Consider the following 144,179-nt stretch of genomic DNA (forward strand, 5'->3'; position numbering starts at 1 on the left):
AGATAATAATAATAATAATGATGGCATTTATTAAGCGCTTACTATGTGCAAAGCACTGTTCTAAGCGCTGGGGAGGTTACAAGGTGATCAGGTTGGCCCACGGGGGGGCTCACAGTCTTCATCCCCATTTTACAGATGAGGTACCTGAGGCCCAGAGAAGTGAAGTGACTTGCCCAAAGTCACACAGCTGACAGTTGGTGGAGCCGGGATTCGAACCCATGACCTCTGACTCCAAAGCCCGGGCTCTTTCCACTGATCCACACTGCTTCTCGGTAATCAGGTTGAATACAAGGTAATCAGGTTGTCCCGCGTGGGGCTCACAGTCTTCACCCCCATTTTACAGATGAGGTAAAATGATGTACAATGATGATGTACATATTTACTACTCTATTTTACTTGTACATATTGATTTATTTTATTTTGTTAGTATATTTTGTTTTGTTGTCTGTCTCCCCCTTCTAGACTGTGAGCCCACTGTTGGGTAGGGGCCGTCTCTAGATGCTGCCGACTTGTACTTCCCAAGCGCTTCGTACATCGCTCTGCACACAGTAAGTGCTCAGTAAACACGATTGAATGAATGAATGAAGGTAACAGAAGCACAGAGAAGTTAAGTGACTTGCCCAAAGTCACACAGCTGATAAGGGGCGGAGCGGGGATTAGAACCCACAGCCCCTGACTCCCAAACCCGGTTTCTTGCCACTAAGCCAGGCTGCTTCTAACGTGGAGCTCGTGGTCTAAGTATTGAATCTCCATGCTGCAGCTGAGGAAACTGAGGCACAGAGAGGATAAATGCCTGGCCCAAGGTTATAGGGCAGGCAAGTAAGTGGCGGAGGTGGGGTCTTGAACTCAGGTCCTCTGGCTCATCGGCTCATGCTCGGTCAAACTTCTTCTGCCACAAATTCAGCAGGTGATTTCTTAACTGCTTTCAAGGCTCTTGGTTGCCTGGTCACTGACGCTCACTCTGCTTTCTTTAGAATGTAATAATAATAACAATAATTTCATTCATTCAATCGTATTTATCGAGCGCTTACTATGTGCAGAGCACCGTACTAAGCGCTTGTTAATAATGATGCTATTAAGCGCTTACTATGTGCAAAGCATTGTTCTAAGCACTGGGGGGGAGGGATACAAGGTGATCAGGTTGTCCCATGTGGGGCTCACAGTCTTCATCCCCATTTGACAGATGAGGGAACTGAGGCACAGAGAAGCGAAGTGGCTTGCCCAAGTAAGCTCAATTGTGGGCAGGGAACGAGTCTAACTCCGTATTGCGTTCAATAAATACCTCCGATTCCTTCCCACGGGTGCGCAAAGCATGGCATGTTTGACTTCCTAACAACGTAGCCCACATGATATTGTTCCCCTCTTGTCCTTTCCCGTTGGCTATGCTCGTTACTGGCTATCAACTCCTATTCAATCAATCAATCAATCGTATTTATTGAGCGCTTACTGTGTGCAGAGCACTGTACTAAGCGCTTGGGAAGTCCAAGTTGGCAACATCTAGAGACGGCCCCTACCCAACAGCGGGCTCACAGTCTAGAAGGGGGAGACAGACAACAAAACCAAACATATTATTCACCCCTGTCCTATTTATTAATGGCCTTTATTAAGCGCTTACTACGTGCAGAGCACTGTCCTAAGCGCTGGGGAGGTTACAAAGCAATCGTGTTGTCCCACGGGGGGCTCCCAGTCGTCATCCCCATTTTCCAGATGAGGGAACTGAGGCCCAGGGAAGTGAAGTGACTTGCCCAAAGTCACACAGCTGACAGTCGGCGGAGCCGGGATTTGAACCCATGACCTCTGACTCCAAAGCCCGGGCTCTTTCCACTGAGCCACGCTGCTTCTTACTTGTACTTCCCAAGCGCTTAGTACAGTGCTCTGCACACGGCAAGCGCTCAATAAATACGATTGAATAAATGACTAAGTAAGCTGCATTTCCACAGCTCTTCGAAATCCCAATCAACCAATGGTATTTACTGATTATCTACCACGTGCCAAGTATTCGTTCATTTCACGCAATCCTACTTATTGAGCGCTCGCTGTGCGCAGAGCACTGTACTAAGCGCTCGGAAAGTACAATTCGGCAACAGGTACAGACAATCCCTACCCAACAACAGGCTCACCGTCTAGAAGGGGAGAGACAGACGACAAAACAAGTAGACAGGCAACAACAGCAGAGAAGCAGCGTGACTCGGTGGACAGAGCCCGGGCTTTGGAGTCAAAGGTCATGGGTTCAAATCCCGGCTCCGCCAACTGTCAGCTGGGTGACTTTGGGCAAGTCACTTCACTTCTCTGGGCCTCAGTTCCCTCATCTGGAAAATGGGGATTAAAAGTGTGAGCCCCTCGTGGGACAACCTGATCACCTTGTAACCACCGCAGCGCTTAGAACAGTGCTTTGCACGTAGTAAGCGCTTAACAAATACCATCATCATCATTATTATTATTATCAAAATAGATGAATGGAATCAAAGCTATATACACAAGGAAAGAGCCCGGGATTTGGAGTCAGAGGTCATGGGTTCAAACCCCGGCTCTGCCAACTGTTAATCAATCAATCAATCGTATTTATTGAGCGCTTACTGTGTGCAGAGCACTGTACTAAGCGCTTGGGAAGTACAAGTTGAGTGACTTTGGGCAAGTCACTTGACTTCTCTGTGCCTCAGTTACCTCATCTGGAAAATGGGGATTAAGACTGTGAGCCCCCCGTGGGACAACCTGATCACCTTGTAACCTCCCCGGCGCTTAGAACAGTGCTTTGCACATAGTAAATGCTTAATAAATGCCATCGTTATCATTATTATTATTATTGGTACTGTACTAAACACTTGGGAGAATACAATAGAATAAGTAGACACAATCCCTGCTCTCAAAGAGTTTCCGATCTAGCAGGAGAGGCTGACAGTAAAATCAATTACAGGGAGGAGGAAACAAAAGAATATAAAAATAGCTACATAAGTAATAATAATAAAAATTGTGGTGTTAATAATAATGATGGCATTTATTAAGCACTTACTATGTGCAAAGCACTATACTAAGCGCTGGGGAGGTTACAAGGTGATCAGGTTGGCCCATGGGGGGCTCCCAGTCTTCATCCCCATTTGACAGATGAGGGAAGTGAGGCCCAGAGAAGTGAAGTGACTTGCCCAAAGTCACACAGCCGAGAATTGGTGGAGCCGGGATTTGAACCCATGACCTCTGACTCCAAAGCCCGAGCTCTTTCCACTGCACCACACTGCTTCTCTTAAGCGATTACTATGTGCCAGGCACTGTACTAAGTGCTGGGGTGGGGGGGTGGGGGGCTACAAACAAATAGAGTTGGTTACAGTCCCTGTCCCACATGGGGCTCATAGTCTCAATCCCCATTTTACAGATGAGGCAACTGAGGCACAGAGAAGGGAAGTGACTCGCTCAAAGCCACATGGCAGACAAGTGGCAGAGCTTAGCGGACAGAGCACAGGCTTGGGAATCAGAGGGAGGGGTTCGAATTCTGGCTCCGCTCCCTGTCTGCTGTGTGACCTTGGGCAAGCCAGTTAACGTCTCTGTGCCTCAGTTCCCTCATCTATAAAATGGGGATTAAGACTGTGAGCCCCACGTGGGACAATCTGTGGCCCTGTATCTACCCCAGCGCTTAGAACCGTGTTTGGCGCACAGAAAACGCTTAACAAATACAACAACAGTAATAATAATAATTACCCATGACCTTCGGACCCCAAGGCCATGCTGATGTGAGCCCGCTGTTGCCGATTTGTACTTCCCAAGCGCTTAGCACAGCGCTCTGCACGCAGCAAGCGCTCCATAAATACGAGCGAATGAATGAAGTGCTGAAGAGGCGCTCGGGTCCCAATCTTCCATTTTGCATATGAGGTAACAGACACAGAAACGTTAAGCGACTTGCCCAAGGTCACACAGCGGACGAGTGGCAGAGCTGGGGTTGGACACCAGGTCCTCTGATTTCCAGGCCCGTGCTCTATCCACTAGGCCATGCTGCTTCTTTCTCTCTCTCTCTCTCTCTCTCTCTGTACATATATATATATATATATATATGCCATCTCTCACCACAACACAAATTCATTCATTCAATCGTATTTATTGAGCGCTAACTGCGTGCAGAGTACCTTACTAAGCGCTTGGGAACTACAAGTCGGCAACATCTAGAGACGGTCCCTACCCAACAGCAGGCTCACAGGCTAGAAGGGGGAGACAGAGAACAAAACAAAACAAATTAACAAAATAAAATAAATAGAATAAATATGTACAAATAAAATAAATTAATTCATTCATTCAATCGTATTTATTGAGCGCTTACTGCGTGCAGAGCACCATACTAAGCGCTTGGGAAGTACAAGTTGGCAACATCTAGAGACGGTCCCTACCCCACAGCGGGCTCACGGGCTAGAAGGGGGAGACAGAGAACAAAACAAAACAAATTAATAAAATAAAATAAATAGAATAAATATGTACAAATAAAATAAATAAATTCATTCATTCAATCGTATTTATTGAGCGCTTACTGCGTGCAGAGCACTGTACTAAGCACTTGGGAAGTATAAGTTGGCAACATATAGAGACGGTCCCTACCCCACAGCGGGCTCACAGGCTAGAAGGGGGAGACAGAGAACAAAACAAAACATATTAACAAAATAAAATAAATAGAATAAATATGTACAAATCAAATAAATAAATAAATAAATTCATTCATTCAATCGTATTTATTGAGCGCTTACTGCGTGCAGAGCACCGGACTAAGCGCTTGGGAAGTACAAGTCGGCAACATCTAGAGACGGTCCCTACCCAACAGCGGGCTCACAGGCTAGAAGGGGGAGACAGAGAACAAAACAAAACATATTAACCAAATAAAATAAATAGAATAAATATGTACAAATAAAATAAATAAATAAATTAATTCATTCAATCGTATTTATTGAGCGCTCACTGCGTGCAGAGCACCGGACTAAGCGCTGGGGAAGTACAAGTCGGTAACATCTAGAGACGGTCCCTACCCGACAGCGGGCTCACAGGCTAGAAGGGGGAGACAGACAAAAAACCAAAACATATTAACAAAATAAAATAAATAGAATAAATATGTACAAATAAAATAAATTCATTCAATCGTATTTATTGAGCACTCACTGCGTGCATAGCACTGTACTAAGCGCTTGGGAAGTATAAGTTGGCAACATCTAGAGACGGTCCCTACCCGATAGCGGGCTCACAGGCTAGAAGAGCGGGCTCGCAGTCTAGAAGTAATAAATAAATGGGGTAATAAATACGTACAAACGTACAAACCTCATACCTACCGTACAGCTTCGATCCTTTTATTCAGGGGACATCCAAGAACGACGAGAGCTGTCTATAGGCACAAAAGAGACACAAATAGTAGGCACCCTGAATCAAATTTCCTGTACTGGGAAGAGGCTCATTATTATTAAGTGCCGTCGAGTCGTTTCCGATTCCTAGTGGCTCCATGGGGATACTTTCTCAAGAACATCCTTTCTAATGGTTCTTCTGTTATGGTTGTTACGGTGGCTACCCATCTAGCTGCCGCTCTGCCTCTTCCACGTTTTCCCTGGACTTTTCCTAGCATTAGTGTCTTCTCCAGGGAATTAGTCCTCCTGATTCTGTGTCCATTCATTCATTCATTCGATCGTATTTATTGAGCACTTACTGTGTGCAGCGCACTGGACTAAGCGCTTGGGAAGTCCAAGTCGGCAACATCTAGAGACGGTCCCGACCCAACAGCGGGCTCACAGTCTAGAAGGGGGAGACAGAGAACAAAATAAAACATAGATTTAACTCATCATTTGGCCTTCCATTCATTCATTCATTCAATCGTATTTATTGAGCGCTTACTGTGTGCAGAGCACTGTACTAAGCGCTTGGGAAGTCCAAGTTGGCAACATCTAGAGATGGTCCCTAGCCAACAGTGGGCTCACAGTCTAGAAGGGGGAGACAGACAACAAAACAAAACATAGATTTAACTCATCATTTGGCCTTCCAAAGACCGCTTTAGTTTAATTTGCTCTAAAATCCATTTGTTTGTCTTTCGGGCAGTCCACAGTCGTCACAAAAGCCTTCTCATTCATTCATTCAATCGTATTTATTGAGCGCTTACTGTGTGCGGAGCACTGTACTAAGCGCTTGGGAGGGACAAGTCGGCAACATCTAGAGACGGTCCCTACCCGACAGCGGGCTCACAGCCTAGAAGGGACAACAAACAGACAACAAAACAAAACAGGTGGCCAGGTGTCATCACGATAAATCGAAATTATAGATTATAGAATAGAATAGAAATTCTCCAAATTATTGTAGAATAGAATAGAAATTCTCCAACACCACATTTCAAAAGAAAGAGGCTAGAGAGACTCTGATCTTACCTCTTTCATCGCCATGCACTGGAGAGGCGAAGTAGCTTTCCAGTCACCAAACCGTCTCTATGTGTTGCCAACTTGGACTTCCCAAGCGCTTAGTCCAGTGCTCTGCACACAGTAAGCGCTCAATAAATCCGATTGATTGATTGGGGCAGCTTCTGGCTCTTCAAATTCAAATGCTCTTCACATTCAGCTTCCTCCTACTCCTGCTCTTTGCAAAGCCGTCCCTGCTCTGCAAACTCCTTGAACGAGTTGTCTACACGCGCTGCCTAGAATTCCTCAACAACAACTCTCTCCTCGACCCCCTCCAGTCTGGCTTCCGTCCCCTTCATTCCACGGAAACTGCCCTCTCAAAGGTCACCAATGACCTCCTGCTTGCCAAATCCAACGGCTCATACTCTGTCCTAATCCTCCTCGACCTCTCAGCTGCCTTTGACACTGTGGACCACCCCCTTCTCCTCCACACGTTATCTGACCTTGGCTTCACAGACTCCGTCCTCTCCTGGTTCTCCTCTTATCTCTCCGGTCGTTCTTTCTCAGTCTCTTTTGCAGGCTCCTCCTCCCCCTCCCATCCTCTTACTGTGGGGGTTCCCCAAGGTTCGGTGCTTGGTCCCCTTCTGTTCTCGATCTACACGCACTCCCTTGGTGACCTCATTCGCTCCCACGGCTTCAACTATCATCTCTACGCTGATGACACCCAGATCTCCATCTCTGCCCCTGCTCTCTCCCCCTCCCTCCAGGCTCGCATCTCCTCCTGCCTTCAGGACATCTCCATCTGGATGTCCGCCCGCCACCTAAAGCTCAACATGTCGAAGACTGAGCTCCTTGTCTTCCCTCCCAAACCTTGTCCTCTCCCAGACTTTCCCATCTCTGTTGACGGCACTACCATCCTTCCCGTCCCACAAGCCCGCAACCTTGGTGTCATCCTCGACTCCGCTCTCTCATTCACCCCTCACATCCAAGCCGTCACCAAAACCTGCCGGTCTCAGCTCCGCAACATTGCCAAGATCCGCCCTTTCCTCTCCATCCAAACTGCTACCCTGCTCATTCAAGCTCTCATCCTATCCCGTCTGGACTACTGCACTAGCCTTCTCTCGGATCTCCCATCCTCGTGTCTCTCTCCACTTCAATCCATACTTCATGCTGCTGCCCGGATTATCTTTGTCCAGAAACGCTCTGGACATATTACTCCCCTCCTCAAAAACCTCCAATGGCTACCGATCAATCTGCGCATCAGGCAGAAACTCCTCACCCTGGGCTTCAAGGCTGTCCATCACCTCGCCCCCTCCTCCCTCACCTCCCTTCTCTCCTTCTCCAGCCCAGCCCGCACCCTCCGCTCCTCCGCCGCTGATCTCCTCACCGTATCTCGCTCTCGCCTGTCCCGCCATCGACCCCCGACCCACGTCATCCCCCGGGCCTGGAATGCCCTCCCTCTGCCCATCCGCCAAGCTAGCTCTCTTCCTCCCTTCAAGGCCCTGCTGAGAGCTCACCTCCTCCAGGAGGCCTTCCCAGACTGAGCCCCTTCTTTCCTCTCCCCCTCGTCCCCCTCTCCATCCCCCCATCTTACCTCCTTCCCTTCCCCACAGCACCTGTATATATGTATATATGGTTGTACATATTTATTACTCTATTTATTTATTTATTTATTTATTTTACTTGTACATTTCTATCCTACTTATTTTATTTTGTTGGTATGTTTGGTTCTGTTCTCTGTCTCCCCCTTTTAGACTGTGAGCCCACTGTTGGGTAGGGACTGTCTCTATGTGATGCCAATTTGTACTTCCCAAGCGCTTAGTACAGTGCTCTGCACATAGTAAGCGCTCAATAAATACGATTGATTGATTGATTGATTGATTGCTCTGTCCCGGGGTGAAAGCTGCTGAGAACTGTTGCGGGGAGGCCCCGATTTTTTGAACTGGAAGGGATGTTTGAGGGAGTCGGACCCCCTTCCCAAACTATTGGGAACATCTAGTGCTTCCCACCGAGGCCCCGAGCTCCCAGGGTCATGAGATTAACGCATCAAGGCAACTCCCAGGGGAGAATTTTCACTCACCCCCAAACAAAGAGCCTCCCTGAAGACCTCTGCAGGGGAGAGCTTGAAAGATGAAGCCTCACGGCTCCCATTCTGGGAAGCGATTTTCCTTGCCAGGGACTTGGATTTTTGCACGCGCTGGATCCCAGGCCAGATGAGCGGTGGTTAAAGAGGGAGTGGGGAGGTCCTAGAGCCCCTTGTTGGGGAGGGACCGTTTCTATATGTTGCCAACTTGTCCTTCCCAACTTGTACAGTGCTCCGCGCACAGTAAGCGCTCAATGAAGGCGATCGAACGAATGACTTCCAGGGTGGAGCCGAGGCTAGAACGCGGCAGCCCCCGACTGTCTGCAGGAAGGTATCCTAGAGCAGAACAGGCTGGCAGTCGTCCGATATGGAATAGGTCAAAGGATCACCCACCTTGGAATATGATAAAAAGAAATCCAGTTTGGATAACTGGATGATAAAAATCCAGACTGATTTCTTTGTCAGTCAAGCCAAACACCGGAACGAAAGCGGAGACGTGGGGTGGTGAGCTATCTGAGAGCCCGCTGGGTGTCTCCTTTCTCGACACCCTGAAGAATCAATCAATCAATCAATCAATCAATCAATCAATCGTATTTATTGAGCGCTTACTGTGTGCAGAGCACCGGACTAAGCGCTTGGGAAGTCCAAGTTGGCAACATATGGAGACGGTCCCTACCCCACAGTGGGCTCACAGTCTAGAAGAACCTGCGATTAATTGCTGGAAATTCCAGATTAAGTTGCTACTGCTCAGAACAGTCTCTCTTAAAACGGCTCAACACGTCCTGTCAATCAATCCCATCAATCAACCCAGACGGAGCCTCCCCTTTATCCCCTTCCCCTCCCCGCAGCACTTGTGTACATTTGGACGTATTTATTACTCTATTTTACTAATAATAATAATTACGGTATGTGTTAAACACTGGTCTAAGCGCTGGGGGTAAATACAGGGTAATCAGGTTGTCCCACGTGGGGCTCACGGTCTCAATCCCCATTTTCTAGTTGAGGTAACTGAGGCCCAGAGAAGTGAAGTGACTTGTCCAAGGTCACACAGCAGACAAGTGGCAGAGCGGGGATTAGAACCCACGGACCTCTTGATTCCGAAGCCCGCGCTCTTTCCACTAAGCCACACTCCTCCTTATTTTATTGGTACATATTTATTCTATTTATTTTATTTTGTTAATATGTTTTGTTTTGTTTTCTGTCTCCCCCTTCTAGACTGTGAGCCCGCTGTCGGGTAGGGACCGTCTCTAGATGTTACCGACTTGTACTTCCCAAGTGCATAGTACAGTGCTCTGCACACAGTAAGCACTCAATAAATACGATTGAATGAATGAATGAATTTATTTATTTATTTATTTTATTTGCACATATTCATTCTATTTATTTTATTTTGTTAATATGTTTTGTTTTGTTGTCTGTCTCCCCCTTCTAGCCTGTGAGCCCGCTGTTGGGTAGGGACCGTCTCTAGATGTTGCCAACTTGGACTTCCCAAGCGCTTAGTACAGTGCTCTGCACACAGTAAGCGCTCAATATATATGATTGAATGAATGAATGAATGATGTGTATGTATCTATTTTGTGCATATATTATTTTGATGGTATTGACACCTGTCTGCTTGTTTTGTTTCGCTGCCCGTCTCCCCCTTCTAGACTGTGAGCCCACTGTTGGGGAGGGACTGCCCCTATCTGCTGCTGAATTGTACTTCCCAAGTGCCTAGTCCAGTGCTCTGCATACAGTAAGCGCTCAATCAATACGATTGAATGAATGAATGAATGAATGAATGAATGAATGAATAAGGTGGGGAAACGATAAATGAATCAGGAAAGGCCTCATTCATTCATTCAAGCATATTTACTGAGCGCTTACTGTGCGCAGAGCACTGGACTAAGCGCTTGGGAAGTACAAGTCGGCAACATCTAGAGACGGTCCCTACTCAACAGCGGGCTCACAGTCTAAAAGGGGGAGACAGACAACAAAACAAAACATATTAACAAAATAAAATAAATAGAACAAATATGTACAAATAAGATAAATAAATAAATTCATTCATTCATTCAATCGTATTTATTGAGCGCTCACTGTGTGCAGAGCACTGTATTAAGCGCTTGGGAAGTCCAAGTTGGCAACATCTAGAGATGGTCCCTACCCAACAGCGGGCTCACGGGCTAGAAGGGGGAGACAGAGAACAAAACAAAACATATTAACAAAGTAAATTAAATAGAACAAATATGTACAAATAAAATAAATAAATAAATAAATTCATTCATTCAATCGTATTTATTGAGCGCTCACTGTGTGCAGAGCTCTGTACTAAGCGCTGGGGAAGTACAAGTTGGCAACATATAGAGACAGTCCCTACCCAACAGCGGGCTCACAGTTTAGAAGGGGGAGACAGAGAACAAAACAAAACATATTAACAAAATAAAATAAATAGAATGGATATGTACAAACCCCGATTCGTGCCCTGCTCACGGATTGCCACCACCTTTGAGAGACGCAGCACGGCCGAGGAAAGAGCACAAGCCTGAGAGTCAGAGGGACCTGGGTTCTAATTCCGGCTCTGCCACTTGTCTGCTATGTTCAGTCATTCATTCAATCGTCTTTATTGAGCGCTTACTGTGTGCAGAGCCCTGTACTAAGCGCTTGGGAAGTCCCAGTCGGCAACATCTAGAGACGGTCCCTACCCAACAGCGGGCTCACGGTCTAGAAGGGGGAGGCAGACAACAAAACAGATTAACAAAATAAAATAAATAGAATAAATATGGACAAATAAATAGAGTAATAAATCCGTACAAACATATATACAGGTGCTGTGGGGAGGGGAAGGAGGCAAGGCTGGGGGGAAGAGGGGGAGAGGACGGTGTGACCTTGGGCAAGTCACTTAACTTCTCTGTGCCTCAGTTCCCTCTTCTTCAAAACAGGGATTTGACACCTGTTCTCCCTCCTACCTTGACTGTGAACCCCACGTGGGACCTGGCTCTCCTGTATCTACCTCAGTGCTTAGTACAGTGGTTGGCACCTAGTAAGTGCTTAAAGACACCACGATGATTAAAACCCCAATTATTAAGGGCAGCAGCGTGGCCCTCACTGGAAGGTGCAACGAGAGCGCTTCCTCTGGGTCCCACTTCACGCCCCCACCTCCCCGCCCTCCCCTCACCAGGACAGACCCACCCCAGGCATCTCCCCCTCTCCATCCCCTTACCCCCTTCCCTTCCCCACAGCACCTGTATATATGTATGTACAGATTTATTACTCTATTTATGTATTTATTTTACTTGTACATATCTATTCTATTTCTTTTATTTTGTTAATATGTTTGGTTTTGTTCTCTGTCTCCCCCTTCTAGCCTGTGAGCCCACTGTTGGGTAGGGACTGTCTCTAGATGTTGCCAACTTGGACTTCCCAAGCACTTAGTACGGTGCTGTGCACACAGTAAGCGCTCAATAAATACGATTGATTGATTGACTGATCGATTGATTTAACCTTGCCTTGCTGTGGCCACCCCTCTCCTGGTGCCTGGTTCCAGATTCTCTTCTGCTCTTCCCACATTATAGTCCACCCAGCTTTTCGCTCCCCGCATCTCCATGATTCAGTCCTGCAAACGTTCAGTCCGGGATTGGGGCTCCTCTTCCTTTGCTTAGAAACATGACCCCGATGAGGCTTGTTGGCTTTTTCCATTTGACACGTTTTATTTGAACCATTTTACCCTCCCCTCTACCACTTGGCCAGGACTCTCCTGGGACTCCGCCGCCCATCTCTGGTCAAGTTGTTTAAAGTACTGCCCAGAGATTTATTAAGTAGCGTCCACTTGGATTCTTCTATCATCTGTAACTTGTTCGGTTCCCTGTACGTCATGTACAAGGAGAAGAAGCCGAGCACCGACAAAACGGCTCCGACCGGGATGGCTGGAATGACAGAACGAGGCAGGGCCCCATAGACGTAAATACTGAAGGTTGTTGACAAGTTGCAGTAGCTGCAAGGGAAAAGAGAGAGTGAGTGCCGTCCGAAGGTGGTGACGATTAGGATTCAAACCCCTGATTCATTTCCACTGATTATCACTACGCTTTCCTGCTCAAGATAAAAGTTGGAGCCGAAACCGTCTGAGCTGCAGAACTGGGACCTAGGGCCCGTTCAGAGGCCCGGAGCGGGAGCCTACAATGACAATAATAACGATTACATCAGTATTATAAGCTCCAGACGCATTGCCCCCTTCCCCACAGCACCTGTATATATGTATATTTGTTTGTACATATTTATTACTCTATGTATTTATTTTACTTATACATATCTATTCTATCTATTTTATTTTGTTAATATGTTTGGTTTTGTTCTCTGTCTCCCCCTTCTAGACTGTGAGCCCGCTGTTGGGTAGCGACCGTCTCTAGATGTTGCCAACTTGCGCTTAATCCAGTGCTCTGCACACAGTAGGCGCTCAATAAATACGATTGATGGATCGATCGATTGATTGAAATCTCCCCTCAGCTAGATGTGGCCACCACCCCCTTTAAATATGCTCCCATCAAGAGGGCCATTTTTCACGAACTCCAACTCGCCTGATATTGTGGTCCACGACAGAGATGGAAAAGATGTAATAGCCATTCCTTCTGGCAAAAACAACTCTGTTGGACGTACTGCCCCCCAGGACTTCGTACGGGAGGCCCAGCCACTTCAGAGGTGCTTCGCTGTTGTTCTGGTGGCAGGAGACGTAATTCTAGGAAACACGACAAAGACCTTGTAAATCACCATTCATTCCATCGGATTTATTGAGCGCAGAGCACTGTACCGGGGGGCTCACCAGCCCACGGTGCCGAAAACGAGGGGCCCGGGGACGGGGCTGGTGGCCGACAGGGCCTTTGAACGCCCGGCGGGGATGAATCTGGGGGCCCCAGGCTGAGAGGCTGGTTCGAGAGCAGATGGGGCCCGGGGGCGTAAAACACTCACGGCACTGGGGAGGCAGCCGGGGAGATCCTTTAGGATAATAATAATAATGATAGCATTCATTAGGCGCTTACTATGTGCTCTAAGCGCCGGGGAGGTTCCAAGGTGATCAGGTTGTCCCACGGGGGGCTCCCAGTCCTCACCCCCCCTTTCCCAGATGAGGTCACTGAGGCGCAGAGAAGTGAAGTGACTTGCCCGAAGTCTGACAAGTGGGAGGGCCGGGATTTGAACTCAAAGCCCGGGCTCTTTCCACTGAGCCGCGCTGCTTCTCGATCTGTGAAGCGGGAGGGAGCCCTCTGGACTGTAAGCCCGTTGGGGGCAGAGGTATGTGTCTGTTTTATTGTTACATGTACTCCCCCAAGCGCTTAGTACAGTGCTCCGCACACAGTCGGCGCTCACTAAATACGACTGATGGACTGACTGAGCCCTTGGGGGGTCGGTGCTCACACAGAGGGAGAGTGGGCTCTGTAAAGCCGGAGCCCCCTTAAACTGGCAGCCCAGTTCTCCCACCCCAAAAACCGCCTCGGCCTCCCAACTTGGGGGACGCCAGCAGTCCCAGGATGGCACCCTACGCTGGACAGGGAGGCGATCCCCCCGATCCGCACCCTCTGAAGTAACCGAAGGGAATCGGCCGCTAGTTTTATACCGAGAAGAAGAGGAAGGTGCTCCGGGAACTCCCTCCCCGCACCCTCGCTCGGAGAAAAGAGGCGACACCTCGCAGGTTGACTGAGAGGCCACATCCACAGAAGGGAAACCTAAAATTCGGTCCCAAAAGTCTCCCAGGGCTAAGATCTGACTCGCTGGTCAGCGGTCCAGGGCAAGGGGACACGGATTTGTCCGGCCACCCTGCTCCATCTTTTCCGCAGCCCTTCCCTTTCCTCCAGTCTACGCGGCAGAACCGAAGGAATGGGGTTCCAAACCCGGATCCCGCACAAAGCTTTCGACCGACGGTGCAATTGAGCACCGCCTTCCTTCCGATGTCATTCTTTGGAGAACAAACATTACCTCCCTATTCCAAGAAAACGGTGTTTTGTGGCGGGAACTTTTTATTACGGAAGTCCAGTTCTGCGGCTGTGATTCACACTTGGCTTCCTTGACCGACAACAAATAGGTGTAGTCAAAAATCCCGTTCACTTCCAGGATGACAAACTCTGAGGTAATATAGCCCAGAAAAGTTTGATCGTGCCACCTGCGACATAGTGAGAAACAGGGAAGATGTAAGCTTTACGTTTGTGCTTTTTTTCTCAACGAGTGTTGGATTTCCCTACAAGGTCCTCTGAGCGATACTTTGGAAAATCAAAGTGCCGCAGACATTCAGAGAGCTTCTCCTCAGCGATCTCATTTTAGCCTCACAGCATCCCCTCGACTACTATTCTACCCTTTTCCCACATGAGGACACTGAGGCCCAAGGAGTTTAAGGGACTTGTCTGAGGTGACACAGATTCATTCATTCATTCGATGGTATTTATTGAGTGCTTACTGTGTGCAGAGCACTGTAGTAAGCACTTGGGAAGTACAAGCTGGCAACATATATGATACAATAAATACGACTGATTGATATAGAGACGGTCCCTACCCAACAGTGGGCTCACAGTCTAGAAGGGGGAGACAGACAACAAAACAAGACATATTAACAAAATAAAATAAATAGAATAAATATGTACGGATAAAATAAATTCATTCATTCATTCAATCGTATTTATTGAGCGCTTACTGTGTGCAGAGCACTGTACTAAGCGCTTGGGAAGTACAACCTGGCAACATCTAGAGACGGTCCCTACCCAACAGCGGGCTCACAGTCTAGAAGGAGGAGACAGACAACAAAACAAGACATGTTAACAAAATAAAATAAATAGAATAAATATGTACAGATAAAATAAAATCATTCATTCATTCAATCGTATTTACTGAGCGCTTACTGTGTGCAGAGCACTGTACTAAGCGCTTGGGAAGTACAAGCTGGAAACATATAGAGACCGCTCACTCTCCACTGGTTCCTTCCCCTCTGCCTTCAAACATGCCCATGTCTCTCCCATCCTAAAAAAACCCTCTCTTGACCCCACCTCACCTTCTAGTTATCGTCCCATATCCCTCCTACCATTCCTTTCCAAACTCCTTGAACGAGTTGTCTACACGCGCTGCCTCGAATTCCTCAACACCAACTCTCTCCTCGACCCCCTCCAGTCTGGCTTCCGTCCCCTTCATTCCACGGAAACTGCGCTCTCAAAGGTCACCAGTGACCTCCTGCTTGCCAAATCCAACGGCTCCTACTCTATCCTAATCCTCCTCGACCTCTCAGCTGCCTTTGACACTGTGGACCACCCCCTTCTCCTCAACACGCTATCTGGCCTTGGCTTCACAGACTCCGTCCTCTCCTGGTTCTCCTCTTATCTCTCCGGTCGTTCTTTCTCAGTCTCTTTTGCAGGCTCCTCCTCCCCCTCCCATCCTCTTACTGTGGGGGTTCCCCAAGGTTCGGTGCTTGGTCCCCTTCTGTTCTCGATCTACACGCACTCCCTTGGTGACCTCATTCGCTCCCACGGCTTCAACTATCATCTCTACGCTGATGACACCCAGATCTCCATCTCTGCCCCTGCTCTCTCCCCCTCTCTCCAGGCTCGCATCTCCTCCTGCCTTCAGGACATCTCCATCTGGATGTCTGCCCGCCACCTAAAGCTCAACATGTTGAAGACTGAACTCCTTGTCTTCCCTCCCAAACCTTGCCCTCTCCCTGACTTTCCCATCTCTGTTGATGGCACTACCATCCTTCCCGTCTCATAAGCCCGCAACCTTGGTGTCATCCTCGACTCCGCTCTCTCATTCACCCCTCACATCCAAGCCGTGACCAAAACCTGCCGGTCTCAGCTCCACAACATCACCAAGATCCGCCCTTTCCTCTCCATCCCAACTGCTACCCTGCTCGTTCAAGCTCTCATCCTATCCCGTCTGGACTACTGCACTAGCCTTCTCTCTGATCTCCCATCCTCGTGTCTCCCTCCACTTCAATCCATACTTCATGCTGCTGCCCGGATTATCTTTGTCCAGAAACGCTCCGGGCATATCACTCCCCTCCTCAAAACTCTCCAGTGGCTACCAATCAATCTGCGCATCAGGCAGAAACTCCTCTCCCTGGGCTTCCAGGCTGTCCATCACCTCGCCCCCTCCCACCTCACCTCCCTTCTCTCCTTCTCCAGCCCAGCCCGCACCCTCCGCTCCTCCACCGCTGATCTCCTCACCGTACCTCGCTCTCGCCTGTCCCGCCATCGACCCCCGGCCCACGTCATCCCCCGGGCCTGGAATGCCCTCCCTCTGCCCACCCGCCAAGCTAGCTCTCTTCCTCCCTTCAAGGCCCTGCTGAGAGCTCACCTCCTCCAGGAGGCCTTCCCAGACTGAGCCCCTTCCTTCCTCTCCCCCTCGTCCCTCTCTCCATCCCCCCCGCTTTACCTCCTTCCCTTCCCCACAGCACCTGGATATATGTATATATGTCTGTACATATTTATTACTCTATTTATTTATTTATTTTATTTGTACATATCTATTCTATTTATTTTACTTTGTTAGTATGCTTGGTTTTGTTCTCTGTCTCCCCCTTTTAGACTGTGAGCCCACTGTTGGGTAGGGACTGTCTCTATATGTTGCCAATTTGTACTTCCCAAGCGCTTAGTCCAGTGCTCTGCACATAGTAAGCGCTCAATAAATACGATTGATGAAGATGATATAGAGACGGTCCCTACCCAACAGCGGGCTCACAGTCTAGAAGGGGGAGACAGAGAACAAAACAAGACATATTAACAAAATAAAATAAATAGAATAAATATGTACAGATAAAATAAATTCATTCATTCATTCAATCGTATTTACTGAGTGCTTACTGTGTGCAGTGCACTGGACTAAGCGCTTGGGAAGCACAAGCTGGCAACATCTAGAGACGGTCCCTACCCAACAGTGGGCTCACAGTCTAGAAGGGGGTGACAGAGAACAAAACAAGACATATTAACAAAATAAAATAAATAGAATAAATATGAACAGATAAAATAAATTCATTCCCTCGTATTTATTGAGCGCTTACTGTGTGCAGAGCACTGTACTAAGCGCTTGGGAAGTCCAAGCTGGCAACATCTAGTGACAGTCCCTACCCAACAGCGGGCTCACAGTCTAGAAGGGGGAGACAGACAACAAAACAAGACATATTAACAAAATAAAATAAATAGAATAAAATATGTACGAATAAAATAAATAAATAAACCGAGTAATAAATACGTACAAATATATATACAGGTGCTGTGGGGAGGGGAAGGAGGTAAGGCGGGGGGGACGGGTGACCAGATGACCAGTGGCAGAGCCCAAATCTCCCGACTCGGGAGTCGTCGCTTCGCTCACAGCCACTTTTCTTTTTTGCATTTTTCATGCATTTTCGCATGCAAAAAAAGTGGCTTTTTTTCCCCATGCATTCGGTGCAGGAGCAGAGCGCCCCGTCGGGAGGTTGGGGATGGTGAGGACTCCGGAGCAAGCCTTGGTCCCAACCCGGGCCGGGGGCAGCCGGCCTCGAGGGGTCCCCTGAAGGGGGTTCGGGGACCCCGTTTTGGGGGCCAGGGGTCGGCAGCAGGGGGGCTCACCCACTGTACATATTCATTATTCTACTTATTTTACTTGTACATATTTATTCTATTTATTTTATCCGGTTTATATGTTTTGTTGTCTGTCTCCCCCTTCTAGCCTGTGAGCCCGCTGTTGGGTAGGGACCGTCTCTAGATGTTGCCAACTTGGACTTCCCAAGCGCTTAGTCCAGTGCTCGGCACACAGTAAGTGCTCAATAAATCCGATGGAATGAATGAATAATGCGAACTTGTATTTCCCAAGCGCTTAGTACAGTGCTCTGCACACAGTAAGTGCTCGATAAATACGATTGAATGAATGAATGTTTGGTTTTGTTCTCTGTCTCCCCCTTCTAGCCTGTGAGCCCGCTGTTGGGTAGGGGCCGTCTCTATATGTTGCCAACTTGTACTTCCCAAGCGCTTAGTACAGTGCTCTGCACACAGTAAGCGCTCGATAAATACGATTGAATGAATGAATGTTTTGTTTTGTTGTCTGTCTCCCCCTTCTAGACTGTGAGCCCGCTGTTGGGTAGGGACCGTCTCTAGATGTTGCCGGCTTGGACTTCCCAAGCGCTTAGTACAGTGCTCTGCACACAGTAAGCGCTCAATAAATCCGATTGAATGAATGAATAATGCAAACTTGTATTTCCCAAGCGCTTAGTACAGTGCTCTGCACACAGTAAGCGCTCAATAAATGCAGCGTGGCTCAGTGGAAAGAGCCCGGGCTTTGGAGTCAGAGGTCACGGGTTCAAATCCCAGCTCTGTCGCTTGTCAGCTGGGTGACTTTGGGCAAGTCACTTCACTTCTCTGGGCCTCCGTTCCCTCATCTGTCAAATGGGGATGAAGACTGTGAGCCCCACGTGGGACAACCTGATCACCTTGTAACCTCCCCAGCGCTTAGAACAGTGCTTTGCGCATAGTAAGCGCTTAACAAATACTATCTTCATCATCATCATTATTATTATTATAAATACGATGGAATGAATGATCATTATTATTATTAGAAATACGATTGAATGAATGAATAATGCCAACTTGTACTTCCCAAGCGCTTAGTCCAGTGCTCTGCACACAGTAAGCGCTCAATAAATACGATTGAATGAATGAATGAATGACTCCTGGGCCCAAGTTCTTTCCCCAGATCCTCCCTGTCACCCTGCCACGGGCCGATGTTTTCAGACGCCTCGTTGCCGAAAAAGTTCCCTGGGAGAAAGGGAGCAGGCCGGGAGCAGGCCCTCCCCGGGGGAAAAGCTGTTTCACCAAAAATCATCATCATCATCATCATCAATCGTATTTATTGAGCGCTTACTATGTGCAGAGCACTGTACTAAGCGCTTGGGAAGTACAAATTGGCAACATATAGAGACAGTCCCTACCCAACAGTGGGCTCACAGTCTAAAATGTGACACCCTCGGCATTCAGCCACCTGCAGGGCCAGCTGAGGGGCCGCCGCGGCGCGGAGTGGCTGTAGGATCACCCTGTATCCTCCCCAGCGCTTAGAACAGTGCTTTGCACATAGTAAGCGCTTAACAAATGCCAACTATTATTATTATTATTAGGATGGAGAGAGCAGGCTGAGGAACCGGTCCTGAGCGTGATGTAGTGGACACAGCCCAGGCCTTGGGGCCAGAGGGTCATGGGTTCGAATCCTGGCCCTGCCACTTGCCTGCTCTGTGACCTTGGGCAAGTCGCTTCACTCCCCAGGGCCTCAGTTACCTCATCTGGACCTCATATGTCCAGTTGTCCTCATCAGTTACCTCATATGTTGCCAACTTGTGCTTCCCAAGCGCTTAGTCCAGTGCTCTGCACACGGTAAGCGCTCAATAAATACGATTGATTGATTGATTGATCAGTTACCTCATATGTTGCCGACTTGTACTTCCCAAGCGCTTAGTCCAGTGCTCTGCACACGGTAAGCGCTCAATAAATACGATTGATTGATTGGTCAGTTACCTCATATGTTGCCAACCTGTACTTCCCAAGCGCTTAGTCCAGTGCTCTGCACACCGTAAGCGCTCAGTGAATACGATTGATTGATTGATTGATTGATCAGTTACCTCATATGTTGCCGACTTGTACTTCCCAAGCGCTTAGTCCAGTGCTCTGCACACGGTAAGCGCTCAATAAATACGATTGATTGATTGATCAGTTACCTCATATGTTGCCAACTTGTACTTCCCAAGCGCTTAGTCCGGTGCTCTGCACACCGTAAGCGCTCAATAAATACGATTGATTGATTGATTGATTGATTGATCTGGAACATGGGGATGGAGACGGCGAACCCCACATGGGACAGGGACTGTGTCCGGCTCGACCTACCTGCGTCCGTCCACCCCGGCGCTTAGTACAGTACAGTAAGAGCTTAACAAATCCCGTTATTATTAGCCCCCTGTTGACTGGAAGCTCCTTGTGGGCAGGGATCATGTCTATCATGATCTCTCCCAAGCCCTTAGCACCAAGTCAGCATTCGCTAAACACCACTGATTGATTGATTGATTGATAGATATCCCTTCCCTTCCAGACCACACCGTGCTGGCCCTAATTCATTCAGTCGTATTTATTGAGCGCTTACTGTGTGCAGAGCACTGGACTAAGCGCTTGGGCAGCACAAGTTGGTAACATGTAGAGACGGTCCCTACCCAACTGCGGGCCCACAGTCTAGAGGATACGCTCCAATTCTTCCGCGAGCAGCCATGGGATACCAGGAATCCCTGATTCCTCCTTGCCCTCCCGTCATCTCCGCCTCATGTTCATTCAACCGTATTTATTGAGCGCTTACTGTGCGCAGAGCACTGTACTAAGCGCTTGGGAAGCCCAAGTTGGCAACAGAGAGAGACGGTCCCTACCCGACAGCGGGCTCACAGGCTAGAAGGGGGAGAAAATCACTACTTAGGAGCCAGAATGGTCAGGAACAGAGGAGGTAGGAGACGCCTGGCCGAGGAGAGTGGCTGGACCGTGTCACTTCTCCAAGTAAACCACGTCTCAGCGTGGCTCGGTGGAAAGAGCCCGGGCTTGGCAGGCAGAGGTCACGAGTTCTAATCCCGGCTCCGCCACTTGTCAGCTGGGTGATTTGGGGCAAGTCACTTCACTTCTCTGGGCCTCAGTTCCCTCATCTGGAAAATGGGGATGAAGACTGGGAGCCCCCCGTGGGGCAACCTGATTACCTTGTCACCCCCCCTCCCAGTGCTTAGAACAGTGTGTGGCACATAGTAAGCTCTTAACAAACACCATCATTATTATTAATAATAATAATAGCATTTATTAAGCGCTTACTATGTGCAAAGCACTGTTCTCTTACCCCAACCCCACGGACCGCCCCCGTCCCGATCATTAGAATGCAACCAGTATCATCCTGGCTCAGTGGAAAGAGCCCGGGCTTTGGAGTCAGAGGTCATGGGTTCAAATCCTGACTCTGCCACGTCTGCTGGGTGACCTTGGGCAAGTCACTTCACTTCTCTGAGCCTCAGTGCCCTCATCTGCAAAATGGGGATTAAGACTGTGAGCCCCCCGTGGGACAACCTGATCACCTTGTATCCCCCCAGCGCTTAGAACAGTGCTCTGCACATCAATCAATCAATCATATTTATTGAGCGCTTACTGTGTGCAGAGCACTGTACTAAGCGCTTGGGAAGTACAAGTTGGCAACATATAGTACAAGTTGGCAACATATAGTAAGCACTTAACAAATGCCATTATTATTATTATTATTATTATTATCATTATTATCGTGGGTCAAACTCATAGTCCATACAGCCCAGGATTCTGTCTCAGTGGTTGGGTAGGGACCATTCCTATATGTTGCCAACTTGTACTTCCCAAGCGCTTAGTCCAGTGCTCTGCACACAGTAAGCGCTCAATACATACGACTGAATGAATGAATGGTTTGAGGAAAAAAACCGCGGAATTTAAATGCTTTACTGGGTGCCAAGCACTGGAGTGCGGTCAAGGTAACCGGAGCCTTCTCATGCAATCAATCAATTGTATTTATTGAGCGCTTACTGTGTGCAGAGCACTGTACTAAGCGCTTGGGAAGTACAAGTTGGCAACATATAGAGACAGTCCCTACCCAACGGTGGGCTCACAGTCAGGGCTCACAATCTTAGAGGGAGGGAAAACAGGTCTCTTCACCTCTCTGTGCCTTAGATTTCCCCATCTGTAAAATGGGGAAGTGACTTTCTCAAGGTCACCCAGCAGGTCAGTGTCAGAGCTGGATCAGAACCCAGGTCTCCTGGCTCCCAGCCCCACAGTCTTCCTGCTAGATCACACTACGTCCAGGTCCCCGTGAACACGGGCAGCGTTTCCACCTGAAGAAGTGCAAATAATAATAATAATAATAGTAATGGCATTTGTTAAGCGCTTACTATGTGCAAAGCACTGTTCTAAGCGCTGGGGAGGTTACAAAGTGATCCGGTTGTCCCACGGGGGGGCTCACAGTCTTAATCCCCATTTCACAGACGAGGGAACCGAGGCCCAGAGAAGTGAAGTGACTTGCCCAAAGTCACACAGCTGACAAGTGGCGGAGCGGGATTTGAACCCACGACCTCTGACTCCAAAGCCCACGCTCTTCCCACTGAGCCACGCTGCTTCTCGCAAATGCAAGGGCGATGCAGAAGGGAGTGGGAAGGGAAGAAATGAGGGTTTAGATGGGGAAGGCTTTGAAGGTGGGCAGAGGGATTGTCTATCAATCAGTCAGTCAATCAATCGTATTTATTGAGCGCTTACTGTGTGCAGGGCACTAGACTAAGCGCTTGGGAAGTCCAAGTTGGCAACATATAGAGATGGTCCCTACCCAACAGCGGGCTCGCGGTCTAGAAGGGAGTTTCAGGCCAGAGGCAGGATGTGGGCGCGGGGTCGGCAGAGGGTCGGAAGAGATCGAGCCACAGTGAGTAGGTTGGCGTCGGAGGAGTGACGTGTGCGGGCTGGGCTGTAGTAAGAAATCAGAAAGGTGAGGTAGGAGGGGGCAAGGTGATTGAGTGCTTTAAAGCCAGTGGTAAAGGGTTTCTGTTTGATGTGGAGGTGGACGGGCAAACCACTGGAGGGTCTTGAGGAGTAGGGAAGGTTGGACTGAACGTTTTTGGAGAAAAATGACCCGGGCAGCAGAGTGAAGTGTGGCCTGGAGTGGGGAGAGACGGGAGACAGGGAGGTCAGCGAGGAGGCTGATGCAGTACTCAACACAGGATAGGATGAGTACTTGGATCAATGCGGTAGCAGTTTAGATGGAGAGGAAAGGGTGGACTGTAGCCAAGACGCGCAGGTTGAACCAGCGGGATTTGCTGCCTGATTGAATGTGCGGATTGAATGAGAGAGGTGAGTCGAGGATAGTGCCGAGGGTACGGGCTTGGGAGACGGGGAGGATGGTGGTGCTGTCTGCAGTGACGGGAAAGTCAGGAGGAGGACCGGGTTACGGCCAATCTCAATCAGTCAATCAATCAATCGTATTTATTGAGCGCTTACTGTGTGCAGAGCACTGGACTAAGCGCTTGGGAAGGACAAGTTGGCAGCATATAGGAATCGCAGACTAGTCTGACTTCCAAATGCCTAACACAAGAGCAGGAGGGTCTGGCAAGCCCCGGAGTCAGCATCTATCGGGATCAAGTAGCCCCAGAGCCATTACGAGCTCACTCAACCCCACGAACCACTTTTCCAACTGCTACTGGAAGAATGCATCTCCCTTCAGCTTTCTGAGGAAAGGAGCTTCCTTGGCTGTCTCCTAATAACTGTGGTTTTTGTTAAGTGCTCACTATGCGCCAACCACTGTACCACGCACTGGGGTACAGTGCGTATCCCCCATCTTACCTCCTTCTCCCCCCCATCTTACCTCCTTCCCTTCCCCACTGCACCTGTATATATGTATATATGTTTGTACATATTTATTACTCTATTTATTTTACTTGTACATATCTACTCTATTTATTTTATTTTGTTAGTATGTTTGGGTTTGTTCTCTGTCTCCCCCTTTTAGTCTGTGAGCCCACTGTTGGGTAGGGACTGTCTCTATATGTTGCCAACTTGGACTTCCCAAGCGCTTAGTCCAGTGCTCTGCACACAGTAACCGCTCAATAAATACGATTTATGATGATGATGACAGATCCTCCCCCTCTGCGTCGTTCCCTAATCCAGAATGCCGGCGGGGTGGCTTACAGTTCAAGCTGCGGTCGCCACGGGAAATTGTGATACACCAGGGCAGGACACCCCATCTGTGTGTAGTTGTACGGGACGACACGGTCTTCCTTAGCTTCATTCTCACCGCCCATCAAGGAAGGGTCGTAGATTTTCCTGCATGGGGAAAACACGAGCAGTCCATTATTACGATGAAGGGGTCCAACTCGCGACCCTGCGCCGGGATCATCTGCCTGATTGACGGCTGCCATTCCGAGGTGCTTGTGGTCCTGAGGGGTTCACTGACCTGGACTCCAAGGACTGAACGCCCTCCCTCCTCAAATCCAACAGACAATTCCTTATGGAAGAGGCCTTCCCAGACTAAGCCCCGCTTTTCCTCGTCTCCCGCTCCTTTCCGCGTCGCCCTGACTTGCTTCCTTTGCTCTTCCCCCGCCCCCTCCCAGCCCTGTAGCACTTATGTAATAATAATAATAATAATGGCATTTGTTAAGCGCTTACTATGTGCAGAGCACTGTTCTAAGCGCTGGGGGGGATACAAGGTGATCAAGTCGCCCTACGTGGGGCTCACAATCTTAATCCCCATTTTGCAGATGAGGGAACTGAGGCTCAGAGAAGTGAGGTGACTTGCCCAAGGCCACGCAGCAGACATGTGGATGAGTCGGGATTCGAACCCGTGACCTCTGACTCCAAAGCCCGTGCTCTTCCCACTGAGCCACGCTGTAATCCCGGCTCGGCCACTTGTCAGCTGTGAGACGTTGGGCAAGTCACTTAACTTCTCTGTACCTCAGTTCCCTCATCTCTAAAATGGGGATTAAGACTGTGAGCCCCACATGGGACAACCTGATCACCTTGTATCTACCTCAGCACTTAGAACAGTATTACTCTATTTATGTATTATTACTCTATTTATTTATTACTCTATTTTATTTGTACATATTTATTCTATTTATTTTATTTTGTTAATATGTTTTGTTTTGTTCTCTCTCTCCCCCTTCCAGACTGTGAGCCCGCTGTTGGGTGGGGACCGTCTCTAGATGTTGCCAACTTGCACTTCCCAAGCGCTCAGTACAGCGCTCTGCACACAGTAAGCGCTCAATAAATACAATTGAATGAATGAATGAATGCTTGGCCCATAGTAGGTGCTTAACAGATCCCATCATTACTATTATTATCGGTAATTTTATTTATCTGTATTGACGTCTGCCTCCATCCCTCTAGACTGGGAGCTCATTGTGAGCAGGGACTGTCACTGTTTATTGTTGCCTTGTACTTTCCCAAGCGCTCAGTACAGCGCTCTGCACACAGTAAGCGCTCAATAAATACGACTGAATGAATGAATGAATGCTTGGCCCATAGTAGGTGCTTAACAGATCCCATCATTACTATTATTATTATCGGTAATTTTATTTATCTGTATTGACGTCTGCCTCCATCCCTCTAGACTGGGAGCTCATTGTGAGCAGGGACTGTCACTGTTTATTGTTGCCTTGTACTTTCCCACGCGCTTAGTGCAGCGCTCTGCACACAATAAGCGCTCAATAAATACGGTTGAATGAATGAATGAATGCTTGGCACATAGCAGGTGCTTAACAGATCCCATCATTACTATTATTATTATCGGTAATTTTATTTATCTGTACTGATGTCTGCCTCCATCCCTCTAGACTGGGAGTTCATTGTGAGCAGGGACTGTCACTGTTTATTGTTGCCTTGTACTTTCCCAAGCTCTCAGTACAGCGCTCTGCACATAGTAAGCGCTCAATAAATACGATTGAATGAATGAATGAATGCTTGGCCCATAGTAGGTGCTTAACAGATCCCATCATCATTATTATTATTATCGGTAATTTTATTTATCTGTATTGATGTCTGCCTCCATCCCTCTAGACTGGGAGCTCACTGTGAGCAGGGACTGTCACTGTTTATTGTTGCCTTGTACTTTCCCACGCGCTTAGTACGGTGCTCTGCAAACAGTAAGCGCTTAATAAATACAACCGAATGAGCGAATGAATGAATTATGAACAGACGCCCAAGAGCCTCCCTCTGCGACAAAGCGCGGAGCAAGCAAGTCTGGGAGGTTGGTAAATCAATCAATCGATCAATCAATCGTATTTATTGAGCGCTTACTGTGTGCTGTCGACCAATCAGTTGGAAGTCCTGATGCCAGGATTCCCGGGAAGCGCTCCGAGATGGAGACAGCAGCCCGCGGCTCCAGAAGCCCTAGCCCCGTCCGAGTGGGATGACAGCTGTTAACCTCCCTTGGTGCAGATTCCGGCTATAAAGGGAATCATCCGCAAGCTGGACACGACCAGGGAGCCGAACGATCCACTTCACCCTCGCCAGCGTCAATCGTGCCCTGCCTCGGAGCACGTACTTCCGAAGCACTTAGTACAGTGCCCTGCACACGGTAAGCGCTCAGCAGATCCGACCGAACGAATATCGAGCACCGGGGCTCCAGGCCCGAGGCAATAATTACAAGTCAGACACAGGAGGAATGGGGGCGGCGGGGGGGGAATTGAGGGAGGAGCTGGGGTTCATTTTGTCTCTTATGAACACCAGGTCTCGGCAACATAGAGAAGAAGCAGAACGGGAAATCCTAAAATGAGGAAATAAAAGGACAATTCTTGCATCCCTTTGCCACACGAGAGAAGGGAAACCATACAAAACCCAGCAGGGTTGAGCTAAGCAGATGCAAACTTACTTGCTGATAGTGTAGGCGAAGTTTTCCACCAGGACCTTTGTGTTCATGATGCCTCTGTTGCAGACTGTGATGTCCCTGCAGAGAACAAACATATCAGACTGTGAGCCCACTGTTGGGTAGGACCCGTCTCTATATGTTGCCAACTTGGACTTCCCAAGCGCTTAGTACAGTGCTCTGCACACAGTAAGCGCTCAACAAACACGACTGATTGATTGGTTGATATCAAAGAAGCCGCGGCCTAGCGAAATGTTCGCTCTCCTAAAGACGTCCTGGCAAGACATCCGCAGGGTCTTTCCTGGTAAAGAGCTCGCGCTGATGGTATTGATTAAGCGCTTACTATGTGCCAAGCACTGTTCTAAGCGCTGGGGTGGATGCAGGCTAATCAGGTTGGACACGGTCCCTGCTCCACGGGGGACTCGCAGGTAACTGAGGCACGGAGAAGTGAAGTGACTTGCCCAAGGTCACACAGCAGGTGAGCGGCAGAGCCGGGATTAGAACCCAGGTCCTTCTAACACCCAGGCCCATGCTCTACCAGCCATGCTGCTTCCTATGCTGCCTGTCCACCATGGACATCCTTGTTCCTTTCCGCTATCTAATGATAATTATAATATAATCTAAGAATAAAATATATAATATAATAATATAGTATATAGTATATAATATAATAATGATATTAATATATAATATAATATTGATATAATAATAATGATGATGATGATGGCATTTATTAAGCGCTTACTGTGTGCCAAGCACTGTTCTAAGCACTGGGAAGGTTACAAGGTGATCAGGTTGTCCCCCGGGGGGCTCACAGTCTTAACCCCCATTTTACAGACGAGGTAACTGAGGCCCACAGAAGTGAAGTGACTTGCCCAAAGTCACACAGCTGACAATTGGCGGAGCCAGGATTTGAACCCATGACCCCTTTGCCCTCTTAGCATAAACTTTTCATAGTTTAAAAGTTTCAAATCTTTTTTAAAAAGGAAGAATAGAAGGCCATCTATTTCCATGGACGGAGCAGCGTGGCTCAGCGGAAAGAGCCCGGGCTTTGGAGTCAGAGGTCATGGGTTCAAATCCCGGCTCCGCCAACTGTCGGCTGTGTGACTTTGGGCAAGTCACTTCACTTCTCTGGGCCTCAGTTCCCTCATCTGTCAAATGGGGATGAAGACCGGGAGCCCCCCGTGGGACAACCTGATCACCTTGTAACCTCCCCGGCGCTTAGAACAGTGCTTTGCACATAGTAAGTGCTTAATAAATGCCATCATTATTATTATTTCCACTGATAAACTGATATCATTGTTATTGTGCCTACAAGGAATATTTGTGTATAGCAACCTGTAGTTACTGTGGCCATAGCAATGACCTTTTCATTCATTCATTCATTCATTCATTCAATCATATTTTTTGAGCGCTTACTGCGTGAAGAGCACTGTACTAAGCGCTTGGGAAGTACAAGTCGGCAACATCTACAGCCGGTCCCTATCCAACAGCGGGCTCACAGGCTAGAAGGGGGAGACAGACAACAGAACAAAACATATTAACAAAATAAAATAAATAGAATAAATATGTACAAATAAATAAATAAATAAATATATTCATTCATTCAATCGTATTTATTGAGTGCTCACTGCGTGCAGAGCACTGTACTAAGCGCTTGGGAAGCACAAGTCGGCAACATCTAGAGACGGTCCCTAACCAACAGCGGGCTCACACGCTAGAAGGGGGAGACAGACAGCAAAACAAAACATATTAACAAAATAAAATCAATAGAATAAATATGTACAAATAAAATAAATAAATAAATTCATTCATTCATTCGATCGTATTTATTGAGCGCTTACTGCGTGCAGAGCACTGGACTAAGTGCTTGGGAAGTACAAGTTGGCAACATCTAGAGACGGTCCCTACCCAACAGTGGGCTCACAGGCTAGAAGGGGGAGACAGAGAACAAAACCAAACACAATAACAAAATAAAATAAATAGAATGAATATGTGCAAATAAAATAAATAAATAAATAAATAAATTCATTCATTCAATCGTATTTATTGAGCGCTTACTGCGTGCAGAGCACTGGACTAAGGGCTTGGGAAGTACAAGTCGGCAACATCTAGAGACGGTCCCTACCCAACAGTGGGCTCACAGTCTAGAAGGGGGAGAGAGACAACAAAACCAAACATATTAACAAAATAAAATAAATAGAATAAATATGTACAAACAAAATAAATTAATAAATTCATTCATTCATTCAATCGCATTTATCGAGCGCTCACTGTGTGCAGAGCACTGTATTAAGCGCTTGGGAAGTCCAAGTTGGCAACATCTAGAGACGGTCCCTACCCAACAGTGGGCTCACAGTCTAGAAGGGGGAGAGAGACAACAAAACCAAACATATTAACAAAATAAAATAAATAGAATAAATATGTACAAACAAAATAAATAAATAAATAAATAAATTCATTCATTCATTCAATCGTATTTATTGAGCGCTTACTGCGTGCAGAGCACTGTACTAAGGGCTTGGGAAGTATAAGTCGGCAACATCTAGAGACGGTCCCTACCCGACAGCGGGCTCACAGTCTAGAAGTAATAAATAAATGGGGTAATAAATACGTACAAACGTACAAACCTCATACCTACCGTACAACTTCGATCCTTTTATTCAGGGGACATCCAAGAACAATGAGAGCTGTCTGTAGGCACAAAAGAGACGCAAAAATTTAGCAGCATTCCCAATCCAATATTACCCGCTGGCCATCTCTCGAGGGGTTGTGGCCTACCTTGCCAAACGTAAAATCAGAAGGCCCACTGATTTGCCGCCCCAGCACCGAATTTCGGTCCTCAACCTTTAAAGGCCAGACACTAGAAAGGCCAGAAGCTTTATACTCACCAGGGGCTGGAGATCTATACAGGAAACGCCTTTGTACGCTATGTCCACCGTGACGGTAGATAAGCTCGATAGCTTCTGGCTTCAGAGGAGAAGGAGAAGAGGAGCCTTTAATCACCCGCGTAGAACAAAGAAATGGTGACCATTCTCCCCTCGCCCCCCATCCCCTGGCAAAATGGATCAGCAGGGATCTGAGCGGAAGCAGCGTGGCTCAGTGGCAAGAGCCCGGGCTTTGGAGTCAGAGGTCGGGGTTCGAATCCCGGCTCTGCCAACTGTCAGCTGGGTGACTTTGGGCATGGCACTTCGCTTCTCTGGGCCTCAGTTCCCTCATCTGGAAAATGGGGACGAAGACTGGGAGCCCCCCGTGGGACAACCTGATCACCTTGCAACCTCCCCAGCGCTTAGAACAGTGCTTTGCACATAGTAAGCACTCAATAAATACGATTGATTGCCCACTGTTGGGTAGGGACTGTCTCTATATGTTGCCAACTTGTACCTCCCAAGCACTTAGTACAGTGCTCTGCACACAGTAAGCGCTCAATAAATACGATTGATTGATAGTAAGCGCTTAATAAATGCCATCATTATTATTATTATTATTACTATTATCTATTACTATTATTACTATTATCACAGTCTTTTAGACTGTGAGCCCACTGTTGGGTAGGGACTGTCTCTATATGTTGCCAACTTGTACTTCCCAAGCGCTTAGTCCAATGCTCTGCACACAGTAAGCGCTCAATAAATACGATTGATTGATTGATAATAAGCACTTAATAAATGCATCATTATTATTATTATTACTATTATCTATTACTATTATTACTATTATAATTACTATTACTATTATCACAGTCTTTTAGACTGTGAGCCCACTGTTGGGTAGGGACTGTCTCTATATGTTGCCAACTTGGACTTCCCAAGTGCTTAGTCCAGTGCTCTGCACACAGTAAGCGCTCAATAAATACGACTGATTGATTGATTGATATTATCACCTTCAGAGGAATGATGGAGAGACAGAGGTTTGAACAATCCTCCGGTGTATCTGTCCTATGGAGACAGCTCAGGCAGACCCCTCGGGCTGAAAATCCACTTTGGGATCCGAAAGGGTTGGACGTTTTCGACCAGAGGTATCCAGTTGGGCTGTTTACATGGAACAGATTGATGGGACAATCGCTCAAATATCCATTCCACTCGGGCTGCTCAGATCCCGCAACAGGATCGGTGGATCCTCAGGCTAGAAGGGAATTTAAGGAGCCATCTAATAATAATAGTAATAATAATAATAATGGCATTTATTAAGCGCTTACTATGTGCAAAGCACTGTTCTAAGCGCGAGGGAGGTTACGAGCGACGTCATGGAAATAAGCCCTCCCCTGCCAGCCACAGGCATCCCGACAGGGTGCCCGGCGGGAAGGGGGTGGTCAGAGGGTCAGAAATTTAAAAGGACTTAGCTCAGTCTCCCTCCATCGGCCTTTACGGTATGAAAGGGCCCGGTCTGATGCCAGCGGAGCCCTGAATGTGCAGGTGTAAACTGAGGCAGAGCTGAAAGCTCCTAATTCATCCCCAACAGCTCCAGAGCCCGTGGCTCAGTGGCAAGAGCCCGGGCTTTGGAGTCAGAGGTCAGGGGTTCAAATCCCGGCTCTGCCGACTGTCAGCTGGGTGACTTTGGGCAGGTCACTTCACTTCTCTGGGCCTCAGTCCCCTCATCGGTAAAACGGGATGAAGACTGTGAGCCCCCCGTGGGACAACCTGATCACCCTGTAACCCCTCCCCCCGCCCCCCCCCCCAGGGCTTAGAACAGTGCTTTGCACATAGTAAGTGCTTAATGAATGCCATCATTATTATTATTATTTTTATCCTGGCCCCATCTCAGCCCTGGGGCGCCCAGGGCAATTCCAGAATTGACTCAGAGGTTACCAGCCCAAACAGTCTCTAGACTGTAAGCTCACAGTGGGCAAGGGAATGTGTCTGTTTATTGCTATACTGTACTCTCTCAAGTGCTCAGTACAGTGCTCTGCACACGATAAATGCTTAATAAATACAATTAAATGAATGAACTTGCTTGAGAGGACCTACGGGGTTCCCTTTTGGGGTGAAACTCCTCCCCAGCACCCCCAGGGCCAAACAGGGTTCACCCAAGTCTTCCCAGGGCCCTGGGGACTGAGCCAGGCCACGGGCCTCACTGAATGAGCGTGGTTTAGTGGAAAAAGCCCAGGTTTGGGAGTCAGGGGTCATGGGTTCTAATCCCGGCTCTGCCGCTTGTCAGCTGGGTGACTCTGGGCAGGTCGCTTTCACTTCCCTGTGCCTCAGTTCCCTCATCTGGAAAATGGGGATTAAGACTGTGAGCCCCATGTGGGACAACCTGATCACCTTGTATCTACCCCAGTGCTTAGAACAGTTCTTGGCACAAAGTAAGCGCTTAACAAATACCATCATTATTACTACTACTATTATTATTATTATTATTATTATTATTATTATTATTATTATTATTATTATTACAATGGACACAAAACACCACCTTAGCAGGCAGGAGAGCAGGGCGGAGCCTGCTAAGAAAAAGGGCCCATCACCATTTTCACTCATTTATTGGAGGAGGCTCCAACAGCTCAACCTTACACAATGAACTCTAGAAGGAAGGGTCCTCTCAGGGCCCCTAGGGCTGTGGCCTGGCCCCCGTTCAGGGATATTTCCTCTCATGACTTTAACGGGAGGGTCCTGCTACAAACAGAAGCAACGTGGCTCAATGGAAAGAGCCCACGTTTGGGAGTCAGGGGTCATGGGTTCTGATCCCGGCTCTGCCGCTTGTCAGCTGGGTGACTCCGGGCACTTTCACTTCTCTGTACCTCAGCTCCCTCATCTGGAAAATGGGGATTAAGACTGTGAGCCCCACGTGGGACAACCTGATCACCTTGCATCCCCCTCAAGCACTTAGAACAGTGCTCGGCACATGGTAAGCGCTTAACAAATACCATTATTAGTAGTAGTAGTAGTATTGAATAGCGACCTCAATTTCTCCCTCACAGATCCCCTTCTGTCGCTCATGTTCCTACTTCCTTCCAGATGAGCCACAGTGACACGCAGAAGGAGTGTGATGTTAGGGGCGACATGCTCTCTGCTGCTCTAATTTCCTCCAGCCCGAGTCCTCCCTGGGGCCTGAGTGTGGGGTCAACTGCTCCCACATCCACCGGACAAGCCTTGTAGACAAGAGCAGCAGCAGCTAAATGGCACGTTTCAGAAATCCGATAATGCACTGGCACCAGACGGGGGACAGGTCGGCTGAAAAGTTGGACTGTCCAGTATACAACCATCCATCTGGCCACCCAACTCGCATTTCCTCAACTTAGTGTGGCAGGTGGCGAGACCAGAGACGGGGAAGAGGGAGGGGAGGGGAGAAGGAGGAGGTAAGCTCGTTGTGGGCAGGGAATGTGGCTACCAACTCCGTCGTCCCCCTCCCAAGCACTTAGCACAAGGCTCTGCACACAGTAAGCGCTCAACAATGGCTTTGTTGTGTCCAGTGGCTCCCAGTGAGGTCAGGGGGAAAGATTCACGTCCGGAGACTTGGGCCCCAAATTCCTCATAAAGTTGAAAAAGTGACGAAGCGGCGTGGCCTCGCGGAAAGGGCCCAGGCCTCGGAGTCAGAGGAGCTGACTCTGTGCCTCAGTTCCCTCATTTGCAACAATTCCTCCCCCCCCCCCTCCATCCCCCCCGCCTTACCTCCTTCCCTTCCCCACAGCACCTGTATATATGTATATATGTTTGTACGGATTTATTACTCTATTTATTTATTTATTACTCTATTTTTACTCTATTACTCTATTACTCTATATTTATTATTACTCTATTTATTTATTACTCTATTTATTTATTTTACTTGTACGTTTTTCTTCTACTTATTTTATTTAGTTAATATGTTTGGTTTTGTTGTCTGTCTCCCCCTTCTAGACTGTGAGCCCGCTGTTGGGTAGGGACCGTCTCTAGATGTTGCCAACTTGTACTTCCCAAGCGCTTCCCAAGCGCTCACACAGTAAGCGCTCAATAAATATGATTGAATGACTGAATGAATGAATGAATGAATGAATGAACGCCTGTTCTTTCTCCTATTTAGACTAGGAGCCCCAGGAGGGACCCGATTATCTGGTATCTACCCCGGCACTTAGTACGTTGCTTGGCACATAGTAAGGGCTTTGAAAATACCATGATTGTGATTATTGTTAATAACTATTATTAGTAATCATAATGAAGCGCTTGGTACAGTGCTCTGCACACAGTAAGCGCTCAATAAATATGACTGATTGATTGATAATGAAGAAAAGCAGTACCTGGAAGTGAAATCCTTCTCGGTCTTCTCAGAAATGTGTTGCTGAACTAATGCTATTTTCTGTGGAAGCCAAGCACAGGGGTTATACGCTGCAACACACGCATGGGCTTGTTCAGTTTTAATACCAATTAGTAAATTACAGTGGGTGTAGGAACAATGAAGAAGGGAACATTGGGAAGGGTGCAGCTAACTCAGCTGTGCACACAGAAGAACGGTCCCTCTGGCTCGACCCCACGCCCGGGTCTCTGCTATCGCCCTAAAATCCGTCTGGGCCTGGACCGTGAGCCTCTTGCTGGACGGCGGAGGATGAGTGAAGTAATAATAATAACAATAATAATAATGGCATTTATTAAGCGCTTACTATGTGCAAAGCACTGTTCTAAGCGCTGGGGAGGTTACAAGGTGATCGGGTTGTCCCAGGGGGGACTCACAGTTTTAATCCCCATTTTCCAGATGAGGTAACTGAGGCCCAGAGAAGTTAAGTGACTTGCCCAAAGTCACACAGCTGACAACTGGCGGAGCCGGGATTTGAACCCATGACCTCTGACTCCAAAGCCCGCGCTCTTTCCACTGAGCAACGCTGCTTCTCCAAGTAGGCTTAGGCATCTAAGGTGGCCACGAATGGACCACCCGCAAACCGAATAAGGCGACCCGTGACTTCACACGTGTTTCTCCGATCACACGGCGTAAGCCGGTGGCAGGCACTGGAGAAGCGGCACGGGCTAGCGGAAAGAGCGTGGGCTCGGGGGTCACGGGACTTGAATTCTACCCCCGCCTCTGCCAACTGCTTGCTGTGTGACCCCGGGCAAGTCACTTCGCTTCTCTGTGCCTCGGTTCTCCTGTTCTCCCTCCTTCTCAGATGGTGAGCCCCCCGCGGGGTCGTTCACCTGCATCTACCTTAGCACTCGGCGTCTGACGCATAGCGAGCGCTTACCGAATACCGGAAAAAGACAAGAGCCACTTGAGAGAAATCTGCAGGCTCGGCCCAGGCCTGGAGAATTTTTCTGGAGGGACCCCAGAATCTCTCTTTCGCTCCAGAGCTTTGGCGTTCCCTCTCGGGTCAGCGTGAAGTTCGCTGCACGGTCCAAGCCGCAGAAACTCGGTGGCGGGGGCCACGGTGGAAAGAGGCCCCGTACTACACTGGCTACACTGGCACCAGAGAGGGGAAAAGTTGGACTGTCCAGTATGAAACCATCCATCTGGCCACCCAACCTGCACTTCCTCAACTCGGTGTGGCAGGTGGCAAGATCAGAGACGGGGAAGAGGGAGGGGAGGGGAGAAGGAGGAGGTAAGCTCGTTGTGGGCAGGGAATGTGGCTACCAACTCCGTTGCCCCCTCCCAAGCACTTAGTACAAGGCTCCGCACGCAGTAAGCGCTCAATAAATATCAACGATGATGATGATGATGGAGCAGAACGGGGAGGAAGGAAAAAGAGGTGGGGGAAGAGGAGGAAAGGGGGCAAGACAGGTACCACATGCCTGCTTCCACCGCTGCCATCTCTTCAGGCCCGGCGGCCCCGGCAGTCACGGAGCCCGGAGAGGGCCAACCCTGCCATTTCTGCCCAAACCGCGTCAGTGGCGGCACAGGCCTGAGAGAACCGGTTGCACCGAGGCAGTCGGTTCGAAGCAGTCACACGGCCCGAGGCGGGCCAGTTGAGCTGGGGCTGCTGGCCGCCACTCTCCCCTTAGCCAAATACAGCTACCCCCGAGGAACTGGTGGTCAAGAGAGTTGCTGCTGCCCAAAGCCTCCCGCTTCTATCTTCCCCCGATCCTCCCTTCTTATATGATAATAATAATGATGATGGCATTTGTTAAGCGCTTACTATGTGCAAAGCACTGTTCTAAGCGCTGGGGAGGAGACAAGGTGATCAGGTTATCCCACGAGGGGCTCACAGTCTTAATCCCCATTTTACAGATGAGGCCACTGAGGCACAGAGAAGCTAAGTGACTTGCCCATGGTCACACAGCTGACAATTGGCAGAAGCGGGATATGAACCCATGACCTCTGACTCCAAAGCCCGGGCTCTTTCCACTGAGCCACGCTGCTCCCACAGCTCTTCCCATCTTCAAAGCCCTACAAAAAAAACACCTCCCTTAGGAGACATTTCCCTGATTTACATAAATTACTACATACATAAAGCACTGCGGGTGGGTGAAAGCGCACAAGTGCTGAGGTGATAGTTGGGAGAAGAAAAATGACAGTATTCCTCGAGGGCGGGGATTGCCTCTTCTACCCCTACCGTACTGTCCCAAACGCTCAGCACGCTGCTCCCGCAACCAGTGGGTGCTCAATAAATACCGCCGGTCGGCTGAGTCGGGGTGGCACGGCTGAGGGGGCCGAAGGGGAGAGGAGAGAGGAAGAGCAGGGAATGGTAGGGGAAGCCGGAGAGTAGGGAAGTCGGAGGCGGGCAAGGCGGGTGATGGAGGAGGGATGTCCAGAGCCCCGTCCAGCCAAAGAGGTTAGGTCGGGCCTTAAATCGTGAGTCAGGAAGGGTTGAGCACTATCAGGTTCAAACCGGGCTGTGCTTAGTACAGGGCTTGCCACATAATAAGCACTTAACAAATACCATAATAATAATAATTATTATTATTATTACTATAAGGCACTAAGCTCAGCCCCAGGACATGTTCCCTTTTGGCAATACGCCCTTGGGGCAACAGGCCGGGGGGAGCGCTCCGTGGCCCGGGATTAACCCACCTGTGTAAACAAAATGCTCTCAGAACCGGTTCATTAAGACGGCCCGTACCGCCACTTATAAACGGATGATAACCGATTACCGTTCAGTCATCAGGACACGATAGGACTGGAGCTCACCAGTATGAACTGAATGTTTCCATCAGAGGTGTAGCCATTTTCCAAGATCTGAACTTGGAATCCAAGCGAATGGGGATTGCTCACAGTTACCTGGAAGGAAATAAGGAAATCACAAACACGACAGCTGACGCCAAAAGCCATTACCGACAGGTACATAAATGCCGTGGGCATTCTCAGATCGGAATTGACTCAGAGAATTATACAGCTCAGATAATATTGGATTGGGAATGCTGCTAAATTTCTGTGTCTCTTTTGTGCCTACAGACAGCTCTCATTGTTCTTGGATGTCCCCTGAATAAAAGGATCGAAGTTGTACGGTAGGTATGAGGTTTGTACGTATTTATTACCCTATTTATTATTTCTAGACTGTGAGCCCGCTCTTCTAGACTGTGAGCCCGCTGTCGGGTAGGGACCATCTCTATATGTTGCCAACTTGGACTTCCCAAGCGCTTAATACAGTGCTCTGCACGCAGTGAGCGCTCAATAAATACGATGGAATGAATGAATTTATATTTATTTATTTATTTATTTTATTTGTACATATTTATTCTATTTATTTTATTTTGTTAATGTGTTCTGTTTTGTTGTCTGTCTCCCTCTTCTAGCCTGTGAGCCCGCTGTTGGGTAGGGACCGTCTAGATGTTGCCGACTTGTACTTCCCAAGCGCTTAGTACAGTGCTCTGCATGCAGTAAGCGCTCAATAAATACGATTGAATGAATGAATGAATTACTCTGGGTTAGGATTATGTCTATTGCCCAAGTTGAAGGGAGTGAATATTGTGTTTACAGAGCTGTATGTCTACACCAGGGATTTTTTTTTTTTAATTCTGTAACACCTCCCCTCTGCCTCAATCTGGTGCTGGGAGGGAAAGGATTAGTCAGAGTGGCAAAAGTGATGCCACAGTGCACTAATTCTCTAGTCCTGACCTCGCATCTGACCCGCAATCTCACAGCTCCACTTGGATGTCCGGCCGACACCTCCAACGCATTCATTCATTCCTTCCTTCCTTCATTCAATCAATCGTATTTATTGAGCGCTTGCTGCGTGCAGAGCACTGTACTAAGCGCTTGAAAAGTACAATTCAGCAACAGAGATAATCCCTGCCCACAACGGGCTCACAGTCTAGAAGCGGGGAGACAGACATCGAAACAAATAAACAGGCATCAATAGCATCAATATAAATAAATAGAATTATAGATATATACACATCATTAATAATAAAAATAGAATTATAAATATGTACCTATAAACATACAAGTGCTGTGTGTGAGTGAGAGAGAGCGTACGCACGTGCCTGGGTCTTTTTTGAAGCTGCTGTTCAACTCATCAATCATTCCTATTTCTTGAGTGCTTACTGTGTGCAGAGGCACTGTACTAAGCACTTGGGAAAGTATAATACAATAGAGTTAGCAGATGCGATCCCTGCCCGCTAAGAGCTTAAAGTCTACTCATTCAACCGGTCTAACAGAGAACTCCTCAACTCCCTCCTAACCTCACTCCTCTCCCTAGCTTTCCCGTCTCATTCGACCACACCACCATCCCACCCGGCCCGGAAGCCCGCAACATCAGTGTTTGCCCCAACTCCAGGTGACCGTTCAACACTCGCATTTGGGCTCCTGCCAAACCGCGCACAACCTCTCCCTGATCCGCCCCTTCCCCTCCAGCTAAACTGCCGCCAGCTCGGCACCAGCTCTGGCCTTGTCACGGCTACACTGTCGCATTTGGCATCCAAATCGCCGTAGCCGGCGACTCCGCTGCCACCCGCCTTGCGGCACTCCTCGACTCCGCCAACCTCCTGCTCCACCCCACCTCGCCCACTCACCAACTCGGACAAATGCTCGATCTCATCATCTCTAACCGCCGCACAGTCTCCACCCTCACCGACTGGGAAATCCCCCTATCTGACCACAACCTTCTCACTTGCCTCCTCTCTCACAGTCCTCCTCCCCGTAAACCTGTACCGCTCCCTCGCAGAGACCTCCTCTCTCTCGGCGCATCACAGCCCACCGAGCCTCCCTACCCACTCTGGGTGACCAAACGGATGCTCTCAACTCCACCCTCCCTATTCGACTCAACTCGCTCCCTCTATCCCTTCGTCGCTCTCGCACCACTAACCCGCCGCCCTGGATCACCTCCACCTTCCGCCTCCTTCGTTCTTATGCCCGAGATGCCGAATGCCACTGGCGGAAATCTAAACGCCAGGCCAACCTTGTCCACTTTTAAGTCTGTCCTGTCTTGCCTTAACTCTGCCCTCTCCTCTGTCCGGCCAAACTATTTCTCTTCCCTTATCGACACCCATGCCCGTCACCCTCGTCAGCTGTTCCGGGCATTTAACTCCCTCCTCAGGCCCCCTGTTCCTCCCCCTCCCCCATCCCTCCCCCCCAACCATCTGGCCGCCTACTTCATTAGGAAAATTAACACCATCAGGTCTGAGCTCCCCCAAATCACCCCCCGCCCATCCTCTCGAACCCCTCTTCTACTCTTCCATCCTTCCCAGCAGTATCTTCAGAGGAGATCTCCTCCCTCCTCTCAAGTGCCACCCCCCTCCACATGGGCTTCAGACCCCATTCCCCCTACCTTATTAAAACTCTCGTCCCTTCCCTCCTCCCCTCAACGTCCATCTTCAACCTCTCACTTGCCAACGGCTTCTTCCCTTCTGCCTTCAAACATGCCCATCCTAAAAAAACCCTCCCTTGACCCCCCAACCCCCTCCAGTTATCGCCCCATCTCCCTCCTACCCTTCCTTTCCAAACTCCTGGAGCGAGTCGTCTACACTCGCTGCCTCGAATTCCTCTCCTCCAACTCAGTCCTGGACCCCCTCCAATCTGGCTTCCGTCCCATTCACTCCACTGAAACCACCCTCTCCTTCTTGCCAAATCCAACGGCTCCTACTCCATCCTAATCCACCTCGACCTCTCAGCTGCCTTTGACACTGTCGACCATCCCCTTCTCCTCGACACGTTATCCAACCTTGGCTTCTCAGACTCCGTCCTCTCCTGGTTCTCCTCTTATCTCTCCGGCCGTTCATTCTCCGTCTCCTTTGCGGGCTCCTCCTCCCCCTCCCATCCCCTAACTGCAGGGGTTCCTCAAGGGTCAGTCCTTGCTCCCCTTCTATTCTCCATCGATAGTCACTCCCTTGGTGAACTCATTCGCTCCCACAGCTTCAACTATCATCTCTACGGAGGTGAGTGAGTTCCTGCCCTTTGCGTATTGTTCTTTTCTAATTGAAATCGTATTGTGTTGTAAGGCCTATCCACTTGCTTTGATCTGTTTTGTTGTCTGTCTCCCCCCTCCTAGACTGTGAGCCCTTTGGGTAGGGACTGTCTCTATTGCCGAATTGTACTTTCCAAGCGCTTAGTACAGTGCTCTGCACACAGTAAGTGCTCAATAAATACAACTGAATGAATGAATGAATGAATCATCATCAATCGTATTTATTGAGTGCTTACTGTGTGCAGAGCACTGTACTAAGCACTTGGGAAGTACAAGTTGGCAACATATAGAGACAGTCCCTACCCAACAGTGGGCTCACAGTCTAAAAGAATGAATGACCCCCAAATCTCTATCTCCTCCCCTGTTCTCTCTCCCTCCCTCCAGGCTCGCGTCTCCTCCTGCCTTCACATCTCCCACCACCTAAAACTCAACATGTCCAAGGCGGAGCTCCTTATCTTCCCTCCCAAACCCTGTCCTCTCCCTGACTTTCCCATCACTGTGGACGGCACTACCATCCGTCCCGTCTCACAAGCCCGCAACCTGGGTGACATCCCCGACTCCCGCTCTCTCAATCACCCCACACATCCAATCCGTCACAAAACCTGCCGGTCTCATCATCACAACATCGCCAAGAAGATCACCATCCGAACCCCTACCACGTTAGTCCAATCTCTCGTCCTATCCCGACTGGATTACTGCATCAGCCTCCTTTCTGATCTCCCAACCTCCCGTCTCTCCCCAGTTCAGTCTGTACTTCACTCTGCTGCCCGGATTATCTTTCTACAGAAACGTTCAGGGCACGTCACCCCCCTCCTCCAAAATCTCCAGTGGTTGCCCACTGACCTCTGTATCAAGCAAAAATTCCTCACTATTGGCTTCAAAGCTCTCAATCACCTCACTCCCTCCTACCTCACCTCCCTTCTCTCCATCTACATCCCAGCCCTCACGCTCTGCTCCTCTGGTGCTGACCTTCTCACCGGGCCTCGTTCTCGCCTGTCCCGCCGTCGACCCCCGGCCCACGTCTACCTCTGGCCTGGAATACCCTCCCTCCTCAAATCCGCCAGTCACACTTCTCCCCTTCAAAGCCTTACTGAAGCCTCACCTCCTCCAGGAGGCCTTCCCAGACTAAGCCCCCCTTTTCTCTTCAGCTCCCCTTCGCCTCCCCATCACCCCGACTCGCTCCCTTTGCTCTCCCCCCGGCCCCAAAGCACTTGTGTATGTATGTACATACCTATAATTCTATTTATTTACAATTCACGCCTGTTTACTTGTTTTGATGTGTTCAGATCGATACTTCTGTTTATTTATATTGATGCTATCGACGCCTGTTTACTTGTTTTGATGCTCCCCCCTTTTGGACTGTGAGCCCACTGTGGGCAGGGATTGTCTCTCTTTGCTGCTTTATTGTACTTTCCAAGCGCTTAATACAGCGCTCTGCCCACAGTAAGCGCTTAATAGAAGAGAAGCAGAGAAGCAGCGTGGCTCGGTGGAAAGAGCCCGGGCTTTGGCGTCAGAGGTCATGGGTTCGAATCCCGCCTCAGCAACATGTCTGCTGTGTGATCTTGGGCAAGTCACTTCACTTCTCTGAGCCTCAGTTCCCTCATCTGTAAAATGGGGAGTAAGACTGCGAGCCCCACGTGGGACAACCTGATCACCCTGCATCCTCCCCAGCGCTTAGAACAGTGCTTTGCACATAGTAAGCGCTTAACAGATGCCAATTATTATTATTATTACCATTATTAATAACTACGATTGAATGAATGAACGACTGACCTCCTCACTGGTCTCCGAGCCTCTCCCTGCTCCAATCTATACAACCGGCTGCTGCACTGATTAGCTTCCCGAACCATCGCTCAGCCCACATCTCTCCTCTCCTCAAAAGCTTTCCGCCCTTTTCCTGCGTCTCTTCGCATCAGGCAAAAACTTCCTTCGGCTTCAGGGATCGCCACCATCCAGCCCCCCGCTTTACCCATGTGCTCTCTTCGCCCGTTTTAAACCCAACACGCCGTCTTCGTTCCTCCCAAGCCCAACCTTCTGGCCATATGCTGTTCTTAACTCTTCCTCCACTCAATCAATCAATCAATCAGTCGTATTTATTGAGCGCTTACTGTGTGCAGAGCACTGTACTAAGCGCTTGGGAAGTACAAGGTGGCCTCGCTCATACCGTTCCCCCGGCTTGGAACGCCCTTCCTCCCCACAGCAGACGGACCTCATCTCTCCCCAAATTCAAATCTCTCTCTTAAAGTCCCACCTCCTCCAACAAGCTTTCCCTGATTACATGAATTGACTTATTTACACTCTCCTTAGCACTCAATCAATCAATCGTATTTATTGAGCGCTTACTGTGTGCAGAGCACTGTACTAAGCACTTGGGAAGTACAAGTTGGCAACTCTTGTATAGAAGTGCTAGAGTTGGCTGAAGGGATCATAAGGATCATCATCAGTCGTATTTATTGAGCGCTTACTATGTGCAGAGCACTGTACTAAGCGCTTGGGAAGGACACGTTGGCAACTCCTGTATAGAAGTGCTAGAGCTGGCTGAAGGGATCATAAGGATCAGGGGGCTGGAAAACGATTCTGACTCTAGTTGTAACTATTTGAACATTTGTCAATCCCATTAGTTTCATTCATTCATTCAATCGTATTTATTGAGCGCTTACTGTGTGCAGAGCACTGTACTAAGCGCTTGGGAAGGACACGTTGGCAACTCCTGTATAGAAGTGCTAGAGTTGGCTGAAGGGATCATAAGGATCAGGGGGCTGGGAAACGATTCTGACTCTACTTGTAACTATTTGAACATTCGTCAATCCCATTAGTTTCATTCATTCATTCAATCGTATTTATTGAGCGCTTACTGTGTGCAGAGCACTGTACTAAGCGCTTGGGAAGGACAAATTAGCAACATCTAGAGACGGTCCCTACCCAACAGTGGGCTCACAGTCTTGTAAGCTATCTGTGGGCATATCACTTCTTTATTCTGTACTTACCAGGTGCGCATTACAGCGAAGCACACCAAATGGGTGATCGGTAAATGCTACCGGCAGTAATAATCAATCAATCAATCAATTGTATTTATTGAGCGCTTACTATGTGCAGAGCACTGTACTAAGCGCTTGGGAAGTACAAATTGGCAACATATAGAGACAGTCCCTACCCAACAGTGGGCTCACAGTCTAAAAGATAATAATAATAATAATAATAACGATGGTATTTGTTACGCACTTACTATGTGTCAGGCACTGCTCTAAGTGCTGGGATAGATAAAAGCGAATCAGGTTAGACGCAGTCCCACATGGGGCTCACGGTCTTAAATCCCATTTTACAGATGAGGTAACTGAGGCATGGAGAAGTTAAGTGACTTGGTCCCAGAGCAGACAAGTGGCAGAGCCGCGATAAGACCGTGGCGCAGTGGAAAGAGCCCGGGCTTTGGAGTCAGAGGTCCATGGGTTCGAATCCCGGCTCCACCGCTTGTCAGCTGTGCGACTTTGGGCAAGTCACTTCACTTCTCTGGGCCTCGGTTCCCTCATCTGGAAAATGGGGATGAAGACTGGGAGCCCCACGAGGGACAACCTGATCGCCTTGTAACCTCCCCAGTGCTTCGAACGGCGCTTTGCACAGAGTAAGCGCTTAGTAAATGCCATTATAAAAACCCAGGTCCCAGGCCCGTGCTCTATCCACTAGGGCATGCTGCTTCTATGTACTACTACTATTCATTCGTTCAATCGTATTTATTGAGCGCTTGCTGTGCGCAGAGCACCGTACTAAGCGCTGGGGAAGTACCAACCGGCAACATCGAGAGACGGTCCCCACCCAACGGTGGGCTTGCAGTCGAGAAGGGGGAGACGGACAACAAAACAAAACCAGTAGACAGCTGTCCACACCATCAACACTACCGCTGGCCCTGTTGCTTCTACTCCGGCTGGCCCGGCCCTATCGTTTTTCTTGCCGCTGCTCTTTATTCATTCATTCAATTGTATTTATTCATTCATTCATTCACTCAGTCGTATTTATTGGGCGCCTACTGTGTGCAGAGCACTGTACTAAGTGCTCGTCTACTCCGCCAGTTTCCCAGGGGAGCCTATGGCAGGGTGAAGCCACTCCTCCTCAAGTCTAAGTTATCACCCACCCAGCTGGGTTTCAGTGGGAGAGAGAAAACAGATCTCATATCCAAGAAATCCAATCAATCAATCAATCAATCAATCAATTGTATTTATTGAGCACTTACTGTGTGCAGAGCACTGTACTAAGCGCTTAGAGAATGGAGTCAGGGGAAAGCACCGGGGGCCAGGAGTCAGGAGGCCTGGATTCTCATCCTCACTCCTGCTCTATAAACTCAGGCGAGCCCTTCAACCCTTTGGCGCTTCAAGCTCCGCATCCGTAAAATGGGAATAATAGTTCCTCCCTCTCCCTGCTGCCCAGGGATGGTATCCGGTTAAAATGACATCACCGCCGTGAAAGTGCTTTGAAAAATACATGGAAAAATACACTTCCAGCTACAACCCGGCCCACACACAACTCGCTCCTCTAAGCCAACCTACTCACTGTACCTTGAGCTCATCTATCTCGCCACCAGCCTCTCCCCCACGTCCCGTCTCTGGCCCGAAATGCCCTTCCTCTTCATATACAACAGACCATCGCTCTCGTCTCCTTCAAAGCCTTATTATAAGATCACATCTCCTCGAAGAGGTCTTCCTTGACTAAGCCCTCGTCTCCTTTCCTTCCACTCCCTCCTGCATTCGCCTGGCACCTGGATTTGCACCCTTTATTCACCCCTCCCTCAGCCCCACAGCGCTTTCGTACGTATCTTTAATTGATTTTATCCATATGAATGTCTGTATTCCCCTGTAGACCGTAGGCTCATTGTAAGCAGGGATCATATAATAATAATAACGATGGTATTTGCTAAGCGCTTACTATGAGCCAAGCACTGTTCTAAGCGCCGGGGTAGATACAAGGTAATCAGGTTGTCCCACGTGGGGCTCACAGTCTTAATCCCCACTTTCCAGATGAGGGAACTGAGGCACAGAGAAGTGAAGTGACTCGCCCAGAGTCACCCAGCTGACATGCGACGGAGCCGGGATTAGAACCCATGACCTCCGACTCCCGAGCCCGGGCTGTTTCCACTAAGCCACGCTGCTTCTCTACCGACTCTGTTTATATTGTACTCTCCCGAGCGCTTAGTACAGTGCTCTGCACGCAGTAAGCACTCAATAATTATGATTGATTGATGTGCTGTTTAAATTCAAAGTGTTCTTATCCTTTTTCTTCTTTTTCTTATTATCATCGTCGTCATCATTAAAGGGGAAGCAGGTGGATTACCTGTATATATGTTTGCACGTATTTATTACTCTATTTATTTATTTCACTTGTACACATCTATTCTATTTATTTTATTTTGTTAATATGTTTGGTTTTGTTCTCTGTCTCCCCCTTCTAGACTGTGAGTCCACTGTTGGGTAGGGACTGTCTCTATATGTTGCCAACTTGTACTTCCCAAGCGCTTAGTCCAGTGCTCTGCACACAGTAAGCGCTCAATAAATACGATTGATTGATTAGGGAAATCCTACTGGGAAGAGCAGAACCCCAAAAAGCTGTCCTGCTTTCCTCCCTCCATGGGCTAGATTGATCAGAAATGGAGAACGTAGAAAGCCCCAGGGTTTGGGTGGGGTGATTTTGCTTCTCACAACCTGCCAGTAGCAACCGTCATCCCCTTAACCCAGCCGAGAGGCTACGGAAGGAGTGAGAGAAAGAGGAAGAAGAATGGGCAGGGAATGTGTCTGCTTATTCTTATTTTGTGCTCTCCCAAACACAACAAGCGCTCAATAAATGCAACTGAATGAATTCTGGCCTCTGATGAAGAGGAGGGAGGAGGGCTGCTGTGGGACCCTGTGACTGTCTCGCCAGGCGACAGAGAAATTCACGTTTAATGAACCACGTCCCACTTGGGGCTCGCAGTCTTAATCCCTGTTTTACAGCTGAGGGAACCGAGGCCCAGAGAAGTTAAACGACTCGCCCAAGGTCACCCAGCAGACGAGTGGCGGAGCTGGAATTAGAACCCAGGTCCTTCTGACTCTGGTCTATCTGGTCTCCCCCCCCTTCAAAGCCGTACTACAATCACACCTCCTCCAAGAGGCCTTCCCCGACGAGGCTATTCGCCCTCCCTTGTGTGCCATCTGCGTTCTTGGTCCCGTACCCCTGCAGCACCTCGATATTCGCCCCGCCGCCATCCCCAAAGCATGTTTGGACGCATCCTTACACTCCGCCATTTCCCTGGCTAGAATTTATTTGAATGTCTGTCTCCCGCTCTCGGCTCTGAGTTCCTTGCGGGCAAGGAATATGTCTATCAACTCTACTGTATTGCTCCCTCCCAAGCACCTCGTACAGTGCTTGTCGTCCGTCTCCCCCTTCTAGACCGTGAGCCCGCTGTTGGGTAGGGACCGTCTCTATACGTTGCCGACTTGGACTTCCCAAGTGCTTAGTACCGTGCTCTGCACGCCGTAAGCGCTCAATAAATACGATTGAGTGAGTGAAACACCGACCGGGGTCTGCCCCCCGGATCCGGCCGGGGTCCCGGAATGGCAGTTCGCGCACGATCCGGGCCAACGGCTTCCCAGTCCCGGACGGCAGAGCGACGACTACTGCTCGCGTGTCGGTGAACTCGCCCTGCTGCCCCAGACCGACTCTTCGGGAGGCGGGGGCCCCGGACTGCTGGTCTCCCAAACGGTGGTAAGGCCCGCGGAAGCCAACCTGAAGTCTCCGGAACGGACTGGGAATGCACACTGCCCACTTCCACTGAGGAGGAATTTTCGGCTGGAGTGTTCGAGGGTCCCTCTTGGTTCGAATCCATCTGGCGGCGAAGGCGTCAGTAACTCTGGCTCCCCACGCCCGACGTCGGCAGAGGCTTGAGGGGCTGCCGGAGAGCAGCCCGAAGCCCGGGGCAAGGTGACGAGGCCGAACCGGAGAGTCGAACGGCTTAATCCAGCGCTTGGAACAGTGCTTTGCACATAGTAGGCGCTTAATAAATGCCATCATCGTTATTATTAACGTGCCATCTCCTCTCCCCCTTGCACACGTGCCTTCGTTCTTTTGAGTAATAAACAATCGTTTTAGGAATACAGATCGGCGCCTTGTTAATTCCCCTCTTGACGGGGCTTCGGCCTGCCGCTCTGAGGCAGGACCTGATTTAGGGGCCCAAGTTGGGATTTATTGAGCACCCGGGAGGAAAAACTACCTGATTATTGCCGCTGATGCCATGGGGCATGGTACCTAAACGGGCTGGCTCTGTTGGGCAAGCATTCCCTAATTCCCAAATGGCCTTGTAGCCAAAACATGCCAGCGAAAATATGCACTATGTCCTTCCCAAGCGCTTAGTACAGTGCTCTGCACACAGTGAGCGCTCGATAAATACGATCGAATGAATGAATCATCAAACATCAAACCTCAAACATCTCGTTTGACGTCAGAATCTAAAGGCGCAAGAGCCACGGCGGGGAGGGAGAGGGAAATTAGGGGCCAGAGACTCTCCTCGATCTACAACTGGCCATCTCCACCCGGCCTGACAGAAATGACTAGGCATTTTGCACAACCTACCATATGTTTGTACAGATTTATTACTCTATTTATTTTACTTGTACATAGTTACTATTCTATTTCTTTTATTTTGTTAATATGTTTTGTTTTGTTCTCTGTCTCCCCCTTCTAGACCGTGAGCCCGCTGTTGGGTGGGGACCGTCTCTGGATGTTGCCGACTTGTCCTTCCCAAGCGCTTAGTTCAGTGCTCTGCACACGGTAAGCGCTCAATAAATATGATTGAATGAATGAATAAATGAACGAATTACTCTATTTTACTTGTACATATTTACTATTCTATTTCTTTTATTTTGTTAATACGTTTTGTTTCGTTGGCTGTCTCCCCCTTCTAGACCGTGAGCCCGCTGTTGGATAGGGACCGTCTCTAGATGTTGCCAACTTCTCCTTCCCAAGCACTTAGTCCAGTGCTCTGCACACAGTAAGCGCTCAATAAATACAATTGAATGAATAAATGAATGAACGAATTACTCTATTTTACTTGTACATATTTACTATTCTATTTCTTTTATTTTGTTAATATGTTTTGTTTCGTTGGCTGTCTCCCCCTTCTAGACCGTGAGCCCGCTGTTGGGTAGGGACCGTCTCTATATGTTGCCAACTTGTCCTTCCCAAGCGCTTAGTCCAGTGCTCTGCACACAGTAAGCGCTCAATAAATACGATTGAATGAATGAATGAATGAACGAATTACTCTATTTTACTTGTACATATTTACTATTCTATTTCTTTTATTTTGTTAGTATGTTTTGTTTTGTTCTCTGTCTCCCCCTTCTAGACTGTGAGCCCGCTGTTGGGTAGGGACCGTCTCTAGAGGTTGCCAACTTGTCCTTCCCAAGCGCTTAGTCCAGTGCTCTGAACACAGTAAGCGCTCAATAAATACGATTGAATGAATGAATGAATGAATGACTCTATTTTACTTGTACACATTTACTATTCTATTTATTTTATTTTGTTAATATGTTTTGTTTCATTGTCTGTCTCCCCCTTCTAGACTATGAGCCCGCTGTTGGGTAGGGACCGTCTCTAGTTGTTGCCAACTTCTCCTTCCCAAGTGCTTAGTCCAGTGCTCTGCACACAGTAAGCGCTCAATAAATACGACTGAATGAATGAATGAATGAACGAATTACTCTATTTTACTTGTACATATTTACTATTCTATTTCTTTTATTTTGTTACTATGTTTTGTTTTGTTGGCTGTCTCCCCCTTCTAGACCGTGAGCCCGCTGTTGGGTAGGGACCGTCTCTAGATGTTGCCAACTTGTCCTTCCCAAGCGCTTAGTCCAGTGCTCTGCACCCAGTAAGCGCTCAATAAATACGATCGAATGAATGAATGAGCCTACCACCCCCATTCAGTGAAGTATAAAATACACCTACGATGGGAAATGTCCCCCTGGATGGCTTGGGCACAAAGGCAGCACTCAACTCCATGTTTTCACCCAAGTCTATCACGTACATTTGGTTTGAAAACTGTCCGGAGAGAATTTCCATCTGCTCAGGGAAGAAGAAAACAAAAAGCAACACAAAAATGAGGCACAAATACTTAACTGGCCAGCTCTGCTATTGAGTTGAAAGGTGATCATAATAATGATAATAATAACGGTATTTGTTACGCGCTTACCATGTGCCAAGCACTGCGGTAGATGCAAGTTAATTGAGTCTTTTAGACTGTGAGCCCACTGTTGGGTAGGGACTGTCTCTATATGTTGCCAACTTGGACTTCCCAAGCGCTTAGTACAGTGCTCTGCACACAGTAAGCGCTCAATAAATACGATTGATTGAGTCGGATGCCGTCCCTGTCCCCCCAAGGGGCTCACAGTCCAAGTGGGAGGGAGCAGAGACACTGAATCTCCATCTTGCAGATGAGAGGCAGTGGAGCCTAGTCCGTTCGTTCATTCAGTCGTATTTATTGAGCGCTTACTGTGCGCCTAGTGAAAAGGGCCCGGGCCTGGGAGTTGGAGGATCTGGGTTCTAATCCCGGCTCCGCCACTTGTCTGCTGTGTGACAAGTCGCTTGACTTCTCTGTGCCTCAGTTACCTCACCTGGAAAATGGGGGTTAAGACTGTGAGCCCCATGTGGGACGGGGACTGTGTCCAACATGACTGCCTTGTGATAATAACAATAATAATGACGGTATTTGCTAAGCGCTTACTATGTGCCAAGCACTGTTCTAAGCGCTGGGGGGATACAAGGTGATCAGGTTGTCCCGCTTGAGGCTCACCATCTTAATCCCCATTTTCCAGATGAGGGAACTGAGGCCCAGAGAAGTGAAGTGACTTGCCCGAAGTCACACAGCCGACGAGTGGCGGAGCCGGGATTAGAACCCACGACCCCTGACTCCCAAGCCCGGGCCGTTTCCGCTGAGCCGCGCTGCTTCCCATCCCAACCCCAGCGCTTAGGACACAGTAAGCGCTTCACGAATGCCGTAATTATTACTGTCCGCTGTGGGACCTTGGGCAAGGTAGGTAACTTCTCTGGGCCTCAGTTTCCCCCTCTGCCAAATGGGGATTAAATCCCTCTCTCTCCTACTTGGACTGTGAGCCCCAGGCAGGACAGGGACTGCCTGTGTCCAACCTGATGATCCTCTATCCGCTGTCCCCCCAAGGTTCCCCTTCGCCTCTCTATTTTCCCTCTTGTGACCCGGGATGGACTGCTCTTCCTTATACCGACCTTTGTGTACCTTCGTATGACCTGGCACATAATAATAATAATAATAATAATAATAATAATGGTGCAAAGCACTGTTCTAAGCGCGGGGGAGGTTACAAGGTGATCAGGTTGGCCCACGGGGGGCTCACAGTCTTAATCCCCATTTGACAGATGAGGGGACTGAGGCACAGAGAAGTGACAGGCCACGAGAATGATGACGATCTCCGCTAAGAGAGGTGACGGGGCTTGCCCAAGGTTACACAGCAGGCGAGTGGCGGGGCCAGAATCAGAACCCACATCCTCTGCTCCCCCCCTCACAAGGCTGGCGCTCTTTCCACCATGCCATGCTGCTTCTCTAGGTAGAGGAAGGGAGTCTGCAGTAATAATAATAATAACGGCATTTGTTAAGCGCTTACTATGTGCCGGGCACTGTACTAAGAGCTGGGTACCGTGGGCACCGTGCCCATTATCTCAAGTCAAGAGAGTAGCCCTTCTTGGAGTGACTTTTTAAGGACAGAGCCAGGGTGTTAGGAGTTTAGCCCCACGACAAGTTGGGTTTTCGACTACTTACAGGACGTGGGCTACGGGTTTTCCCCCTCCCTTTATTATGTACCTTTATTATTATGTATTGAGCGCTTAGTACAGCGCTCCGCACACAGTAAGTGCTCAATAAATACGACTGATTGATGCACCTCAATCGTGTGTTTGCTCAATATACCCACCCACATGGTGCTCGCTTTCATCACTCTCAAAGAGTCCCACGGGTTTTTGGAGCGCGAGGGAGTAGCTACCCCCTCTTCCTGCAAATGAGGAGGGAAAAGCCCGGCAGCATCTCCAGCCGAGGAGGGCGAAATAGGAAACTGAGCCAGCTCCTGAGGCCACGGGTGCCAAGGGTTGCCTGGTAAGTGCTCAATAAATCATCGTCAACGGTATCTATTGAGTACTCACCGCGTGCGAAGCACCGGTCCAAGTGTTGGGGAGCGTACAACACAACAGAAGTCGGTAGACGTGTTCCCTGTCCACGGTGAGACGACTGATGGATTGACAGTTGGGTCTGTCACACTCCAATAATGAAAAACTTGCTAAGATACACTTTAAAACCCAATTCCCACGTATGGAGGTAATACGTACCGGACACTCTGGCAGCTTGGGGTCAGCGCCAAAGACAAGAGTCTGAATATTCACAGTACACTGGTCAAAGTCAAAAGCCCGCAAACCAGGGTCCTTCAGGGGCTTTATTATTTCAAGGACTCCAGTCCGAAGAAACATGAAAGCCGATCCGTTTACCCAGAGAGATTCTCTTTTAATCTGGAAAATAAAACAGTTTCCCAAGATAAAGGAATGTACGCTTCCCCACAAAAAGACTTGAGAATTTACTCCCAGGAAACGATACGGGGGGAAATTCGAAAGCTCGTTCTTGAAGTTGCCGTTTTTCCGTTTTACGGTTTGGATTAAACTGCCGGCACGTAGGTGGGATTTTAACCGATGACACCTGGCTGGAGCGCCCTGACCGGGCTGGATTTTCCCAACCCCGACCCGATCCCAGTTCTGATCCTTGGAGATCCCAGGGGCCAAGTTGGAGTTCGCCTCAGGCACACGGAGTGGCCTGCCAGGGGTCATCGTGGCTCGGAGTTGGAGTCCCACCCTTGGATTCCTCCCGGCCACTCGTACCCAGAAGCCCTGGAGCCTCCTGGGGACTTGGGTTGGAACGATAATAATAATAATAACAGTAATAATAATAACTGTAGTATTTGTTAAGCGCTTACTATGTTCCAGGCACTGTTCTAAGCGCTGGGGTGGGTATGAGCGATTCAGGTCGGACACAGTCCCCGTTCCACATGGGGCTCACAATCGTAATCTCCAGTTTACAGATGAGGTAACTGAGGCACAGAACAGTGAAGCGACTTGCCCAAGGTCACACGGCAGACAAGGGGCAGAGCCGGCATTAGAACTCAGGTCAATCAATCAATCAATTGTCTTGATTGAGCGCTTACTGTGTGCAGAGCACTGGACTAAGCGCTTGGGAAGGACAAGTCGGCAACATCTAGAGACGGTCCCTATCCAACAGCGGGCTCACAGTCTAGAAGGGGGAGACAGAGAACAAAACCAAACATATTAACAAAATAAAAGAAATAGAATAGGTATGTACAAGTAAAATGAATCGAGTAATAAATCCGTACAAACATATATACAGGTGCAGTGGGGAAGGGAAGGAGGTAAGATGGGGGGATGGAGAGGGGGACGAGGGGGAGAGGAAGGAGGGGGCTCAGTGTGGGAAGGCCTCCTGATTCCCAGGCCTGTGCGCTATCCACTAGGCCACACTGCTTCTACTCTCCTACTCTAGAAAAAAAGAACCTAAGAATGCCATTCCTGGGACAGGGAATTCCGCTGGCGGATAGCGGCCACGGGAAGAGGGCATCAGAGGCTCAACTTGGACCCCGGCAGTCAAACAGCCAGAAACGATCAAGTAAGACGGCGCTAGTAATAATTATAATGACTATGGTATTGGTCGAGCGCTTACTACGCGCCGGGCATTGTACTAAGCGCGGGGGTGGAGACGAGCCTGTCAGCTAGGAGCTCTGCGTTGTCATTAAATGGGGATTATCTTGCGATTCCGTTGGGAAAATTGCGATCGCTGTTCCTTGAGCTTCTCTACACTAGGCGCTGCAGCCGAGTGGAGAGAGCCCAGGCGTGGGAGTCAGAAGGACCTGAGTTCTAATCTGAGCTCCATCGCTTGCCTTTTGGGTCATCTTATTATTATTATCTTATTATGCCATTATTATTATTATTAATTATTATTATTATTATTATTATTATTATTATTATTATCTTAGACAAGTCACTTCACTCCTCTGGGCCTCAGTTGCCTCATCGGTAAATCGGGATGGTGAGTTCCATGTGGGACATGCATATATGTGGAGATATTTATTACTCTATTTTACTTGTACATATTTATTCTATTTCTTTTATTTTGTTAAGATGTTTTGCTTTGTTGTCTGTCTCCCCGTTCCAGACTATGAGCCCGCTGTTGGGTAGGGACCGTCTCTAGATGTTGCCAACTTGGACTTCCCAAGCGCTTAGTCCAGTGCTCTGCACACAGTAAGCGCTCAATAAATACGATTGACTGAATGAATAACAACAATAATAATTTTGGTATTTGTTAAGCGCTATGTGCCAAGCACTGTTCTAAGCGCTGGGGGGGGAGGCAAGGTCATCAGGTTGGCCCACGTGGGGCTCACAGTCTTCATCCCCATTTTCCAGATGAGGGAACTGAGGCCCAGAGAAGTGACTTGCCCAAAGCCACACAGGTGATAAGTGGCGGAGCCGGGATTTATTACTCTATTAATCAATCAATCGTATTTATTGAGCGCTTACTGTGTGCAGAGCACTGTACGAAGAGCTTGGGAAGTCCAAGTTGGCAACATATAGAGACAGTCCCTACCCAACAGTGGGCTCACAGTCTAAAAGATTATCTAAAAGCTTATCTAAAAGATTTAGATTAAAATCTAAAAGATTAAGATAACAAAAATTACCCTATTTATTTTATCTGTACGTATTTATTCTATTTATTTTATTTTGTTAATCTGTTTTGTTTCGTTGTCTGTCTCCCCCTTCTAGACTGTGAGTCAATTGTTGGGTAGGGACCGTCTCTAGATGGTGCCGACTTGTCCTTCCCAAGCGCTCAGCCCAGTGCTCTGCACCCAGTAAGCGCTCAATAAATACGATTGAATGAATGAACGAATGACCTCCGACTCCCAAGCCCGGGCTCTTCCCACTGAGCCGCGCTGCTTCTCTAGGGACTGCATCTCTCGTCTTAAGGTCCCATAAGGGACCTTGTGACAGTTGCCTCCCGTACACGCATCCTCACGTTTAGAGCCTGGCCATCCGACGTCCCCCCGAGTTTCCCCTTTACATCTCTACTTTCCCTCTAGTGACCCGACCTCCGTAAAACCCTCCTGAACCTGCTGATGGTATTTTCACCAGATGCGACGCTCCCTACGGGAATAAATTCCCTATGCTTTCGCCTCACTAGAAGTGGGGGGTTTCCTTCTGTTTTACGTTTTACGGTCAACAGATCCGCTCGGGCCCAGGTCCGATGCACAACTCCCCGGTCTCCTCGGACCTGGGGATGCTCTATGTTTCCTCCACGCCCAAAATGACTTCCTCCTCTCCCAAATGGGCCCAGAGGGTCAGGCTCTCCACCAGCTTTACACATTCGATCCAAATCGATCAATCCATCTCCCCCCTGTAGCTCCCTGTGGGCAGGGAACGTCTCTACCAATTCTGTTACACTGTACGCTCACTCCAATACTCTGCACACGGTAAGCACTCGATAAATACTACTGATTGATTGATGGTATTTATTGAGTCTTTACTGTGCCCAGAGGACTGGACTGAGCGCTTGGGAGAGAATACACCACAACAGAGTTGGTAGACATGATTCCTGACCACCAGGAACTTAAAGGGGGAGATAAGTTGAATTATCTGTAACTTAAGATAAAGATAATTTAATATAAGATTTATAAAGATGGAGAACAGAAGGGACCCAGACCTTAGATAATTTAAAATAAATTACAGATAGGGAAAATGGCAGAGTACAAGGATATATCTGGAAATGTTGTGGGGCTGGGGGTGCGGTAAATATCAAGGTATAGATTCAAGGGCACGGGCGATGTGGGCTGGGGGGGGTGTTAGGGGAAATGAGGGCTCAGTCAGCCAGTCAATTAGATTTATTGAGCACTTACTGTGTGCACAGCACTGTACTAAGCACTTGGGATAGTACAGTACACAATCCCCACCCCCAGTGAGCTTATAGTCTAGCGGGGGAGACAGACGTTAATCTAAATAAATTACAGAGATGAACATAAGTGCTGTGGGGGATGAATAAAGAGAGCGAGTCAGGGCGATGCAGAAGGGAGTGGGAGAAGAGAAAAGGAGGGCTTAGTCAGGGCAGGCATCTTGGAGGAGTTGTGCCGTCAGTAAGGCTTTGAAGGGGGCGGGCAGAGCAACCGTCGGATACAAGGGCATTCCAGGCAGGACGTGGGATGGAGGTCGGCGGCGAGAAAAACGAGATTGAGGTACAGTGAGAAGGTTAGCGTTAGAGGAGCCAAGTGTGTAGGGTGGGCCGTAGTAGGAGAGTAGCGAAGTGAGCAAGGAGAGGGCAAGGTGATGGAGGGCTTTAAAGCCAATGGTGAGGGGTTTCTGTTTGATACGGAGGTGGATGGGCAACCGCTGGAGTTTCCTGAACATGGCCCGAATGTTTCTGTAGAAAAATGATCCAGGTGGCGGAGTAAAGCCCAGACTGGAGAGGAGAGAGACAGGAGGCAGTGAGGTCGCGAGGAGGCTGATGGAGCAATCTTGATGGGATGGGATAAGTGCTTGGCTCGGAATGGCAGCAGTTTGGATGGAGAGGAAGGGGCAGATTCTAGAGATGTTGAGAAGGTAGGACCGACAGAATTCGGTACGGACTGAATACAGGTTGAATGAGAGAGATGAGTCAAGGAAAATGCCAGATTATGGGCCTGTGAGGGAGGGAGGGTGGCGGTGGTGTCTACAGTGATGGGAAAGTCTTGGGGAGGAAAGGGATTGGCTGGGAAGAAGAGGAGTTCTGTTTTGGACATGTTAAGCGGGAGGTGTCAGCAGGACACCCAAGTAGAGATGTCCTGAAGACAGGAGGAAATGTGAGACTGCAGAGAAGGAGAGAGGTTGGGGCTGGAGAGGTAGATTTGGGAATTCATTCATTCATTCACTCATTCAATCGTATTTATTGAGCGCTTACTGTGTGCAGAGCACTGTACTAAGCGGTTGGGAAGTACAAGTTGGCAACATCGAAAGACGGTCCCTACCCAACAGCGGGCTCCCAGTCTAGGAGGGGGGAGACAGAGAACAAAACAAAATCAATCAATCAATCAATTAATCGTATTTATTGAGTGCTTACTGTGTGCAGAGCACTGTACTAAGCACTTGGGAAGTACAAGTTGGCAACATATAGAGACAGTCCCTACCCAACAGTGGGCTCACAGTCTAGAAAGTGGGCTCACAGACATCTTAACAAAATAAAATAAATAGAATAGTAAATATGTACAAGTAAAATAGAGTAATAAATACATACAAACATATATTCATATATACGGTGCTGTGGGGAGGGGAAGGAGGCAAGGGAGGGGGAGGTGGGGGAGGTTAAGCTGGAAGTGTCAGCAGGACTTCCAAGTAATAATAATAATGATGGCATTTCTTAAGCGCTTACTATGTGCAAAGCACTGTTCTAAGTGCTGGGGAGGTTACAAGGTGATCAGGTTGTCCCACAGGGGGCTCACAGTCTTAATCCCCATTTTCCAGATGAGGGAACTGAGGCCCAGGGAAGTGAAGTGACTCGCCCAAAGTCACCCAGCTGACAGGCGGCGGAGCCGGGATTTGAACCCCCTGCCCTCTGACTCCAAAGCCCGGCCTCTTTCCACTGAGCCATGCTGCTTCCCTAAGTAGAGATGTCTTGAAAACAGGAGGAAATGTGAGACTGCAGAGAAGGAGAGAGGTTGGGGCTGGAGAGGCAGATTTGGGAATCATCTGCGGAGAGATGGTAACGGAAACCGTGGGAGCGAATGAGTTCCCCGAGGTGGTGAGGGGTGCGGACGGAGACCAGAAGGGACCCTAGACCTGAACCTTGAAGGACTCCCACAGACACAGGGTGGGAGGGCATTCCGTCTCCCCGCAAAGCACCTACATGGATCAGAGTAGTTTGCTGCAACCCCATACTGCCATAAAACAACTGGTAATCCTCCGTTAAAGCTGCCAGCTCCGTTTCGGCTGGAAAAAAAAAGCAAAAACAGATACGCATGCCGGTTCATTTCGACCTTTAAAAATACCCAGTATTAAAATGACACAATCGACGGCCTATCGATCGCCTATTACACTTGTACATATCTATTCTATTTATTTCATTTTGTTAGTATGTTTGGTTTTGTTCTCTGTCTCCCCCTTTTCGACTGTGAGCCCACTGTTGGGTAGGGACTGTCTCTATATGTTGCCAGCTTGGACTTCCCAAGCGCTTAGTCCAGTGCTCTGCACACAGTAAGCGCTCAATAAATATGATTGATTGATTACACTACACACGCACATATTAAATCATATTTATTGAGCGCTTACTGTGTGCAGAGCACTGTACTAAGCGCTTGGGAAGGACAAGTTGGCAACATATAATCAATCTATCAATCAATCAGTCGTATTTATTGAGCGCTTACTGTGTGCAGAGCACTGGACTAAGCGCTTGGGAAGTCCAAGTTGGCAACATATAGAGGCAGTCCCTACCCAACAGTGGGCTCACAGTCTAGAAGGGGGAGACAGAGAACAAAACCGAACATATTAACAAAACAAAATAAATAGAATAGATATGTACAAGTAAAATAAATAAATAAATAAATAGAGTAATAAATATGTACGAACATATATACAGGTGCTGTCGGGAAGGGAAGGAGAACATAATACATAATAACATAATATAACACTTAGAACATCTGAGTTCTAGACTGTGAGCCCACTGTTGGGTAGGGACCGTCTCTATATGCTGCCAACTTGTACTTCTCAAGCGCTTAGTACAGTGTTCTGCACACAGTAAGCGCTCAATAAATCCGATTGAATGAATGATGCAAACTTGTATTTCCCAAGCGCTTAGTACAGTGCTCTGCACACAGTAAACGCTCAATAAATACAATTGAATGAATGAATGTTTTGTTTTGTCGTCTGCCTCCCCTTTCTGGACTGTGAGTCCGCTATTGGGTAGGGACTGTCTCTATAGGTTGCCAACTTGTAATAATAATAATAATAATGGCATTTATTAAGCGTTTACTATGTGCAAAGCACTGTTCTAAGCGCTGGGATCAGGTTGTCCCACGTGGGGCTCACAGTCTTAATCCCCATTTTACAGATGAGGGAACTGAGGCCCAGAGAAGTGAAGTAACTTGCCCAAAGTCACACAGCTGACAACTGGCGGAGTCTGGATTTGAACCCATGACCTCTGACTCCAAAGCCCGGGCTCTTTCCACTGCGCCATGCTGCTTCACTGCTTGTACTTCCCAAGCACTTAGTACAATTGCTCAATAAATTCGATTGAATGAATGAATAATGCAAACTTGTATTTCCCAAGCGCTTAGTCCAGTGCTCTGCACCCAGTAATCGCTCAATAAATTTGATTGAATGAATGAATAATGCAAGCTTGTATTTCCCAAGCGCTTAGTACAGTGCTCTGCACCCAGTAAGCACTCAATAAATCCGGTTGAATGAATGAATAATACGAACTTGTATTTCCCAAGCGCTTAGTCCAGTGCTCTGCACCCAGTAAGCGCTCAATAAATACGATTGAATGAATTAATAATGCGAACTTGTATTTCCCAAGCGCTTAGTCCAGTGCTCTGCACCCAGTAAGTGCTCAATAAATCCGATTGAATGAATGAATGATGCGAACTTGTATTTCCCAAGCGCTTAGTACAGTGCTCTGCACCCAGTAAGCGCTCAATAAATACGATTGATTGACTGATCGATCTGAGAACACCTGAGAACATCGGAGAGAAGCAAAAGCTTCAAAACTCCTTCCTCTTCCTCTTTCTTTCTCTTCCTCTTCCTCTTTCTCTTAATGGGGACGAGCCCGGAATCCAAATTGTCAACCCTCCACTAAGCAGGGGAACGAGACCGCTCATCCAAATGATTAAAAACAAATTAAGCAATTAAAGAAAGAGATAATAGGCACGGGAACACCCAGAAGGGCTAAGGTGCCTAAAGGTTGTGGGGATTCAATGGGGATGAGATGGGTTTTTCGACTTTTAGACTGTGAGCCCACTGTTGGGTAGGGACCGTCTCTATATGTTGCCAACTTGGACTTCCCAAGCGCTTAGTTCAGTGCTCTGCACACAGTAAGCGCTCAATAAATACGATTGATTGATTGCTTGATTTTTCAAGAAGGATTTTAAAGATGGGGCAGAGCCTAATTTGGCAGATTTGAGGACGGTTCAGTGTCCGGGAAAGGGGGTGAGCAATGGGTCGAAGAGTTGCAAGCGAGGTAAAGGGAGGCGGGGAACGTGGGCGGAGCGGCGCGGCGTGGGAAGAGCCCGGGCTTTGGAGGCGCAGGTCACGGGTTCGAATCCCGGCTCCGCCAGTTGCCAGCTGTGTGACTTTGGGCAAGTCACCTCACTTCTCTGGGCCTCAGTGACCTCATCTGGAAAATGGGGATTAAGACTGTGAGCCCCCCGGGGGACAGCCGGATCACCTTGTAGCCTCCCCAGCGCTTAGAATAGTGTTTTGCACATAGTAAGCGCTTAATAAATGCGAGCCCCTTCCCTCCTGTCCCCCTCCCCATCCCCCCATCTTACCTCCTTCCCTTCCCCACAGCACCTGTATATATGTATATATGTTTGTACATATTTATTACTCTATTTATTTATTTATTTTACTTGTACATACCTATTCCATTTATTTTATTTTGTTAACCTGTTTGGTTTTGTTCTCTGTCTCCCCCTTTTAGACTGTGAGCCCACTGTTGGGCAGGGACTGTCTCTATATGTTTCCAACTTGTACTTCCCAAGCGCTTAGTACAGTGCTCTGCACACAGTAAGCACTCAATAAATACGATTGATGATGATGATGATGATTACCATTATTAACTGGGGTGTAGCAGGTGAAGAGAGCACAGAGGTAAGAGGGATCCAGCCGGAGGAGAGCCTTGAAGTGAGTGGTTAGAACTCGGGGATTTTAGAGGAGGGGAGTAACGTTTAACTTTTTTTATGGTCAATCAATCAATCAATCGTATTTATTGAGCGCTTACTGTGTGCAGAGCACTGGACTAAGCGCTTGGGAAGTACAAGTTGGCAACATACAGAGACAGTCCCTACCCAACAGTAGGCTCACTGTTAAGCGCTTACTATGTGCCAGGCGCTATATTAAAATGCCGGGATAGATACGATCTAATCAGGTTGGGCCCAGTCCCCGTCCCACATAGGGCTCGTGGTCTTAATCCCCATTTGATGAAGAGAAGCAGCGTGGCTCGGTGGAAAGAGCCCGGGCTTGGGAGTCAGAGGTCACGGGTTCAAATCCCGACTCCGCCAATTGTCAGCTGTGGGACTCTGGGCAAGTCGCTTCACTTCTCTGGGCCTCAGTTCCCTCATCTGTTAAATGGGGATGAAGACTGTGAGTCCCTCGTGGGACAACCCCGGCGCTTAGAACAGTGCTATGCACATAGTAAGCACTTAACAAATGCCATTATTATTATTATTATTATTTGATAAATAAGGTAACTGAGGCACGGAATGGTCCGTGAGGCACGGACTTGCCCAAGGCCACACAGCGGACAAGTGGCAGAGCTGGGATTAGAACCCAGGTCCTTCTGATGGCCGGGCTCATGCTCTATAATAATAATAATAATAATGATGGTATTTGTTAAGCGCTCACTACGTGCAAAGCACTGTTCTAAGCGCTGGGGGATACAAGGTGATCAGGTTGTCCCATGTGGGACTCACATTCTTCATCCCCATTTTCCAGATGAGGGAACTGAGGCCCAGAGAAGTGAAGCGACTTGCCCAAAGTCACACAGCTGACAGTTGGCGGAGCCGGGATTTGAACCCGTGACCTCTGACTCCAAAGCCCGGGCTCTTTCCACTGAGCCACGCTGCTTCTATCAACTAGGCTAAGCTGCTCCTCTGTAAATGTCACAACTTGTAAATGTCACAACTTGTACATGTCGTGACAACGGGTAAATCATTAACTTTTCGGTGCTTCAGTTTCCTCATCTGTCTCTAGCCTGTGAGCCCGCTGTTGGGTAGGGACCCTCTCTATATGTTCCCAACTTGGACTTCCCAAGCGTTCAGTACAGTGCTCTGCACACGGTAAGCGCTCAATCACGGGTAAATCATTAACTTTTCGGTGCTTCAGTTTCCTCATCTGTCTCTAGACTGTGAGCCTGCTGTTGGGTAGGGACCCTCTCTATATGTTGCCAACTTCTGCTTCTCAAGCGTTCAGTACAGTGCTCTGCACACGGTAAGCGCTCAATAAATACGACTGACTGAATGGGGATTCAATACCTGTTCTCCCTTCTGGTTAAACTGTAAGCCCCACATGGGACAGGGACCATGAGAGAAGCAGCGCGGTTGAGTGGAAAAAGCCCGGGCTTGGGAGCCAGAAGTCATGGGTTCAAATCCCGACTCCGCCACTTGTCAGCTGTGGGACCTTGGGCAAGTCGCTTCACTTCTCTGGGCCTCAGTTCCCTCATCTGTAAAATGGGGATTAAGACGGTGAGCCCCATGTGGGACAACCTGATCACCTCGTATCCCCCCAGCGCTTAGAACAGTGCTTGGCACATAGTAAGCGCTTAACAGATGCCATCATTATGTCTGGCCTGACTAGCTTGTATGTTGTATGTACCCCAGGGCTTAGTATTCATTCACTCATTCATTCAATCGTATTTACTGAGCGCTTACTGTGTGCAGAGCACTGTACTAAGCGCTTGGGAAGTACAGTACTGGGCACATAATAACCGCTTAACAAGTATCACGATCGCTCTTATCACTACATCCCATAAAGTACGCACAGGCTGTAACGTAGAACAGAGAGCTGTTGATTGCAGAAATGGAAGTGTGGGGAAAACGTCTTGTCCTCCAAATAATAACAGGATCCATAGTCTGACCTAGAGAACAAAAAAGCAGTTATTAGCATCAATGCTCTTAGAGTTTACCGTTCAATTGATTTACGAAGAATAGGTGACGAACGCTAAAACGCGATGTCTAAAACCCGTTCCACAGCTTCGGTGTGGAAGTTTTTGGTTGGGAGAGAAGCGGTGTTGCTTAGTGGTTAGAGCGCGGGCCCGAGAGCCGAAAGGACCTAGGTTCCAATCCCAGCTCCGCCACTCGTCTGCTGGGTGACCTTGGGCAAGTCGTTTAACTTCTCTGGGCCTCGGTTCCCTCATCTGTAAAACAGGGATTAAGACTGCGAGCCCCAAGTGGGACATGGACTGTGTCCGAGATGACTGTATCTTGTATCTACCTTGTAATAATGATAATGACGGTATTTGTTAAGCGCTTACTACGGGCCAAGCACTGTTCTAAGCGCTGGGGGGGGATACAAAGTAATCAGCTTGTCCCACGGGGGGCTCACAGCCTTAATCCCCGTTTTCCAGATGAGGTAACTGAGGCACAAAGAACTTCTCTAAACCTCAGTTGCCTCATCTGGAAAACGGAGATGAAATGCATAAGCCCCATGTGGGTCCAACCTGATTAACCGTATCCACCCCAGTGCTTAGAACAGTGCTTGGCATACAGTAAACGCTTAACAATACTATCATTATTATCATTATTCTTCTTATTATTACTCATCAACAACAATTCTAGATGCTGGGAGATTTGATTCTTGCCCACCAGGAGATCACAACCTAGAGTAAATAAAAGGCACCGTGTTCAAATTATATTTTTTAATGGTATTTGTGCCAGGCACTATACTAAGCTCTATTTATTTATTTATTATTAGAGTATTTATTACTCTATTTATTTATTTATTTCATTTGTACATATTTATTCTATTTATTTTATTTTGCTAATATGTTTTGTTTTGTTCTCTGTCTCCCCCTTCTAGACTGTGAGCCCACTGTTGGGTGGTGACCGTCTCTAGATGTTGCCAACTTGTCCTTCCCAAGCGCTTAGTCCAGTGCTCTGCACATAGTAAGCGCTCAATAAATACGATTGATTGATTGATTGATTGATTATATGTTGCCAACTTGTCCTTCCCAAGCGCTTAGTCCAGTGCTCTGCACACAGTAAGCGCTCAATAAATACGATTGAATGAATGAATGAATGAATAGGGTAGATCCAAGCTAACCATCCTGGGCACCATTCATGACCCAAATGGGGCTGGCAGTCTTAATCCCCATTTTCCAGATGAGATAACTGAGGCCCAGAGAAGTCCAGCGACTTGCCCAAGGTGTCACACCGCAGACAAGTAGCAGAGCCAGGATTAGAACCCAGGTCCACCTGACTCCTTTGGACAATAAAACAATAAAAAAAAGCCCAAACTAGGTCGCTCTAAAATAGCAGAAATGAGCCAAGGAGATTCTTTTCAGAAAAACACCTACACAAAGAGAACAAAAGTGACATTTTGGAGCAATATGATAACTGGACGATGACCACACTGCATCTATAAAAAAAGGGAAGGCCCAATCAATCGATCGATCGATGGCATTTATAAACCACTTGCTGTTCATTCACTCAATCGGATTTACTGAGCGCTTACTGCGTGCAGAGCACTGTACTAAGCAGCACTTGGGAAGTACAAGTCGGCAACGTATAGAGACGGTCCCTACCCAACAGCGGGCTCACGGTCTAGAAGGGGGAGATGGACGACAAGCACTGTAATAGGTGCTTGGGAGAGAGCAATACAGTAGAGTTGACATATTCCTTGCCTACAAGGAACTCAGAGCCGAGAGCGGGAGACAGACATTCAAATAAATTCTAGCTAGGGAAATGGCGGAGTGTAAGGATGCGTCCGAACATGCTTTGGGGATGGCGGCGGGGCGGATATCGAGGTGCTGCAGGGCTACGGGACCAAGAACGCAGACGGCACAGAAGGGAGGGCGAATAGCCTCGTCGGGGAAGGCCTCTTGGAGGAGGTGTGACTGTAGTACGGCTTTGAAGGGGGGGAGACCAGATAGACCAGAGTCAGAAGGACCTGGGTTCTAATTCCAGCTCTGCCACTTGTCTGCTGGGTGACCTTGGGCGAGTCGTTTAACTTCTCTGGGCCTCGGTTCCCTCAGCTGTAAAACAGGGATTAAGACTGCGAGCCCCAAGTGGGACGTGGTTCATTAAACGTGAATTTCTCTGTCGCCTGGCGAGACAGTCACAGGGTCCGACAGCAGCCCTCCTCCCTCCTCTTCATCAGAGGCCAGAATTCATTCAGTTGCATTTATTGAGCGCTTATTGTGTTTGGGAGAGCACAAAATAAGAATAAGCAGACACATTCCCTGCCCATTCTTCTTCCTCTTTCTCTCACTCCTTCCGTAGCATCTCAGCTGGGTTAAGGGGATGACGGTTGCTACTGGCAGGTTGTGAGAAGCAAAATCACCCCACCCAAACCCATGTCCAAATCGGGCATGGACCGTGTCCAAGATGACTGTATCTTGTATCTACCTTGTAATAATAATAATGACGGCATTTGTTAAGCGCTTACTACGGGCCAAGCACTGTTCTAAGCGCTGGGGGGGGGGATACAAAGTAATCAGCTTGTCCCACGTGAGGCTCACAGCCTTAATCCCCGTTTTCCGGATGAGGTAACTGAGGCACAGAGAAGTTAAGCGGCTTGCCCAAAGTCACACAGCCGATTAGTGGCGGAGTCGGGATTAGAACCCACGACCTCTGACTCCACTAAGCCACGCTGCTTCTGTATCTACCCCAGCACTTAGTACAGTGCCTGGCACATAATAAGGGTTCGACAAATACCATAAAAAGGTGGTTTGGCTCCTTCCCTTCCCCACAGCACCTGTATATATGTATATCTGTTTGTACATATTTATTACTCTATTTATTTTCCTTGTACATATCTATTCTATTTATTTTCTTTTGTTAGTATGTTTGGTTTTGTTCTCTGTCTCCCCCTTTTAGACTGTGAGCCCACTGTTGGGTAGGGACTGTCTCTATATGTTGCCAACTTGGACTTCCCAAGCGCTCAGTCCAGTGCTCTGCACACAGTAAGCGCTCAATAAATACGATCGATTGATTTCGGGGGCTGAAGATAAGAGGAGTGGAGTGAAATGGATTGATTGACCTGAAAGCAATCTCTCCACCCCCACCCTGGGTAAAGATGCTGGAGGGGTGGGGGGGAGGGAGAGGGGCATCCTTAGCATTAGTTGGAGTCAGAGGTCATGGGTTCAAATCCCAGCTCTGCCACTTGTCAGCTGTGTCAGGCCCTACTGAGAGCTCACCTCCTCCAGGAGGCCTTCCCAGACTGAGCCCCTTCCTTCCTCTCCCCCTCATCCCCCTCTCCATCCCCCCACCTTACCTCCTTCCCTTCCCCACAGCACCTGTATATATGGATATCTGTTTGTACATATTTATTACTCTATTTATTTTACTTGTACATATCTATTCTATTTATTTTATTTTGTTAGTATGTTTGGTTTTGTTCTCTGTCTCCCCCTTTTAGACTGTGAGCCCACTGTTGGGTAGGGACTGTCTCTATACGTTGCCAATTTGTACTTCCCAAGCGCTTAGTACAGTGCTCTGCATACAGTAAGCGCCCAATAAATACGATTGATGATGATGATGATGTGTGACTTTGGGCAAGTCACTTCACTTCTCTGGGCCTCAGTGACCTCATCTGGAAAATGGGGATGAAGACTGGGAGCCCCCCGGGGGACAACCTGAGCACCTTGTATCCTCCCCAGTGCTTTGCACATAGTAAGTGCTTAACAAATGCCATCATCATTAGTTATAAAAAGTAGGAGCTGAGCCGTTGACACATGCCCCAGGTATAAAACTAACAAATTATCCTCCATTTCACCCTCATCTGTGTTGCTAACGGCCCAGCGTGGCCTAGTGAACAGAGCAAGGGCCTCGGAGTCAGCAGGATATGGATTCTGACCCCGGCTCTGCCATTTGTCTGCTGCGTGACCTTGGGAAACCACCTAACTCAGTGGAAAGAGCCCGGGCTTTGGAGTCCGAGGTCGTGGGTTCAAATCCCGGCTCCGCCAACTGTCAGCCGGGCGACTCTGGGCAAGTCGCTTCACTTCTCTGGGCCTCAGTTCCCTCATCTGGAAAATGGGGATTAAGACTGTGAGCTCCCCGCCGCGGGACAACCTGATCACCCTGTTGCCTCCCCAGCGCTTAGAACAGTGCTTTGCCCACGGTAATAATAATGATGATGGCATTTATTACGCACTTACTTACAGTAAGTGCGTAATAAATGCCATCATCATTATTATGAGTATTATCTGTAAAATGAAGATTAATCAATCAATCGATCGTATTTATTGAGCGCTTACTGTGTGCAGAGCACTGTACTAAGCGCTTGGGAAGTCCAAGTTGGCAACATCTAGAGACAGTCCCTACCCAACAACGGGCTCACAGTCTAGAAGGGGGAGACAGATAACAAAACAAAACATATTAACATATTAAAACATATTAACACTGTGAGCCCCATGCGGGACAGGGACTGTGTCCAATCTGACAGATTCATAATCTATCCCAGACCTTAATTCAGGGCCTGGCACAGAGTAAGCCCTTTATAACAAATGCCACAATTATTATTATTATTATTATCATCATTATCAGCATCAATCGTATTTATTGAGCACTTACTGTGTGCAGAGCACTGTACTAAGCGCTTGGGAAGTACAAATTGGCAACATATAGAGACAGTCCCTACCCAACAGTGGGCTCACAGTCTAAAAGGTGGGCTCACAGTCTAAAATACTAATCATTAGTATTATTATTCTCCCCTCCCACCCATCCTTCAGCTCCACTTGGAAGCAGCGTGGCTCAGTGGAAAGAGCCCGGGCTTTGGAGTCAGGGGTCATGGGTTCGAAGCCCAGCTCCGCCCATTGTCAGCTGTGTGACTTTGGGCAAGTCGCTTCACTTCTCTGGGCCTCGGTTACCTCATCTGGAAAATGGGGATGAAGACTGTGAGCCCCCCGGGGGACAACCTGATCACCTTGTAACCTCCCCAGTGCTTAGAACAGTGCTTTGCACATAGTAAGCGCTTAATAAATGCCATTTTAAAAAAAAGGGGGGGAAGAGGGGCTTCTGGAGGCAGTCCGAAGCCTCAGGGAATGATTCCCCCTCTAGCCTGTAAGCTCCATGTGGGCAGGGAATGTGGCGACCAACTTTGTTACGTGATGCTCTCTCAATCAATCGATAAATCAATCAATCAATCGTATTTATTGAGCGCTTACCATGTGCAGAGCACTGTACTAAGCGCTTGGGAAGTACAAGTTGGCAACACGTAGAGACGGTCCCTACCCAACAGCGGGCTCACAGTCTAGAAGGGGGAGACAGAGAACAAAACCAAACACACGAACAAAATAAAATAAATAGAATAGATATGTACAAGTAAAATAAATAAATGAATAGAGCAATAAATACATACAAACATATATACATATATGCAGGTGCCATGGGGAAGGGAAGGAGTTTAGTCAAGAGTTTAGTACCGTGCTCGCCTCACAGTAAGTGCTCAATGAAGACCGCTGACTGAACTGAGTTTACAGTTGGTTACATTCATTCATTCAGTCGTATTTATTGAGCGCCCACTGTGTGCAGAGCACTGTACTAAGCGCTTGGGAAGTACAAGTTCGCAACACATAGAGACGGTCCCTACCCAACAGCAGGCTCACAGTCTAGAAGGGGGAGACAGAGAACAAAACCAAACACACGAACAAAATAAAATAAATAGAATAGATATGTACAAGTAAAATAAATAAATGAATAGAGCAATAAATACATACAAACATATATACATATATGCAGGTGCCATGGGGAAGGGAAGGAGTTTAGTCAAGAGTTTAGTACCGTGCTCGCCTCACAGTAAGTGCTCAATGAAGACCGCTGACTGAACTGAGTTTACAGTTGGTTACATTCATTCATTCAGTTGTATTTATTGAGCGCCCACTGTGTGCAGAGCACTGTATACGAACAGATGCTTGGGAAGGGTATAATCAAATCCATAAGGGCTAGAGGTGACAGGGGAGGAGAGGAGAAAAGTCAGGTTGCCAACTTGTACTTCCCAAGCGCTTAGTACAGTGCTCTGCACACAGTAAGCGCTCAATAAATACAATTGATTGATTGATTGATTGAAACTGAACAGAACTAGTTGATGACGTGCCCACCCCCTGGAAGCCAAGAACACTGCAGTTCTTGTATTTCAATCACAAAGCAAAGGAGAAGGAGGAGAAGAAGAAGGAGAAGAAGAAGGAGGAGGAGGAGGAGGAGGAGGAGGAGGAGGAGGAGGAGGAGGAGGAGGAGGAGGAGGAGGAGGAGGAGGAGGAGGAGGAGGAGGAGAAGAAGGAGAAGAAGAAGAAGAAGAAGAAGAAGAAGAAGAAGAAGAAGAAGAAGAAGGGTATTGGTAAGCGCTTACTATGTGCCACGTGCTGAGGTAGGTACAAAGTTATCAGGTTGCCCCACGTGGGGCTCATAGTCTTAATCCCCATTAGAGAAGCAGCGTGGCTCAGTGGAAAGAGCCCGGGCTTTGGAGTCAGAGGTCATGGGTTCGAATCCCAGCTCCGCCACTTGCCAGCTGTGTGACATTGGGCAAGTCACTTCACTTCTCTGGGCCTCAGTTCCCTCACCTGGAAAATGGGGATGAAGACTGGGAGCCCTCTGTGGGACAACCTGATCACCTTGTAACCTCCCCAGCACTTAGAACAGTGCTTCGCACATAGTAAGTGCTTAACAAATACCAACATTATTATTATTATTATTATTATTATTATTTGACAGATGAGGGAAGTGAGGCACAGAGAAATTAAGTGATTTGCCCAAAGCCACGCAGCTGACAAGTGGCGGGGCCAGGATTAGAACCCATGACCTCTGACCCCCAAGCCCGGGCTCTTCCCACTGAGCCACGAGAAAAATAACGAGGCCCAAGCAGAGACCGGGCAAATGGTAATTTTTCACGACTTGCTCACGGTCGCTCACCACAATTAAATGAAATTTTCATGTCTCTTTTCGTCCAGAAAATTATGATCCCCTTCAATCCTGGAGGGCGAAGGCTGGTCACGGTTTCTGAAAAGGCCATAGTGAACGGCGACAGCATGATTTTTCCTAACGGGTGCCTGGTAAACTTAAAAACTCCCTGGAAGAAAAGCAAAATCATTTCATTGCCGGGCAAGAAAACTATGTCCAAAGTAATTCCCTGGTTAAATCATTAAATGAAGAGAAGCCGGGTGGCCTAGTGGAAAGAGCATTAGCCCGGGAGTCAAAAGGTCATGGGTTCTAATCCCGGGCTCCGCCGCTTGTCTGCTGTGTGGCTTTAGGCAGGTCACTTAACTTCCCTGTGCCTCAGTTACCTCATCTGTAAAATGGGGATTGAGGCTGTGAGCCCCATGTGGGCATGGACTGTGTCCAACCTGAGTGCTTCGCACATGGTAAGCGCTTAACAAATGCTATGATGATGATGATTATTTGCTTGTATCCACCCCAGCACTTAGTACAGTGTCTGGCACATAGAAAGCGCTTCATGAATACTGTAATTGTTATTATTGTTATTATTATTATTATTATTATTATTTTGAAGCTATTGGGCCAATTTGGCAAAAAATAACAGCAGGGCAAAGTATAAGAGGGGACCAGATGGGCATTTGCCTATTCTCAGCCCCACTGCACTTACGTACATATCTGTAATTTATGTATTTATACCAATAATAATAATAATAATGGCATTTGTTAAGCGCTTACTATGTGCCAAGCACTGTTCTAAGCGCTGGGGGGAGAGTACAGGGTAATCAGGTTGTCCCACGTTGCCCGTTGTGGGCAAGGAATGTGTCTGTTTATGCTCCCAAGCGCTTAGTACCGTGCTCTGCACACAGTAAGCGCTCAATAAATACCAATGACTGACTAAGCTCAAACTCGTATTATTCTCTGTTTATTGCTATAGTGTACGCTCCCAAGCGCTTAGTACCGTGCTCTGCACACAGTAAGTGCTCAATAAATACCAATGACTAGTCAGTCACACAGTCACACAGTAAGCGCTCAGTAAATACCAATGACTGACTGACTAAGCTCAAACTCGTATTATTCTCTGTTTACTGCTATAGTGTACGCTCCCAAGCGCTTAGTACCGTGCTCTGCACACAATAAGCGCTCAGTAAATACCAATGACTGACTAAGCTCAAACTCGTATTATTCTCTGTTTATTGCTATAGTGTACGCTCCCAAGCGCTTAGTACCGTGCTCTGCACACAGTAAGCGCTCAATAAATACCAATGACTGACTGACTAAGCTCAAACTCGTATTATTCTGTTTATTGCTATAGTGTACGCTCCCAAACGCTTAGTACCGTGCTCTGCACACAGTAAGCGCTCAGTAAATACCAATGACTGACTGACTAAGCTCAAACTCGTATTATTCTCTGTTTACTGCTATAGTGTACGCTCCCAAGTGCTTAGTACCGTGCTCTGCACACAGTAAGCGCTCAGTAAATACCAATGACTGACTGACTAAGCTCAAACTCGTATTATTCTCTGTTTATTGCTATAGTGTACGCTCCCAAACGCTTAGTACCGTGCTCTGCACACAGTAAGCGCTCAGTAAATACCAATGACTGACTGATTAAGCTCAAACTCATATTATTCTCTGTTTACTGCTATAGTGTACGCTCCCAAGCGCTTAGTACCGTGCTCTGCACACAGTAAGCGCTCAGTAAATACCAATGACTGACTGACTAAGCTCAAACTCGTATTATTCTCTGTTTATTGCTATAGTGTACGCTCCCAAGCGCTTAGTACCGTGCTCTGCACACAGTAAGCGCTCAATAAATACCAATGACTGACTGACTAAGCTCAAACTCGTATTATTCTGTTTATTGCTATAGTGTACGCTCCCAAACGCTTAGTACCGTGCTCTGCACACAGTAAGCGCTCAGTAAATACCAATGACTGACTGACTAAGCTCAAACTCGTATTATTCTCTGTTTACTGCTATAGTGTACGCTCCCAAGTGCTTAGTACCGTGCTCTGCACACAGTAAGCGCTCAGTAAATACCAATGACTGACTGACAGCTCAAACTCGTATTATTCTGTTTATTGCTATAGTGTACGCTCCCAAGCACTTAGTACCGTGCTCTGCACACAATAAGCGCTCAGTAAATACCAATGACTGACTAAGCTCAAACTCGTATTATTCTCTGTTTATTGCTATAGTGTACGCTCCCAAGCGCTTAGTACCGTGCTCTGCACACAGTAAGCGCTCAGTAAATACCAATGACTGACTGACTAAGCTCAAACCTATATTATTCTCCACACAATACTGAGCTTTGCACCCAAAGTACCACTGTTTCTACTCCCAGGGCAAGGCTCATCCATCGTTCCTGAAAGAAGACTATCATCACCAGCCCCCAACCGAATGAGGGGACTCAGTCAATTGTATTTATTGAGCGCTTACTGGGTGCAGAGCCCTGTACTAAGCGCTTGGATCTGCAATCTATCGCAGCTAAAGAGCAGAGGGAGGGTAGAGGCTGGAGCAGTGCTGCCGAATTGCCCAATTATGTTGCCAACGTGTACTTCCCAAGCGCTTAGTACAGTGCTCTGCACATAGTAAGCGCTCAATAAATACGATTGATGATGATGATGATGATGCTCTGCACACGGTAAGCGCTCATTCATTCATTCGTATTTATTGAGTGCTTACCGTGTGCAGAGCACTGTGCTAAGCGCTTGGGAAGTCCGAGCTGGCAACATATAAATACGACTGAATGAATGAATGAATGACTGAATCCCAGCTTCATCAGCTGTCTGTGGGGTGACCCTGGGCAAGTCATTTCACTTCTCTGTGCCTCAGTTTACCTGTGAGCCCCCTGTGGAACAGGGACTGTGTCCAACCTGATTAGCGTGGATCTACCCCAGCGCTTAGAACTTAATATTTCTTTATTTATTTATTTTACTTGTACCTATCTATTCTATTTATTTTCTTTTGTTAGTATGTTTGGTTTTGTTCTCTGTCTCCCCCTTTTAGACTGTGAGCCCGCTGTTGGGTAGGGACTGTCTCTGTGTGTTGCCAACTTGTCCTTCCCAAGCGCTTAGTACAGTGCTGTGCACACAGTAAGCGCCCAATAAATACGATTGATTGATTGATTGATTAATAAATGCCACCATCATCATCACCGTCATCAAAAAAGTTTCGAATGAAACTTGTACTTCCCAAGCGCGTAGTCCAGTGCTCTGCACACAGTAAGCGCTCAATAAATACGATTGATTGATTGATTGAATGTCGATCAGGCTAGGGGGATTTCTCAGTTCGGTCTGAGCAGTGAGACCCCCCCAAGGCTGTCCCCCTCCAACTATTAAGTTATTTATTTTACCACTGACATCCGTAACTTACATTAAACGTCTGTCGCCCCCCCGGAGAAGCTAAGCTCCTTGTGGGCAGGGAATCTTGGCTCCCAATTCAGTTGTATTGCGATGATGATGATGGCATTTATTAAGCCCTTACTACGCGCTGGGGAGGTTACAAGGCGATCAGGTTGTCCCACGGGGGGCTCACATTAATCCCCATTTTACAGATGAAGGAACCGAGGCCCAGAGAAGTGAAGTGACTTGCCCAAAGTCACCCAGCTGGCAGTTGGCGGAGCCGGGACTTGAACCCACGACCTCTGACTCTGAAGCCCGGGCTCTTTCCACTGAGCCACGCCGCTACTGTACCCGCCCAAGCGCTTACTACAGTGCTCTGTACGCAGTAAGTGCTCAATAAATAACAATGATGGATTGATTGATTTCGCCCGGTTTTCACCGATTGAAAACCGGTGCTCTGCACAGTGCTCTGCACACAGTAAGCGCTCAATAAATAAATACGATTGATGATTGGTTTTTCACTCAATCAATGGCACTGATTGATTGCTTACTGTGTGCAGAGCACTGGACTAAGCGCTTGGGATAATACAGTACAACAGTACTGGTAAACACGATTCCAGCCCTCAAGGAGTTTATGGAACAGATTACACTCTTCTTGTTCAATCAATCAATAAATACAATTGATTGATTGTTCTATAGCTCTCATCCATTCAGTCAGTTGCATTTATTGAGCGCTTACTGTGTGCAGAGCACTGTACTAAGCGCTTGGGAAGTGCAGAGACGGTCCCTGCCCAACAATGGGCTCGCGGTCATCCCTCACTGAGTGAGCTGGGGTCTTCGCTGAATTTTGTGTGATTAACCCAGTACTTAGGACAGGCTTCATTAGTGGTATTAATAAAGCAAGACGCTGAAAATAAATCTGATTGGCAAGCCACTCTTGTCTGTTAATAATACTTTTAATAACGATGGTGGTATGGGTTAAGCGTTTACTACGCGCCAAGCACCGGATTCAGAGCTGGGGGTAGAGACAAGATAATCAGGTTGGATATAGTCCCTGTCCCTGCTTTAGAATTCAATGGGTGCCCCCTTCCCTGCGTAACGTAAAATTTTCATAGTTTAAAAAGTGTCAAATCTCTTTTAAAAAGGAACAGTAGAAGGCCACCTATTTCCATGGACGGAGTGTGAGAGAGCGGAATCAGGTTGGATATAGTCCCTGTCCCTGCTTTAAAATTCAATGGGTGCCCCCTTGCCCGCGTAACGTAAAATTTTCATAATTTAAAAAGTGTCAAATCTTTTTTAAAAAGGAACAGTAGAAGGCCACCTATTTCCATGGACGGAGTGTGAGAGAGCGGAATCAGGTTGGATATAGTCCCTATCCCTGCTTTAGAATTCAATGGGTGCCCCCTTCCCCGCGTAACGTAAAATTTTCATAGTTTAAAAAGTGTCAAATCTTTTTTAAAAAGGAACAGTAGAAGGCCATCTATTTCCATGGATGGAGTGTGAGAGAGCGGAATCAGGTTGGATATAGTCCCTGTCCCTGCTTTAGAATTCAATGGGTGCCCCCTTGCCCGCGTAACGTAAAATTTTCATAGTTTAAAAAGTGTCAAATCTTTTTTAAAAAGGAACAGTAGAAGGCCACCTATTTCCATGGATGGAGTGGTGAGAGAGCGGAAAGGTACTAGCATGTCCACGGTGGACAGGCAGCATAGGAAGCAGCATGGCCTAGCGGGTAGATAACAGTCCTGGGAGTCAGAAGGACCTGAGTTCTAATCCCGGCTCTGCCACTTGTCTGCTGTGTGACCTTGGGCAAGTCACTTCAATTCTCTGGGCCTCAGTTACCTGCGAGTCCCATGTGGACCAGGGACTGCATCCAACCTCATTAACTTGTATCCACCCCAGTGCTTAGAGCAGTGCTTGGCACATAGTAAGCGCTTAATAAATACCATCATCATCATCATCAAAAGAAGACCGAGTACTTCCCAAGCTCCTCTCGACCACTCCCATATACCCACTCACTCACCTTCATCATCATCATCATCATCAATCGTATTTATTGAGCGCTTACTATGTGCAGAGCACTGTACTAAGCGCTTGGGAAGTACAAATTGGCAACATATAGAGACAGTCCCTACCCAACAGTGGGCTCACAGTCTAAAAGGGGGAGACAGAGAACAAAACCAAACATACTAACAAAATAAAAGAAATAGACTAGATATGTACAAATAAAATAAATAAATAAATAGAGTAAAAAATATGTACAAACATATATACATATATACAGGACAAGACCTTCAGCCTTCTAGACTGTGAGCCCACTCTCTCACATTCTCACTCACATTCTCTATATGTTGCCAACTTGGACTTCCCAAGCGCTTAGTACAGTGCTCTGCACACAGTAAGCGCTCAATAAATACGACTGATTGACTGATTGATTCAGCCGAGACTTCCGGTGAGCACCCAGCTAACCCGACTACATACCCGGAAGTTTTATTTATTTTTAAATCCTGCCTTGCCCATCTAGAGCAGCAGCGTGGCTCAGTGGAAAGAGCCCGGGCTTTGGAGTCAGAGGTCGTGGGTTCAAATCCCGGCTCCGCCAACTGTCAGCTGTGTGACTTTGGGCAAGACACTTAACTTCTCTGTGCCTCAGTTACCTCATCTGGAAAATGGGGATGAAGACTGTGAGCCCCCCCGTGGGACAACCTGATCACCTTGTATCCTCCCCAGCATTTAGAACAGTGCTTTGCACATAGTAAGCGCTTAATAAATATTATTATTATTATTATCTCTGCTTCCATTCTCCAATATCCCCTCATTTGTGCAACATTTTAGGATTCTTGACAGACGGGCCCCCGAGTGCCGACTGGATCTTTACTAAAGCTTCCTGACAGGAAACTGGGCCGATCCAGCGCTCCGGAGAAGCAGCGTGGCTTAGTGGAAAGAGCACGGCCTCGGGAGTCAGAGGACAAGTCAGAGGTTCAAATCCCAGCTCCGCCGCTTGTCAGCTGTGCGACTTTGGGCAAGTCACTTCACTTCTCTGTGCCTCGGTTATCTCATCTGTACAATGGGGATTAAGACTGTGAGCCCCACATGGGGCACCCTGATCACTCTGTATCCTCCCCGGCGCTCAGAACGGTGCTTTACACATAGTAATAATAATAACGATGGCATTTATTAAGTGCTTACTATGTGCAAAGCACTGTTCTAAACGCTGGGCACTGTTCTAAGTGCTGGATGGCATTTATTAGGAGCTTACTATGTGCAAAGTGCTGTTCTAAGTGCTGGGGAGGTTACAAGGTGATCAGGTTGTCCCATGGGGGGCTCACAGTCTTCATCCCCATTTTACAGATGAGGGAACTGAGGCCCAGAGAAGCCAAGTGACTTGCCCAAAGTCACACAGCTGACAATTGGTGGAGCCGGGATTTGAACCCATGACCTCTGACTCCAAAGCCCGGGCTCTTTCCACTGAGCCACGCTGCTTCTCTAAGCACTTAAGCACTTAACAAATACTAAAATTATTATTATTAATCCCAGCTCCACCACTTGTCTGCTGTGTGACCTTAGGCAAGTCACTTCACTTCTCTGGGCCTCAGTTCCCTCATCTGTAAAATGGGGATTAAAAGTGTGAGCCCCACGTGGGACAGCCTGATTACCCTGTATCCACCCCAGTGCTTAGAACAGTGCTCGGCACATAGTGAGCGCTTAACGAATACCATAATTATTATTATTATTATTATTGATTGAGACATCAAAATGCACTGCTAGAGCTGAGTTGTAGTAAATAATGATCGTTGCCTTTTTTTGGTACCAATACAAGTCAATTCCTGAAGAGCCTTTCTCTCCTTGAATGGGATGAACATGTGCAAACACGGGGGGAAAAAAATCACAAAAAAATGTACCTTCTGAACCATTAAAAATAACACACACAACACCTACCTGATCTACTCCATTACTATAAAGCAGTCCGGTGTTCGATACAGAATGAAAGTAAAAGGCACCTTCTAAATAATTCATTTGATTTACCTAGGGGATCAAAAAAATATATATATCATTGCATCGTCCTAGTATGCTGGCCGAGCCCAGAGTCTGGTCCAGTCGAAAGACTTCCTACCCACCCATATTTAATTCCACATTACCAGGCCAGCTAGTGAACGAAAAAAGAGCCCAAATAACAGAATCCGGGAGTGACTTGGACAATATTTATATAGCCTCTAAGGGGACGCAGGACCAGGAAAGATTCTCTGGCATTTCATCACCAATGAGGCCAGGAAGAAGCAAAATGAATCATCGCTCATGATCACAAATTCTTAAATTCTTGGGGAAGCAGCAGGACCTGGATTCTAATTCCAGTGCCACCGCTGGCTTGCTGCGTGACCTCGGGCAAGTCATTTAACATCTCTGGGCCTCAGTTTCCTCAACTGTATATTGGGGATTCAATGCCTCGTCCCCCTCCTCCTTCGACTGTGAGCCCAATGTGGGCAAGGAACCGTGTCCGACCTGATGACCCTGTATCTACCCCAGCGCTGGGAACAGTGCTTGACACATAGTAAGCACGTAACAAATACCATTATTATTAGTAGTACATATTTATTCTATTTATTTTATTTTGTTAATACGTCTTGTTTTGTTGTCTGTCTCCCCCTTCTAGACTGTGAGCCCGCTGTTGGGTAGGGATCGTCTCTATATGTTGCCAGCTTGTACTTCCCAAGCGCTTAGTACAGTGCTCTGCACACAGTAAGCGCTCAATAAATACAATTAAATGAATCAATGAATGAATTAGTCTGGGGCAATTAACCAACCAGGGGGAAGATGGATCTCTGACTAGAGAGAAACCATTTTAAGAACATTTTGCTTCCTACTTTAGTTGAAGGAGCATAGGGTGCTAGCAGGAGACAACAGCCATGATACGTGCCCCATGATTCAGGGCTAAATTATTGGCTCTCTTCGCCCACTACCCCTCTTCTCACATCTTCCGTTCCTCCAAAGTCCAAGTTGGCAACATCTAGAGACGGTCCCTACCCAACGACGGGCTCACAGTCTAGAAGGGGGAGACAGACAACAAAACAGAACACGTGGACAGGTGTCAAGGCGTCAGAACAAATAGAATTAAAGCCAGATGCACGTCATTAACACAATAAATAGAAGAGTCAATACGTACAAGTAAAATAAGTAGAGGCATAAATCTGTACAAACATATATACAGGTGCTGTGGGGAGGGGAAGGAGGGAGGGCGGGGAGGAGGTTCCTGACAAGGATGATGAAGAAGGGGAAGGGGAAGAAGATGACGACGAAGAGGAGGAGGGTTTGGAGGACATAGATGAAGAAGGCGATGAAGATGAAGGCGATGAAGATGATGATGAGGGAGAAGAGGGAGAGGTGAGTGAACAGAGTCTTAAAGTCGCATATCACTGCAGCTCTCAGCATAACAGCACAGGCAATAGGCATACCTCCTTCCCCTCCCCACACCACCTGTATATATGTATATATGTTTGTACGTATTTATTACTCTATTTATTTATTTTATTCGTACATATTTATTCAATTTATTTTATTTTGTTAATATGTTCTGTTTTGTTGTCTGTCTCCCCCTTCTAGACTGTGAGCCCGCTGTTGGGTAGGGACCGTCTCTATAATGTTGCCAACTTGTACTTCCCAAGCACTTAGTACAGTGCTCTGCACACAGTAAGCGCTCAATAAATACGATTGAATGAATGAGAGGAAAAAGGGGGCTCAGTCTGGGAAGGCCGGTGAGCTCTCAGTAGGGCTTTGAAGGGAGGAAGAGAGCTAGCGTGGCGGATGGGCGGAGGGAGGGCGTTCCGGGCCAGGGGGAGGACGTGGGCCGGGGGTCGACGGCGGGATGGGCGAGAACGAGGCCCGGTGAGGAGGTTAGCGGCAGAGGAGCGGAGGGTGCGGGCTGGGCCGGAGAAGGGGAGAAGGGAGGTGAGGTAGAAAGGGGGCGAGGGGATGGACAGCCTTGAAGCCCAGGGTGAGGAGTTTTTGCTTGATGCGTAGGCTGACAGGCAGCCACTGGAGATTTGTGAGGAGGGGAGTAACATGCCCAGAGCGTTTCTGCACAAAGATGATCCAGGCAGCAGCGTGAAGTATAGACTGAAGTGGGGAGAGACAGGAACCGCCAGTTCTTGCTAATCAACACGTACTCTCCCAGGCGCTTTGTACAGTGTCCTGCACAGTAAGCACTCAGTACATACAGCCGGTTGACTGGCTACGCGATGGAGACAAAAGTGGCCAAGCCCAGCCCTAGTCGGAGAGGACAAAAAGAGAGCCAGAGGAGGCTAGAAGCCGAGATTAGAAATCCTCTCCTAGAGGAGGGGGTGGCCAACAGTGTCAGAAGCAGCAGACAGATCCTAAAGCTGAGGGCAGAGGAGGGATTGTTGGATCTGGCCAGGAGGAGGACATTAATGTGTTTAACGAGAGCAATTCTGGGGATGAAGATGAAAGCCAGATTGTGAAGCACGTTCTCCCTTAAATCCCAAAAGAAGAAGGAAGGTCAGATTCTCCCCTCACCCGAGTTATTCTGCTCTGCACACAGTAAGCGCTCAATAAATACGATTGATTGATTGAATGAGTGAATGAATGAATTCTGTGTGTCTAACATACCTTATTTTCCAAAACCAATTCTTCAAATTCCAATCCTGCACTGGTTGAAAAATATATGTGGCTGCTATCATCAAGTTTTCCTCTCGAATATGCATAAATATAATGACTTACAGTCTAAAAACACAGAACGACAAAGTTATTCTCATTAACACGCAATGAAAACCCACGAATCACTTTCTCATTTTTATGCATTTTAAAATATCAAGCAACTAATGGTATTTATCAATGAGATTAATCTAATCCGACACTTACCGTGTGCAGAGAACTGTACTAAGCACTTAAACACTACTTAGCAGACCTAACCTGATCAAAGGAACCCCAATTTAATCATATACTGAATTTTTCGATACTTTGAGTTGGGAATGGTGGATTTTGAACCGCTCTTTGAAGCCTCAGAAACCAAAAAACAGAGGAAAAAAAAAGGAAGATTAAGAAATCACAATAATAATAATGGTAGCATTTATTAAGCGCTTACTATGTGCAAAGCACTGTACTGAGCGCTGGGGAGGTTACAAGGTGATCAGGTTGTCCCATGGGGGGGATCACAGTCTTAATCCCCATTTTACAGATGTGGTAACTGAGGCCCAGAGAATAATCATAATAATAATAATAATGTCATTTGTTAAGCGCTTACTACGTGCAGAGCACTGTTCTAAGCGCTGGGGGGGTTACAAGGTGATCAAGTTGTCCCACGTAGGGCTCCCAGTCTTAATCCCCATTTTACGGATGAGGTAACTGAGGCTCAGAGAAGTTAAGTGACTTGCCCAAAGTCACCCAGCAGACGTGTGGTGGAGTCGGCATTTGAACCCATGACCTCTGACTCCAAAGCCTGAGCTCTTTCCACTGCGCCACGCTGCTTCTCTTAAAGATAACAGCAGCTAGAGTGGAACAATACCAATCGTAATACTCATAATCAATCAATTAATCAAGATCAATCTCAAGATTGATCAATTAATCAATCAGTGGAATTGACTGAGCACTTACTATGTGCAGAGCACTGTACTAAGCGCTTGGGAGAGTACAGTACAACAGAAGCAGCAGACACGTTCCTTGCCCAAAACGAGTTTAGATACATTCAGTCATCCCACAAGGGCGATAATGATGCAGAGGGCCAGGGATTACTTTTCCCAAGCAAAATCATGTTAGATTTATTGGATTCCCCCGATTATTTTTAGCCCCTACTGCATTCGCAAAGGCAACTTGAGACCCGACTTCGTTTGGACGGCTCGGGGGGCAACCATCACATGCTTCCTCCAGGCACCCTGACGCCAGGATTGAAGATGGAATACTACTGGTCTGACACAATAAAGCCTCACTCGTCGTCTCATGTCGTCTGTCCTCGAGCCTGTAAATTCCTTAATAGTGGTGGCATTTGGTAAATCCTTACTGCGTGCCAAACACCGGATTAAGGAAGCACTGGGGTAAAATTCAAGATAATCAGGTGGACATCGTCCCCGTCCACGTGGGGCTCGCGGTCTAAGTAGCAGGGGCTAGGATTTAATCCCTGTTTTACAGATGAAGAAACTGAGGCCCAGAGAAGTTAAGCGACTTGCCCAAGGTCACGCAGCAGACAAGTGGCCCAGTGCACGGGTCTGGGAGCTGGAAGGACATGGGTTCTAATCTCGGTTCCACCGCTTGTCTGCTGTGTGACCCTGGGCGTGTCACTTCCCTTCTCTGTACCCCAGTTAATTCATTTTGTACAATGGGGATTAAGACAATGAGACCCACGTGGGAAATGGATTGTGTCCAAGCTGACTGGCTTGTATCTACCCAGCGTTTAGTACAGTGACTGACACATAGCGAGCACTTAACAAATGCCATAGAAATTTACAAAAAGTGGACGAGCCGAGATTAGAACCCAGGTCCTCGGATTCTCAGTCCCACACTCTTTCCACTAGGCCACGTTGCTTCTCTTGGGGGGCAGACATCACATCTACTGTACTCTCCCAAGGGCTTAATACAGTGTACTGATTAGCTTGCATCTACCCAGCGCTTAGTACAGTGACTGACACATAGCGAGCACTTAACAAATGCCATAGAAATTTACAAAAAGTGGACGAGCCGAGATTAGAACCCAGGTCCTCCGACTCTCAGTCCCACACTCTTTCCACTAGGCCACATTGCTTCTCTTGGGGGCAGACATCACATCTACTGTACTGTACTCTCCCAAGGGCTTACTACAGTGTACTGCACACAGTAAGCGCTCAATAAATACCGCTGATTGATCGATTCCATTCACTGCAGCTATAAGGTGAAGCAGTCTTGAAATTTACCCAAAGAGGTGGTGATGGTGGATTACAACCTAGTAGCTCTTGGACTGCAATCCTTTCTCTTAACCTGTTTTGTTTTTTCCACCCACCCTCGTTTCTTTTCCACCCTTCATTTTGGCGTTAGTTCCTTCTATTCCTCTTCCACCTACTTAATCTTTATCTTCTCGATCCATAATTCCTCTTCTTCAGCTTCAGGACCACCAAGAGTATCAAGGATGGGAATAATCCCAGGTGGCCCCTGGATTTTCCCTTTAACCACTGCTGGTTCGCCAACTGTTATGGAAACCCCATTCATTCAATCGTCTTTACTGAGCGCTTACTGCGCGCAGAGCACTGTACTAAGCAGCCGCTGTCCTCACCACCCCTGCCCTACAAGTAGATCTCAACGCGTATCCCTGTCGCCCGGGCTTTATGGACGTCTTCCAGCTCAAGACAGTCTTGGCTGCCGTTTTCAGGAGTCCCAGCCAATGAGGCAGTGGTCCATCCCTTACATTTTGGATGGGAGTCCGGGAAAACAATCCTCACAGAGTTTCTCCAAGCACCCTGTGGCCAACTGCTAGAGACAGAATCCTGGTTTGAACCGAACACTGGTTTAACCAGGTAATATGACCATATCTTCCCTTGGAACAGGCCCATTGGCAGCTGCGGGCAATCCCACGCTGGGGCAGGGGGAAAGTAGGTAGGTCGGTGAAGAGAACCTCTCTAAGCCTGTATGACCACGAGTCAGTTCTTGGCCCTGACATCTGGGCTACCAGAAAGCCAATTATGATGGGGAGAAAGAGCCAGGGCCAGAAAAGGGATGATGAATGGGCTGCATGATAAAAAAAGAGAGAGCGGGATGGAGGGGTTGAAGGGGAAGACGAGAAGGGATAAAAGTAGGATTTAGGAAAAAAGGATGTACTTACTGAACAGTGGTATTCTACGCTATAGCAGCAGTGTTCACCAGAAAGAGTTGAAACTTTAGTCTCAACACCTGAAGCAGAAACACAGTAGGAAACATAAATTTCTTAAAAAGAAGCACCTGCATTTTGTATCTTGCTAAGGAGCCCTTTATGCCACATTACTCCTCACGATCAATTTCCTCTCCCTTAACTCCCACTGGCTGTTTTGGGCCTTCGACTCCTTCCTTCAGGAACCTCTCTTTTCAAAAGCTGATATAACTGCCTGCTCTATTTCATTTCCGAGACCGAGGCAGTGTAATAACGAACTGGCGCCAACGGGAAGGCAATACCGTGGGCCTGACTCAAACCGTATGAGTTTGGTGAGCTAGGGAAGGAGATGGGGAGCAAGTGGTGAGGATGTCTTTTCCCTCAGACCCTGCTACCCCGCCCTGACCTGCCCCCTGCCTTCCATCACCTCATCCACCCCATTAAATCCTTACACATCTGAACGAGTCCCAAATCTCTATCTTCAGGCCCGACCTCTCTCCGGCCCTACGGTCTTATATTTCCCTCTACTTTTTGGGTACTTTTGGACTAGGGTGTTCCATTCCATTCCAACTTAATACATCACAAACGGTCCTTATCTTCTTCCCATCTAACTCCACTTCCATTTCCAAATTTCCTTATCACTGCTGCCAATCGCACGCCTTCCTGTCCCCCACACTTATAACCTGGCGGTCACCTTTGAGTCCTCTTCCTATTTCATTTAATATTGACCCCCCCCACCACCACCACCCAATCTTATCAAACCTTGTTGAGTCTTTTCACTGAAACATTTTACAGATCCATCAATCGTATTTATTGAGCACTCACTATGTGCAGAGCACTGTACTCAGTCCTTGGGAGAGCACAATGGAGCAGAATTAGCAGACACATTCCCTGTCCACGACAGACCCTCCCACTCCTCTCTTCTTTCACAGACATTCAAAGCAGTCCATCACCTTGCCCCCTCCTACCTCACCTCGCTACTCTCCTACACAACCTGGCCCGCAAGCCTCGGCCCTCTAACGCCAACTTCTCACTGCACCTCGTCTCGTCTATCTCGCCGCCGACCTCTTGCCCACGTCCTGCCTCTGGCCTGGGACGCCCTCCCTCCTCGTATCCGTCAGCCAATTACTCTCCCCCCACCACCGCAACCTGATTATCTTGTATCCGCCCCAGTGCTTAGAACAGTGCTTGGCACATAGTAAGTGCTTAACAGATACCGTTATTATTACTCCTTGTGTTACTTTTCGAGTGGCACAAAGAAGCTGGGTGGCTAGTGGTCCTGGAGACTGCCAGACCCCAAGAAGGTGACTCTCTCCCCGAGTCGGGGTACGAGCCAACCCAAAGGATGGACAGGTCCTACAATTTCAACCACATTCTTCTTCCAGTCTCCCTTCCTCCTCTTCCACAAGCCCCAGATGGAGTCTCGCTTTCATTCGACTCCCAACTGCTACTTAAATTTGGGCACATTTGTCACTGCTACCCCGCTTTAAAATAGATGCGTGGGGAGAGTTCCCACACAGTGATTTTCAGCAGAGGACGGTTATAAAAGATGCTGCCAACCAAATTTCTTTTTTAACTCGCCCGATCCATGCCTCAGAACATGCACCGCTGAAAGCAGGACAAGAGGTCCTTTTTGCGCACTGTACAAGACTCTTTGGGGCAACAGCCCGTATAAAACTGACATTTTTCTGCAGTTTTCTGTTGGGTAAAATCAAACCAGGCAAGAAGGTGAGAAACAACATGTACCTCTAGCAGCATCCCAGGTCTTCTTGTTATAATCATAACCAAAGACTTTTCCATTTATTATCATTACTAATCGTGATGATGAATAAATAATTGATGAGATCTTGGGAATTCCCGCCTAAGACATTATGATGGATAATTAGCATTATTGATATAGCAAAGTGATCAGGAACTCTAAATATTATTTATGCACATCTACATACATAGGTGATCTTATTGAACCCATTTGCAAAATTGTATTGGACTTCACACGAGTGAAAAAAATGCTTTAAAAGTTATGATCGCATAAATCCAGACCCCGCGTATTCAAGAAATTCAGTTATCCAGATTTGCACCCGAGTTCCAACCAGACGATGTTGCTCTCAGTCACGACTCAGAAAAGACATTTCAGAGTCACTGGCGACTGTCCCGTTTAATCATTAAGCCAACATGCAGAAGCAGCCCAAACCGCCCAGCAAATGCTGGACATTATCTGGTACATAACCAAATTAAAGACATTGTTTTGCCCCAGTATAAAACCTACACCCAGAATCCTCTGAATAGTTCTTGTCACTCTCCCAAATATAGCTGGAGTTGGTGCAGAGAAGGGCAACCGAGTTCAATCAATCAATCAATCGTATTTATTGAGTGCTTACTGTGTGCAGAGCACTGTACTAAGCGCTTGGGAAGTACAAGTTGGCAACATATACAGTCCCTACCCAACAGTGGGTTCACAGTCTAAAAGGGGGAGACAGAGAACAAAACCAAACATACGAACAAAATAAAATAAATAGAATAGATATGTACAAGTAAAATAAATAAATAAATAAATAAATAGAGAAATAAATATGTACAAACATATATACATATATACAGAGATGATCGGGGGAATCGGGAAGCTTCCAATACGAGGGTAGCCTACAAGAATTCATTATCATCAACGGTATTTATTGAACCCTTACTATGGGCAGAGCCCTGTACTAAGTGCTTGGGAGAGAATAGTATAAAAGAAGCCGTGTGTTGCCTAGGGGATAGAGCAAGTGTCTGGGAATCAGAAGACATTGGGTTCTAATCCCGGCTCTGCCGCTTGTCTGCTGTGTGACCTTGGGTAAGTCACTTCACTTCTCTGGGCCTCAGGAACCTCATCTGCAAAATGGGGATGAAGACGGTGAGCCCTAAGTGGCACAGGGACTGTGTCCAGCTTGATTGGCTTGTATCTACCCTGGCGCTTAGAACAGTGCTTGGCACATAGTAAGTGCTTAATAAATACCATAAAAAAAAAAGAAAAACAGAGTTGGCAGATATATTCCCTGCCCAAAACAAGCTTACAGTCTAGAGGAGGAGTCGATAAGACTCGGCAAATTAAAGGGCTGCAGGCTGACAGAAAATTTACAGACTCGTGAAGGGCAGGGTGAGCAAGGAATTGTTGTCCACCAAATACCTCCCTCCCAGGACAGGGGCTATCCACTAAAGCCTGAATGTGAGAGTAGCTTCAAAACATAATAATAATAACAATAATAATAATAATAATAATAATGGCATTTATTAAGCACTTACTATGTGCAAGGCACTGTTCTAAGCGCTGGGGAGTTTACAAGGTGATCAGGATGTCCCACGTGGGGCTCACAGTCTTAATCCCCATTTTACAGATGAGGTAACTGAGGCACAGAGAAGTGAAGTGACTGACCCAAAGTCACCCAGCTGACAAGTGGCAGAGCCGGGATTTGAACCAATGACCTCTGACTCCAAAGCCCGGGCTCTTTCCACTGAGCCACACGGCTTCCCCCTGCCATGGAAACATGCCAAAGGAAATACTGATTCTCACAGTACAGAGAGGTAAGCAGCGTGGCTCAGTGGAAAGAGCCCGGGCTTTGGAGTCAGAGGTCATGGGTTCAAATCCCAGCTCCGCCACTTGTCAGCTGTGTGACTTTGGGCAAGTCACTTCACTTCTCTGGGCCTCAGTTCCCTCATCTGTAAAACGGGGATGAAGACTGTGAGCCCCAGGTGGGACAACCTGATCACCTTGTATCCACCCCAGAGCTTAGAACAGTGCTTGGCACACAGTAAGCACTTAACAAATACCAACATTATTATTATTACTATTAAGCGTATGGAATCTTTTACAAGAGAATGTCATGCAGGCCAAAATTATAAGTGGGTTCCAGAAGGATTTGAATACATTCACAGGCAAGCAGTCCAGTCTGTAATAGGTTACTGGAAAGTTAAGGATGTAGAGAGAAAAAAATTGGAGATTTTTGATGGTCCATCCCTTACATTTTGGATGGGCGTCCAGGAAAACAATCCTCACAGAGTTTCTCCAAGCACCCTGTGGCCAACTGCTAGAGACAGAATCTTGGTTTGAATCGAACAATGGTTTATCCAGGTAATATGACTGCCTTGTGTGCTTCTGGTGGTATAGTTTCACTGGACAAAAAGTTGCCCATGCTGTTCAAACACCAAAGATGCCAACTTAGCACTTAAACACTTTAGAGTCCTTCAACATCTCTTTTACCGCGCCCTTTCTGTTCATTCTTTTCCCTTAACATTTCTTCACATTTTCCTTGCCCTTTCATTTTAGGGCCTCTTATTCCTCCTCTTCACTCCGGTGTTGTTTTGAAAATTAGCTTGTATCTACCGCAGCCCTTACTGCAGTGCCTGATACGGTCGGCCCTTAACAGACAGCATTAAAAGAAAACGGAAACAGATCTTTTTGCATGGTGAAAACATTAAAAAGGGACCAATAATGTCAGTTACCTTTTGTTCCCAAAGGGGACGATATGAAAGGAAATACGCTTATTACCTTTTGTTCCCAAAGGGGACGATATGAAAGGAAGTACGCTTAGTCTGCAGTGAGAGCTGGGTTAGATATAAGGAAAAATCAGTGGTCTTAACGGTGATGAAACACTAGAACAACCAACCGAGACTGTGGAATCACCACCTCTGGCTCCCAGTTTAAAGTCTCAAGTCCTCTCTTCCCAAACAGAATTCTAATTACGCGCCATTACAAGTTGCACAACACCCTCCCCCCCTTAAGTAACATAAACAGTACCTGCATTTTTTTAGGGATGGAAAGTGGAATAAGGCTACTTTCAAAGTTGTTTTTCGAAAGAAAAACTTGATGTCTAAAAAAAAGGGGGAAAAAAATGAATGAGAGAGGAAGGAATTTAAGCTGAACCGGTTTCTCAAACACAGCTACTTTTTAAATTAGAAATTAATTCACTAGAAGAAAATGTCTGCCCCTGAGGAGAACTCCTTTGGCTTGGTCTTTGCTGTTTGTAAGTTGTTGTTGTTGTCTTACGCTGTCGAGTCACGTCTGACCCATAGCGGCACCATGTACACATCTCTCCCAGAACGTCCCACCTCCATCTGCATTCGTTCTGGGAGCGGATCCACAGTTTTCTTGGTAAAAATACGGAAGTGGTTGCCCATTGCCTCCTTCCAGGCAGCAAACTTGAGTCTCCGCCCTCGGCTCTCTCCCGTGCCGCTGCTGCCCAGCACGGGTGAGTTTTGACTTGAGGAAGATGGCCTTCCGCTCGCTAGCCACTGGCCAAGCTAAGAGTGGAATGGGTACGCGCCTGCTTGACTCTCCCTCCCGTAACCGAGACCGGTAGAGGACTGACAACTCTCCAGATGCGACCCTGAGAGGGGATGTTCGTAAATACCACGGTACTATTTCAAAATACAACTCTACCAACTGCTAACCTCTCCCGGACCTGATGTAAAGGGACAACTAGGGGGGATTTACAGTGCCTTCTTGGCTCTGTGAGTCGGGAAATTTTCTCCAGCGTTTAAACACGTGAAGGCTACAGGGTCAGAGTCCAGAACGAACAAATGTACAGGCTAGTGCCGGGCTGAGACTGACAAAGTTGGAAAAACAACCAGGGAGCTCTTCTGTCTTCCAGGCAAACGGGAATGAAGTAACTCCACTAGAGCAGAGGCTTTGAAGGGATTGTGAAACCAAAAGACGGAATCAAAAACAGGACAAATGGTAAATGCACCTGCCTGGAAAGGAGCGATCTTTCCGGTGTGTGTGTCTGTGTGTGTGGAAGGCACTGACAATCACACAACTGTCTTTTCAGCCTTTTCAGCACATATCGGCAATGTCCTCTTCAAAGCTGAAGGACAGCTCCATCCAAAATACAGAAATTTTCTGCTGAACTGAGGAGTGTGTTATCTTTCTCAGTGGAGCACCAAGTAATTATAGATAACTAGCTAGCTCCCATACTGGTACAAAGGAGGCAGAGAAAGGATTCGCTCCATTTTTTTCTCTTTTTTTACATCTAGCATCTTTGTCCAAGAGGGCACAGGGAAAAAGACGGAGACTAAGACTGCAAAGATCTAACGCGGCACATGCCGTGTGAACAGCAGGGCAAGCTGCTGCAACAAAATATCGTCTTGGATGCCTTGGAGTAGCAGGAAGAGAGACTCTGAACCTCTTTTATTAAGACGCTTGGAGAAGCAGCATGGTGTAGGCGACAAAGCCCGGGCCTGGGAATCAGAAGGTCATGGGTTCTGATCCTGACTCTGCCACGTGTCTGCTGTGTGACTTTTGGCAAGTCACTCCACTTCTCTGTGCCTCAGTTACCTCATCTGTAAAATGAGGATTGAGATTGTGAGCTCCACGTGGGACTAGACTGTGAGCCCACTGTTGGGTAGGGACCGTCTCTATATGTTGCCAACTTGTACTTCCCAAGCGCTTAGTACAGTGCTCTGCACACAGTAAGCGCTCAATAAATACGATTGATTGATTGATTGATTGACAGGGACTGTGTCCAACCCGATTTGCGTGTATCCACTCCAGCGCTTAGTACAGTGCCTGGCACATAGTAAGCACTTACCAAATACCATAATTACCAAGTGGTGCTACTGAAATTAAGGAATTTCCCAAAGAGGCAGAACAAGAGGGAAAAAAAGTCCCGTGCCAGTCATTAGAGCACATTCTAAGCCTGTTATATTTTAGTTTAAAATGAAGAGAAAAATCAGCATCTTTGTCGATCATGATAGAAAACCATTATTATCAATCAATCGATCAATTGTAGTTACTGGTTGCTTACTATGTGCAGGGCACCGTACTAGGTACTTGGGAGAGTACAATACAACAGAATTAGAAGACACATTCCCTGCCCACAACAAGTTTACAGGCTAGAGTCTACAGTCTACAATCCACAGAGCAGTTCAAACGTAACACATGAGTGAAAAAAACGGTTTTGATTAGCAGTTTCTTACCCCACAAAGAGAGCTAGTTCTTGGTTGCAGGGATGCCGAATCAACAGAGGTGTAACAGAGTCAAAAAACAGGTTGTCCTAGGAAGATATCATTGAAATCTTAGTAGCCATCACATAGTTGGGATAAAAAAACGCGCACATATTTCTGCGAAACTCTTGCCATGGCTAACACAGCTTGCAGCCTCGCAGAATAATAATAAGAATAATAATTGTGGTATTTGCTAAGCGCTTGCTATATGCCAGGCACTGTATATAATGGCATTTATTAAGCGCTTACTATGTGCAAAGCATTGTTCTAAGCGCTGGGGAGTTTACAAGGTGATCAGAGAACTGGAGAATTGTACTAGAGAAGTGGGAAGAGCCCGGATTTTGGAGTCAGAGGTCCTGGGTTCATATCCCAGCTCCACCAATTGTCAGCTGTGTGACCTTGGGCAAGTCACTTCACTTCTCTGTGCCTCAGTTCCCTCATCTGGAAAATGGGGATGAAGACTGTGAGCCCCCCCCGTGGGACAACCTGATCACCTTGTCACCTCCCCGGCGCTTTTCTAGACTGTGAGCCCACTGTTGGGTAGGGACCGTCTCCATATGGTTGCCAACTTGTACTTCCCAAGCGCTTAGTACAGTGCTCTGCACACAGTAAGCGCTCAATAAATACGACTGATTGATTGATTAGAACAGTGCGAAGTGCTTAGTACAGTGCTCTGCACACAGTAAGCGCTCAATAAATAATAATAATAATAATTGCATTTATTAAGCGCTTACTATGTGCAAATCACTGTTCTAAGCGCTGGGGAGGGTTACAAGGTGATCAGGTTGTCCCACGAGGGGCTCACAGTCTTAATCCCCATTTTACAGATGAGGTAACTGGGGACCAGAGAAGTGAAGTGACTTACCCAAAGTCACACAGCTGACAAGTGGCGGAGCCAGGATTTGAACCCATGATCTCTGACTCCAAAATAAATACGATTGATTGATTGACTGATTGATTGATAGTAAGCGCTTAATAAATGCCATCATTATTATTATTATTATTACTACGCCTTGGGGTGGATACAAGCAAATCAGGTTGGACACAGTCCCTGTCCCACTTGGGGCTCACAATCTCAATCGCCATTTTACAGATGAGGTGACTGAGGCACAGAGAAGTGAAGTGACTCGCCCAAGGCCACACAGCAGACCAGCGGTGGAGCTGGGATTAAAACCCACGACCTTCCGACTCCCAAGCCGGTGCTCTATCCACTATGCAAGACCAAACTGTACTAGCTGCTTTCCCCCTCCTGACCCCGGATTCTCCCGGGGAGGTTGGACGTCTGGGCGGTCGCTGGCCCGGGGTTAAAGTTGGGCTGCTTCTGAAGTAGTGAACGATGGCAGCGTGTCTGCCGTTCGAGGTGGGTGGCCAAGGTTGCGCCGCAGCCAAGACGGGGGAGACGTGCTCCTAGGATCACCCTCCGTATTTTGGGGGCACCCCGTTCCACAAACCCCATCTCTTCTCTTTCCCTGGGGTTCAGTGGGGAGAGGCGGCTTCGACGGTTTACCGGAGAAATTCAGGGGCTCGGTGGGTTAGTTGCCCCATGAGGCCGCCATACTGAGGGGGTAAGCCGCAGTTCTGCAGGCAGGAGGGGGATAATAATAATAATAATAAAAATAATGATGGCATTTATTAAGCGCTTACTATGTGCAAAGCACTGTTCTAAGCGCTGGGGAAGTTACAAGGTGATCAGGTAGTCCCACGGGGATGCCTCAACTTGCACTGCCAGGGCAGCGTGGCTCAGTGGAAAGAGCCCGGGCTTTGGAGTCAGAGGTCGTGGGTTCAAATCCCGGCTCCGCCAACTGTCAGCCGTGTGACTTTGGGCAAGTCACTTCACTTCTCTGTGCCTCAGCTCCCTCTTCTGTAAAATGGGGATTAAGACTGTGAGCCCCACGTGGGACAACCTGATCACCTTGTATCTCCCCAGTGCTTAGAACGGTGCTTTGCACATAGTAAGCGCTTAACAAATACCATCACCATTATTCTTATTATTAAGTCAGCCACCTCCCAACCTACCCAGATCAAAAAACTTAACGTTTCCCCAACTTCAAGCAACGCACCTGACTATAAGAGGTCATGCCTTAGCACGCAGTACGTTAGAGCAACGGTGCAGGAGGACTTGAATCGTGGTAAAAGATTTGGATGCCCAGAAGAAGGAAGAGAACAACTATCAACTGGAGGGAAAAGCAGAAAAGGATTAAGCCTAATGGCTTGAAGATGAACCAGGGTGACTTAAGAAGACCTGAGTTCTAACCCCAGTTCTGCCACTGACCTACTGGGTGATCTTGGGCAAGTCACTTAGCCGCTCTGTGCCTTAGTTTCTTAATCTGTAAAATGGTGATAAAATATCTGCTTCCCTACTTCTTAGACAGCGAGCCCACTTGTGGGACAAGAACACTGTCTCGTCTGATGATGTACCTTCACCGGCACTTGGCACCAAAGTAAATATTTAATAAATGCCATAATGATCATTATAATAATTATCAACACAAGGTTAGATAATCAATCAATCGCATTTATTGAGTGCTTACTGTGTGCACAGCACTGTATTAAGCGCTTGGGAAGTACAAGTTGTCAACATATAGAGCTGTGAAGACTCCAAGGAAGGGGCTGGTTCAAACTAACTCGAAGTCACACACAGGCCTGAAGGAGACTGGAGGGCTTTGCACATAGTAAGCACTTAACAAATGCCATCATTATCATTATTATTATTATTATTATTATTATTATTATTAAGGAAAAGAAGCAATCCACAGAACTGAAAAAACCCAAGGGGGTCTGGGAAATAGACCAGAGTTGGGAGGGGATAACATCCTATGCTCTGCCACCCCTTCGATGGACTGAAGAACAGCAGTCAATTAATCAATCAATTGTACCGACTGAGCGCTTACTGTGTGCGTAGCACTGTACTTGGGAGACTACAAGATAACAGAGTTCCAGGAATAAGAGTGAGAAGGAGGAAGGGGATTCATCAACAGAATTGACTACTGCCCCCCAATCAGTTGGGTTTACCCCCTTCTGTGTGCCCTTCTCACAAGGGTGAGGGGTTTTTTGTACTCGCCTAAGCACTTTAGTACAATGCTCTGCACACAACAACATGGAAGCCAGCAACGATATCTGCGCGTCTGCATCAAGACCCTTTTCTCCGCTCCTCAATCAGTCACTCAATCAATCAGTCGTATTTATTGCGTGCAGAGCACTGTACTAAGCACTTGGGAGAGTACAATATAAAGAGTCGGTAGACATGCTACCTGCTCGCAGCAGGTTTACGGTCTAGAGGGGGAGACGGACATAAATATAAATAAATAAATTACGGATCGGTACATAAGCGCTGTGGGGCCGAGGGAGGGATGAATAAAGGGTGCGAATCCAAATGCAAGGGCGAAGCAGAAGGGAGTGGGAGAAGAGGAAATGAGGGTCAGGCCCCACGCTCGACCTAGTCACGACGTGGTCCCCAGCGATCTTTAACGAAGCCTCTTTTTCCACTGTCCCGGGCCAATAGGGCGGTCCATAATGTTCCTCGGATTCACAATAAAGCAAATATAAACAAAGCAGTCCTCTACCGGAATGCCCTATTTTGATTAGGAAGAGATGGAAGTCATTTGCTGTTAAGCCTTGGACCTCCCAGAAGCTCAATGCAGAATAGCTTTGGGACTTCTTGTCCAACATTTACAATTCCAAGAACAGGGAAAGCTTTATCAAAAGTCTCCGGAAAGTGCTGAGCAAACTTACCCCGTCAGCTGTACCTTCTTTAGGAAAGAGCTTTCCAGTTCTCACCAATGCTTCAGTACTGTAAGTAAGAAATGATATAAAACTGAAGATCATTATCATCGTCATTAATCAACTGAATCTACCTCATGGTAACCAGATCTACCTGTCTTTGCTAAAACACACATTCATCAGCAGCATCATCTTTTTAACACTAACGCCTCTTTAAACAATAATAGTGATAACTGTGGTATGTTAAGCACTTATGTGCCAAGCACTGGGGGAGATAGAGGATAAACAAGCAAAAAATAAATCAATGGTATTTAATGAGTGCTTACTGTGTACTAAACACTTAGGAGAGTACGATACAACAAAGTTGGTAGGCACGTTCCCTGTCCACAAAGATTTACGGTCTAGGGGGAGAGACAGATGCTGACAAATTATGGATATGTACGCAAGTGCTGTGGGGCTGAAAAAGGGGTGAATTTCAAGTGTTTAAAGGGCAGAGGTGCCCAAGCAACAAAGAAGGGAGAAGGAGTAGGGGGAAAGAGGGCTTAACTGGGGAAGGCCTCTTGGAGGAGATGTGATTTTAATAAGGCTTTGAAGATGGGCAGAGTTCCTGGTCAGAGGGAGGACACTGGCAAGGGATTGGCGAGACAGATGAGATCGAGATTGGATGGGCGCTGCAGGAGCCAAGTGTGCAGCCTGGGTTGTGGCAAGGAGATCAGTGAAGTAAGGTAGGAGAGGGTGAGCTAATTGAATGTTTTAAAGCCGATGGTAAGGAATTTACATAAAATACGGAGGTGGATGGTCAGCCACTGGAGGTTCTCGAGGAGTGGAGAGACATGGGCTGCACTTTTTTTTAGAAAAATGAACTGGGCAGCAGAGTGAAGTATGGACTGGAGTCCTCCTCCCACCCCACCTCCTCTCCTCTCTCCCACCACGAAACCTTCCTCTTGGCCCTTCCTCCTGCCCGTAATATGCTCCTCCTACATAGCTGCAGGACCACAGCTCTTCTCCCCATCTCTGTCTCCCCCTTCTAGACTGTGAGCCCGCTGTTGGGTAGGGACCGTCTCTAGATGTTGCCAACTTGTACTTCCCAAGCGCCTAGTACAGCGCTCTGCACACAGTAAGCGCTCAATAAATATGATTGATTGATTGATTCAGAGCCCTGAAGACCTCCCCTATTCACTTCCCTTCTCCCCAAGTTCTGTCCCATCAACGCTTCGGCATTCACAACTACCTTCTGCCCTCCACATTTAGCACTTATTCGAAAACAAATCCGGTTTTCCTTCTTCCGCCTATCTGTAAACTATTGTAGCGCCGGTCTCTCTAATCCTGCAAGCTCCTTGTGGGCAGAAATAATAATAATAATAATAATAATGATGGCATTTATTAAGCGCATACTATGTGCAAAGCACTGTTCTAAGCGCTGGGGAGTTTGCAAGGTGATCAGGTTGTCCCATGGGGGGCTCACAGTCTTAATCCCCATTTTACAGATGAGGGAATTGAGGCCCAGAGAAGTGAAGTGACTTGCCCAAAGTCACCCAGCTGACAATTGGCGGAGCCGGGATTTGAACCCGTGAACTCTGACTCCAAAGCCCGGGCTCTTTCCAGTGAACCACGCTGCTTCTCCGGTACTACTTGTACTCTCCCATGGGCTTGGACAGTGGTCTGCACACCGCAGGAGCTCAGGAAATACCACTGATTCTTTCTGGTCAATCAGCAGTATCTACTGAGCGCTTACAGTACGCAGAGCACCGTACTAAACGCTTCGTAGAGTCCAACACAACAGAGTTGGTAGACACGTTCCCTGCCCACAACGAGTTTACAGTCAAAGCGGGATTATTATTATTCTCCCTGCACTCCTCTGGATTCACCTCGGTTTAGCTGGAGGGGGTCAACGGGCTGCCAGGCCCAGCAGGTCAACGGCCCCAGGCCGCCGACCCCCCAAAACACTCAGGGTTGAGAAGCAGCGTGGCTTGGTGCCAAGACGAATGGGAGTCAGAGGTCGTGGGTTCTAATCCCGGCTCCGCCACTTATCAGCTGTGTGACTCTGGGCAAGTCACTTCACTTCTCTGTGCCTCAGTTGCCTCATCTGCAAAATGGGGATTAAGTCTGCGAGCCCCGTGTGGGACAACCTGATTAGCCTGTATCTACCCCAGCGCTTAGAATAGTGCTTGGCACGTAGTAAGCGCTTAATAAATACCATCATTATCATTAGTGGAAAGAGCACGGGCTTGGGAGTCAGAGGATGTGGGTTCTAATCCCGGCTCCGCCACTTGTCTGCCGTGTGACCTTGGGCACGCCACTTCACTTCTCTGGGCCTCAGTGACCTCATCTGTAAAATGGAGATTAAGATTGTAAGCCCCATGTGGGGCCACCTGATTACCTTGTGTCTACCTTGTATTTGATGGTATTGACGCCTGTCCGCTTGTTTCGTTTTGTTGTGTCTCCCCCTTCTCGACTGTGAGCCCGCTGTTGGGTGTAGGGACTGTGTATGTTAAAAAATTGTACTTTCCAAGCGCTTAGCAGTGTTCTGTACACAGTAAGCGCTCAGTAAATACAATTGAATTCATTCAATCGTATTTATTGAGCGTACTGTGTGCAGAGCACTGTACTAAGCACTTGGGAAGTACAAGTTGGCAACATATAGAGATGGTCCCTATAATAATAATTATTATCATTATATTATATTATATTATATATCATATTATATTATTATAATATAATTATATAATCATTATAATAAAACAATATGATTATGTATAGTTATTATATTATATATTATGATGTATATTATAATACATTATATATAATTATTATTATTATTACCAAACAATAATGGTATTTGGCTCACAGAATGAATGCAGTTAGAACAGTGCTTGGCACGGAGGAAGCGCTTAACAAATTCATTCATTCGTATTTATTGAGCGCTTACTGTGTGCGGGGCACTGTACTAAGCGCTTGGGAAGTACAAGTTGACAACAAATACCATCATTATTATTATTATTCCCCCTTCCCCGGGGTGATGCCCCCACCGGGTCAGGGTCCTCCCAACCTGCAGAATCTCCGAGCGCCAACGACAAAGCAGAAACTCAGCGCCAGCAGGGCCACGGGCAGCGGCCACCTCAGCCCAGCCATGGTGAGGGAGAAGGCGTTTCCCGCCAACGGTCGACGGCGCTCGCCCAGGCGCCTGCGCACTCCGAACGAACTAGGCGTTTCCCGCCAACCGTCGACGGCGCGCGCCCAGGCGCTTGCGCACTCCGAACGATATAGGCGTTTCCCGCCAAAGGTCGACGGCGCGCGCCCAGGCGCCTGCGCACTCTGAACAATCTAGGCGATTCGCCCAACGCGGAGGAGCCGTTTCCCGCCAAAAGTTGACGGCGCGCGCCCAGGCGCCTGCGCACTCCGAACGATCTAGGCGATTCGCCGGCCGCTGAGGAGCCGTTTCCCGCCAAAAGTCGACGGCGCGCGCCCAGGCGCCTGCGCACTCCGAACGATCCAGGCGTTTCCCGCCAAAGGTCGACGGCGCGCGCCCAGGCGCCTGCGCACTCCGAACGATCCAGGCGTTTCCCGCCAAAGGTCGACGGCGCGCGCCCAGGCGCCTGCGCACTCCGAACGATCTAGGCGATGCGCCGGCCGCGGAGGAGCCGTTTCCCGCCAAAGGTCGGTCGACGGCGCGCTCAATAAATACGATTGAATGAATGAATGAATGAATGTATTATTATTATTATTATGCGGAGGGTCCGGGCAGGGAGGGAGGGGGTTCAAGTCCCAGCTCCGCCAATTGTCAGCTGTGTGACTTTGGGCAAGTCACTTCACTTCTCTGAGCCTCAGTTTCCTTTTCTGTAAAATGGGGATGAAAACTGTGAGCCCCCCATGGGACAAGCGAATCACCTTGTAACCTCCCCAGCGCTTAGAATAGTGCTCTGCACATAGCAAGCGCTTAATAAACGCCATCATTATTATTATTACATACATATATATGTATACACATATAAACATGTATACATATACATATATATGTATACACATATATACATATATATAATAATAATAATAATGGTATTTGTTAAGCGCTTACTATGTGCCAAGTACTGTTCTGAACGCTGGGGTAGATACAAGGTTGTTAGGTTGCCCCACGTGGGGCCTCACAGTCTTCATCCCCATTTTCCAGCTGAGGGAACTGAGGCCCAGAGAAGTGAAGTGACTTGCCCAAAGTCGCACAGCTGACGAGCGGCGGGATTAGAACCCACGACCTCTGACTCCCTCTTTCCACAAAGCCACGCCGCTTCCCCACCGTGCCAACACCGTGTTTGCGAGGCAGGGGGGCCATCAATCAATCAATGCTGTTTATTGAGCGCTTACTGTGTGCAGAGCACTGTACTAAGCGCTTGAGAGAATACAGCACAACACTAGAACAGACACATTCCTTGCCCATATACAATAACATAATAATAATGATGGTATTTATTGAGCGCTTACTACGTGCAAAGCACTGTTCTAAGCGCTGGGGAGGTTACAAGGCAATCAGGTTGGCCCACAGGGGGCTCCCAGTCTTCATCCCCATTTTCCAGATGAGGTCACTGAGGCCCAGAGAAGTGAAGTGACTTCCCAAAGTCACACAGCTGACAAGTGGCGGAGCCGGGATTTGAACCCGTGACCTCTGACTCCAAAGCCCGGGCTCTTTCCACTGAGCCACGCTACTTCTCTATAATAATGATTGTGTTTATTATGCGCTTACTACATGCAAAGCACTGTTCTAAGTGCCAGAGAGGTTCCAAGGCAATCAGGTTGTCCCACGGGGGGCTCCCAGTCTTCATCCCCATTTTCCAGATGAGGTCACTGAGGCACAGATAAGTAAAGTGACTTACCCAAAGTCACACAGCTAATTGGCAGAGCTGGAATTTGAACCCATGACCTCTGACTCCAAAGCCCGGGCTCTTTTCAACTGAGCCATGCTGCTTCTCTAAATTTTTTGTTCCTAATATTCCTTTTCTTCGCCCATCGCGAAGTAAGTGCCTGCGGGGCGACACCTCGCTGTTGTTTTCCCTCTTTTCTCTTTTTTCCCCACTCATTCATCCACTCGGATCTGGGAAGCCTTCCCAGACTGAATCCCCTTTTTCCTCTCCTCCTTCCCCTCCCCACAGCACCTGTATATATGTTTGTACAGGTTTATTACTCTATTTATTTTACTTGTACAGATTTACTCTCCTATTTATTGTGTTAATGATGTGCATCCAGCTTTATTTCTATTTATTCTGACGACTTGACACCTGTCCACATGTTTTGTTTTGTTGTCCGTCTCCCCCTTCTAGACTATGAGCCCGTTGTTGGGTACAGACCGTCGCTAGATGTTGCCGACTTGTACTTCCCAAGCGCTTAGTACAGCGCTCTGCACACAGTAAGCGCTCAATAAATACAATTGAATGAATGAATGAATGAATTTATTAAGCGCTGACTGTGTGCAGAGCACTGTACTAGGCGCTTGGGAAAGCACAATCCAACAATGGTCAGGGAATGAGCACCTGTATATATGTATATATGTTTGTACATATTTATTACTGTATTTATTTTACTTGCACATATTTGTTGTATTTATTTTATTTTGTTAATATGTTTTGTTTTGTTGTTTGTCTCCCCCTTCTAGACTGTGAGCCCGTTGTTGGGTAGGGACCATCTCTAGATGTTGATGACTTGGACTTCCCAAGCGCTTAGTACAGCACTCTGCACACAGGAAGCACTCAATAAATACGATTGATTGAATGAATGAATGAATGAATTTATTAAGCGCTGACTGTGTGCAGAGCACTGTACTAGGCGCTTGGGAAAGCACAATCCAACAATGGTCAGGGAATGAGCACCTGCGTATATGTATATATATTTGTACATATTTATTACTCTATTTATTTTACTTGTACATATTTATTCTATTTATTTTATTTTGTTAATATGTTTTGTTTTGTTGTCTGTCTCCCCCTTCTAGACTGTGAGCCCACTGTTGGGTAGGGACCGTCTCTATATGTTGCCGAATTGTACTTCCCAAGCGTTTAGTACAGCGCTCTGCACACAGTAAGCGCTCAATAAATATGATTGAATGAATGAATGAATGAATGAAGTGCTGACTGTGTGCAGAGCACTGTACTAAGCGCTTGGGAAAGCACAATCCAACAATGGTCAGGGAATGAGCACCTGTATATATGTATATATGTTTGTACATATTTATTACTGTATTTATTTATTTTACTTGCACATATTTATTGTATTTATTTTTTTTTGTTAATATGTTTTGTTTTGTTGTCTGTCTCCCCCTTCTAGACTGTGAGCCCGCTGTTGGGTCGGGACCGTCTCTAGATGTTGCTAACTTGTACTTCCCAAGCGCTTAGTACAGTGCTCTGCACACAGTAAGCGCTCAATAAATACCTTTCATTGAATGAATTTGTTAAGCGCTTCCTATGTGCCAAGCACTGTTCTAACTGCATTCATTCTGTGAGCCCGCTGTCGGGTAGGGACCGTCTCCAGATGTTGCCAACTTGGACTTCCCAAGCGCTCAGCGCTTAGAACAGTGCTTGGCACATAATAAGCGCTTAACAAATGCCATTATAAAATAAAAATAAATAAAAATACAGTGCTCTGCACACAGTAAGCACTTAATAAATGCCATTATAAAATAAAAATAAATAAAAATACAGTGCTCTGCACACAGTAAGCGCTCAACAAATACGATTGAATGAATGAATGAACAATAAAGAGTGACATTCCCTGCCCACAACCAGCTCACAGTCTAGAGGGGGGGAGGCAGACATATATACAAATAGATAAAATGACAAATATATACAGAAGTGCTGTGGGGCTGGGGGTGGAGGGGGAGAGCGAAGGGACGGGGAGATAATAATAATAATAATGGCATTTATTAAGCGCTTACTATGTGCAAAGCACTGTTCTAAGCGCTGGGGAGGTTACAAGGTGATCAGGTTGTCCCATGGGGGGTTCACAGTCTTCATCCCCATTTTACAGATGAGGGAACAGGCACAGAGAAGTGAAGTGACTTGCCCAAAGTCACACAGTGGACAATTGAGGAAGAGTGGGGCTTGCTTAGAACAGTGCCCAGCGCTTAGAACAGTGCTTGGCACATAGTAAGCGCTTAACAAATGCCGTAGTTATTACCAACAGCGGCGCACTTTTCCTCACCCTTTACCACTATTCATTCATTCAACCGTACTTATTGAGTGCTTACTGTGTGCAGAGCACTGTACTGAGCGCTTGGGAAGTCCAAGTTGGCGACATATAGAGACGGTCCCTACCCAACAGTGGGCTCACGGTCTAGAAAGGGGAGCCCAAGACCTCAATGTCACGTCTCGGAGGCCACTGGTTGCGGAAGGGGAATCTTTTATCATCCAAGCGCTCAGTACGGTGCTCTGCACCGAGTAATGGCTCAATAAAAATGACTCATTGATTCACCAACTGATGTACTAATAATAATGACGGTATTCCTTAAGCGCTTACTATGTGCAAAGCACTGTTCTAAGCGCTGGGGAGGTTACGAGGCGATCGGGTTGCCCCACGAGGGGCTCACAGTCTTAATCCCCATTTTCCAGATGAGGGAACTGAGGCACAGAGAAGCGGCTTGCCCAAGGTCACACAGCAGACAAGTGGCGGAGGCGGGATTAGAACCCACGCCCTCGGACTCCCAAGCCGGGGCTCTTGCCACTAAGCCGCGCTGCTTCTCGTGAAAGGCAAGGAACGTGTCTACCAACTCTGTTGCATTGTATCCTCTCCAGCGCTTAGTAGGGTGCTCCCACGGCAAGCGTTCAATAAATACGACTGATTTATTGAGCCGCTGTATTTTTTTTTCTCTCCCTCCCATCCCCGGCCCCTGCTCCCCTCACCTTTGTATGCGTAAGGCGACACCCCGTACTCCTTTTTCTCACTCTCACTTCTCATAAGCGCTTAGTACAGTGCTCTGCACCCCGCTGTTGGGTAGGGACCGTCTCTAGATGTCGCCGACTTGGACTTCCCAAGCGCTTAGTCCAGTGCTCGGCACACAGTAAGCGCTCAATAAAGACAATTGATTGATCGATTCTTCCAGGCCCGTGCTCTACCCACTAGGCCCTGCTGCTTCCGGATTGATTTTCCCACCTTCTCTTGATTCTACGTCCAAAAACTGCAAACTTTATCGTCTCCCCCATTTGCAGAGTCCGCCCCTCAGTGCTGTGACCGTGAAGCAAGAAGTCGTCGTTTCCTCTTTCCCCACCCCTGTCCGGACCCTGCCCCTCGGTGCCGTGAGAGGTCAATCAATCGTATTTATTGAGCGCTTACTGTGGGCAGAGCACTGTACTAAGCGCTTGGGAAGTCCAAGTTGGCAGCATCTAGAGACGGCCCCCACCCAACAGCGGGCTCACAGTCTAGAAGCCACCACGGATGATGTGCCTGCAAGACTAAAATTATATATATTAAGTCCAGTGCTCTGCACACAGTAAGCGCTCAATAAATACGATTGATTGATTAAGATCCGTCTCCCCCCTCTAGACTGTAAGATCGTTTTTTTATGTTCTTTGGTAAGCGCTTGCTACGTTCAAGGCACCGTACTAAGCACTGGGGTAAATACAACCTAAGCTAAGTGGTGTGGCCTAGTTAATAATCATCATCATCATCATCATCAATCGTATTTATTGAGCACTAATTATGTGCAGAGCACTGTACTAAGCGCTTGGGAAGTACAAGTTGGGAACATATAGAGACAGTCCCTACCCATTAATAAATAATGGCATTTATTAAGCGCTAGTTGATAGAGCCTGGGCGTCAGGAGGACCTGGGTTCTAATCCCAGCTCCGCCACTTGTCTGCTGGGTGACCATGGGCAAATCACTTCACTTCTCTGTGCCTGTTACCTCATCTATAAAATGGGAATTAAGACTGTGAGCCCCATGTGGGACAGGGACTGTGTCCAACCCAATCTGTTGGTATCCCCCACAGCACTTAGTACAGTGCCTGGCGCATAGTAAGCGCTTAACAAATACCACAAGTATTATTATTTTTATTAGTCTCCGCACTCAGTCACCTCATCTGTAAAATGGGGACTAAGACTGTGAGGCCCATATAGGACATGGACTGCATCCCACCTGATTATCCTGTAGCTACTCTAGCATTTAGAACAGTGCTTGGCACATAGTAAGCACTTAACAAATACCACAATTATTATTATTTTTATTAGTCTCTGCACTCAGTCACCTCATCTGTAAAATGGGGACTGAGACTGTGAGGCCCACGTAGGACATGGACTGCATCCCACCTGATTATCCTGTATCTACTCTAGCATTTAGAACAGTGCTTGGCACGTAGTAAGCGCTTAATAAATGCCATCATTATTATTATTGTAGTAAGCGCTTAACAAATACCACAATTATTATTATTATCATTAGTCTCTGCACTCAGTCACCTCATCTGTAAAATGGGGACTAAGACTGTGAGGCCCATGTAGGACACGGACTGCATCCCACCTGATTATCCTGTATCTACTCTAGCATTTAGAACAGTGCTTGGCACGTAGTAAGCGCTATTATTATCATTATAGTAAGCGCTTAACAAATACCACAATTATTATTATTTTTATTAGTCTCTGCACTCAGTCACCTCATCTGTAAAATGGGGACTAAGACTGTGAGGCCCATGTAGGACACGGACTGCATCCCACCTGATTATCCTGTATCTACTCTAGCATTTAGAACAGTGCTTGGCACGTAGTAAGCACTTAAATACCACAATTATTATTATTTTTATTAATCTCTGCACTCAGTCACCTCATCTGTAAAATGGGGACAAAGACTGTGAAGCCCATGTAGGACATGGACTGCATCCAACCTGATTATCTGGTACCTACCTTGGTGCCTAACACATAGTAAGCATTTTAAAAAAAAAATGGTAATCAGGTTGGATACAGCTCATGTCCCACATGGGGCTCAATAGTCTCATCCCCATTTTACAAATGAGGTAACTGAGGCATAGAGAAGTTAAGTGACCTGCCCAGGGCCACCCAACAGGCAAGTGGCACAGGCAGGATTAGAACCCATGTCCTCTTACTCCCAGGCCCGTGCTCTTTCCACTAGGCTTCGGTGTGGGCAGGGAATGTTCCTATCGACTCTGTGATACTGCCCTCTCTCCTAAGCGTTTAGTACAGTGCCCCGCACACAGTAACGGCTCGCTAAATTCATTCAACTGCATGTGCGGGGCACTGTACTAGGCGCTTGGAAAGTACAATACCACCGATTATGATGATAAAAGGTGCGCGTTTTAGAAGCAGCATGACTCAGTGGAAAGAGCATGGGTTTTGGAATCAGAGGTCATGGGTTCAAATCCCGGCTCCACCAGTTGTCAGCTGTGGGACTTTGGGCAAGTCTGTGAGCCCGCTGTTGGGTAGGGACCGTCTCTATACGTTGCCAACTTGGACTTCCCAAGCGCTTAGTCCAGTGCTCTGCACACAGTAAGCGCTCAATAAATACGATTGAATGAAGGAAGTCACTTCTCTGGGCCTCAGTTCCCTCATCTGGAAAATGGGGATGAAGAGTGTGAGCCCCCTGTGGGACAACCTAGTAACCTCCCCAGTGCTTAGAACAGTGCTTTGCACATAGTAAGCGCTTAATAAATGCCATTATTATTATTATTATTATTTTCTCTCTCCTGCCCCTGAACCCTCAATGCAGTGGCCGCAAGAAGCGATGTCGCCCTGTTGCCTCTCGTGCCTCAGTGGAAAGAGCCCGGGCTTTGGAGTCAGAGATCACGGGTTCAAATTCCGGCTCTGCCACCTGTCAGCCGGGTGACTTTGAGCAAGTCGCTTCACTTCTCTGGGCCTCAGTTCCCTCATCTGTCAAATGGGGATTAAGACTGTGAGCCCCCCATGGGACAACCTGATCACCTTGTAACCTCCCCAGCGCTTAGAACAGTGCTTTGCACATAGTGAGCGCTTAGCAAATACCATTATTATTATTATTATTATTCTCTACCTTGTACATATCTATTATATTTATTTTATTTTGTTAATATGTTTTGTTTTGTTGTCCGTCTCCCCCTTCTAGACTGTGAGCCCACTGTTGGGTAGGGACCCTCTCTATGTGTTGCCAACTTGTACTTCCCAAGCGCTTAGTCCAGTGCTCTGCACACAGTAAGCACTCAATACGATTGATTGATTGATTGCCTCCTAAATCAGCCCCCTCCTGCCTGTGCCTTCTAGACTGTGAGCCCGCTGTTGGGTAGGGATTGTCTCTATATGTTGCCAATTTGTACTTCCCAAGCGCTTAGTATTGTGTGCTCTGCACACAATAAGCGCCTTCCCAGACTGAGCCCCTTCCTTCCTCTCCCGCTCGTCCCCCTCTCCATCCATCTTACCTCCTTCCCTTCCCCACAGCACCTGTATATATGGATATATGTTTGTACATATTTATTACTCTATTTATTTTCCTTGTACATATCTATTCTATTTATTTTATTTTGTTCGTATGTTTGGTTTTGTTCTCTGTCTCCCCCTTTAAGACTGTGAGCCCACTGTTGGGTAGGGACTGCCTCTATATGTTGCCAACTTGTACTTCCCAAGCACTTAGTACAGTGCTCTGCACATAGTAAGCGCTCAATAAATACGATTGATGATGATGATGATGATATGTTTGGTTTTGTTCTCTGTCTCCCCCTTCTAGACTGTGAGCCCACTGTTGGGTAGGGCCTGTCTCTATGTGTTGCCAACTTGTACTTCCCAAGCGCTTAGTACAGTGCTCTGCACACAGTAAGCGCTCAATAAATACGATTGATTGATTGATTACCTCCTCGCCTCCTAAATCAGCCCCCTCCTGTCTGTGCCTTCTAGACTGTGAGCCCACTGTTGGGTAGGGCCTGTCTCTATGTGTTGCCCACTTGTACTTCCCAAGCGCTTAGTACAGTGCTCTGCACACAGTAAGCACGCAATACGATTGATTGATTGATTGATTGATTACCTCCTCGCCTCCTAAATCAGCCCCCTCCTGTCTGTGCCTTCTAGCCTGTGAGCCCACTGTTGGGTAGGGACTGTCTCTATGTGTTGCCAACTTGTACTTCCCAAGCGCTTAGTCCAGAGCTCTGCACAGTAAGCGCTCAATAAATACGATTGATTGATTGATTGATTGATTACCTCCTCGCCTCCTAACTCAGCCCCCTCCTGCCTGTGCCTTCTAGACTGTGAGCCCGCTGTTGGGTAGGGACTGTCTCTATATGTTGCCAACTTGTACTTCCCAAGCACTTAGTCCAGTGCTCTGCACACAGTAAGCGCTCAATACAATTGATTGACTGATTGATTACCTCCTCGCCTCCTAAATCAGCCCGCTCCTGTCTGTGCCTTCTAGCCTGTGAGCCCGCTGTCGGGTAGGGACTGTCTCTATGTGTTGCCAACTTGTACTTCCCAAGCGCTTAGTCCAGTGCTCTGCACACAGTAAGCGCTCAATAAATACAATTGACTGATTGATTGATTGCCTCCTAAATCAGCCCCCTCCTGCCTGTGCCTTCTAGACTGTGAGCCCGCTGTTGGGTAGGGACTGTCTCTATATGTTGCCAATTTGTACTTCCCAAGCGCTTAGTACAGTGCTCTGCACACAGTAAGTGCCTTCCCAGACTGAGCCCCTTCCTTCCTCTCCCCCTCATCCCCCTCTCCATCCCCCTCATCTTACCTCCTTCCCCTCCCCACAGCACCTGTATATATGTATATAGGTTTGTACATATTTATTACTCTATTTATTTATTTATTCTACTTGTACATATCTATTCTATTTATTTTATTTTGTTCGTATGTTTTGTTTTGTTGTCTGTCTCCCCCTTCTAGACTGTGAGCCCATTGTTGGGTAGGGACCGTCTCTATATGTTGCCAATTTGTACTTCCCAAGCGCTTAGTCCAGTGCTCTGCACACAGTAAGCGCTCAATAAATACGGATTGATTGATTGATTGATTGATTGACTGATTGCCTTTCCGCCCCGTGGCGCGTGCGCTCGCCTGCTCCAGCCAGGCCGGAAGTGACGTTTCACGGCGCGCGCGCGCGCGGGGAGAATGGCAGGAGCATGGCGGCGGCGGGCGGTCTGTGCCCTCGTGCGCGTGCCGGCTCCAGCCAGGCCGGAAGTGACGTTTCACGGCGCGCGCGCGCGGGGAGAATGGCAGCTGCATGGCGGCGGCGGGCGGTCTGTGCCCTTGTGCGCGTGCGCGTGCCGGCTCCAGCCAGGCCGGAAGTGACGTTTCACGGCGCGCGCGCGCGGGGAGAATGGCCGGAGCATGGCGGCGGGCGGCAGCTACCTCCGGCTGTGGGGGATCGTGAGGCGCCAGTTGGCGCTGGGGCCTCTTCGGCTGCAGGCCACTGCGGGGCCTCGGTTCCTGAGGCCGCGGGCCAGCGCCGCAGCGCCCTGGGGACCGGGCCGGGGGCTGTGGGAGGCGAGGGGCCGGAGCGGCGCCGCCGCCCCGCCGGGCGGGGAAGACGACGCCGACGCGGGCGGCCACGACTATGGCGGCGGCGGCGGCGGCGCGGGCGGGGGGGAAGGGCCCACCATGACGGCGCTCACCCCCATGACCATCCCGGACGTCTTCCCGCACGTCCCTCTCATCGCCGTCTCTCGCAACCCGGTGTTCCCTCGCTTCATCAAGATCATCGAGGTAACGGCCCCCTACATGACGATGATAATAATAATAATAATAGTTGCGACATAATGATATGTTGCCAACTTGGACTTCCCAAGCGCTTAGTCCAGTGCTCTTGCACACAGTAAGCGCTCAATAAATGCGATTGATGATGATAGTAGTGGCACTTATTAAGCGCTTACTATGTGCAGAGCCCTGTTCTGAGCGCTGGGGAAGTTACAAGGTGATCAGGTGAGGAGTTACAAGGTGAGGCAACCGAGGCCTAGAAAAGTGAAGGGACTTGCCCAGGAAGCAGCGTGGCTCGGTGGAAAGTTGCCAATTTGTCCTTGCCAAGCGCTCAGTACAGTGCTCTGCACATAGTAAGCGCTCAATAAATACGGTTGATGATGATGACTCAGAGGTCATGGGTTCGAATCCCGGCTCTGTCACATGTCGGCTGGGTGGCCTTGGGCAAGACGCTTCACTTCTCGGAGCCTCGGTTGCCTCATCTGGAAAATGGGGGTGATGACTGTGAGCCCCACGCGGGACAGCCTGATCACCTTGTATCCCCCCAGCGCTTAGAACAGTGCTTTGCACATAGCGCTTAGTACAGTGCTCTGCACACAGTAAGCGCTCAATAAATACGATTGATTGACTGATTGTCCAAAGTCCCACAGCTAAGTGGCGGGGTCGGGATTCGAACCCGTGACCTCGGACTCCAAAGCCCGGGCTCTTTCCACTGAGCCACGCTGCGAGGTCATCTCTCCCCACCCCTGAAGCATCGCATGGGTATCTCCCATCCACCGACGAGCCAAATGCCCAGTCACCCCTCGAGGGTCATCACCACTCTGATCTTTTTCTCGTCATTCATTCAATCATATTTATTGAGCACTTACTGTGTGCAGAGCACTGGACTAAGCGCTTGGGAAGTCCAAGTTGGCAACATAGAGAGACAGTCCCTACCCAACAGTGGGCTCACAGCCTAGAAGAATACACCCATTCTCAGGGTATTCCCCTGGCTCATCGCCATGTGGAGAGCCTCCGACAACTTGATCATCCTGCGCTATTGGATCTTTCCCTCCCCCTCCGGGTTTTCTTCCTCGAATCCCCCTGCCCCCTTTCCTCCCAATCATGAGGATCATCCCAGTCGACCTGAACCAGGTAGGAGGGCCAGACACGTTCGGTTCATATCCCTGCAGAGGGTTTTTAAGTTTCGGTTGAGGGCAGGGGAATCCAGTGGAGGTTTGCCTGACAGGTGGATAACCCACGGGTGCACCAAAGAATAATCTACCAGTAGGTTTCGGTCCGAAGATGAGCGTTTTACAGGCCTTTGAACCCCCTACGTGGAGGGTGGACGGCTATACTTCGGAAAGATGGAGAATAATCTACCGTTAGGTTTCCATCCAAAGATGAGCGTTTTACAGGCCTTTGAACCCCCCGCATGGTGGGTGGACAGTTATACTTCGGAAAGATGGAGAATAATCTACCGTTAGGTTTCGGTCCGAAGATGAGCGTTTTACAGGCCTCTGAACCCCCCGCGTGGAGGGTGGACAGCTCTACTTTGGAAAGATGGAGAATAATCTACCGTTAGGTTTCAGTCTGAAGATGAGCATTTTACAGGCCTTTGAACCCCCTACGTGGAGGGTGGACAGCTATACTTCGGAAAGATGGAGAATAATCTACTATTAGGTTTCGGTCCGAAGATGAGCGTTTTACAGGCCTTTGAACCCCCTACGTGGAGGGTGGACAGCTATACTTCGGAAAGATGAATACAAAAATAATATGGAGCGCTTACTGCGTGCGGAGAGTACACTGTAACAGAGTTGGTGGATGCGTTTGCTGCTCAAAGTGACCAATGAAGGTCGGTGTTTGGTGCAGCTTTGATGAAAACGTGCCCGTTGTCCCCTGTTTGAATCAGATTCAGCACCTTCTTTAATACAGTAAAAGTCAGGGCTGGATTAGAAAAAAAGAAAAAGTAACTTGAACCCTCTTTTCAGAGCCAGGACTGAGTGAGTGCATTCTTTGAGTCTGTTGGCCGGAGCTAGGTATTCATTAGCTACTGGGAGAATTGCCGGCGATTGCGTTTGCATCATTCATTCATTCATTCATTCATTCATTCAGTCGTGCTTATTGAGCGCTTACTGTGTGCAGAGCACTGTACTAAGCGCTTGGGAAGTACAAGTTGGCAACATATAGAGACGGTCCCTACCCAACAGGGGGCTCACAGTCTAGAAGGGGGAGACAGAGAACAAACCAAAACATATTAACAAAATAAAATAAATAGAATAAACATGTACAATTAAAATAAATAAATAGAGTAATAAATACGTGCAAACATATATACAGGTGTCAATTATACAGGTATCATCGGGTCTTCCACATTTGAGAGAAATGCCCGAATTGCACTACTAGAAGGTTTTAACCCAATTTGGGATCGTAGGGAATTGGTAGATAATAATTCACTTCCAAATTAAACCTGTCATGCTGGGTCTACACTAAGTAATTAGTGTCAGCGTTTATCCTAGGGTTCTGAGCCATGCAAAGAGTGCAGTGTGTAGACTTCTGGGGTTTGCTTCCACCATGCTGAGAAGCAGCAGCCATAGAGGGTAGAGCACTGTCTTGGGAGTCAGGAGGTCACGGGTTCTAATCCCGGCTCCGCCATTTGTAATAATAATGATAATGATGGCATTTATTAAGCGCTTACTATGTGCAAAGCACCGTTCTACGCGCTGGGGAGTTTACAAGGCGATCGGGTTGTCCCACTGGGGGCTCCCACTCTTAATCCCCATTTTACACTGAGGCACAGAGAAGTGAAGTGACTTGCCCAAAGCCACACAGCTGACAAGTGGTGGAGCCGGGATTAGAACCTGTGACCTCCTGACTCCAAAGCCCAGGCTCTTTCCACTGAGCCACTTGTCTGCTGTGTGACCTTGGGGGAGTCACTTCACTTCTCTGTGCCTCAGGTCATCTGTAAAATGGGGACTGAGACAGTGAGCCCTACGGGGGACAGGGACTGGGTTCAACTCAATTTGCTTGTATCCAATCCAGTGCTTAGTAATAATAATAATAATGATAATTGTGGTGCTTAAGCACTTACTGTGTGCCAAGCACTGTACTAAGCGCTGGGGATGATACAAGCAAATCGAGTTAGGCACAATCCCTGTCTCACATAGGGCTCACAGTCTTAACCCCTGTTTTATAGATGAGGTAACTGAGGCACAGAGAAGTACAGCGACTTGCCCAAGGTCACACAGCAGATAGGCGGCAGAGCCGGGACTAGAACCTAGGTCCCTCTGACCCCCAGGCCCGAGCTCTAGTCACTGGGCCATGCTGCTCCTCAGTGCCTGGCACATAATAAGTGCTTAACAAATACCACAAGTATTATTATTATTACTACCACCCAGGCTGGGCTCACTTGAGTACCTACACTGGGAATGAGAACTATTTTAAAACCAAGACTTTTAGTAAACTAGGAGAAGAGTGGATTTGAGTATGGTCTCCTGTGACGTAATTTGTTGTCTAACAATTCTGCTTTTCCTGAATGCTCTGAATCTCCATACATGAGCTTCTCAACTAGATTTTGAGTTTCGCTTTGCTGTTCCGACAAGTCAGGGCATAGCACAGTTGACAAGGTCGGTAGAGTTCAGAGCTGCAGCCAGCAAAGAACTAGAAAAGGGGTTGGGAGAGTCTGGCAGAAGCATTCAGAATCTTTGAAGTTATTTATTCCCTAGTTTTCTTAGATACAAGACTGTCAACTATAATTTTAAAACCTGAGTTCAGACTGAGCACCTCCCTCTAAAATGTCTTCCTATGACGTACTCAAGGTCATCTGCATGCAATCCTCACTGGTCTCCCTGCCTCTCCCTTCTCTGGCCCACACTCTGCTGCTCGGGGTTTTTTTTTCCTCTTTTAATGGTACTCGTTAAGTGTTTACTACATGCCAGGCACTGTACTGAGTGCTGGGGTAGATACAGTCTAATCAGGTTGTCCCACCTGAGGCTCCCAGACTAAGTTGGAGGGAGGAGAAGTTGACAGATGAAGTAACTTGCCCAGAGTCACACGGCAGGCAAGTGGCAGGATTCGAGCCCAGGGCCTCTGGTTCCCAGGCTGTGCCCTTTTCCACTAGGGCACACTGTTTCTCTAAAGCATCTTTCTGCACAAATCTCCCCACTCTTCAGAAACCTCCACTGGTTGCCCCATTCCTTTCTGCATCAAACAGAAACTATTGGCCGTAATAATAATAATAATAATAATGGCATTTATTAAGCGCTTACTATGTGCAAAGCACTGTTCTAAGCACTGGGGAGGTTACAAGGTGATCAGGTTGTCCCACGGGGGGCTCACAGTCTTAATCCCCATTTTCCAGATGAGGGAACTGAGGCCCAGAGAAGCGAAGTGACTTGCCCAAAGTCACCCAGGTGACAAGCGGTGGAGCCGGGATTTGAACCCATGACCTCTGACTCCAAAGCCCAGGCTCTTTCCACTGAGCCACGCTGCTTCTCTAAGACACTCATCCCTTTAAAGATTTTGTTCAGAAAGAGCTGCTCCTTCCTCGATTGCAATGCACCACACTGGCCTGTCTGCCATAGTCATTTCCTAGTTTTTGACGAAAATGCAGCTTTGTGTGAGCTTTTCTTTCACAGCATCCTTCACCCTTCCTTCGTTTCCTGTTCAGGAACCCGAAATGATTGGAATTTTCTCCTGCGGCTGCATCAAAATCCAAACATCTTGGACTATCTTCTCTTCCTACCCTCCAATCTCAGTTTGGGGAGGGTTGGTCTCTGGGGACCTGCCTCTTGAATGGCGTGCTGAATTAGAATTTGATGTTCCTATGAGGGAGTAGTATGCACAACTACTAGCGGTGTTTTGGAACTGTATTCTCATTTTCTCCCAAGCGCTTAGTAGAGTGCTCTGCACACAGAACGCCCGCAATAAATGTCATTGATTGATAACTTGAAGGTCTTGCTCTGGGTTTTCACTGAGGCTCTCGTCCTGCCAGGTAAAAAATCCAAAGCTGGTTGAGCTGCTGAGACGAAAGGTTCGCCTCGCCCAGCCGTACGCCGGCGTTTTTCTAAAGAAGAACGACAAGTAAGCGTCCCTTTCCTTCATTCCTTCTTCCCTGAGCCTTTTGAGAACAGAGCTTAGGGCTTTTGTCTCTGGATTTTATATTCACTGACAAACTGCAGGAAATTTGTGATTAGATTTCTTTTATCATTGAGCAGTGGAAAGAACTGGGGGAGGCTACTGAGCAAGCAAGGTCAGCTCCGGTTTTAGTCACAGAAGCCTTCCGGCCACAGGGAGGGGACAGCACAGTCATCATCATCATCATCAATCGTATTTATTGAGCGCTTACTATGTGCAGAGCACTGTAGTAAGCGCTTGGGAAGTACAAATTGGCAACATATAGAGACAGTCCCTACCCAACAGTGGGCTCGACAGTCGAGCAGAAGGCTTTTCAATCATTGGTTTCTGCTGGACCCGTCAGCTAATAATAATAATTATGGTAATGTACGTGCTTACTGCGTGCCAAGCACTGTACTGAGCACCAGGGGACCCACGGGTTGATCAAGTCAGATCCAGTCCTTGCCCCACCCGGCTCACATTTGAAGTAAGAGGGAGAACCGGTATTGAATCCCCATTGCACAGATGAGGAAACTGAGGTACCCGGCAGTGAAGTGACCTCCCCAAGGTCACCTAGCAGGCAAGTGGTGGAGCCGAGATTGGAACCCAGGCCCACGCTGCTTCTCAGAGGGCCTCTGCTCTGGGGCGTACAGGGAGGCAGCCGAGCGCTTACAAAGCACTAGGCCAGCGGGAAGAAGCACTGGTCCAAGAGGCAGGTCTCGGGTTTTAGTCCTTCTGCTCAGCTCCGGACTCGCTGCCCTACTTCCGACAAGACTCTCGCTCCTGGTACTTGGGTTGCTTCACCAAGAGATGGAGATATCGATGCTCATCCTGTCCCTCCCCAACGTCTCTGGGCTGATTAGGTTTGGGAAGAAACACCCGCGTGCCTCCGACATGGGGGCTCCGGGTTTCAATTTTCTTTCCAACTCGACTAGAAGCCGAAGTATCCCAGCTGTACTTCGCCGGCAGTAAATGGGCCCTCCCGGAAGATAGCTGAGACGGCTTTGCCGACGACCTAGGCTAGGATCCTTCTTGAAGTAGTAGGCCCTCCCCACGGGGTGACAAGTGACATCTTTTGGTCGGCGAATGGGCAACTGGATAAAATGATAAACTCAGGGCAGGGACCGGCTCTTTGACGTTTGCTGGGGTGCTGTTGTTGATGAGTCCCAGAGATCCCGGGGCAGGCTGCCCGACCTGACCTGCCCTTTAAGGGGCTGCTACAAGGAGCCAGTGGTGTCGCTTGAGTGTAGTTTGTTCCCGAGCCCCTTCGCCCGCTCGGGTGCAAGACCTGCAAACGTTGTCCTGGAAATGTCTCTTTGCAGCAATGAGTCCGAGGTGGTCGAGAGCCTGGATGAAGTCTACCGCACGGGAACGTTCGTTCAGATTCACGAAATGCAGGACCTCGGAGACAAGCTGCGCATGATAGTCATGGGACACAGGAGGTAGTTATGGCGGGCTTGGAGCTAGGGAAGGGAAGGCCGGGCCCTGAACGTGCCCATTGCCGAGTCTTCCTGGCTCCTGAATAGCCGCCGGTCTCGTTCTCTCACCAGCTTACCGCTGCCGCCTCTGAAAGTAGGGTCTCCCCACCCCCATGACATCCAGTTTAATCTCCAGCCCCTTCCATATGAGCAGGGGCACCAGTGTGGAGAGGAGTAGGTACATTTCAATCACCAGTTACCCTAGTTGGACTGGCAGGTCACTTTGTCTATAAGCTTTTGAAGCCTGCTTGTAAAAACTCGATTCGGTGGCGGGGGGACAGAGTTGCCCGACGGCCTAGAGGGGAGTTCATTCATTCGTTCATTCAGTCGTATTTATTGAGCGCTTACTGTGTGCAGAGCGCTGGACTAAGAGTTCTGGGAAAGCAGCTGGATCTTCCAAAAAGCATGTTTGCAGAAATAAATGCTGGCGCTCCTACCTGTCATACTGGTCCCAAAGTTAGCCAGGTTGGCTAGCTTGACCTGCTTGCTGTTAAGGGGGCTCTTGCAAGGAACCGTGGCCCCCCTGCCTCCAGGTCACCCTGCCTCTGGCAACCAGTCGCCAGGTAGTCACCCGGAGTTGACACACAACCGACGGGGGGTCTTGACCACTGTCCCCAAACAGCAGGGCTGAACGTGCCGTTGTAGAACTGCTGCTCTTCTAGCTTCCGCGCGGTTGGGCCGGGTGCTTAGACTCTTACTCCTCTCTGCCCCGTGCTGCTCTTCAGAATCCACATCAACAAACAACTGCTAGCGGAGCCCGAGCCCGAGCCCGAGGCCAAGCCGAAGCCCAGGAGGAAACCGAAGCCGGCCGTGAAGTCGGCCGAGGAAAGACAAGTCACCCAGACCCACAAGAAGGAAGAAATGGTGGACCTAGCCCTGGAGCCGGAGCCCTTCGCTTACTATCCTAATGAGGTGCTCATGGTGGAAGTAGAAAATGTCTCCCATGAAGACTTCCAGGTCACTGAGGAAGTAAAAGTAAGTGAGCGGCTGATTTGCTCCCTGGGGAATTGCACACACGGAGGCCTGGCCCAGCCTAGGGGCAATAACCGATAAATAATTTTGTTGTAACCCTGAATTTGTATAGCGCTTTTTGAGTTTCCCAAAATGCCTTTACACTGCTTAGCTCATCTGACCTTTTCAGTGTCCCTGTGAGGGAGGATGGAGCAGGTTTTCCTATCCCCGTTTTACAAGTGACCTTGAGGCCCAGAGAGGTTGGGTGACTTGCCCAAGGCCACAGAGCAGACTTGTTGTAGAGCCAGAACTAGAGTTCAGGTTTTCTGACTCGCAGACTCGTGCTCTTTCCACTTGAGCAGGCTGGGAAGAAAAGCAGCATGGCCTGGGTTCTTCTAATCGCATCTCCACCATTGGCCTGCTATGTGGCCTTGGATAAGTCATTTGACTTCACTGTGCCTCGGGGGGGGGGGGTTGTTTTTTTTTAATGGTATTTGCCAAGCGCTTACTGTGGGTCAAACACTGTTCTAAGCACTGGGGCTCACAGTCTGTTTCCTCATTTGCAAAATGGGGGTTAAATATCTGTTCTCTCTGCCCCATGTGGGACGGGGACTGTGTCCCGCCTGCTTATCTTGTATGTACCCCAGCACCTAATACAGAGGCACGTAGTAAGTGCTTAATAAATGCCTCAGTCACTACTATTATGATTAGGGCACACTGCCTTTCTGACCTGCTTCCAAAAATAACACCTTGACTTGAGGGGAAAGTGGGGCTTGCTGCGTAGTCGAACTTGGAAATCCCAGACCCCGGGTCTTTTGCGACAGGAGGTTCTCCCAGGATCCTGACACTGCCTTCATCTTGCCCCTCTAGATTGTAAGCTTGTTGTGGGCAGGGAATGTGTCTGTTACATTGCACTGTCCTCTGCACACAATAAGAACTCAATAAATACGATCGACCGACCGACCGTAATGTCGGAGCGGGGCTGTGGTCCCCACGTCCTCAGCAGAGGAGGAAGGCTGAGGAGGTCCTAAGAAGCGTCATGCGTAAACTCCCCCATAGTCACATTTATTGAGTGTCCACAAGGAGCTTACGCTTTAATTTCCGGTGCCTTTTTTTTTTCTTTTTTAGCACACTGGCTTGGGCAGGGCGTGTGTAGGGTGGGAACTCCCAATTCAGCTGTACTGAAGGGCAGATGCCCCGGAGCAGCAGAGCTGTTCAGACCAGCCTAATTCCATCCCTGATCCCAGGCTCTCCTGGCTTCCTAGTGTCTCCCTGGCCACAATCATGTGGGAAAATACTGGCATCAGGAAGCACTCGGGGCCCAGCGGGTGGAACAGTAATAATAATTGTGGTTTATGTTAACCACTTGCTATATGCCATGCACTCACTAAGCCCTGGGGTAGATGCAAGTTAATCAGGTTGTACGCAGTCCACGTCCGACGTGGGGCTCACCATCTAAGGGGGAGAACCGGCATTAAATTCCCATTTTACAGATGAGGAAACTGAGGCCCAGTGAAGAGAGTTTCCCACGATCACATAGGCAAGTGACGGAGTTGTGACTGGACCTCGGGCCCTCCGACTCTCAGGCTGTTTCCACTAGGTCACACCACTTCTGGTGCTGGGTTGGAAAGCCGAATGGCTGAGGTCGGGGTGGAGGTGGGGGGTGGGTTAGTAATGGGAGTGATGCTCTTTAGGTGTAGGGCACTGGGAGGAGGAGGCGGGTTCGGGACACCTGGGAAACTTTGGTTTTGTTCTTCCCTTTGACAGGCCCTGACCGCAGAAATTGTGAAGACAATTCGGGACATCATTGCTTTAAATCCCCTTTACAGGTGTGTTCACCTCGGCCTTTTCACCCGTCCGGGGTTGCTGGTCGGGTCGCGGCCCAGTCAAAGCCATCGACTTGCCGGCTCCTGGGCGCTGCCGTCTGTTGAGTTGGGATTTTGAAAAGGATGTGTTGAGAGCCGGTTCTACTCTTAACCAGTCTTTCATGGATAGAAATCTATAGGGAGAGCAATTTTCCTTGGCTTTCCCCTGCTCTTTTCCCCTTTCAGCTGCCCTGCCACCTCTTGCCAACCTAAAAGACCTTGGGAATCAAACCCTGCTAACGGCAAGTGGAAGCTGGAATTTGTAGGAGAGGTGACGGTCGGCAGGGTTTTACACGGAAAGTCCCTCTTGGGGAGAAGGAAGTCTTAAATTTTAGTCCTCCTAAATCCAACACTTCCATTCTCCAGCCTCACCAATCCCTAAAGATAGGAATCCAGCCCCATGGAAGGAAGTGGTAAGCTGCAGTAGCCCCAGGAAATACGACGAAGACCTCCAGACCATCACACGTCCATCCGGGGGTATGCGGAGATGGGGATTAGGGACAAGCCCTTAACTCTGCGGTGTAGAGCCCTGGCTCCTCTTTGTTGGACTGGAAGATTTATCAATCGATCAGTAGTATTTGAGTGCTCACTGTGGGCAGAGCACTGTACTAAGTTGGTAGACGCGTTCCCTGCCCACAACGAGCTCGCAGTCTAGAGGGTTAAGGTTTGTTGGGCAAATGTGATCACATTCATTCATTCAGTCGTACTTATTGAGCACTTATTGTGTGCAGAGCACTGTACTAAGCGCTTGGGAAGTACAAGTTGGCAACATATAGAGACGGTCCCTACCCAACAACGGGCTCGCAGTCTAGAAGGGGGAGACAGACCCCACTAGCCGTCCTGAGACTCCATTGTGCCTTGCTTTTTACAGAGAGTCTGTGCTGCAGATGATGCAGGCGGGACAGAGAGTGGTCGATAACCCCATCTACTTGAGCGATATGGGTGCTGCGTTGACAGGCGCAGAATCTCATGAGCTGCAGGATGTTCTGGAGGAAACAAACGTGAGTAGACTTGAAGCGCTTAGTGGGCAGGGATCGCGTCTACCAACTCTATTGTTTTCTACTTTCCCAAGTGCTTAGTACAGCGCTCTGCACACAGTAAGCACTCAATAAATACGAACGATTGATGAGTTGAACAACTTAAAAAAAAAAACACAGGTGTGCGCGCTCTTTATTTCTCTCTCACACACACGCCTGTCACCTTCCCCCCGCCCCCATCATCCTCCAGCATTTTTTTTTTAGCATATTCCATGTGCCGAGTATTGTACTGAGCATTTGGGGGAATACAAAAGTAAGAGCTGCTCAAAACTTAGTCCAGTTTCCTTTCTCACCAGTGACCCTGACCTCAGCCCTAGCTCTCTCCTCACCCTCCCACCCCTGCCCAAAACCGGGTCTAGCCAAGCTGCCCTCAGCCTAATAATTTCCCCTCTTGTTCAACTTGAAATGGTTTGAGGGAACTCAAACTGGTAAAATTTTGCCTCCCCACTTCCTAGTCCCAGCCACTTCTGTGGAGACCTTCGTAGACTCACAATGACCGTAGGCTCCTTTTTTTTGGGGTGGGGGAAGATCCAGCCCAATTTACACTCCCTCAGCAGAAGCATTGACATCATATGCTTGCGCTGTCCCAGAAAGGAGAATCACGGGGCAGGGAGGAGCTTTAGGGCACCCCGCTACTGTATCTGTCTCCTCCTTTAGACTGTAAGCTTGTTGTGGGCAGGGAATGCGTCTGTTGTTTATAGTGTACTCTCCGTGGTGCTTAGTACAGTACTCTGCACACGGTAAGCGATATCAGTCAACACGATTGACTGACCGACAGGCCATCGGAGATCCCTTGTGCTGGCTAGCCGGCCAGTTGTGGCCTTCCTTGTCTGCCTGGGTGGCGGGGGGTCCCTGGAATCCCCTCCGAGCCCCACGCTTGGCCAGAACAGCAGGGCTAGGGGTGGGAGGGATTTTCTTTGAGTTGTAACTGCTTCTGAAAAGCTTATGGTACCGTTTGTTCTTTCTCCTCAGATTCCAAAGCGACTCTATAAGGCCCTCTCTCTCCTCAAGAAGGAGTTTGAACTGAGTAAGCTGCAGCAGCGCTTGGGACGGGAGGTAAGGCCTGATGGGGACACATAGCCAGCGTACGTTGTGTCAGAGGAACGCGAAAGAGCTGTCACTTGAGGGAAACTGCAACCAACTTCCCACCCTCCCTTTGAAATTCTTTTAGACTGTGAGCCCACTGTTGGGTAGGGACTGTCTCTATATGTTGCCAACTTGTACTTCCCAAGCGCTTAGTGCAGTGCTCTGCACATAGTACGCGCTCAATAAATACGATTGATGATGATGATGATGAAATCTGCATCCGGGATCTGAGCCCTCCTCCTCCAAGGAATGTTCGGCAACTGTTCTAAAAATTGGGAACAGTTAAAAAGTGCCGATCGCTTCCTTTTAAGATCAGATGAAAAGTTGCCAGAGCAGTGAAGTGGCTCAGCATTAAAGCCAGCTGGCCATCACTCCAGAATTTAAACCAGCTCTAGCATACGAAGAGGCACTTTGGGGTCACTGATAGTGGGTGAGAAAATACAGAATAGAAAAACCGAGAAATGGAGTTGGAGTAACACAACTGCAGCTGGGAAAATGCCCCCACAAAAAGGCAAAAGTCAGTTTTGAACTGAATGTGTGTAATTACACCTGGCTTCCTCCTATCTACCCACACGCCATCCGGAAAAACCAGGGCGAGACCTGTGCTCCCCTGGGATTCGAGAGCAGTAAAATCAGGAGGGTTGGATGAGAAGCTCTGACTCTCCCAAGAGATACTTTGAGCTGGATAGTCCTCACAGTTATTCGTTAACTCTTGGCTTCTCTAGGTGGAGGAGAAAATCAAGCAGACACACCGCAAATACCTCCTGCAAGAGCAGCTCAAGATCATTAAGAAAGAGCTGGGCCTGGAGAAGGAGGATAAAGAAGCCATTGAGGAGAAATTCCGAGAACGACTGAAAGGCCTCATGGTGCCCAAGCATGTCATGGATGTGATTGACGAGGAACTGAGCAAACTGGGCTTGTTGGATAATCACTCTTCGGAATTCAAGTGAGTCCCTAGCGGCTCTAGGCCATTCCCTTCAGTGGGCCGGGCAGGGAGGAGGGAGAAAGGGCTTGCCCGTCTTAGGGTTCATCCTTGGAGCCGGGACACTTGGATTCTTTCAGAGAGGTTTGGCTTTATTTCGTTTCTCCACTCGCCCTTGGGCATTAGACGGGGATGGGCAAAATCCGACCCACCGGACACAGCTGCATTTTTGTCCGTGGCAGCTCTTGTTTAGCTCTAAGTTATGGAGTTAAGCGCCTACTGTTGCCACGCTCCAGGCTAAGCACCTCCACCCACCGGGCTCACAATCAGAGAGGTAGGAAGAACAGGAAACGGAGGTGACATCCATGGCCACACAACAGACCAGTAACAGAGCTGGGATTAGAACCCAGGTCTCACGACTCCCAGTTTTACACTCTTTCCATTAAGCCGGGCTGTTCCCGGTGGCCCTCGGTAACCCATACTGGCCGTGGACTCCGTAGCCGTGGCATACGGAGGTTGCCGATTGCATCTTAGGCAGGCTCGGGGAGATGAACAGGCTACCGTGGGGGGGAATGAGTCGCTGCTGCCACTTTCTGGCAGAGGAGTTTGCACGTGGCCCTCAACTAGGTTGGCAAAATAGATGAGTGGCCTTTCAGCCTAAATAATTCCCAACCTCGGCTCCCGACCAGGTGAGCTTTCCCGGGCTGTAGCTCTGGACTGAGCTTCCCCAAGCGCCAGCGAGTTTCGGGGGTCCTTTGTTCGCTCTCCTGGCCCCCTCCGGTTTCCTTCCAGCTGCTCCCTTGATTTGGGACCCCAGACCGATATGGGGCTCTGTGTCAGGGCTTCCCATTAAGTGACCAGCCCTGAGGTTCAGCTACTGGCATCCAAGTTCCTGGGGAAGTTTTTCCGAGCTCGGGCGCTGCCGTTGCTTTCCGTAGGGTGAGTGTTGGCGTGGGGTCCTTGGCTGGTTTATAAAGATGTAGAAGGCCAGGCCGCTAGCCCTTGAGTAATTTCCTCTGTGCAAGGCCTTAGTTCCCTTGTGTTGTAACATTCCTAAATCCTAATCGTCAGATCTGGGTCATTTTGGTAAAGGAGACCTCCACCTTTCCTGATAAAATGTCAGTCCCGTGACCGTGGAAGCAGCCTGGATTTATGAGCCTTCGAGGAGGCGGTGAGGGGAATAGCAGGAGAGGGTTGGGTTTAGGGAATATCTCCCCGCCCGCCCCCCGTGACTGATCCTGACTTTCCGGAGTACGTATTTGCTTCGGGAACTGGCCGCCTTAGGCGAGCTTACTATACCGGTTTCACATACCATTCCCAGAACGTACACCCTGCACGTGCATATAGTGTTCTTGATTTTTACTGGGTGTTCTTGCAGGTTTGATTTTGGAGGGTAAATGTGATGTCAGTGGCAACGGTTTGACAGCTATTTGAGGAGGTGGGAGACTCTCATTTCTTCACGCCTCTGAGACATCTCTACATGGATGTCCGGCCAGCGCCTCGAACTTAACATGTTGAAAAGCGGCGTGGCCTGGTGGAAAGAACACGAGCCTGGGCGTCTCAGGCCCTGGATTCTAATCCCAGCTCCGCCATTTACCTGCTGTGTGGTCTTGTGCTAATCACTTCAGTTCTCTGTGCCTCAGTTCCCTCATCGGCATAATGAGGATTCAATACCTGTTCTCCCTCCTGCTTAGACTGTGAGCCTCATTTGGGACCTGATTGTCCTGTATCTACCCCAGTGCTTAGTGCAGTGCTTGGAATATAATAAGCGCTTAACAGGTCCCACAACCAATTACAATTCATTACAACAGAACTCATTCCCCATCCCTCCTCCCCCCCCCCCATCTCCCAATCCTCTCCTGCCCCTGACTTTCCCATTACAGTTAATACCACCCCCACCACCACCACCATCCTCCCTGTTTCCCAAGCCAGTAACTTTGGCATTATTCTTGACTCCTCCCTGTCATTCAGCCCGTCACCAAACTCTGTCTGTTCTTCCTCCACAACCGTGTTAGAATCCTCCCTTCCTCTCCATCAAAAATGCCGCCATACTTGTCCAGGCTCTTGTCATATCCCAGCCTGACTACTGAATCAGTCTCCCCCCTCTCCAATCCATACCTCACGCTGCTCCCAGAGCATTTTTCTGAAACACTGTTCTTTGTATATCTCCTCACTCCTCCAGACCTTCACTGGTTCCCCATTCCTCTCTGCATCAAGGAGAAACTCCTGCCCATTGTCCGTAAGACCCTGTCATCTCTCTCCCACCTAGCTATCCACTCTTTCCTTCCACTGCATCCCCCATCTTGCCCACTTCCAACCTGTTGCTCACACCCTCCCTTTCACCTGCGATTCCTTCCTCCTCGACCAGCCATGTTGAAAGCACATCTCATCCAAGAAGCCTTCCCTGATTAATTGCTCAGCTCCCACTTTAACACTTCCTCGTCACCTAAGCATTGGATACTCATGCTGCCCGTCCCCCCCATATCACTTATGTGATCCTTTAGGACAGGGATCACATCTACTAATGATATTGTACTTTCCCAAGCGCTTAGTGCAGTGCCCGGTACACTGTAGGCTCTCAGTAAATACTGTTGATCGACAGTCCCAGATCTGTGGATCGGCGTGGGAGACGGGAATGAGTCTGGTTTGGGAGGAGTGGCGACAGGGCGAAGAGCAAGGAAGCTGAACAAGATGAGGTGAGAAAAGGTCAGCAGGTTGGAGCGCATTGACTGATGTCGTGAAACCCAAGAGAGGATAGTTCAGCAGACGAGGATGGTGATTTTTGAGGCGGATTTTGGACCAGCAGCGAAGGAAAGGATGTAGAGACCGTGCCAGGGATGAAGCCTGGGATGACCAGGACCCGGAATAGAGATTTGGCTGTTGAGGTGTTTACCCCATTACAGAGCCACTTTAGGACGCGGAATTTGGTGAACAGATTCTCATAGAACAAGTAGAGAGTGATTATTAAAGATAGGGGCTCACTCCCATGTCACTCATCCCTGTCAGACCACCTTGGTAGGCTAAGAAGTCACAGTGCAGTGAGTTGGTAATTAGGGCCCTGCTAATTGGTCTTCGCTTTTCTTGGTTTCCGTTTGTCTCATTCATTGGGTTCTGTGGGGGGGGTTTTTGTGTGTGTTTGTGTGTCGTGGCTGTAGTGTGACCCGAAATTATCTGGACTGGTTGACCTCCGTGCCCTGGGGCAAATACAGTGATGAAAACCTGGAGCTGGCCCGAGCCAAAGAGGTTCTGGAGGAAGATCACTATGGCATGGATGATGTCAAAAAGCGAATCTTGGTATTGCCCGTTGTTCTGAAAATGACTTTCCGCTCTCTCCCCCTCTTCCACAGGCGTGTTTCTCTCACCTCCTGCACACCTGCATACACATGTGCGCGCGTGCGCACACGCACAGGGTATTGTGCCATGTCTTCCCAGTTCCCAGGGTCTTGATTTAATCAATAAATTATTTATTTAAGTGCCTGCTGTGTGCAGAGCACCATGCTAAGCACTTGAGGGAATACATTGAAAGTAAAGGATGTGATCCTTGCTCTTGAGGAGCAAAATAATTCACAGAATAATAATAATAATAATGGCATTTATTAAGCACTTACTATGTGCAAAGCACTGTTCTAAGTGCTGGGGAGGTTACAAGATGAACTTGTTCAAGTACGAATTGTACTTGTTAAGCGCTTCCTATGTGCCAAACACTCTTCTGAGCACTGGGGTAGATACAGGTTAGGTTGGACATGGTCCCTGTCCCACATGGGCCTCACAGTCTTAATCCCCATTTTACAGGTGAGGGGACCGAAGCCCGGAGAAGTTAAGTGACTTGCCCAAGGTCATAAAGACATGTAGCGGAGCTGGGATTCAAACCCAGCTCCTTCGGACTCCCGGCCTCGTGCTCTATCCGCTAAGCCACACTGCTTCAAGGGAGAAGAAAATAGAAAAGTGGTTAGGTGAATTAAGTGCTTAAGAGTATATAGATTGATATGTACAAAAGTGCTAAGCACAGTTGTGACGGTAAGCTCCTTGTGGGCAGGGGACATGTCTGCCAACTCAGTTATATTGTAGTCTTCCAAATGCGTAGTACGGTGCTCTGCGCACAGTAAGCGCTCAATAAATAGGATTGACTGGATAAACTGATGGAGGCGATGCTAACGGTAACGGCTAGAAGGCCGTGACCCGGGGAGGAAAAAGACAATCAGGAAATGCCTCTTGGAGGAGTTGGGGTTTCAGATGAGGCTGGAAGGTGGGCAGAGCTGTGGTCTGCTGGATTTCAAGGGCGAGGAGGTCCCAGAGAGGAAAGGACGTGAGCAAGGGGTTGGAGGTGGAAGACTTGAATGAGGCACCGGGGAAAGATGGACTGGGCCAGAAGGAAGAGTAAGCTGGGGTGCCATGGGAAAATAGAGCTGATAGATAAATGGGAGAGGGAGGAAGAGAGAGAGAGAGAGAGAGAGAGTGCTGATGGGGTGCCTTAAAACCAATGGTCAGGAACTTCTGGCCAACGGAGAGAGACGTGGCAAACCATTAGTGGTTTAGGGAGGGACAGATGTGTGCAAAATGATGTTTTAGAAAAACGACCTGGGTAGCAGAATAAACTGAAGAGGGGAGAGGCTGGAGGTAGACAGACCAGTGGAGAGGCGGTACAATACTCTCACCGGGGTACGATGAGCACCTGGGTCGAGTTTTTTGTTAAGTCCAGCCCATTTTTCCTCCACAACGTTTCCTGAATCCATCCCTTCTCCATCCACACGGAACGTGAAAGGTGAAAGAGAACAAAGAGTCGATCAAACAATGGTATTTGTAGAGCGCTTACTGCTTGCAGGGCACTCTACTAAGCACTTGGGAGAATCCAATTCAGCAGAGTCGGTAGAGTAATACTAAGGTTTCTGGGGCTGGGGAAATGGTGGCGGTGTCGGAAAGTTTGACGGAGGAGAGGATTTGAGGGGGAAGATAAGGAATTCATTTTAGACGTGGTGAGCCTAAGGTGACGGTAGGATGTCCGGGGACAGATGTCCTGGAGGCGGATTTCAAACCCGCAACATCTTGTTCCCGTGCCCTAGGAATTCATTGCTGTCAGCCAGCTGCGAGGATCCACCCAAGGAAAGATTCTTTGTTTCTACGGGCCTCCCGGTGTGGGCAAGACCAGCATTGCCCGCTCGATTGCTAGAGCTTTAAACCGAGAATACTTCCGGTTCAGCGTGGGAGGCATGACGGACGTGGCAGAAATCAAGGGCCACAGGTAGGTCCAAGCTGGTTTCCTTTTCTCCAAAAGCGTGGCCCTCCAAAGAGGCCTTTTTGCAACTCTCTTCCTGATGTTGTCACTTCCCCGTGTGTCGGTGATCTTGGGCAAGCAGTACGGCCTAGTGGCTAGAGCACAGTCCTGGGAGTGGGGAGGACCTGGGTTCTAATTCCGGCCCTGCCGCTTGTCGGCTGTGTGACCTTGGACAAGTCACTTCACTCCTCTAGGCCTCGGTTACCTCATCTGTAAAATGGGGATTAAGCCTCTGACCCCAACGCGGGACACGGACTGCGTCCAAACTTACTAGCTTGTATCTACCCCCGCGCTTAGTACGGTGCCTGGCACATAGTAAGCGCTGAATACTAAAAAAAAGTCTCCCCATCTGTAAATTGGAGATAATACTTACCTCTCCCTCCATCATTGGGATGTTGTAAGGGAAAAATCAGATCATTGATATTGCAAGTACTTGGAAAAAACGAAAAGGAAAGAAAAGACGACAAATGGAAGATATTTTCCGTCGTCTGCAACTAGTCCCCCTCTGCGTCACAAGGGGTTGGATGAGCTATTCCCCTTCCGACACTGAGCTTAGCAACTTGTCTAGGATGAGATCTTGGCTTGTGTGTCTAAAACAGGTGTTGGTGGGGAAGGCGTTTCTCTGAGAAAAAACGGTTCAAGGGGGGCTGAGAGATGAGATGGGGTGAGGGGGTAGGAGGATCAAAAGAGGGATAGGAAGGTGCTGTGAGACGTTCAACCGAGATCTGGTGCTTACAAGGCCATCTGACGTTAAAACAACTTTTCGCTTTGATAAGAGAATTTGCTGTAAGTGATATCCAGTTGACAAATTCCCCACCCCCTGTGACCTTGCTGAGACAAACGCACAGATCGAATGGCTATTTTGGGCTAAAAACGGCTATGATTGGAACGCTCAAGGACTAGAATCCCAGCTCCCCAGCTTCCACCCGTGGTTCCAGGATTAAGGAAGGCTTCTAGCCATCCCAGGCCTTTTCCCCCGGGGAAGGCACCCTGTTCCGGAGACAGCAGTGACAGGCAAGGAGGGCTGAGGTTGACAGGGTTAGAAGAGAGGCTAGCGGAGGGCGGTCTCTGTTCAGCGAGAAGTCTCGGGGACACGCTGACAGGCCGGGGTCTCCCGCTCTCCCCTAGGAGGACCTACGTCGGAGCCATGCCGGGAAAGATCATCCAGTGTCTGAAAAAGACCAAGACGGAAAATCCCCTGATCCTGATCGATGAGGTTGCGTAGCAGCCGCTTCCCCCACCATCCCTGCCCTCCCACCACCCCCGTTTCCCCTCTCCCTTTCCCTGAAAGCACTCTCTCCTCCCAACCTACCCCCGTCCCGGCCTGGTCAGCAGCCTCTAGTTGAAGAAGTGCCCGGGCTGACTCCACATTTGTTGGGCAGAGTGGGGGCGGGGGCATATTTAATCTGCCTCTGCTGTAGTGATTAACGTCCACGGCCCATGTCGCCGAGATCCTTAGCTCGGCAGGCCAAGGTTGAAACCATCCCAGATGCAGTCCTGTGTACCCCGAAGCCTTTCCCAAAAGTCAGGGCTTGCTTTCTTGTCTGGGTCGATTGGAGCAGTAGAAAGAAAATTGGCCCTATTTTTGTTCTTGGGGCCAGAGTGCAGTATTACCAGGTTTTGGGGGTCCTACGGCCAAAAGCCTCATTTTCTATGATGGTCCCTAGGCTCGGCAAGTTAAACAAGGTAAGGGGAGGTTATCCTTAGTGCCTGGGGAACTAAAAGGAGGGAGCAGAGCTTCGTGGTGGCCATCAGTGGCAAGCCGAAGGTCTGTGACGCATCCGTGGCCGGGCAGGACGAAGCGTAGGGTGAACGTGACGGGGACTGAGCACGGGCAGCGATGGCTTTGCTGTCGGGAAGGGAGAGGGCTCTGGAGGCAGTTGCGGGGGGAGATGTTCTGTACCTCAGGGGCCGAGGGAGAAGAGCGGGCCAGTGAAGGGCTGCCTCCCTGTGCTGCACGCAGGTGGATAAGATTGGACGGGGTTACCAAGGAGACCCATCCTCCGCCCTGCTCGAACTACTGGATCCGGAGCAGAACGCCAACTTCCTCGACCACTACCTTGACGTCTCTGTGGATCTGTCAAAGGTAGATCCCTTGCCCGGACAAGGGGGCTGGGACGTTCGAGAGTGGGGGAAGTTTATCCGGTCCCGCTCACGTGGCCGGACCCCTGCGAGGGGCCTCCCGTTAGGCGTTGTGGGGACGGGGCCTGGGAAGGCGTCTTCGCATCTCTGGCTCTCGGGAGAGCTCGAAGAGGTACTTTTGGACAGCCTAGAGGATGGAAGGCACTGCGGATTCCTCCCTCCTGACCAGACTGGAAAGGGGGAGGGAGGAGGGAGGGCCGGGCGATGACACGTCCGGTTTCCATCAGGTGCTGTTCATCTGCACAGCCAACGTAACCGAGACGATCCCAGAGCCCCTGCGTGACAGGATGGAGATGATCAACGTGTCTGGCTATGTGGCCCAAGAGAAGCTCGCCATCGCGGAGGTGAGGGGAGCTGGCTGGACTGGCAGAGGAAGCGGCATCCTTGCCCCCAGAGGAAGCAGGAATGAGCCGCCCCTCCTCTGTGCAGAGCCAGAAGCCCACGGAGGGCCCGGTTCCACTGGCTAGTCTCCCGTGGCGCTGTCCTGCCGAGCCCCGGCTTGTGTAGGACTCGCCCAGAGAAGGCCCACGAGGCTTTGGCCCCCGGGCTTTTCCGAGCCTCCCCTTGCCTGCTGCAGGAGGGAACCCAGCCGAGGTGGAGCCCGGACCCTCCCGCTGTGAGGGACTGGAATGGCCAGCTGGCAGCCGCCATCCCCACCCGACCCCCCCGAGTCAGGAACTCACGGCTCTGATTTCCTCGCAGCGGTACCTGGTCCCTCAGGCCCGGGTCCTTTGCGGCTTGGACGAAAGCAAGACCAAGATCACGTCCGAAGTCCTGACTCTCCTCATCAAGCAATACTGCCGGGAGAGCGGGGTCCGAAACCTCCAGAAGCAGGTGGAGAAGGTGAGTCGGGCAGCACGGCTGGACGCCCCCCGCGCTGCCCTTTGCCCTCCGCGGCCCCTGGCAACTTGTCGTCATCATCCCCTCGTTTCCCCCCCCCCCCCCCCCCCCCCCCCCGGTCCTGCACAGGTGCTGAGGAAATCCGCCTACAAGATCGTCAGTGGGGAAGTCGAGGCGGTGGAAGTGACCCCCGAGAACCTGCAGGACTTTGTGGGGAAACCTATCTTCACCGTGGAGCGCATGTATGACGTGACGCCGCCAGGCGTGGTCATGGGGCTGGCCTGGACCGCCATGGGTGAGGCACGGGGGAGCGCTGGGCAGGCCAGGGTCCCTCGAGACTGGGCGGGGAGGTTTCCCTCCAAGATGAAAGCTCCTCTGACACCGGAGGGGTGAATTTTGCCTCATATCCACGGAGGACCACCCAAAAGTCAAGCGGGAGTCCGGGGCAGACTTCAAGTTGGCACCCCCCGGCCCTCGTTAACGAAAATCTGTGGGTAAAACGGCTAGACGCTTTTGTCTGCGTTTCAAACGCTCCCCAGTCTGAGAAGCGTCGTTTGAAAAAGCACGTATCAGGCGGGATGTGACGTTAGAGGAAGAAGCCACGGGTCATATCCAGCTGCAGCTATTTTCTCCCAAGAAAAAGCGGCTTGTTGGAGAAGCTGATTGGGCTGGGGGTGGCGGGGTACGTCGCCCACGCTGCGCAGCGAAGCAGCGTGGCTCAGTGGAAAGAGCCCGGGCTTTGGAGTCAGAAGTCATGGGTTCAGATCCCGGCTCCGCCAGTTGTCAGCTGTGTGACTTTGGGCAAGTCACTTCACTTCTCTGGGCCTCAGTGACCTCGTCTGCAAAATGGGGATAAAGACTGTGAGCCCCCCGTGGGACAACCTGATCGCTTTGTAACCTCTCCAGCGCTTAGAACAGTGCTTTGCACATAGTAAGCGCCTAATAAATGCCATCGTTATTGTTATTACAAGAGATGGCCTGAGGCAAAGCGGCCTATAGGGAGGAGCCGTAGGCCCGTGGTTACCGCTGTGACCTGGGCGGGTCTCTTTGGGCCTCAGTTTCCCCCTGGGTCAGACGTGGAGTGGGGGCTCATCCCTGCCTTTCCCCGGCTGTAGGATGTCCTTGAGGTCAAATGAGTTGACCGGATTAAGACTACCTCGGCTAATGTGTCCATTTGAGGTGGTGGCATCATTACTGTGACCCGGATGAGTCGTTTACCCCCACCCCTACACCCCAGTGGTTTTTTTAAGCGCTTACTATGTGCAAAGCACTGTTGTAAGCGCTGGGGAGGTTACCAGGTGATCAGGTTGGCCCACGGGGGGGCTCACAGTCCATCCCCATTTTACAGACGAGGTCACTGAGGCCCAGAGAAGTGAAGTGACCGGCCCACAGTCCCGCAGCTGACAGTTGGACCTCTGACTCCAAAGCCCGGGCTCGTTCCACCGAGCCACGCTGCTTCTAGGCTCCAGGGGAGCAATCAGCTTTACCTGGGATGGTGTGTGATGTTTGTCCTTTTCCGAGCAAAGCATGGCTGACTGGGAAGGCTCCGAATGCCCTCTTTCGTACTAGGCCCAACACTCTCTCCTGTGTGTGGGCTGTGGGCAGAGAGATGGGACGGGTTCCCTAGCCAGCAGGCACCTAGCTTTGGGAGTCGAGGTCACTGGGGGGGTGGCCAAGGGTTTTTCTGGCACCTGTAGACTCCGTGAGACTCATCCGCCCCATCTCCCCCGCCTTCCCCTTCTCAGGAGGCTCCACGTTGTTTATTGAGACATCCCCCCGGCGACCCAGGGAGAAGGACAGCAAAGACGGGAGCCTGGAAGTGACAGGCCAGCTCGGGGAGGTGATGAAGGAAAGCGCCAAAATAGCATACACGTTTGCCCGGGCCTTCCTGATGCAGAAGATGCCCTCGAATGACTTCCTGATGACCTCCCACATTCACCTGCACGTGCCCGAGGTGAGGCTACCCTCCAGCTCGAGGGTCTACACCTAAAAGCACTCAATTTTAACAGTAAATCCCCCCCACCTATACCTTGGACACCCACCCAGGGAGCACCCCAGTGACTCCCTGTGCTCCCTTGGGTTTTTCTGAGGGGTCCGAGTACCGCCACCTCAGATCCGACAATGACCCTCCCCAACTTCAGAGCCTTCTTGAACGCACATGAGGCCTTCCCTAAGCCCCCCCTTTCTTCTCCCACTCCCTTCTGCATCGCCCTGACTTGCTCCCGTTGAGTAAGCGCTCAATAAATACGATTGAATGAATGAATCCCCCCTCCCAGCCTCACAGCTCTTACGTATATATAATACTAATAATGGCATTTGTTAAGCGCTTACTATGTGCAAAGCACTGTTCTAAGCGCTGGGGGGGGGATGCAAGGTGATCAGGTTGTCCCACGTGGGGCTCACAGTCTTAATCCCCATTTTACAGATGAGGTAACAGGCTCAGAGAAGTTAAGTGACTTGCCCAGGGTCACACAGCAGACGTGGCGGAGCCGGGATTGGAACCCATGACCTCTGACTCCAAAGCCCGGGCTCTTTCCACTGAGCCACACTATATATCTAACTTATTCCCTTCCCCACAGCACCAGTATATATGTTTGTACGTATTTATTACTCTATTTATTTTACTTGTCCATATCTATTCTATTTATTTTATTTTGTTAATATGTTTGGTTTTGTTCTCTGTCTCCCCCTTCTAGACTGTGAGCCCACTGTTGGGTAGGGACCGTCTCTATGTGTTGCCAACTTGTACTTCCCAAGCGCTTAGTACAGTGCTCTGCACACAGTAAGCACTCAAATACGATTGATTGATTGATTGATTAATGTTTCATCCCCCCTCCCAGCCCCACAGAATTTACATACATATCTAACTCATTTATTTATATTAATGGCTCTCTCCCCCCGTAGACCGTAAGCTCATTGTGGGCAGGGAATGTGAGGTGTCTGTTTATTGTTGTGTTGTACTCTCCCAAGCGCGTAGTACAGTGCTCTGCACGTAATAAGCGCTCAATAAATAGTTGGCTGAGTTAATGGTGAACTGTAACGTCGCACCGGCACCGAGTGCTGACAAGCCCGGCCCTGTGTTGTACTCTCCCAAGCGCGTAGTACAGTGCTCTGCACGTAATGAGCGCTCAATAAATACAGTTGGCTGAGTGAATGGTGAACCGTGACGTCCCACCGGCACCAAGTGCTGACAAGCCCGGCCGTGTTGTACTCTCCCAAGCGCGTAGTACAGTGCTCTGCACGTAATGAGCGCTCAATAAATACAGTTGGCTGAGTGAATGGTGAACCGTGACGTCCCACCGGCACCGAGTGCTCACAAGCCCGGCCCTGTGTTGTACTCTCCCAAGCGCGTAGTACAGTGCTCTGCATGTAATAAGTGCTCAATAAATAGTTGGCTGAGTTAATGGTGAACTGTGACGTTGCACCGGCACCGAGTGCTGACAAGCCCTGCCCTGTGTTGTGCTCTCCCAAGCGCGTAGTACAGTGCTCTGCACGTAATAAGCGCTCAATAAATACAGTTGGTTGAGTGAATGGTGAACCGTGACGTCCCACCGGCACCAAGTGCTGACAAGCCCGGCCGTGTTGTACTCTCCCAAGCGCGTAGTACAGTGCTCTGCACGTAATAAGCGCTCAATAAATACAGTTGGCTGAGTGAATGGTGAACCGTGACGTCCCACCGGCCCCGAGTGCTGACAAGCCCGGCCCTGTGTTGTACTCTCCCAAGCGCGTAGTACAGTGCTCTGCACGTAATAAGCGCTCAATAAATAGTTGGCTGAGTGAATGGTGAACTGTGACGTCGCACCGGCACCAAGTGTTGACAAGCCCTGCCCTACCCCTACCAGGGTTTGGATCAGAAATAATCAAGTCGGTCCCCTCCGTTCCCCTCTCCAGGGAGCGACGCCGAAGGACGGGCCGAGCGCTGGGTGCACCATAGTCACCGCCCTACTCTCCCTGGCCCTGAATCAGTCGGCCCGGCAGAACGTGGCCATGACGGGCGAAGTGTCTCTTACCGGCAAGATCCTGCCCGTGGGAGGAATCAAGGAGAAAACCATTGCGGTGAGTGCCGCTCTCTGTCCCGGGGCTGGTGCTGTGCTCTACGCTCTGCCCACCGCGGGCTCTCGGCCAGTGAACTGACCGGCTCCTCCGCTGTGGACCCGGCGGCCGGCTGGCAGGCTGATCCCGGGCCGGGGTTTACTGTCTTGGTCCGGCAGGGCTCTGGCATCCGGCGGAGCCCACCCGTTGCTAGTCTTGCCCTCGGGGGGCACGGGGGGCGTGCGGGAAGGAACGCCCAAGGAATCATTCTCGGCCTCGTTTCCATTTCCAGGCCAAAAGAGCCGGTGTCACCTGTGTGATCCTCCCCGCCGAGAACAAGAAGGACTACTACGACCTAGCGTCGTTCATCACGGAAGGACTGGAAGTGCACTTTGTGGAGCACTACAGAGAAATCTTCGACATCGTGTTTCCGGAGCTGGAGTTGGAGGCGGCTGAACGATGAGCGGCGGGCTCCGCGGCCAACGCCCCTCCAGGCCCGGAGGAGGGGGAACTGTCTACGCAGACGCCAGGGACCGGTATGGCTGCCGAGCATCCGTCCCCAACCCCACCCCTCCAAGCAGTCGGATCGATGAAATTGAATAAGAGCTTTTTAATCAGGTTTGGATAATTATTTAATGGATAGAAGTTCCAGGACCCCAGGGGGGTCGCATCCCCGCCCGCTGGGCAAGGGCGGCCCCGGTACCATTGTGAGATTCCCGCACGGAGCAGTCCGTCCTTAGGTCTGCTGGGACCCCGGAGGACCAGGAGCCGCCCGCCTTCCCCACCGTGTGCAAAAAGCGAGTTGGAATGAGACATTGTACACGCTACATCACATAACGGGTTTAGTGGTGTGATTCTTAATACGTGTGGGTAAAGAATGACCCGTAGCGCTTTCTTGGAGAAGTTGGGGCGGAGTTGCGGGGAGGGGGTATCCCTCACGCGCCAGGTGGGAATCGCCGATTTCTAACACCCCGGCTTGCTTAAACCCACCACGGTGGAGACCGGAGAGGTGACCCGGGCCTGAATTCAGGCACCTGAATAAACCCAGGACTGACTTTCTCAGACCACCCTGTCCAGGCGGTTCTATCAAAGCATGCCTTCATCACATAATTTGGATAAGAGCACTAAAAACTTCAGGACCGTGCTTTCCGCCTTATACATCTGGAAGTTGCACGCATCCAAACGCAGCGCTATAACGTACGGCCCCGTGAGCGAAGTTAGGGACGTGACTACATCACAGGACTTGGCGCGGCACGCTGCCCGTTTTACAGAAACTGTTGAGTGCCTGTGCTTGAATAGGGTAAGTCAGTACGTACAGAAGGCTACAGGTGCATAAGTCATTTGCACAAGGGTGCAGAGGTGGTAGAAATATTATTGGAAGGTTAGCAACTAGGAAAATTGGTCAGGGAAGGCTTCCTGGAAGAGGCGTGATTTCACGGGAGCGTAAAACAACTGGAGCCCCGTGGATTTTTTAGTGTGGGAGGTAGTAAGGGGAAGGAAAGATTGAGGCCGTGTAAGTTAAAACAAATGAGAAGGATAAGTAAAGTGGAGAGCTTTATTACAGGATTACCTTAAAGCAAAGGATTAGGATTTTCTGCACGCTGCCTAAGAGGAATGAGTAACCAGTGACAGATTTTGAGAGGTGTACAGAATGGCATTTTGGAAAAATCGGCTGGGCAGTGAAGTGTGGCCTGGAGAGGGGGAAAAATTGGAGACTGATCTGGTAAGAGGCTGATTCAGTTGCCACACCAGGGTACAGGCAGTTGGACCAGCGCGGTATCCTCGTGGATGGAAATGTCAAGGCGGAATTCAGTGAGATTGAACAGGGAGGTAGATGAGAGGGGGAGGGAGGGTGAATGTTACCCTTGGGAGGCTTCGGTCAAAAGTGGGAATGTCAAATGGGTTGTTAGGTGGAGATTTGGGAGGGAGCTCGGAGGAATGGTAAGCCCACCCGAGCTGCAGGCAGGACAACTGAGGCCGCGGGAATCAGCCGCACAGAGCGAAGTTAAAAGTGTAAGAGTGAGTGAATGCCCTAACCGAGTGCTTGTAAAGTGAAACAGTTGTGAGACTTTAAGGGGTGAGGTGGAGAGTGCTTAGAGATCTCAGAGGGCAAAGACCCAACATGAAAACTAGGATTACTGTTTCCCTGAGGAGGTTAGTACCAACCAGGAAGATTAAGATAGTATCTGTTAGGATTTGGCAGATTGCTGTGAGGAGTGTAAGTGCATAACCCGTGAAGAGGATGAATATAGTCCGTTTTGAGGAATTGGGACAGGAATGGAAAAGTCAATCGCCTTTGTACTGTGTGCAAAGCACAGTACTAATTGCTTGGGAGTACAATATAACTGGCATCTTCCTTTGCCCTCAGAGTCCTGGGTTCTAATCCTGACACTGCTACTAGAAGCAGCATGGCTCAGTGGAAAGAGCATGGGCTTTGGAGCCAGAGGTTGTGGGTTCTAGTCCCCGCTCCGCCACTTAAGTATTGATATTTGTTAGGTGCTTACTATGTGCTAAGCACTGTTCTAAGCGCTGGGGAGGTTACAAGGTAACCTTAGCTGTGTGACCTTGGGCAAGTCACCTCACTTCTCTGAGCCTGTTACCTCTGTTACACGAGCCCCACATGGGACAACCTGATCACCTTGTATTCCCCCACCCCCAGCACTTAGAACAGTGCTTCGCACATAGTAAGCGCTTACCAAATGCCGTTTTTATTACTGTCAGCTCCGTGACTTTGCAACCTTGGGCAAGTCACTTAACTTTATGCCTCATTTGCATCACCTGTAAAATGGGGGTTAAGACTGAGCTCCACGTGGGAAAACCTGATTACCTTGTATCTACCCCCACACTTAGAAGTGTTTGGCACATAGTAGGCACTTAACATTTGTTATTAACAATGATCCAGGCAGCAAAGTGAAACAGCACGGTTTAGTGGATAGAGCATGGACTTGGGGGTCAAAAGAACCTGGGTTCTAACCCCAGCTCCACCACATGTCTGCAGTGTGACCTTGGGCAAGTCACCTCATCTGTGAAACGGATTAAGAGTGTAAACTGCTCCTGTGGGAAAGGGACTGTGTCCCAAACTTGTATCTACCCCAGTGCTTAGAACAATGCTTGACACATAGTAAGCGCTTAGCAAGTACCATTATTCTTAAGTATGAACTGAATTGAGGGGACAAAAGGCAGAAAAGCCAGCAAGGAAGCTGATGCAATAATAATAATGATGACAAAATTAAGCACTCGGATTAACGTGGTAGCAGTTTGAAGAGGCAAGGATGGATTTTAGCAGGTGTTATACTGACGGGATTTGGTGAGATTGACTGGGTAGAGAGGAGTCGTAAATGTCAGTTATGGGTTTGAGAGACAGGCAAGATGGTGCCATGTACAGTGATGGAGAGTCACAGGGAGGGCAGGGTTTGGGTGGAAGGATAAATTCTCTTTTGGACATGTCGAGGTAGAAATGGTGGCAGGAAGTGTGAGACTGCAAAAGATAGGAAAAGACTCACATTTGATTTTGATTAGTTGCCTAGATGAGGCTGCCACAAACACAACTATGGCTGTGATTTGTGGAGTGGGGAGAAAGAACAGTAACTTCGGCCTAGAGTTCAGTGAGTACAACACTCGACCTCTGAAGTCATCTGTTTATCCTTCCTCCCCAGTCTACCTGCGCTTTCGGTTCTTCGCTACCTGTGAAAACCTCAAATAGGTATTATCCCATTCCCACTCCCTCCACCTCTGCAAGAGTGGAATGAAAACTGATCTGAGGCTTCCATGACCAAAACGTGGACTGGAATGTCTTCTGGGAGCAGTGTGGCCTAGGGGAAAGCACAGGCTTGCTCCACCACTTGCTGAACAGATCAACACTGCCCTCTCCAAACTGAATGAGAAGACAAAACAGCCACGGGGAGGTCACTTCTGAAGAACATTTTATTCACTACTGTGGGTTTAGTCCTTCTTGGCGGCGGCTTTCCTCATGGCCGCCAAGACATTGCTGAGCTCTTCCCGCTTTCTCTTTGCCCGGATGTGAGTGCCAACCTAGAAGAGCCGAAGACTAGTCAGAAGAGGAGTTCCACGTCCCCCTGCCCAGCCAGCCAGGCTCTCCGCAACACCTACCCTTTTCTTGATGAATTTCAGTGCTCGCTTATCCTTGGAAACCTTTAGCAACTCCATCGCACGCCTCTCATAGGGAGCAAATCCACACACCTCCCGGATCATGTCGCGGACAAACTTGGTGTGTTTGGTCAGACGCTGTGGGACAGGTATCACACAATGGGGGTTAAAAAAAGAAACACAAGAATTGCCATCAAAGGATTCCATGTACTTTCATAGATTGTCATTTTAGCAATCCCTGGGAGAACAGGAGAGGTTAAGGTTTTTCTCCCACAGCTATAGCAACTGAGGCATAGCTACTTGCCCATCATCATCAATCGTATGAGCGCTTACTATGTGCAGAGCACTGTACTAAGCACTTGGGAAGTACAAATTGGCAACGTATAGAGACAGTCCCTACCCAACAGTGGGCTCACAGTCTAAAAGGGGGAGACAGAGAACAAAACCAAACGTACTAATAAAATAAATAGAATAGATATGTACAAATAAAATAGAGTAATAAATATGTACAAACATATATATATATATATATATATGTATATACATATAAGCCCAATAGTGCTTACTAAACACTTACAAGAGAATTTGACATGACCCGTCTTCAAAGGGCTTACAACCAATACTCGCTACCTTACAAGGGCTTACAACTGCTTAGTACAGTGCTCTGCACACAGTAAGCGCTCAATAAATACGACTGAATGAATGAATGAACCAAGCAGGCCACACACCAAAATAGGAAAAAAAGGGAGTTACTGCTTTAACGGTACATGAGATATATGCTACAGGAGGGCCCAAGGCTTAGAAATGCTGAACAGGCAGTAAATTTGGAGAAAGCCTCCTGGAGAAGCGATTTCATGATGGATTTGAAAGTGGAGGCAGCTGAAGTGGAATAAAGACTGGAGAGACTAGACAGGTGAAGCAGTCACATTAACACAGCAGTCAAGCCACAGGGATAAGTACCAGGGGCAGTACAGTGGTTATTTTGGTGGAAAGGACTAAACAAATCCTTGAAATATTGGAGGGAGAGCCCACAGAATATAGTGAAACACTGATTAAGGGATTGAAAGAGAGGAGTTACGGCCAGCGCACGGTTGTGGGCTTCAGAAATAGGAAGGGGGGTGGTGTTGGAAAGGATGTCCTCATCCAGGGAGAGTGGTCCTGGAGGCAGATGGGAGATGGCAGAAGGGATGGATGGATGGCTTGACAGTCATTCACTGTCAAGGTAGTAGCTAAAAGGTAGTAGAGGTAGTAGCTAAAAGCTGAGGTACCGAATGAGCTCACCATATGAGCGAGAAGGGGGACCCGAAAAAGAGACTTGAGGGACACCCACATTTAGGTGGTGAGAGGCAGGGAAGAGCCAACGTGGGTGACTAAGAATTAGCCAATGTAATGAGGATGGGCACGGGGTGGCATTTTAATATCTGGAGGGTGTGGTGGGATTCACTACTCTACTAGTTCCCCTATCCCTAATCAAAAAAAATGACTGTTTTCCCCTGTGGACTACAAGCTCCATGCAGGTAGAGATTGCATCTACATCAATTCGGTTGTACTGTACTTTCTCAAGCACTCAATATAGTGTCCCGCACACAATAAGCACCCAAATGCCATTGATTGGAGTACATAGAAAAGACACGAGCATGCTTGAAAAACCATCACAGTGAGCAGTTCAAGATGAAGGGCAGGAAGGGAAGGGTGTCAGAAAAAGGTTGGGTTGTGGACCACGGCCTCCAGGAAACGCTGGAAGGCAGCAGTTGGGAAGTCAAGGAAGCCTGTTGGCAACAAGGTGACTGGTGAGCTTGGAGACAGCAGTCTCTGTAAAGATGGAAATCAGATGGGAGATGGCCAAGAAGCTGAAGTGGAGGCAGTGGGTACTTGGACAAACTCTTCAGAGCTCTGATTGGGATTGGACACAGGCCTCAACTTCCAGCCCCAGGAACACAAAGTTTCAACTAGGGGTTCTACTGTCACGTACACATTCATTCAATCGTATCTATTGAGCGCTTACTGTGTGCAGAGCACTGTACTAAGCGCTTGGGAAGTTGGCAACATATAGAGACAGTCCCTACCCAACAGCAGGCTCACAGTCTAGAAGGGGGAGCGAGACAACAAAACATATTAACAAACACAGCCCATCCTTAGTTGTGTTTCCCCCTATACCGTTCTCCAGCATCTAGGTACTCCAGAGCTAACTTGCTATTTCCATACCTAATGTGACTGCTTCCCTTCCTTCCCTCTCCTGAAACCAAGTGCCTTGTAAGCTCACAGGAAAATCAAAACCTCCATCAGAAGAGCCAGACTTTATGGTCTACCTTTATGCTCATCCTCTGCACATCACGGTCCTAAAATGGACTGAATCAGAACGGTCTTAATCAGCTCAACTGTGCCCATTTTTCTCATCTAGCCCAGATCTAGACTGTGAGCCCACTGTTGGGTAGGGACCGTCTCTCTATGTTGCCAACTTGGACTTCCCAGGCGCTCAGTACAGTGCTCTGCACACCGTAAGCGCTCAATACGATTGAATGAATGGAGAGAGGTTAGCAAGAACCTGAAGAGAGTCCTTTCCCAGGCCTTTCAATGGGCTCCCAGAGGCAAAGAAACCAAATCATCAGTGACGGTCCCCACAGCTCCACAGGACATTGCACTGTGACTTAAGGAGGGAAACGCAAGGCCAAGTCGGGGTACGTGGGAAGAGAAGCAGCGTGGCTCAGTGGAAAGAGCCCCGGCTTTGGAGTCGGAGGTCTTGGGTTCAAATCCCGGCTCCGCCCACTGTCAGCTGTGTGACTTTGGGTAAGTCACTTCACTTCTCTGGGCCTCAGTGACCTCATCTGGAAAATGGGGATGAAGACTGAGACCCCCGGGGGACAACCTGATCTCCTTAGAAATGGTAAGCGCTTAGTAAATGCCATCATTATTATTATGGGGTTCGGGGAATGTTTTCTGATGCGTAAAATAGCCCAGGGTACTTGCTCTCCCATCACAGGTCTTGTATGCTGGACAAAGGCTGTGTCTGGCCTGATTACAACTGAGGTACGGAATATTTATTGACCACTTTCCGTGTGCAGAGAACTGCACTAAGCGCTCGGGAGAGTAACGTGGAACAGAACTGGTAGACACGTCCCTGCCCACAAGGGAGCTTACAGTCAAGGGGGAGACAGATATTAATACCTTTAAATTAAAGATGTGTACATAACTAAGGGGCTGAGGATGGCGTGAATCAAAGTGCAAGGGCAATGCAGAAGGGAATGGAAGAGGAAGTGAGTGATCCAGGCTTTGGAGTCAGAGGTCATGGGTTCAAATCCCGACTCTGCCAATTGTCAGCTGTGTGACTTTGGCCAAGTCACTTCACTTCTCTGTGTCTCAGTTACCTCATCTGTAAAATGGGGGTGAAGACTGGGAGCCCCCCGGGGGACAACCTGATCATCTTGTAACCTCCCCAGCGTTTAGAACAGTGTTTTGCACATAGTAAGCGCTTAACAAATGCCATCATTATTATTATCCGTCAGAGGAGGCCTGTTGGAGATGTGCTTCGAAAGTGTCGCCTGGCGAATATGAAAGGTGAGGGAGCTGAGGCAGGACGTCTAGTATTGTGTTTACCACATAGTGAGAGCTTAATATCCCATTATTGGGATTGGGAACGAGTATATGCCCGAATAACTGGTATATATACCAGATATATATATGTGTGTGTATATATATATCAGATATATATATGTGTGTGTATGTACATATATATTTATCAGTAACAACCTGTATATATGCTTGGACGTACTTATTACTCTATTTTACTTCTACATATTTATTCCATTTATTTTACTTCAGGTTTGGTTTTGTTCTGTCTCCCCCTCCTAGACTGTGAACCCGCTGTTGGGTAGGGACCGTCTCTAGATGTTGCCAACTTGGCCTTCCCAAGCGCTTAGTACAGTGCTCTGCACACAGTAAGCGCCCAATCAATACGACTGAATGAACGAGCGAAAGGACGTCTAGTATTGTGTTTACCAATCAATCAATCGTCCTTATTGAGCGCTGACTGTGTGCAGAGCACTGGACTAAGCGCTTGGGCCGTCCAAGTTGGCAACATCTAGAGACGGTCTCATATAGGGAGCGCTTAATATCCCATTATTGGGATTGGAAACGAGTATATGCGCCATGTACCGAGGTGTCCTCCGGGAAACCCCATCGCAGGGATCCCTACTCCATGCGAGGAGAAACCACCTTCCCTCAGGCGGTGATTGTACACGTCCCCGCCCCCGGACTCACCCCGCGGCGGCGGCAGTGTCTTGGCTTGGAGATGTTCTTCGTCACTTTGTGGCCTTTATTCAGGCCCACAGCCATGGGGTAGCGGACAGCCATATCTACGAGAAATTCGGGTACGGGGGGGGGGACCGGTAAGCGCAACCCGGGATCGGCCGTTGCTCCCACCTCCGATCCCCCAAATTGGGGAGATGGACGGGGGGAAAGGAATCTGGCTTTCCCTCACGAACGCGTCCCATTCCCGCTCCCGCCAGCCCCGGATGGCACCGGATTCAACTACCACGCGGCGCCGGCCCCCCTTACCTGCTCCTCTCGCAATGGCGCCGACGGAGGAAGGACTGGAGGAGCGCGGAATTCTGGGATATCTAAGCTCCGGCTGAGGGGCCGTCCCTTGCGTCACATCCGGGGCATCCCGGAAGTGGCTTCCTGTGGTCGGCCGCTCTACCCGCTTGGAGGCCAAGGACTCGGTGGTTCTCGTTGAGCACGTGCGGTGGGGGGACGACGCTGTAATCATCCATTCAATAGCATTCCTTATTATTATTAATAGTAATAAATTATTAATTGTTATTCATATTAAGTAATCATTTTATTATTAATTCGTTGTCGTTCATTATTGATTATTAGATGAATGGTTAATTATGTATTATTAAATAAGCACTAAATTAATAAATAATACTTAATATTAATTAATATTAATGTTAATTGTGGTGTGTGATTGCTTGATTATTGATTATGATAATGTGGAAAGTTATTATAATGATTATAATTATGATGTGATATTATATTATATTGTATTTTATAATGTGGTATATTATGCATTATTATTAATAATAATAATGTCATTTATTAAGCGCTTACTATGTGCCGATCACTGATCGAAGCGCTGGGGAGGTTACAATAATAATAATAATGATGGCATCTATTAAGCGCTTACTATGTGCCGAGCACTGATCGAAGCGCTGGGGAGGTTACAATAATAATAATAATGATGGCATCTATTAAGCGCTTACTATGTGCCGAGCACTGATCGAAGCGCTGGGGAGGTTACAACAATAATAATAATAATAATGATGGCATCTATTAAGCGCTTACTATATGCCAAGCACTGATCGAAGCGCTGGGGAGGTTACAATAATAATAATAATAATGATGGCATCTATTAAGCACTTACTATATGCCGAGCACTGATCGAAGCGCTGGGGAGGTTACAATAATAATAATAATGATGGCATTTACTAAGCGCTTACTATGTGCCAAGCACTGTTCTAGGCACTAGGGAGGTTACAGGGTGATCAGGTTGTCCCACGGGGGGATCCCAGTCTTCATCCCCATTTTACAGGTGAGGGAACTGATAATAATAATAATAATAATGGCATTTATTAAGCGCTTACTATGTGCCAAGCACTGTTCTAATACGCTTACTGTGTGCAGAGCACTATACTAAGCGCCTGGAAAGTAGAAATCGGCAACAGATAGAGACAATCCCTACCCAACAACGGGCTCACAGTCTAGAAGGGGGGGGACGATGATGATGGCATTTGTTAAGCGCTTACTATGTGCCAAGCACTGTTCTAAGCACTGGGGCAGATACAGGGTAATTAGGTTGTCCCACGTGGGGCTCACAGTTTTAATCCCCCTTTCACAGATGAGGTAACTGAGGCACAGAGAAGTTAATGATGCCCAAAGTCGTACAGCTGGCAAGTGTATGCCAATTGTTGCCAAATTGTACTTTCCAAGCGCTTAGTAAAGTGCTCTGCACACAGTAAGCGCTCAATAAATACGATTGAATGAATGAATGAGTGAAAAGTGGCAGAGCCCGGGATTAGAACCCACGACCTCTAACTCCCAAACCCGTGCTCTTTCCACCAAGCCACGCTGCTTCTCTGAGACAGACAGCAAAACAAGTAGACAGGCATCAATAGCAGCAATATAAATAAATAGAATTATAGATAGATTAATTCAGTCGTATTTATTGAGCGCTTACTGTGTGCAGAGCACTGTACTAAGCGCTTGGGAAGTACAAGTTGGCAACATATAGCGACGGTTCCTACCCACCAGCGGGTTCACAGTCTAGAAGGGGGAGACAGACAACAAAACAAAACATACTAACAAAATAAAATAAATAGAAGAAATATGTACAAGTAAAATAGAGTACTAAATATGTACAAACATATATACATCATTGAGAAAATAAATAGAATACTGTTGGGTAGGGACTGTCTCTATATGTTGCCAATTTGTCCTTCCCAAGCGCTTAGTACAGTGCTGTGCACATAGTAAGCGCTCAATAAATACGATTGATGATGATTGATGATATATACACAAGTACACACATACACTGTACTAAGCGCTTGGGAGAATAGAGTTGGTAGACATGATTTTTAGACTGTGAGCCCACTGTCGGGTAGGGACCGTCTCTATATGTTGCCAACTTGGACTTCCCAAGCGCTTAGTACAACGCTCTACACACAGTAAGCGCTCAATAAATGCGATTGATTGATTTCTGCCCTCAAGGGGTTTACAGTCTGATGGGGGAGACGGGCAAGAAAATAAATTACTGACAGAGGAAATGGGGGAGTATAAGATTATGTACAGAAGTGCTGTGGTTGTGACTGTGGGGTGAGCATCCAAATGCTTAGGGGATACTTCATTCATTCAGTCCTATTTATTGAGCACTTCCTGAGTGCAAAGCACTCTACTATCAATCAATCAATCGTATTTATTGAGCGCTTACTGTGTGCAGAGCACTGGACTAAGCGCTTGGGAAGTCCAAGTTGGCAACATCTAGAGACAGTCCCTACCCAACGTCATCATCATCAATCGTATTTATTGAGCGCTTACTATGTGCAGAGCACTGGACTAAGCGCTTGGGAAGTCCAAGTTGGCAACATCTAGAGACGGTCCCTACCCAACATCATCATCATCAATCGTATTTATTGAGCGCTTACTATGTGCAGAGCACTGGACTAAGCGCTTGGGAAGTCCAAGTTGGCAACATCTAGAGACAGTCCCTACCCAACATCATCATCATCATCAATTGTATTTATTGAGCGCTTACTATGTGCAGAGCACTGTATTAAGCGCTTGGGAAGTACAAATTGGCAACATCTAGAGACAGTCTCTACCCAACAGTGGGCTCACAGTCTAGAAGGGGGAGACAGAGAACAAAACCAAACATACTAACAAAATAAAATAAATAGAATAGATATGTACAAGGAAAATCAATAAATAAATAGAGTAATAAATATGTACAAACATATATACATATATATACTAAGCGCTTCGGAGAGTACAATACAACAACAAACTGACACATTTCCTGCCCACAATGAGCTCACAGTCCAGAGGAGGAGATGTACATTCTTATACATACGTACATACATACATACATAAATCAATCAATCAATCAATCAATCGTATTTATTGAGCGCTTACTGTGTGCAGAGCACTGTACTAAGCGCTTGGGAAGTACAAATTGGCAACATATAGAGACGGCCCCTACTCAACAGTGGGCTCACAGTCTAGAAGGGGGAGACAGAGAACAAAACCAAACATACTAACAAAATAAAATAAATAGAATAGATATGTACAAGGAAAATCAATAAATAAATAGAGTAATAAATATGTACAAACATATATACATATATATACTAAGCGCTTCGGAGAGTACAATACAACAACAAACTGACACATTTCCTGCCCACATCGAGCTCACAGTCCAGAGGAGGAGATGTACATTCTTATACATACGTACATACATACATACATAAATCAATCAATCAATCAATCGTATTTATTGAGCGCTTACTGTGTGCAGAGCACTGTACTAAGCGCTTGGGAAGTCCAAGTTGGCAACATCTAGAGACGGTCCCTACCCAACAGCGGGCTCACAGTCTAGAAGGGGGAGACAGAGAACAAAACCAAACATACTAACAAAATAAAATAAATAGAATAGATATGTACAAGGAAAATCAATCAATAAATAGAGTAATAAATAGGTACAAACATATATACATATATATACTAAGCGCTTGGGAGAGTACAATACAACAACAAACTGACACATTCCCTGCCCACAACGAGCTCACAGTCCAGAGGAGGAGACGTACATTATTATACATACATACATACATACATAAATAAATAAATAAATAAATGATATATACTTGTGTGCTGCATACAAAGAGCCCGGGCTTTGGAGTCAGAGGTCATGGGTTCAAATGCCGGCTCCGCCACTTGTCAGCTGTGCGGCTTTGGGCAAGTCGCTTGACTTCTCTGGGCCTCAGTTCCCTCATCTGTAAAACGGGGATGAAGACTGGGAGCCCCCCCGTTGGGACAACCTGATCACCTTGTAACTTCCCCAGCGCTTAGAACAGTGCTTTGCACATAGTAAGCGCTTAACAAATATCATTATTATTATTATTATTATTATATGTATATGAAGACTGTGAGCCCCCCGTGGGACAACTTGATCGCCTTGTAACCTCCCCTGTGCTTAGAACGGTGCTTTGCAAATAGTAAGCGTGTAATAAATGCCATTTTAAAAAATATGTAAATACATATGTACATATACATATGCTTGACTTCTCTGTGCCTCAGTTCCCTCATCTGTCAAATGGGGATGAAGACTGGGAGCCCCCCGTGGGACAACCTGATCACCTTGGAACCTCCCCAGCGCTTAGAACAGGGCTTTGCACA

General features: G+C 48.4%; 3 protein-coding genes across 5 annotated transcripts; 1 reads left to right on the forward strand and 2 right to left on the reverse strand.

Annotated features, from left to right (window-relative positions):
* Positions 1-12,103: 12,103 nt before the first annotated feature.
* CATSPERD (cation channel sperm associated auxiliary subunit delta) lies at positions 12,104-95,915 on the reverse strand. Of its 3 annotated transcripts, XM_038740236.1 has the most exons (22): positions 95,819-95,915; positions 92,782-92,839; positions 89,023-89,099; positions 86,846-86,918; positions 83,821-83,935; positions 82,051-82,118; positions 78,876-78,989; positions 76,194-76,280; positions 68,893-69,049; positions 61,809-61,904; positions 56,961-57,043; positions 51,371-51,547; positions 48,968-49,081; positions 36,793-36,882; positions 33,980-34,038; positions 29,658-29,736; positions 29,408-29,460; positions 26,773-26,847; positions 24,093-24,227; positions 14,365-14,548; positions 12,975-13,132; positions 12,104-12,394 (listed from the first exon to the last, which is right to left on the reverse strand). In XM_038740236.1, the coding sequence occupies exons 1-22, from the start codon at positions 95,899-95,901 to the stop codon at positions 12,136-12,138; spliced, it is 2,394 nt and encodes a 797-aa protein (XP_038596164.1). In that variant the 5' UTR covers positions 95,902-95,915; the 3' UTR covers positions 12,104-12,135. The 3 variants fall into 3 exon arrangements, with proteins under 3 accessions (XP_038596164.1, XP_038596165.1, XP_038596166.1); XM_038740237.1 differs by lacking the exon at positions 76,194-76,280; XM_038740238.1 differs by lacking the exons at positions 82,051-82,118; positions 83,821-83,935; positions 86,846-86,918; positions 89,023-89,099.
* Positions 95,916-106,305: 10,390 nt separating this feature from the next.
* LONP1 (lon peptidase 1, mitochondrial) lies at positions 106,306-132,185 on the forward strand. Its single transcript, XM_038772590.1, has 18 exons — positions 106,306-106,413; positions 111,377-111,465; positions 112,821-112,940; positions 113,702-113,951; positions 115,695-115,756; positions 116,664-116,793; positions 117,802-117,885; positions 118,641-118,861; positions 121,993-122,131; positions 123,898-124,076; positions 125,238-125,325; positions 126,073-126,195; positions 126,479-126,595; positions 126,954-127,094; positions 127,221-127,386; positions 128,837-129,045; positions 130,983-131,147; positions 131,416-132,185. Exons 1-18 carry the CDS (start codon positions 106,309-106,311, stop codon positions 131,584-131,586), a joined length of 2,559 nt encoding a protein of 852 aa, XP_038628518.1. The 5' UTR covers positions 106,306-106,308; the 3' UTR covers positions 131,587-132,185.
* Positions 132,186-135,029: 2,844 nt separating this feature from the next.
* RPL36 (ribosomal protein L36) lies at positions 135,030-139,878 on the reverse strand. The gene is made up of 4 exons (XM_038740676.1): positions 139,785-139,878; positions 139,488-139,582; positions 135,234-135,368; positions 135,030-135,155 (listed from the first exon to the last, which is right to left on the reverse strand). The coding sequence occupies exons 2-4, from the start codon at positions 139,578-139,580 to the stop codon at positions 135,066-135,068; spliced, it is 318 nt and encodes a 105-aa protein (XP_038596604.1). The 5' UTR covers positions 139,581-139,582; positions 139,785-139,878; the 3' UTR covers positions 135,030-135,065.
* Positions 139,879-144,179: the final 4,301 nt, after the last annotated feature.

Source organism: Tachyglossus aculeatus, chromosome X1 (genome assembly GCF_015852505.1).
Source record: "Tachyglossus aculeatus isolate mTacAcu1 chromosome X1, mTacAcu1.pri, whole genome shotgun sequence".
Taxonomy (NCBI): domain Eukaryota; kingdom Metazoa; phylum Chordata; class Mammalia; order Monotremata; family Tachyglossidae; genus Tachyglossus; species Tachyglossus aculeatus.

Excerpts from the sequence above, each read along its gene's own strand:
- CATSPERD (XM_038740236.1), bottom strand. The coding sequence starts at position 95,901 with ATGGCTGGGCTGAGGTGGCCGCTGCCCGTGGCCCTGCTGGCGCTGAGT. Across the intron at positions 86,919-89,022 it reads GAACTAGCTCTCTTTGTGGG|ACATCAAGTTTTTCTTTCGA; the intron begins GTAAGAAACTGC and ends CCTTTTTTTTAG. Across the intron at positions 12,395-12,974 it reads GTCGTGGACCACAATATCAG|CTACTGCAACTTGTCAACAA; the intron begins GCGAGTTGGAGT and ends TTTCCCTTGCAG.
- LONP1 (XM_038772590.1), top strand. The coding sequence starts at position 106,309 with ATGACGGCGCTCACCCCCATGACCATCCCGGACGTCTTCCCGCACGTC. Across the intron at positions 106,414-111,376 it reads GCTTCATCAAGATCATCGAG|GTAAAAAATCCAAAGCTGGT; the intron begins GTAACGGCCCCC and ends TCGTCCTGCCAG. Across the intron at positions 129,046-130,982 it reads TTCACCTGCACGTGCCCGAG|GGAGCGACGCCGAAGGACGG; the intron begins GTGAGGCTACCC and ends TCCCCTCTCCAG.
- RPL36 (XM_038740676.1), bottom strand. The coding sequence starts at position 139,580 with ATGGCTGTCCGCTACCCCATGGCTGTGGGCCTGAATAAAGGCCACAAA. Across the intron at positions 135,369-139,487 it reads GACACTGCCGCCGCCGCGGG|CGTCTGACCAAACACACCAA; the intron begins GTGAGTCCGGGG and ends CCTGTCCCACAG. Across the intron at positions 135,156-135,233 it reads TGAAATTCATCAAGAAAAGG|GTTGGCACTCACATCCGGGC; the intron begins GTAGGTGTTGCG and ends CGGCTCTTCTAG.